A 125217-nucleotide genomic window follows, 5' to 3' on the forward strand; every position below is an offset into this window, starting at 1 on the left:
TTAGTTGTTGGAAGGTAGAGGAGAGCACAAGGAGTTAAATGAGCTGCTCGGAAGATGTGAGACCGAATGTGGGAGGAGCTGGGAGTCAGATCCTCAGCTAATGTGAGTAAATGTAAGTCCAGCTAAGGGTGTATCAGATGAAAGGCTGTTTCTGTACTATTCAGCTTCTTATTTTGGATGATCTGAGGTTTTATGAATCCCCACATAAAGAGGTGTGAAAGGACGGATATGTCTTACAAACTGTGTAAATAGTCGAGGATGATGTGTTGAGTTATGGAAGTTTTCTTCATTGCAGCTCTATGAGGCAGTAGCTGTATCACACCTATAAAAATACATATCAGCATCAAACCCTTACCCACATGTATTTGTCACAGAATTAAACACAGGATCACAGTGGGTCACAATTCCTGTTTCACCTTCCCAGACTCTCAGTCCCAAGGAAAAGCACATGAAAACTGCTGGGAGAAGAGGAAGCTGCCTTGCAGTCCAGGGCCACGTGCTGAGCTACTCCTGTCACTGGGCTGCATCGCTTTTGAGGACAGATCAAGTACTGTGAGGTACCAGCCAGTGATACCAGCCACTGCAGCCATACAGAGGTGGGTAAGCAGAGGGTCTGGGTGCTCCAGAGGGTTAACACAGCCCCGGAGGACAAACCTCCTCTGTAGCCCCAGGAGAGAGGGGAACAGAAAGGAAAGCAGCAGTGACAGGCAGAGGGAAGCGCCCCATTCTCCACTGACTGCAGAGGGAGCATTCAAAGATGCTCTTGAGGAGCTGAAGTTTTTGAAGGTGGCCACCTCTGTTTCTCATTCAGAGAAGTCATCTGCTGTTGGTGGCGTGTCCTGGGCAAGAGAGAGGCTGAAGGAGGAAGGCATGCGTTTTGGGCTTTGAATTTCAGCAGGTCAGAGCTTTTAGGACTTAACCATTTGTCTTTCAAGCAAAAAGACTATTATGTAGGCCTACACATGTGCTTGGAATACTTCAAACAAGGCTTTCTCTAAGGAGTGAAGTACTGTGCAGCTCCGTTCATACATGGAAGCTCTTCTGCCTTAGACTCTGCCCCTCTTCCAAAAATACTGGGAGACCAAACTCCTGGGAGAGATGAAAAGGAGATGAGGGAGAGATGTGAGAGTGACAGGCTGGCTCGTGGCTCTGGGAGCTGGCATTTCTCTCTTGCCACAAAGAGCTTACAAAGCCATGAATAATTACATGATAATTACAGCTGGGGAAGCATGGTTTATTTGGGGAAGCCAGGGAGCGTGTGTACACTTGCTTACATTGCTGCAAATGTGAGCTCTGGTTTGTCTTACACCTGCAAAAATGCACAAGAGGAAAAGAGCAGAGTTCTATTCTAGTGAAGGCATAAGCTAACAGTGTGCACAGTTCCCCACTGCAGGGCCGGAGTCTGTCTTGATCTGCACTGGTACAAGCTGAAGAGAATAGAATTTGATTCTGCAAATCCAGACAGCTGGTGGGGATGCCACCAAATACATGTGACTTTCATGGGTTGAAATGGCAGAGCTGGAACATGGCTTGTTGGTTGTACCTGTACAGTTACCTGAAATCACAGAATCCCAGCCTGGTTTGGGTTGGAAGGGACCTTAAAGCTCCTCCAGCTCCAACCCCTGCCACGGGCAGGGACCCCTTCCACTAGAGCAGCTTGCTCCAAGCCCCTGTGTCCAACCTGGCCTTGAGCACTGCCAGGGATGGGGCATCACTGAATGGCTCTGAAAGCCTGGTTTACAGTTTCAACATGCAACAACTATGTGAAGATCTGTGGCTTCATCCATTTTAAAGGCCTGATCAAGAGTTTTCTGAAGTCATCAGGAAGCTTTTTATTGCTCAGAGGAGATGCAGATCCAATTGCAAATAGTTGGTTTGCTCGCTGGTGTATTATTCTAGGCAGTGCTGATTGATTTATTCTCCTGTGCAAACCTTTGGCAGTGAATGGTGACACCAAAGCCTCAGTCTGTGTTTGACTGTTTAGAGTCCCTTGAACATGGTTTTGTAAGGCCACTGTTAGCTAGTAATTGGTGACTGGATGTGGTTAGGGTAGTTAGATAAACATACAGAGGAAGAGGATGAATCACTGGGTAAATATAATATTGATGCTGTAGGAGCTGCTGTTATGTACAGCACATTTGTGGCATACGTGACGTAGCTCTTTGCTGTTGTCAGGAAAATGTTACTTGAACGAGGGATGGAGCCCCATCTGCATATCCACACCTTCCTGGTGCGTGTGCTGCCTCTGTTCAGACTCTTCACCAGCTGCCAGCTTTTAACATACCCCACTTCTCTTTACATATCCCCTTCGAATCTGATCCCCTCATCTGAGGTCGTATCAGAGATGTTTCCATTGCTGTAAATGTCGGTGGGGTTGCATCATTAAAAGCCCTAAAGTAGATGGTCTGTGTTAATGTATAAAGACATTTATGCCAGTGAAACAGCATTATAGTTATTAGTGGAGCGTGTTGGCAGTTTCAGTCAGCAATTTTGGCAACCACGTAGCATAGAAAAGGATAAAAATACCATTTACTGTGATTTTCATGCCGCATAACAAGGATGGAGTGATGCAGTACCAAAATCACAAAGAAAAGCCCTGCAAGTCGCTTTCTGCTCCCTCTCTTGCACTCTTCCAGGGTGTTGGCAGGCACTTTAAGTCTACCTGAAGAGCATGTGGGTGCTGGGGCACCCCATGAGCCACAGATGGAGCTGTCAGCCTGTGGGGAGGGAAAAGGAACCGAGGCAGAGTCATTGATGCCAACACGTGTGCATGCAGGTGAAGGGCTTACTCATCCCTGGTTACAGTGCTGAGGATTTGAGCATTAAAAAGGCCTAATTAGAAGGCAAGGTAGATGTTTGATCACCCTGTTGCAACCCAGATAAAAAGCATGCACATATGTATGTGGTATATATATGTAAAACATTGTGTATATATATGCACATGTGCTGAAATGAGTTCTCTGATCCCCTGGGGTTTATTTGCAATGAAAACTCTTTGTTCAGAAGAAGGCAAGCTCAATGGCTATTACAGAAGCACAGTTAGCACACGCACCCAGTTCACAATGCCCAGCTCCCAGTTCCCAAATCCTTGATCCCGCTCTGCCATGGCAGAGTCCTCATTCCTCAGCAAAGCTGGATTGTTCTGGAATCATGAGAGACATCTTTTGAGGACAAACCCTTCCAATTGAGCTCTGTGACAATTGCTGTGATTTATAGAACGTCTCTATCTCAAGTTTGGGTGCAAAGCTGCAGCAAGAACTTTGCACCCCATATCAAGCAACACCACATAGAAAATTCCATGAGCTATTGCCAGACAAGCTACTGCAGTGATACCATAAAGTCCTTCTCCAGCTCCTCCTTTCCTGAGCCACTTGGCATGAAACGTTATCTTGACTTCTACTTACTGTTACCATAAAAACCACAGGGGTTTCTTCTTGCTGCTACTTGTTTTGTCAACGATCCAGTAATTGGGAACATGTGGATGAGCATTTTGCAGCAGCAGAAGAACAAAGGGCACAAACAACAATGAGAAGTGGTGCTCTGAGAAGCTGCTTTAGCATTTCAATCTATGGCAAGCAGCAGGGCTAGAAAGCCACAACGGATTTACGCATCAGGTAGCTTATATTCCCCCTGCTGGTAACCACCGATGTGAATATCTACAGCTAAAATGGAAACATGACCAAAAATTGATAGTTATTGCAGAGCATTTTATGCAGCGCTTCTGTTTTTGTTCATCTTTGCAGGAAATTCTGTTGTCACTTCACACTGAGTTGTTTTACACTTGGTTTGAGCGCACCCCCTTGCAATATTACATCATGATACGCTGCTTGGCTGTAATTTTGGTTATCAGTAACATGTTTAGCTTGGTTTGGTGCCCTCCAAATTACGCATATGGACTGTGACAGTGATTGTGAACACAGTGAGCAACCAACACCGCCAGAAAAAGAATGAGAAAGAAAACTCAAAACACCCTGTAAGGTCTTGAGGTACATTTAAAAAGACTGCTGGAAGGGTTCTGAGGTCTCCAGCCTCCTGTGGGTCACCTCTGCTACGCTGGCCAGTGACTTCCCTGGACCATCTTCCCCCAGACACCCTTGATTTAACTGAGCTGTCGTGTGAGAAGCATTCACTCAACAACTGCAGGCAGCAACGCTGCGGGGGGCTCGTTCAATACAGCCCTTAAAGCACAGCGATGGATACAGCCTCCTTGAAACCTCTATGCCATTGGATGCATCTTTTCAATCGAGATCTTTTTGAACCAGGGTCACCTACGGTTCCTTTGCAGCTCTCAGCCTTGCTGTTGCATAAAGAGGCCTTCGAATGTCACCCATTTTGTCTGACAAGATCCTTTTTTCAGCGTTCATCCTTCAGGACCACAATTTAATCATTTAAGAGGACAAAAAACCCCTCACCTATCAGTGGGCTCTCAGTTCTAATGGAGCCATTTTTAGCTGATATTGTTAAAAATAAAGTAAGAAAAGGGACACAGGCTTTCAAATTGGAAGCAACCTGGTGCTTTTAAGAAGCTCTTCTGGATCACTGAATGAGCACTGCTGGAGAAATGGAAGGAAATCTAAGGTTTGCCCTTGCAAGGTACTTTAATCCAGTATTTATAGCAGCACTGTAAAATCAGGACTGTCAGAGAAAGATCTCTAAGTGGAAATTGGCTGCTTGCAGGCCTGGCCCTGCTTTGTGATGGTAACACTTCATTTCGTTGTCTTGGTTCCCTCTGGTTTTGATGCTGGCTTGAGAAAGCACCTATGGGTAAGGTTGGCCATACCTATGATCCAGAAGAGAAGAGATGGAGCACCAGGTTTCCTGCTGGCAAGTGGCACTGAGGGCTTCCTGCAGCAGATGGAGCTGGGCACTGAGTGGGTAGCCCTCTTTGTGCCTCCAGTAACTCCAGTCCACACTGGTGCCCTGAGGATCACTGTAAACAGGGAGCTTTGAGATGTCTGTAGAGAGGATATTGGAGAAACCCATGGCTGGGATGTGCAGTCCTAGTGAATTTCCCCACAAAACCCTCAAAGAGATTTCCAGCTGTAACGTATTCCGCTTTGAAAACACAACCCAGCTTCCTCATTTTTAGGTCTCTGATTGTTACCCTCGGGTCTCAGCAGGACAGCAGCAGCATTTAACAGCTTCATTAGCGCCAGAGGGCTAATGATGCACCACAGGAGCGGCTGTGGCACCAGGAGCTGTTCTAGCAGGGCTGCAGCAGCGTTCTGATTCTTCAGAGCTCGGGAGCAACATTTGTAAAGGTATGAAATTAGTGGAAAATATTATGTTATCTGGATCTAAGCTACTAACAGTGTATCAAGGAAGAGAAAATAGGAGCCTGTGAGCTGGCTGCGCTGCAGAGCAGGCGGCTTGCACACAGTGGGGTGAGTTACAGCTACTCAGAGTAACAGTTTCACCCCCCACAGAGCATCCTTCACAGAGCAGACTAAGGCAACACTGCAAGCTCTTTGCTGGGCTCAGTAATTAATCCATGGAGAATGGCTTACCCAATGCTTCCGCTTTGTCTGCACATGGAGCTGGATCAGAACAGTCTTGGAAATGAGCCATTTTCATTTCTTGCCGTGCTATGACACAGTCACAAGTTACTTGCTGTGTGTTTGTCCAGTGCAGGGTTCAGAGCTGTGTGGTTTATGTTTATAATCGGCCAAATAATCCAGATGCCACATTCTGTTTTCTTTGCGATTAGTTATTAATTGTGTTCATTATGTTTCCAGGTGGCATATAGGAATATTCCCAGAGTTATCAGAGTGGATTTCAAAGCATGCAGGAAACAATAAGTAAAGGTAAAAAGCTCACAGAATCTTGCAGCGTTTGCTGATTTACAAATGGCGAATGACTGCCTGTGTCATTTATGAGTGTATGTGGAAATATGGATCATCCATCACATTTCCTTCCTCCTGATCTTGACAATAGTAACTGGAGCTGCTCAAGGGCACACTGCTGGAAAATCAGTTTGCCTTTAGAGAAAGCTGGGGAAACAGAGAGATGTGAAGCTCTGCACATACTACAAACATTTCATCGTGAGCATCTGAGGCTTCACACTTTTCAAGCCTCAGGGTGGTTCAGTGATGCTATTTTATAGTAGGGCCTCTATAATCACAGTTGGAATTCATACACACACAGTCCCCAGGTACCCGGCTGATCAGTCAGATCCTTAGTGACTCTCTGCTAAGGTTCAGGCTGGTTGCTGAAGTGTGGCACTTCCAGAGCCTTCCCACCATCCTGCTCTGTTAGGTCTTGTTTTTATAATGACCCTTTGATTTGATATTAAATTATTATTGCCCAGCCTGGAAAGAAGGAGGGAGCCAGGGATGAGGGTTTGGGGTTTGTGCCTTGCACTTACCTATCTTCATAGAATCAACCAGGTTGGGAAAGCCCTTTAATCTCACCCAGTCCAACCATTCCCAGCCCTGCCAAGGCCACCACTGCCCCATGGCACTGAGGCCTCCCCTCCACGCTGTGTGAACACTCGCAGGGACGGTGCCTGCAGCCCTGCCCTGGGCAGCCTGTTCCAATGCCTGAGCACCCTCTGGGGCAGGAATTGTTCCTCAGCTCCATCTAAACCTGCCCTGGGGCAGCTTGAGGCCGGTTCCTCTTGTCCCATCCCTTGTTCCTTGGGAGCAGAGCCCAGTCCCTCCTGGCTCCATCCTCCTGTCAGGCACTTGTAGGGAGCCATCAGGTCCCCCCTGAGCCTTCTCTTCTCCACACTGAACCCCCCAGCTCCCTCAGCCCTTCCCCATCACCTTTGTGCTCCAGGCCCTGCTCCAGCTCCGCTGCCCTTCTCTGGCCCCACTCCAGCCCCTCATCCTCAGATCTCCTGTCAAGTTGCAACCATCTTTATGCTCCAGAGATCTTGGCTTAAACATCTCCTATGCCTTTTCTTGTAACGTGGCCTGTCTCTCTGCAGCGAGCCCAGGGAAGCGGGGGGCAGCTTTATAACCTGCCCGGAAAGCACCCCAGCACGTGGCAGCAGCCCTGGGTTTTCCTCTGCGCCCGCTCCCCGTGGCACACAGGGAGCAGTGGGGTGGGCAGAGCAGAGGCAAGGGGCTCCCCCCAAGCACACTGCATCACCGTGGCCCTGCCGCTGGTTATTTGCTCGCTGTACCGCTGCCCGCAGGGGGGCTCTAAGCCCTCCGCAGATCCCCCCAGCAGAGCCATGCATCCCAAGCCCGCTTCATTGAGGCGCAGCGGGAAAGCCGGGGATTAGCGGGAGCGGGAATGCTGTGAATTCCTGCACGCTCGCTCTTCCCCCGGCGCAGTTGGTGCTGGGGACTGCGCCAGATGAAAGCGGGGCTGTGAGCATCCCGAGGCGGCATTCCGGCGGATGGGCTGGCCTCAGCTGGAAGCGCCGGTGCTGCTTCCCTCTGCCGGGTTAGGTGCGGGAGGAATCCAGATCCTGGCACCCGTCGCTCTTCCCGCTTCCCGTCTGTTTTCTGGAGTTATCAAATTCTCGGAGGCAAAATCAGGACGGAGTTAGTTATAAATGTTAGGTCAGAGAGCACAGAAACAGGGGACGGGAGAATTTAATGGCATCCCGTCTTCTTGCTGGTCTTAAATAAGCGAGGTTTCTGCGCTGGAGCAGGGAAACTATTCCCAAGGAGCTCTTCAGAGGGAATTCTTTTTCCTCTAGGATGTCATTGTTCAGTTACAACTTATTGTTGTAGCTCTCCACAGTGGTAAAATACCCACTGATAGAGCTAAATTATTCCTTTTTGTATTTTCTCCACAGAATCCCATTATATGTATTAATCATCTTCTGCTCTCCAGCACCACAGCATTGTGCATGTGTAACTGTTATGTAGCTGTGGTGTGCTCACACATGAGTCACTGGGTGGGAGCCCACATTCTCTAGTGTCCGATATTCATCTGCACAGCAAATAGGAAACAACTATGAGAAATACTGTGATAAATGGATGTAAGAACAGCACAGCACGAACCAGTGCCCCGGCAGCCACTTGGGTTGGAAGGGACCTTAAAGCTCATCCAGCTCCGACCCCTGCCACAGGCAGGGACCCCTTCCACTAGAGCAGCTTGCTCCAAGCCCCTGTGTCCAACCTGGCCTTGAACACTGCCAGGGATGGGGCAGCCACAGCTTCTCTGGGCACCCTGTGCCAGCGCCTCAGCACCCTCACAGGGAAGAGCTTCTGCCTAAGAGCTCATCTCAGTCTCCCCTCGGGCAGGTTAAAGCCATTCCCCTTGGCCTGTCCCTACATCCCTTGTCCCAAGCCCCTCTCCAGCTTTCCTGCAGCCCCTTCAGGCACTGGAGCTGCTCTCAGGTCTCCCCTTCAGGAGCCTTCTCTTCTCCAGGCTGCCCCAGCCCAGCTCTCTCAGCCTGGCTCCAGAGCAGAGCTGCTCCAGCCCTCGCAGCATCTCCATGGCCTCCTCTGGCCTCGCTCCAACAGCTCCACGTCCCTCTTGTGCTGCTGCCCCAGAGCTGGATCAGGGCTGCAGGGGGGGTCTCCCCAGAGCACAGCAGAGGGGCAGGATCCCCTCCCTCAACCTGTTATTGCAGTTAATGTTTTCCTTTCCAACCTGAAACTTGGATAGTGAAGACTCCTGCAGACTCTGTGGGCACTGTTTGAACACTTCCCATCTAGCTCCACTGGGATACTTCAATCTGTCTTGCTAAAGAATAAAAAAAGATTGATCATTCTTGGGGGTTGTTGTTTTAGGATACTTGATTTTGACAGTGAAAGCAGGTCTGTGTGGCTCAGCTGTGATGCAGACACTTGCCTCCTCTTGTTTGAGTCATCCCATCTTATTTTATCCAAGTTCTTAGAAATAACTCTCAGAAAGGTCAACCTTAGTTTAGTTAATTGGGATTTTGGGGGGATTTGGTAGGAGCAGTCTCATTCCAAATAATTAACCTGGGCAGCGTGGCATTCAGGGAAGGAAAAATAACTGCCCTCTTTCTCTGCTTTCCTTTTAGATGGCTGCACAGGTCACCCAGCCCCCGTTCTCAGTGCGCAGTCCGTACAACGTGTCTGCTCACCTTTTTACCCCTCCTGCGTGTCGAGCAAGGAGCAGAACGTGTCTGGCTCCCATCTGCACAGGGTAGCCGAGCTGGGGTAATAATTTACTGCCGATACAGAGCCACAATCAATTAGAACGCCCCCAAGGGTCTGGACGAAAGAGAGGAGGAGCTGTGAGTCATTCCTGAGTCATAGAGCCTCCCGGATTTATCCTGCGACGACGAGGTACTAGACATACCACTCCTTGATCTGGTCTGTCTCGAAAGGACAACTGAGCCCTCCACAGCCCTGGATATAATTGTGGAAATATAAATGCCAGCAGCGATCACTCCCTGGCAGCAGCAGGCTTTATATGGCTGGTAAGATTAGGGTCAGGTCAGGGTTTTGATAAGAAGCAGTGAAAATAGATGTAGGGCAGATTGGTCTGGCTGCTCAGGCAGTCTGCAGGCAGCAGTGGTCAGGTCACCGCTCTGCATCCCGTGGTGTGAGTTTTGGGAGCTGCTGTGGGAGGATATTTGGGATCAGTCAGAGATCCCCGCGTTGTTAAAGTGCTTCTTGTGCCTTTTCCTTCTCCTCGGTTTCTCCTAAAGGTTCTTTCTGCTGTGAGAGCGTTTTCACTGCTCCACATCGCTGGAGGCCCGAGGCTGCACCCATCTCCCACACAGCCCCGTGGCTGCCCACCATGGGTGTGCTCAGGACCTGCCCTTCCTCTCAGCACTGATTCCCTACGGCAGGGGAGGATGGAGGTTTCAGACCTCCGGCACAAACAAGGCATCCTGGTAATCAAAACCAGCTGGGTTCGTGTGGGTCCTTTTGAATTGGGTGGAAACCACCACTGGAGAATACCAATTGTACCAGAAGCTTTCTCAGTTGAATAAATCTCATGTAGGGGGGTTGTACCAGTCCTGTGCTCAGTCCTGGCTGTACAAGGAGATAGGAGCAGAGGGACCTGGAAAGTTCTGCAGTGTTCCTAGAGCCGCGGAATGCCTTGGGTTAAACTGGCTTAAAGCTCGTCTCCACTTTCTTGTCATCCCCTTCAGGCACTGGAGCTGCTCTCAGGTCTCCCCTTCAGGAGCCTTCTCTTCTCCAGGCTGCCCCAGCCCAGCTCTCAGCCTGGCTCCAGAGCAGAGCTGCTCCAGCCCTCGCAGCAGCTCCATGGCCTCCTCTGGCCTCACTCCAACAGCTCCACGTCCCTCTTGTGCTGCTGCCCCAGAGCTGGATCGGGGCTGCAGGGGGGGTCTCCCCAGAGAGCAGCAGAGGGGCAGGATCCCCTCCCTCCTCGTGCTGCACAGCATATAGGTGTCATAGAGCTACTTTAAAGTCATGGTCCCTGTTCTTTGCCAAAGCACAAAGGCAGAGAGGGTGAAGATGTGGAGTTTAGCCTTTGACAAAATCTGCTCTGAGGCAGGAGCAGTTCTATTTCCTCCTAACCTCCCCAGGACTGCTTACAGAACGTTTCCACCCTGGAGCTGTGCCTGCAGTTGTCTTACCAGGCACCCAACTCAGGATTTGAGCCCCCGTTTATGAAGTATTTGGTTGAAAGGCCTTTACCCTCCCTGCAGTGCTGACTGCTCCTTGCTGCCAGAGTAGCTGTGCTCCTTGGACTGTGGGCTGTTTGTTGTTAAATTTCACAGGGTTTTCTTTCCATGGATCACAAGTGTACAAAGACTTCGTGTGCGATTTGGTGAGCAACCTAAAAGGAGGAGGTTGTGGTCCCTCTTTTTAATACCTTTCCTTTAGTCCAAGCCTTATGCTTCCACTTCCACTCTATTATTCAAAGCACAACAATGATTAGACCTTTTGGTGAGCTGATTTAACTCCCTGTCTGTCAAAAACTCTGAGCTTTGCAAGATAAAGAGTGTGCTTTCTGCCTGGTTAGCAGTTGGAGGGGCCCAACAAGCACTGGAGCCGGCGCATGATAAGCTTCAGGAATGCATCACTGGGAGGGGGAGGATCAGTTCCTCCCCCTTTAGGGATCACAGAGCTACCAGATCAGCTCGCTCCATCTCCTGTAACTTCACCCTGAGCCTCCCACCATGTTCCAAGTCTGAACAGTCAACGGGTTAGGGAACAGTGATTTCACTCGGATGCTGGTGCAGGTTGGGGAGCTCAGAACAACCACAGAAACTCAAGTAACAGTGCAAATGGACCGGGAGGGCTCCTACTTCCCCTTGTCTGTCTAACAGACCTCTTTTGGCTTATTATATCCATTTCCTTGTGCAAGTTTCATGAATAATGTATCTTAAGTACCTTAAATGTCAGCTATTTTGACAGGGGTCTTTCTTAATGACAGGTCTCCTTTAAAGATGATGAATATCCACTGTAAAACATTCATTTTCCTTCTTCCTGTCGACTGAGACAGGTATTGATAGCAGGCTCAGAAGATGAAGCCTTCAGTCACTAAATGGTCATAAGCCTTAAAAATGCAAGTAAGAAAACCAATTTCCCTTATTCCTATTTCTTTTGCACACATTGAAGAGCTTTGGGTTAAAGATCAGTGCTAACTTTGATCTGAGATCTAATGAGCTGTGACAGGCACCGAGCTGAGCCATACAGCATCACCAGTGAATATACCTGCACAGAAACACCAAATGCATTAGAGATGTCATTAGGCAAGAAGAAATCCATATTTCTGTGACTTTTCCATCTCTTTATCAAATGGAGTTGTGGTCCATGAGCAATTCTTGCTTCCTGCTGCACAGCAGCACTTCTCATTGCACGCTTGTAGGCAGTTCTAATCAACCTGACACTTATTAGGCAGTAACAAACCCTCAGAAACATTACAAGGCTATAACTTGACATACAAATGTCTTTTCAAATCATTTTAGGAAGCTTGCCTGCTGTTTTCTAATACAACTGAATCCAAAAGAAGTTGCTACACCCATAGAAATAGCAGTTACAGCCAGAGCTCCAGATGGGAATGTTATTCACAACATTAGACTGTGATCGATACCTGCGAGAGAGAGTTGCTAGAAATAGCCATTCCATGGTAAACCTACACAGTGTCTGCTTCCTGCTGGCTCAGAACACATCCTGCCCCAGTCATCCTGCAAAGTTCCCCCTGGATTTTATCTTCAAGCATATGTAGGAGAAGCAAAGCCACTTGATTGAATGGAGAACAGAAGAATCCTTTGCGTTCTTCGATACACATAGCAGCGTCTTGTGCCCCCTGAGAGGAAATGATGGCTGGCTCTGCCTTTGCTTTATGAGGTTACATTTTCATTCCAAGAAGACCTGCAAACAGCAGATGAGGAACAGGAGGAAAGCTTTCCCTGCGTACGTGTTCCACAGTACATGGGGGTTTGTTGTAAATCAACAAACTGGTCCTCCAGAGGCAGAAGAGACTTCTCACAAGGGCCTGTAGGGCCAGGCCAAGGGGAATGGCTTTAAGCTGCCCGAGGGGAGACTGAGATGAGCTCTTAGGCAGAAGCTCTTCCCTGTGAGGGTGCTGAGGCGCTGGCACAGGGTGCCCAGAGAAGCTGTGGCTGCCCCATCCCTGGCAGTGTTCAAGGCCAGGTTGGACACAGGGGCTTGGAGCAAGCTGCTCCAGTGGAAGGGGTCCCTGCCCGTGGCAGGGGTTGGAGCTGGAGGAGCTTTGAGGTCCCTTCCAACACAAACCAGGCTGGGATTCTATAGTATCAGCAGATCTATTCGTGTAGCACACTGGGAATTAGGTTAGAAGCACTAAAATAACAAACACCCACCATCCCCCTGTTTATTTTTACCATGGCCGAATTCCTCCTCCAGTTCACCCCACAAAACCACTTGTACAAGAATTTGCACGGCCTCTGGATGAACCGGATGGGAAATCAATCCAGCTGGAAAAAAACCAAAACTCTACATCCCTGCTCCAGCAAAAAATCACCTCCCAGCCAGATCGGTTCCTCAGCCTGAGCTGTGCAGAGACAGGACAAAGCGCTCGTCTGAGTTGCACTTTAAGCAACCCAGCCTTTGAATGTGAGTCAGACTAAAGCTACACCTGGTAGCAATTTGCTCTCCTCCTCTTGTCTTTCTCTCTGCAGCGTGCCTTTTCGCTTGGGTTCACCATATGGTACCAGAACAGCTTTGTGAGCATGGAGCAGGGATAATTCATGGGCCCTGGGCTGTGGAGAGGAGAGGCTGCCAAAAGAAATGTCTTTGGAACTGGAGCCAAGTCATCAGGTAAAAGGCTCTCTGCCTGCCCATGCCAAGCAGGGCCTTTTGCTATGATCCAAATATTTATGTCTTTACAAAATACATAAACATTTCAACAGTGGTCTCTTTAGCTCTTGTTCCCAGCTCTTCATGTGATGTTGCTGTTCCCATGCTCCTAAACCTCCTTCAACATGACTAATTCACTCTGGAGGAGCTCCTGGCTTGCCTAACCAGAGGCACGTAGTTCCATAACACGAGAAACAAACTCGGACTGAGAAGCGATGGGAAGTTGTGACGGGGATGGCTGTGCTGCTGCGTGCTCACGTACCTGCAGCTCGAGTTAACGTCTCCTTATTTCTCTTTTCCCTTTCTTTTTTCCTCCCTTTTCCAGAGTGCTTACTGTAGGAATTTGAGGTTTAAAAAGCTCCTGCCTCTGAACTTTCCAAAAGTAACCAGAATGCAGAAGTTTGGAAAGTCAATGTAAAGCTAAATTCAACTGGTGTATTATGGTTCAATGTTTCCCCTACTATTCATCGGCAACTTACACACTTGGTGCATCTCCTCATCTTACATTTCCAAACTCCTCACTGATCTACCCTAGCAAACACCCCATCACATAACAGTTTTCCCAGGTAGGATGAGTACTTGAGCTGAGTGTTGTGTGGTATGTGGTAGACAGGAGACAAAATCCCTAGGGTGGTTACTTCACATGCCTTCTGCAAAGAGCCTTCCTTTTCTGTGTTTGGGGCTCTGGGGATGGCATGTGCTGTGCATTGTACGTTCCAGGGAAGCAACACATTCTCCAGAAAGCTTGCTTTTTGCTTAATGTTCATGAATATTTCAGGAACTCATGCTAAGAGGTTTCGGTGCATTCCAGGACAATGATTTCTGTTTTGCTGTAAGAGGAAATTGGCTCACTGTGACATATTCTACATGGTTTGCATTATTCTTTTAGGCAGGGTTTATTACTGTTACAGTCAGAGGTCCTGAAAATAGCATAGAATCCCAGGCTGCTTTGGGTTGAGGGGACCTCAAAGCTCCTCCAGCTCCAACCCCTGCCACGGGCAGGGACCCCTTCCACTAGAGCAGCTTGCTCCAAGCCCCTGTGTCCAACCTGGCCTTGAACACTGCCAGGGATGGGGCAGCCACAGCTTCTCTGGGCACCCTGTGCCAGCGCCTCAGCACCCTCACAGGCTTAATGTCTAACACTATACTTTTTCCTTGTAAGAAGCAGCCTGTGTTCTTCCAGCTTTCTTCCTGTTGCTCCGTTCTTGTCGCCAGTCCTTGACGTGAGGCGAGCAACATTTCTGGCATTCTCTCTAGAAATTCATTCATTCTCTTAAGCCATGAGCAACACTGGTGTTAAGGAACACAGTTGACTTTTCTCACCCTTTCAGCTCATTGTTTTCCATTGCTTGAACTAGTAAACGCACTTGGATAGCAATTTGTAGAGACATAAGCCATAAATTAGCCTTTTCCAGCTGAAATATCTCTGATTCTAGTGTATTTTACACTAGAATCTGCAGCGATCGATATATATTATGGCATTTGGGGAATGTTGACTTAATCACAGCACAAGTTACATTTAAATAGTTAAATGTATCATTTTACTAGCAATCTTCCTTTGCTTATATTGATGTATCTTTAACATACTGTAAGACCTCTTAAAAATAACACTGTTTAACAAATACATTTGCTGCCTTCAAGGTATATGTTCTCCGAAAACTGAATGGGACTTAAATAACATATAAAACCCACTTCACTGTTTGAGATACATGCTTAAGGTGATTGCTTTTCCTTTAAAGAAATGCCTGATAGCAAACTAAGGAAATTATTCTCATTTTAAAACCAGAACGTGAGAGAAGCCAGGATTTAAAAGTATCTGGATCATTCTTTCTTGTAGTTAGAGCAGAGAGCTCAAGGAATGCTGAGATGAGCTCCAGCGAATCTTCCTATTGACATGTAACATGAACTTGCCTTACAGCTGGTTTGGGTGGGTTTGCACAAAACTGGGATGCAGAAAGGCAGAGGGCTGACTACTAACCCACATTGTTCTGCAGGAATGTGAATCCTTGCATCAAGATTAGAGACCACAGATTGTTTCTCCTTTTTCCTTTACTCTTTTTAGGCTCTGAGTAAAATGCGGATGGCGAGATTCAGGCACGCAGAGCCCATCGACCACATTAAATATCCGTGTTACTTAGCTCACTTAATGGTGCTGGAACAGTCAGGGGCACAGAGACAGCCCTTTACTGCTCCAGTGACACAGCACTTCCCTGCCCAGGGACGGAAAGCTGTAGTTCCTAATTACAGGTAGCTGAGGCAGTTGTTGCTGCCAACCACGCTCTGCCACTATGGATCACCTCCTTGCAGGTCTGGGGTCCGCCTGTGTTTCCTGGCCAGCTCCGTTTACAGCCCGATGGAGTGATGTAATGCCAAAGCAGTGACAGTCCACATAAACACACTGGGTTGTGAGCTGGGACAGCTGTGGAGCAGAGGGTTCCTTGTTTAGGATGTGTGTCTGCAGGCGTGGAAACCCCCAAGGAACGCAGCTCACAGCCGTGATGGCTTTAGCCACCCCACCTCTAATCATCTGCTCTTGGAATAAAAGCCTGCGCTTGGGCTCAGCTGGAAAATGAGATTAACAAATACAAGAAACCAATTTTTCTGTCTCAATTTGTTCCCTGTATAATACACACACTTATTCAAGAGGACACAACCCCGTAGCTCGCTAACTCTGATTCAGTCCGCAGCCTGTGGGGCAGCTTGCCTTGATTACGTTGTACCAAATTACTCATCGTGGATATATGCTGCTCTTTGTTTTCTCTGCCAAGAGCTAAAATATGATATTATTTGGCAAGAGGAATGTGTATCTAAAATGTCAAATTACAGCCCATAACTATTACGGGAGAGTTTTGGCGATAGCCCTCTGTGATTGCTCCAAAACAGATGTCTCTTTCTAGGAGATCTTCAGGCTAAAACCCGCTTCACGTCTAGTTTGAGGTGGTATATTGAGAATGTCTCACAAGAACACTAGCTGGGTGCGTGTACTGCTTTAGATTAACTTGAAATAACTAATTCCCAAAGACTCGTGGGCCTTCAAATCGCATTAATGGATAATTCTGTGTGTACACACCGTGCAAACACTGAGAATTGCAGATGTTTAGTCACAATATCCAATAGAGACAACCTAGGGGACTGCGTTATTTAGCATGAGAGGAATCAAACAAGAAAGCTAATTCATATCTGTCAACTTTTCCATCTGGTGTTTCAAGACCATCACCACTGGAACTCAATGAACTCTCTCATGACCCTGCCATCTTCATTAACTAATACCAGCTTTTACCAACATTGGATTAAAGCACAGTGCTGAAGCAGGTACCACCATGACAAATGCTCAGCCCGTGTGCGTTTATTCACTTCTGAGAGCATGCAAAATGGCTTTATATTTAGCTGCATCTCCTAATTCAGTCTTCAGTGCTAACAGTGAAATGGATTGGATTCATGAGAATATATAGGGTTGAGATGAGCTCTTAGGCAGAAGCTCTTCCCTGTGAGGGTGCTGAGGCGCTGGCACAGGGTGCCCAGAGAAGCTGTGGCTGCCCCATCCCTGGCAGTGCTCAAGGCCAGGTTGGACACAGGGGCTTGGAGCAAGCTGCTCTAGTGGAAGGGGTCCCTGCCCGTGGCAGGGGTTGGAGCTGGAGGAGCTTTAAGGTCCCTTCCAACCTGGGGTTCTGTGATTCTATATTACAGTAGATGCCAGAAGTGTCAGTTTTGGATAGGGTTTGGTGTGGAGGCTGAGCACGAGGCAGGAAGCCCTGTGAGAGGTGCAGTGACTGTGGTAAGAGCCATCACAGAAGTCTGATGTAAGGTGGGAGGTTCAGGCTGAGGGATGATGGCCGAGGGAAGGCCCCACTGTAGAGAGTCCTAAGAGACAATACAAGAGCAGAGCTCTGAGCTTGTGCTTTCATGAGGACTGAGGGGGGGAAAGAAGTAGCAAAATGGTCCCTGGGAAAGCTGTGAGAGGCTGAGCACAACTTTAGCTGACATGAGCACAGCTTTGGCTGAGAGTGTGTAGTCCAGTGAACACTGATCACACAACTTACCCTTGTCAAGGCCATCAGGGGAGCCATCTGACTTGGTCCAACAACTTCAGGCCAGGTCTGCGTGGTGCATGGCAGCCCTCAACTGCACATTAGCCCAACCTGCCAAGTGACCTGAGTTGTGTGGCTTTTGAGCTGTGACTTCTTCCTATGGGTTTTGTAGAGGTAGGAGGTAGTCGGGTGGAGGGTGTTATAAGTTAGAAGTGGTTGGATGTTAGAAGTGGTTTTGATGAGATAAGTCTTTTGGGCCTCCAGATGATCGCTTAATCCTCATTGATTCAGATTGATTATTGATAGGATTCAAGTAGAGCCCTACTTGCTGCCAGCTGACTTTTATGTTATGGACAAGTTTTGGATGGAAGAATGTGGAAATTTAGTGAAAGACTGGTGATGAATCTTCCCTAGGCTTGTTCAGATATCCTGCTGCAGGGAACTCTGCCTCTTGATGATTGGATTGATGGTTGGATCACACAGTTTGGCAGACTCGCAGAAAAGGCTTTCCACAGATTTGCTTTGGAGGGTTTGAACCTTTGAAGCACATGGTTGTTGTAAAGGCTATAAATAATACTTCAAAATGGAGTTTAAAGAGTCTTCAATAACTTAATTTACTGCACTTTATTGGCCCCTCCTTCAGGATATCACAAGTCTGCACTTCCAGCCTGACAAGCAAAAATGTGCTGTCTGTCAAATTATCAGCTCACTCTTGTCTTACATACTGAATGGAAGCCTTGATGCTTAGGGACATGGGCTAGTGGGGGGCTTGGCAGTGCTGGTTTCATGGTTGGACTCATCTTCGAGGTCTTTTCTACCCTAAATTATTCTGCCGAAGCTTCATCCTAATGTGAGGAAGGCTTTGTCATCTGATTGGAAGCACATCAGAGAGGAGCCATCAGGAGAGTTACTTGGGGTTGTTCTCTCAGTGTGTTTCAAATGCTGGTCCATACCCAATGAATGATGGCTTTCCTTGCCCAGTGCCTTGCTGAGACAGGCAGGAGTTGGTGAGGATGTGCAGGACAAGACAGGTTGCTTTGAGCAACCTGGTCTGGTGGAAGGTGGCCCTGCCTTGTGCTCCTTTCTTTCTTGCCATATTGTGATCCAAGATATTATACCAGAAGTCCATGGCTTGCAGCGGGGATGGAGCTTCAGGCTGCACATGTCGAGCCTGCAGAACAGCATGGGATGTCAGGTCTAGCAGGCTGGCTGGTAAAAGGTGTTACGTGTGTGTGGAGAAAAATAAGCCTACTTCTGATCTTGCCAGGTGTAGGAACCGTGGCAAAATTATCATATAATCCCAGACTGGTTTGGGTTGGGAAGGATCTTAAGCTCATCCAGCTCCAACCCCTGCCACGGGCAGGGACCCCTTCCACTAGAGCAGCTTGCTCCAAGCCCCTGTGTCCAACCTGGCCTTGAGCACTGCCAGGGATGAGGTATTCACAGCTTCCTTGGGCAGCCTGTTTCAGGGCCTCATCAGTCTCACAATAAAGAACTTCTTCCTTACATTCAACCTAAATCTGCCCTGTTTCAGTTTGAACCCGTTACCCCTTGTCCTATCACTCCAGTCCCTAATGAAGAGTCCCTCCCCAGCATCCATGTAGCCCCTTCAGACACTGGAAGCTGCTCTGAGGTCTCCACACAGCTTCTCTTCTCCAGGCTGAACAACTCCAGTCTTCTCAGCCTATCTTCCTATGGGAGGTGCTCAAATTCCACTTTCCTGGTTCCTAAGAAGTGTCTGAATGTTCAGCCTGGAACGACAATGGGGCTTGGAAATCACTCAAAGTATTTACATTACAGAGTGGGGCTTGCTCATGATGCAGTACTGCATACCTGTCCATGTTGTTCCTGGTCCGAACTGCAATGGGCAGTTACAACTTGTAGTTGTCTGTGTACTCACCCATCTCAAACCCTCCAGGGTTGTTTTGATGTGTGCCACACTAAGTTTCACATGTGAGTATCTTTAAGACCCATAGCGAAGGCTTTTCTGACACAGATAAAATGTTCCCCAGTGTCTGTGCACTAGAAATAACACAAAACGCCCTTTTCCTGTTCTGTAAGAGAATTTTCCATGTTATCAGTATTTGCAAGAGAACAGAGCTATGGAGTTACCTATAAAAGCTCCTAGGAGTACTGAGGAGTAAGAGTGCTTTTGAGAGCCTTTAAGAGTCTTTCCCCTGGAGCAGCAGCTCCACATTAGTTATTACCGGGGGTAATTTTGTAACGTGTTGGGTGCATGCCAAACAAAACAAGAAACTGCAGCTGTAGCATCAAGCAACAGTGATACCCACACTGAAAAATACAGCCTACGAAGCGGAGACCACAGCTAAAGCTTAATCCCCGCGGGTCTGTTGTAGTTACCCTGCACGCTGTGTTGTAAATAAAGCAGGCAAGTACCAACAAGATTGTATCTGCTGGGAGATGACCATGATTTAATCAGCTTTTTGTCCTCTATTATCCTTTGGATTTTATATATGGATCAGAGTCCACTGTTGCACTGGTATAAACAGTGCTTCTGTAAAGCAACCCTGAAGCAGCTCAAGCCGGGACTTCTGTGCAGCAGTGTAAGTCTGAATAACTGCGGTGGGGGTTGATTTTGGGGTGGTTTTGGGTTTTGGTTTTGGTTTAGGTCTTGTTTTTAGCATTATTACTACGCTCACGTCATTTTGCTTCCCAATTGAGATCATCGCTGCTGCTCTGTCAAGCCTACGTGTTGCATTTGTAGCGTGTGTCCTTCCCTTCCGGTGGTGTTTGGAAACCACCTCTGAATTCTAGCTTGATTTTTCAGCTCACCAACTGACATGAGACAGGCAAGGGGAGAAAACGCAGTGATTTTCAGGGAGTCTGAGCTCTGCGCAAACCCAGCACCCGAAAAGCTTTCTCAAGGCTTTTGCAGTGACCTGTAGCACAGACAGGTAGCACCAAGAACGAGGAGCTTGTGGAAGTCCCGCTGGGCCCTTACCTGCATCTTCAGGCTTCTCAACCCCTTTGGAAGTCTGGGCTGGAGGCCCAACCCTGCGAAGAAGAAGCATTCCCTGTGGAAAGGCTCCTCCTGCCCGGGGCTGGCTGTAGGATTGCTATTTTAATAGCAAAACAGCCTCCAGCAGTCAAGAGAAAGTCAGGTCATAAGCAGCAAGCAGATGAGTTCCCAGATGATTGATTCTGGAGACCTGACAGGGGCAGAAGTTCTGGTTTGTAACCAGCTGCAAAGGGAAAGTGATGGAGACGTTCCTCCTCATGTGCTTTGGGCTGGTTTCTTCCCTGTGTGATTCTGTGTGTGGTCACTCCTTGGCAAGAGAGAGGTCTCGGCTCGCTATGGTATGGCTCTATACGCCCTTTGGACGTGTGTCAAAAGTCAAATGAGATGAATAGCTCTAAACGTTGCAGTATTAAAGGTGTAGGAATGCACCAGAAACGGAGAGTGCCTTATAAATGTGAAGCATTGTTTCCTGTGGCTTTGCTATTTTCCTTTCTTTTCCCCACTTCAGATTCTGTTATTACGGCAGGATCTTAGCTCTGCCTCTTGGATTTTCATCCCAGAAATAAATTGCTTGGAAGAAATGGGACATTTAAGAACGCATCATGTAACTTTAGTAGAGTCATTAAGGCAGATTGCCTTTAGTGGTGCTTGTGGCTCCAAAGGTGTTTGGTCATACACGTCCCTGCCTTTGGGTAACTGTGGGACCTCCAAGGGTGGCCTGGACCGGGCAGGCTCTCCTTGCCAGCAGTGATTGCAGCGGTTGGGATACAGGAGTCAAGGATAACTTCAGGTATTTTGTGACTGCCAGAGAGTTTACTCTTTTAGAAGTTCAGGTTAGTTTTTGCTTTTTGGGGGTTTTACATTAAGTTATGACTTCAGTGTTAAAAATAGCTCTTAATGGAAAAGTTCTTTGTGCCCATTATGAACCCGCTAGGAGCGTTCCCACAGACCTGCTTCCAAAAATCAAAGCCTGTTACGGTGGCTTTTTGCCAAGACAATTAAAGACTTAAAATACCAAGTACTTTACACTGAAATTTCAAGAAAACCCCCATAGAACAAGTGCTATAAAAAAGGCTTATTTTGAAATACCGAATACTAACGGTTAGGGTGTCTGTTGGACACTTCATGTCTATTCTGAGTGACAACTTTCAGTATTCCCTCTGTTGGAAATCACAAAATGGTTTGGGTTGGAAGTGAGCTTAAATCTCACCCAGTTCCACCCCCCTGCCACGGGCAGGGACACCTTCCACTAGAGCAGCTTGCCCCAAGGCCCTGTGTCCAACCTGGCCTTGAACACTGCCAGGGATGGGGCTGTTGTCACCACTTGTTTCCTTTCATGGTTTATTTGTCCTCAAGGAGTGTTTTCAGCAGCTCCCTGCCTTGTTTCAATTGCAGACGGCAGTGCTCTGTGCTCTCCACTGCATGCCCAATGGGGCAGCATAGCACAGACCACTGTGCTATCCCGTGACTGATAGATCGGGTAGAAGGAACAATGGGATTCATGCTGAATAACCAGAGAGTGGCTGGGGATGGAGAGCTCATTCTGAGTCAGGTACAGGAACGGGGGAGAGGGCAGAACCAGGAGGGAAGCATCCTCCAGGGACCGCGATGGGTGTGCACATCCTTGCAGCCCTGCCCTGGGATGTGGAGGTGAACCAAGGGCAGTTTAACGGGGAAAACTGCTTGGTGTGACCTGTGTGGGGGCACCGCACAGAAGAGGGACGTGGAGCTGCTGGAGCAAGGCCAGAGGAGGCCATGGAGATGCTGCGAGGGCTGGAGCAGCTCTGCTCTGGAGCCAGGCTGAGAGAGCTGGGCTGGGGCAGCCTGGAGAAGAGAAGGCTCCTGAAGGGGAGACCTGAGAGCAGCTCCAGTGCCTGAAGGGGCTGCAGGAAAGCTGGAGAGGGGCTTGGGACAAGGGATGTAGGGACAGGCCAAGGGGAATGGCTTTAAGCTGCCAGAGGGGAGACTGAGCTGAGCTCTTAGGCAGAAACTCTTCCCTGTGAGGGTGCTGAGGCGCTGGCACAGGGTGCCCAGAGAAGCTGTGGCTGCCCCATCCCTGGCAGTGTTCAAGGCCAGGTTGGACACAGGGGCTTGGAGCAAGCTGCTCTGGTGGAAGGTGTCCCTGCCTGTGGCAGGGGTTGGAGCTGGAGGAGCTTTGAGGTCCCTTCAACCCAGCCCATTCCGTGGCTCCAGAAGCCCAGCCCGGTGCGGTGCAGTGCAGTGCAGTGCAGTACAGTGCAGTACAGTACAGTACAGTACAGTGCAGTGCTTTGCAGTGCAGTGTAGTACAGTGCAGTGCTTTGCAGTGCAGTGCAGTACAGTACAGTGCAGTGCAGTACAGTGCAGTACAGTTCAGTGCAGTGCAGTACAGTGCAGTGCAGTGCAGTGCAGTACAGTGCAGTGCAGTGCAGTACAGTACAGTTCAGTACAGTGCAGTGCAGTACAGTTCAGTGCAGTGCAGTACAGTTCAGTACAGTGCAGTGCAGTGCAGTACAGTGCAGCGCAGTACATTTCAGCGCAGTGCAGTGCAGCGCAGTACAGTTCAGTACAGTGCAGTGCAGTACAGTTCAGTACAGTGCAGTGCAGTGCAGTTCAGTACAGTACAGTGCAGTGCAGTGCAGTTCAGTACAGTACAGTGCAGTGCAGTGCAGTGCAGTACAGCGCAGTTCAGTACAGTGCAGTGCAGTTCAGTTCAGTACAGTGCAGTGCAGTGCAGCACAGTGAAGTTCAGTACAGTGCAGTGCAGTACAGTTCAGTGCAGTGCAGTACAGTGCAGTGCAGTGAAGTGCAGTGCAGTGCAGTTCAGTACAGTACAGTGCAGTGCAGTGCAGTACAGCGCAGTTCAGTACAGTACAGTGCAGTGCAGTTCAGTACAGTACAGTGCAGTGCAGTACAGTGCAGTGCAGTTCAGTACAGTACAGTGCAGTGCAGTACAGTGCAGTTCAGTTCAGTACAGTACAGTGCAGTGCAGTTCAGTACAGTACAGTGCAGTGCAGTACAGTGCAGTGCAGTTCAGTACAGTTCAGTACAGTACAGTGCAGTGCAGTGCAGTTCAGTACAGTACAGTGCAGTGCAGTTCAGTACAGTGCAGTGCAGTGCAGTGCAGTACAGTGCAGTGCAGTTCAGTGCAGTACAGTGCAGTGCAGTACAGTACAGTGCAGTACAGTGCAGTTCAGTACAGTTCAGTGCAGTACAGTGCAGTGCAGTACAGTGCAGTGCAGTACAGTGCAGTGCAGTTCAGTACAGTACAGTGTAGTGCAGTGCAGTTCAGTGCAGTGCAGCTCAGTGCTCCATCGGGAATGCCGCTGCGGAGGGGGGTGGGGGTGGGGTTGCCCCGCTTCAGGAGGGAGTCGGGGGGGGGGAACCGGTGCTGAGGGAGCGGGGAGGGGCGGTGGCCGCGTCACGTGACCCGCCGCCAGCTCCTTTAAAGCGGCCACATGCGGCGGGGCCGCCACAATCACGGCGGAGGAGGAGGAGGAGGAGGAGGAAGGACGGGAGCGGGCGGAGGAAGAGCGGGGCCGGTCCCGTCCTGTCCCGGCGGGCCCCGCCGTGCCTGTGAGCCCGCCCGCCCGGGTGGGGAGCGGAGCGGAGCAGCGGGCAGGAGCGGGGCTGGCAGCGTGCGAAGATGGCTGGGGCCATCATCGAGAACATGAGCACCAAGAAGCTGTGCATCGTCGGGGGCATCCTGCTGGTGTTCCAAGTCATCGCCTTCCTGGTGGGGGGGCTGATCGGTGAGTGCGGGCCGACCCCTTCTCTGCTGGCGGCGGTATCGCTGCCTCCCTCCCCTGCCGTAATGAACCCGGGCTCCGTGATTAAAACGCGGCCTCTCGCCCGGCGCCTGCACGGAGCCATCGGGCACAGGGAAAAGTTTGCGCTTTGTTGGGTTTTGTGTGCGTTTTATGGCCTGGTTTCAGCCTCCACTTAAAGAAAGAGGGAAGGGAGGGGGGAAAGCCTTCAGTATGGCGACCGGTAGCGCAGGGGAGCCTGCAGCTGCGAAGTTGATTTAAGAAAAGAAGATATATATTTAATTGACGAAAAACAGATTATCCCTCCACTCTCGTCGTACCTCGGCCCCTCCCCGGCTTCCAGCCGGCCGCAGGGGGGAACCTCACCGGAACGATAGCGAAAAACCGATAGAAATTGGAATAAAACTGAAGCAGAAGGAGGGAGCGCTGGTGGGTGCTGCCCGGCCCCGCTCCGCCGCCCCGCGGCCCGGTTGAGTGTCCGGGGTCGTTGTATGGGGATCATCCCACCCCTTTTCCTTCCCTTTCCTTCCTCAGGATCCGCTTCCAAGCGGCGCTGGGTGGGGGGCCTTAAGCTCTCCCCCTCCAGTGCTCGGTCCTGTCCGGACAACCCCGGTCCCCGCCGTGCTCATCCCCCGGACTCCCTCTCGGACCGGGATCCGGGACACCCGGAGCCGCTGCTGCGGTCCCTGCCCTGGAGCGTCCCCATCCCGGGGGACGTAAAACCCCGGCCTTGAGCCCCTCGGCCTCGGGAGGGTGGCGGTGGGGCTGGCCCCTGCCGGGGAAGGAGCTGGGTATGGAAGGAGGAAGATGGAGGAGAGCCGGGCGCTGGGGCAGCCCCGGCGCCTCTCGGTTGGTTTATTTGTTCTTTTACTCGAAAGCAGCTTCGCGTTGTGCGCCGGCTCCTCGCGGCTCGGGGCCGGCTGCGTGCAGCTTCCCAGTGCCCTGCCCGCCCCAAAACCCTCCTGCCTCCCCCCCGCCTTTATTCCCTTCCCTTTGCGGCTGGTGGGATTCCCAGTGCCCGCCGGGGGTAATGGGAGCCGCGTTGCTCTGGATGTGCCTCCTGCCTGGGGGAGTGAAGTTGGGCTGTTCTCCCCATGGCCTCTGTCGGAGCGGTATTGAGGAAATACCTGCTGTATGCTTTTATTTCTTAATGCTTCTTTACGTTACCCCCTTCTTTTCCCCAGGCAGCAGAGGCAGTGCTCCTGGTGCACATCAGCACTTTGCATTCGTAGCCCCTCTAATTCTCTGCTTCCGAGACCCATAGAAGTAATACTAAACATCATTTTGAAACACCAAAGTTCTCCCCCCCCCCCCGTTCTCTTCCTTCCTCGCGTCTGCTTAATCACAACAGAGTCACTGGCGCACGCTGGATAAAACCCAGTTTTTCTTGTTTTGTCCTGAACCAACCCTGACCATTATCAGGACTGGGGATTTTTTCCTGCCCCCTCCCTTTTTCTTCAAGAGCTGCTTACAGAACCCAGCTCTTACTCATGAGATAAGGTGTCTTGGCCTGCGTTGTGGGTGGAAGCCAGGCTCCATGTTCAGCCCCAAAGTGTTTTTTCTAGTAGCTGCTCCCTCCGAAGTTTAAAAAGAAGTTGCTTGAACCAAAGGAAGACGTTGATCTGCAATCCTGGTTTCTGTTGTCGAGATGTGATAAAAACAGATGCGTTTAGGTTTGATTTCATAGGCAATAAACAGAAATGTTATCAGGATTGCAGGGATTTCGAGGTGCAAACTTAGCTGCTCTTAGTCCAGTCTTCAGTCTTGCCTATTCCCTCCCTTACCACCGCCTGTCTGCAGGCAAGTCCTGGGGGATTATTGTGGGCAAACTTCCTTTAGTTGCTGGAAAAACCCACTTCTGATTTTCCAGCAGAGGAACCAGCACTGATCAATCACTGACTGGTTTTTCCCCCGAGGTATTTAACACTTCTGATGTGTTCAAGGAGTGAAAAGGCTCCTCTTCACTCTGGTAGCTGTGGGATGGGCTCCAGCAGCTCCCAGCCCTCCTGGGAGCTGAAGCCTGGGTGTAGTGGTTCTTGTGAAACAGCTGGAAGGTTTGGTGTGTAAACTAGGTGTGGTCCCCCACATCTGGCACATGGGGAGCATCACAGCCTTGTGCTCTGCATGGAACTCTTCCCAGGAAGCCACCTTGGGTGGTGCCTCACCAATGGGTCCATGGAAACAGCCAGTGGCTTGTGGCTGAGCCCTGCAGTTGCAGGGTCCTGGTCCCTTTATAGAGTCCCAGCCTGGTTTGTGTTGGAAGGGACCTCAAAGCTCCTCCATTTCCAACCCCTGCCACAGGCAGGGACCCCTTCCACTGGAGCAGCTTGCTCCAAGCCCCTGTGTCCAACCTGGCCTTGAACACTGCCAGGGATGGGGCAGCCACAGCTTCTCTGGGCACCCTGTGCCAGCACCTCAGCACCCTCCCAGGGAAGAGCTTCTGCCTAAGAGCTCATCTCAGTCTCCCCTCTGGCAGCTTAAAGCCATTCCCCTTGGCCTGTCCCTACATCCCTTGTCCCAAGCCCCTCTCCAGCTTTCCTGCAGCCCCTTCAGGCACTGGAGCTGCTCTCAGGTCTCCCCTAAGTATTGTCTATGAGGTGGGATACAGGTTGGTGCTCGGTGCTCTGCAGTGTGCAGAAGCAGAGCTCAGGTTGCCGATGGCTGTGGCAGCAATGACAGGGCACTGCCACTCCTCAGAGAGGTGTGACAAGGTGGGATGGCAGCTGAGATGCCACTGAAATAGTGTTCCTGGTCTGGTTTGATCCAGTGCACCCCACAGACACTAAGAATCTAGTTATTTTAGTGTGTCCAGGTCTAGACAAACCAAAATACGTCCACAAGTGGAACAGGCTACAAAGCTGAAGCAGCCTGTCCTTTAGCAGTCAGGTCATGTTTCAAAACAATGACTAAGTGCTCTATTTTAACAGATTACTTGTGCAAGTCCAAGATACACAAATGCATTGGTACCCGATGCGACAGTGACACCAGGGCTTGGTTCGCCTGACCTTGGGGCTTGCTGCAGCGGGGTTCTGTGCTCTGTGCTTGAGCAGTCAGCTGTGTGAGGGCTGAGTTTCAGTAGGGCTTGCACATCCCAACAGCCCTTTTATTTAGGAGCGGGCCTCTGATCAGCTTGCACATGGGTGTTAACTTTGAGCTGTGTGCTGGCAGAGCGCGAGGTGTGCACACGTGGGAGTAATTCCCTTCCTCCTGTGGTGGTCTTTGCAAAGGTGGAGGGTGAGAAAGCGCCTCAAAGAAGGGTTTTAGTGAGCGTTTCTTTGTGCCGTGGTAATGAACTGTTGGCTCCGGACAAGCGGGGCTGTCGCTGCTGCAAGCCCTCCTCTGCTCCCAAACCCTGCAGAATTCCTGGTGTCTGCTCTGTTCTGTGATAAACACCTTGTTCATCAGTTACATTTGTGGGTGCTTTACGTGCCCGGTTAGGATATATCAGTGCTAGCTAACACATGATCCATAAAATTAATCATACAACCCTGTCTTCGCTCCCACTATTAATGATAGCATAGATAGAGAGAATGGATCAAACAGGAACGTTTTCTGTTATCATTCAAGCACTGTTGGTGTTTGTGAGGAACTAGGCTAATGCTGGTTTGCAGTCATGCCGGCATTCCCAGGAGCTCTCATGCCATGCATATGTATGCTCTGCCTTTCTGCTGTATGGGTGGGTTCAGGCACGTCCCTGCATCCTCACTGTCTCCAGGGGGGCTGCCAGGCTCCTACAGGCTTGGAGCTGTTCTGGCTGTGGAGCCAGGTTAGATGGTGACAGCCTTGGATTCGGCATGAGGACAGTCCTGCCAACAGCTGGATACCTGCTGGGGAGCTGTTGATGGTGTCCTTCTTTGTAATTTAATTTGCACCTTGAACTTCTTTTATGTACCACAGCCTGGTTTCTGTTGAAGGGACCTCAAAGCTCCTCCAGCTCCAACCCCTGCCACGGGCAGGGACCCCTTCCACTAGAGCAGCTTGCTCCAAGCCCCTGTGTCCAACCTGGCCTTGAGCACTGCCAGGGATGGGGCAGCCACAGCTTCTCTGGGCACCCTGTGCCAGCGCCTCAGCACCCTCACAGGGAAGAGCTTCTGCCTAAGAGCTCATCTCAGTCTCCCCTCGGGCAGGTTAAAGCCATTCCCCTTGGCCTGTCCCTAGGGGCCCTTGTAAAAAGGGTGTGTGTGTGTCTATATGTGCAAATGTATACACATGGTATTTTAAAAGGGCAAATATATACAGTGTTTAAAAAAGAAAATGAAAGAAAGCAGAGTTCACTGCTCAGGTGTGTCCAGAGTTCATGGAGATGGCAAGAACTTCAGTGTTAAGCAAGTCCCGAAGTGTGGGTCGCTTTGGTGCTTCATAGCTCCCAGCGAGTACCAGAGGATGCTGAGTCTGCTGGGTGCTGCTGGCACTGGGCAGGGTTCCACACCTCTCCGTGGGCTTTGTGCTGCTGGTTGAGCACCACCACTGCAGGGCAGACACACAAACCTGCAGCTTTCTCTCTCCATTACTTTAGCCAGGCAGAGTGATGTGCCTCTTGTCCTGCCCCTGGTTTCCCAGCACTATGGAGGCTGTAGCAAAGAGCAAAGCTGCTGGGTAGATGGGATGGCTGAAGTGGAGGGCACAGGGGGAAATCAGACCGCAGAGCTCTGTGCAGCAATAGCCCTGCTTTGACGCTGTGGTTTGGTTTGTTCCTTTGGGGAAGTTACTGAAAAGACAGTTTATTTTATGTGACCGACTCCTAGGGCTCCAAGAGCACCTTGCCCCAGGCTGCACAGGATCTTGGTTTCAGTTCAGATGCGTGCAGGGGAACCTCTCGCTAGTGAAGACAACGTCCAGGAGCAGGCACACTGCAGTTAGTTACTGTACAGACCCAGCTGATTGAAGAAGTGGAGGTGTTCACTGAGCACATGGGTCCCCTGCGAGGAGGCGGATGCGTTTAAGGAGGTGCAGGTTCACTGCTCCCTCGCCTCGGCTTAAGGGGGGAAAAAAACAGAGTTGTTTTGACTGGAACAAATGGAACTGACTCGGGTGTCTGGCCCAGAGATAATGAGTCATGTGTATAACTGCCTGAGCAGCTCTCAACAATCCCGTTCATTATCTAAATGTCTGATTTGGCTCCTGAGCACCGAGCTCCCAGGATTTCATCTTCCTGGTGGGATTTCAGGGCTGAGCTGATCCTTCGGCAGGGAGGAGGCTCTGCTGCCTGAGGTACGTGGATGCAGGCTGCTCGGGAAGGGCGCCTGTGTGCTGCGGGACAAAGCCTGTTTTATGTGCCTGGCTTGCTTTCATCTCTGGCCTCTCCGGAGATGGGCGAGCTGTGCGGTACCGTGGACATGAATGCCAATAGGCTCCTCTGTATAGACACATTCCTGCTGTGCTGCAGCCTTGGCAGGAGCACCGGGAGCCGATGAAAAAGCAGACATGAAAGGTCATGTCTGTTTGGTTTAGGTCTGCTCGATTCCTCTTCTTAAGAGCTGTAACTGCAGCTGAATGGGCAAATGGGCCACAAATGGAGGGTTCCCAGGCAGAAATGGCTGTGCTGGGGACCTGAGGAGCAGGCAGAGAGGCTCTAAATCCCCCAAGGTGCTTGTTTTCTGCTCTTCTCACAGCTGTATCACTCCTAAGCTATAGTTACCTTGGGAGAGATGCGTCAGGTAAACTCCATGCCTTGTAGCTCGGGTCTTCCTGTGCTCCTCTTGCCATTTGTGTTGGCACTAACTAAACCCCTTGGTTTTAAACATGCCCTGAATGCTTGCAGGTGGTGATGGCCCTGGCTGCCTATGCCATGCAAAGGGTAAGGGTTTAACAGGAAGTAAATAACGTTTATGGTGTTTGAAGTTGTAACCCTGACAGCCTCCAAAAGCCTTTGAAGGGCTCAAGGTGTCCCTGGTGCTCTGGGACCGCCGCCGGCTGCTGCCCCAGCAGGATCTGATCCCTCCCATTCAAATGCAGATGGAATTCCTCACATACCTCAGCGCTGGGTGGTTTCAAGGTATCTTGTGATCCGTGGTGTGCAGCCGGAGTTGAGCCGCTGGATACCAGCGGGGCATGCTGCTGTTTTAGACCTCTCTTTGCACGGGTTTAATACCCTGGCTGGCTGGTGCAGGAAATGCGTTTCATCCGAGTTGAAAATTGACAAAGGAGGCCTTGGAAAGAGGCTCAAGCTGCCTGTGGCCATCGGTAAAGCAGTGCCTACCTTCCTTGGTTTCCCCCTGTATTCTTTGCAATAAAATAGTTCTCAACACGCAGTCCTGCGTTTAGGGAATCTGGTACTGCAAATGCTCTCTGTATGTGCATCTGTTGCTGCTGTTCCATATGTCTGTGAACTATGGAGGTCGTTCATTGAGTTCTTCCAGCAAATACACTTGTACTGTAGTGCCTCACAAGGTTTTCTTGCTTTGTGACTTACCTGGGGCTGAGGGAATAAGCCCTTATCTCAGAGCAAAACTGCTCTTTAGAAGCCCTTTGCCTGCTGCTGGGTGGCAGCAGCCTTGCAAGGTGCTTGAATTCCTGTTCTTACAGTGGGGATCCTGACTGTGTGCTCAGTTTTAAAGGCTCTTAGCTTGGAAGGGACCTTAAAGCCCATCCAGCTCCAACCCCTGCCACGGGCAGGGACCCCTTCCACTGGAGCAGCTTGCTCCAAGCCCTGTGTCCAACCTGGCCTTGAGCACTGCCAGGGATGGGGCAGCCACAGCTTCTCTGGGCACCCTGTGCCAGCGCCTCAGCACCCTCACAGGGAAGAGCTTCTGCCTGAGAGCTCATCTCTCCCCCCTCTTTCATCCTAAGAAGGCACAGGACTTCCTCAGAACTCCAGCAGGACTCTTCTGCTGCTTGCAGTGCTCAGATGGAGACCTCAGATCATGGCAGCTCTCTTCTCCCCCTCCAAGTCTCTTCAGCCAGTTTTCAGTTTAAGCCTAGGTTTGAGTCTGGCACTGCTGTCTGTGCCACCAAGCACTGCCTTCCATCCAGTTGTATCCTGAACAAAGTCAGGGCTCCCACTGCCCTATAAGCAAGGTATAGAAGCTGCTGCTGTCACTAGAGGATGTCTGGGCACAGATTCCTTCAGTCTTGCTTTCAACATCTGATGCAGAATATAGACTTGGGTCAGAAATCTCTCAAAGTAGGCTTTGGTGAATTGGGCATGATCGTTTCCGTCTGAAACAGAGACAGAAACCTGTGGTATTGAAAAAAGTCTACTGGAGACAATAGAAATAGGGATGTTCATCTACAACAGCATGTCTAGAGACCCCCACTGTAAATAAGAAGGGAAATGGTGCCCTGGGGCATTAAGGGATTATGGTCTGGGTAAAAGCCTGAATTAAATCCGTAAGAAATAACCTTTCCCAGGTGGGTTTCTTTGCTCTTCAAAGATGAATTACGTGGTTTAAAGGCACAGCAATTCTGCACGGAAACGGTGCCGCAGTGCTCAGAAATAGGCTTTGTGAAATAGTAACGAGTAATGAGAAATGGTAACGTAAACGTTTAGTGGTGACTCAAGGTATGAAACTTGTAGCATCGAGCTGAGGTAGGGGAGGTGACTTTTGTGTGGCTGTAAATGTGTATTTCTAACTCGGAGCTATGTATATTGTAACCGGGGCTCTGCCTGCGGTAGCTGGGGAAGCTGAGCCTGGCTGGTGCTAAATTAGCTTGTTTAATCCTGCCCCACTGCTGGCGAGGGCAGTGAAGCAGAAGCGCATTGTGTGTGCTCGCTGGGCAGCGCTGGCCGGCGCGGGAGGGGGTAATTGGGTAGAAAAGCAGAATGCTGCTGGTGCACGGGAGAAGTTAACACCCCGTGAGCTCGGGAGGGTTCAGGCTTTAATCAGTGTAGACACAATGCAACTGAGAGCTTCTAAAGGGTTGTTGATGGGGCGAGAGCAGGGGTCAGCGGTTAACTTGAAATGCTGGAGGGGTTCGAGAGGAGAAGGTACCAAATAGACACCATGCATTCCTGTGGGAGCAGAGGGGATGTTCTTGTCTTGGGGCTGAATCCCTTGTTTGCAGCAGTGTGGAGGAGGGAAGGAGGAAGGAAGGGTTTATCCCAGGAGCTTGTTAAAGATCTACTTAATGAAGTTAGTACAGTGAGTGATGGTGGCTCTCATGCGAATCTAGGCATACATAATATTGTAAAACGAAAATAAAGCAAAATTGAGTTTGTACTTCAAGATCTACGTTTAAATACAGACAAGCAGCATTTCTTTTTCCTCTTGGGGAATCGTTCTTGAGGTAAGCCCCTTTGCTGGTGGGATCTTATTTTCTGCCTTGGGAAAGGGCAGATGAATGCTTACGTGTTAATAGGTTGCTTCGTGGACAGTATAGCTGAAACCAAAGACAAGTGCTTATTGCTGCACTGGAGAGATGCTGAAGTTGGCCAGCCTGGAAAACAATAGTAACAGTTCTACAGCTGCATGTATGGATTGGGGAATGAATGCTTTCCTTTTGAAGTAACCGAGTCAGGAGGGTTAAGTCTCAAGTGAAACTTGCCAATTCCTCACCCCTCAAACTACTCCGTTTGTTTCATTTACCTGGCCGTGGTGTTGCACCCACTGAATGGAATTGAAACTTCCCCTTCTCAGGATTTCTGGGAGCCAAGCTTAGGAGCACGGTGGTCTCCAGGATCTAACCCAATGTCTCGGGAAAGCACAACACAGTGATGGATAGGGTTGGGGCACCCTACTGTTTACCCCTTTGTTGGGTGTTTGGGGCAGGGTGCTCAGTTTCTCCAGCCAGTTCTGGGGGGTTTTGCTCTGGAGAATGCAGGCAGACAGAGGCAGCGTTGGATGGGTCAGGGTGTCTTGGCCACATGATGAATCACTTTGTCTGTCTCCACTTGCACTTTGTTTAGTCTACGTGAAGCAGAAGAATTTCTTTTCCAGTTGAGACGCAGGAGGGCAATCCTCTCTCTTGGCAATGAGGATGGTCACCAGTGCTGAGAAACCAAATTGGGGCATCTTTTGCTGCAGTAGGTCTGAAGATCGTTGACCTCTCCAGTCAGTATGGAGATATAAAGTATGGAGATACACATATAAAGTATGCTGAGATGTCTCCTGCAGATCCTCTTACTCGGAGTCATTCTATGACACTGTTCTCTTCGGGTAAAACACTGCAAACAGCTCAACACAGGACTGAGTAGCTTTGGATCACTGAAAAACAAAAGCAATTGAATTTTGGTCACCCACCCCCTCTGGAAACATCTCCCAACTGCTGCTGTTTCTTGGGGATCAGAAATATGATCTTAAGCCCCTTTCTAACCCAAAACATTCTATGATTCTATGAAAATCCGTATGCTTGAGCCAGCGTACCATTGGCTCTATGGCACTTTGAAGATGAAAAGAGAGAGACTGAAGCAACTCTTGCATGTAACCTCCAGTGAGTCTTCTGTGAAACCCAGCTGAAATTGCCTTGGGGGTCCATGGGAAGTGGTGGCCATGCTGCTGAAAGCACCTGGTTCTCCAGGGCTCACTGCCTAGAACCATTGCAAGGAGCTGTGTTTCCTTGGTAGGGAACAGCAGCATCTGCTGGGACCCCCTGTGCTTGCGGAGCTGCTGGAGTGAGTCCAGAGGAGGCCATGGAGATGCTGCAAGGGCTGGAGCAGCTCTGCTCTGGAGCCAGGCTGAGAGAGCTGGGCTGGGGCAGCCTGGAGAAGAGAAGGCTCCTGAAGGGGAGACCTGAGAGCAGCTCCAGTGCCTGAAGGGGCTGCAGGAAAGCTGGAGAGGGGCTTGGGACAAGGGATGTAGGGACAGGCCAAGGGGAATGGCTTTAACTGCAGAGCTTTAAAGATAAATGTGTTTATATCGTGTATGCAAACAAACTTCAAAGAGGTTAAACTGAATTCACTCTCCAGACTGGAATGAAAGCCAGTGAGCTGCGAAAGAGGCTGCTCAGGCTCCAGTGGTTTTGTTTTCCTCTCTGTGCCTGCCTGGAGTTTTAAGGAAGATTTAATGCAGGTTTGTCCCATCGGAGCTGACGGGAGCTCTGGTGGTGCCCGACCCCTCCTGCCTGCTTCCCTCTGGCACGGGCACATGGCTCCTTGGAGATCCTGCTGCTGCTCTGAAAGTGTTTGCTGTGAATCATCCTGCCTCTGAACTGCTCTGTGGGAAGTTTGTCCCTTAAGCACAGGGAGGCTGGAAGCATCCTTGGACAGTGTTTGTATCTCCGGCAGCCTCAAGCCTATGGCTTCTGGTGTCCAACACCACAGGGGATGAACCCCTTGGTGTAAGGGGTTGCTGGGGATGCTTCCTGGGGGCTCTTGGGGCCACGTTCCCAATGGGCTTCTGCCAAACCTTCCTGACCAAAGCTCTGAACCCCTCCAAGTGCTACCTGCATCACTGCAGCGCTTCCCATCGCAGCGAGCAGGCTGGAACGTGGGCTGGGACTTCTCCACTGGATTATGCACAAATGGCTATTGAATTATTTACAGGCTGACAGATATCATTTAATATAGAAAGCTGAGGCATCTCCCAGCCCCACAGGCAGACTGGCTGAAAGCAGCCTGCCCGGCACCACGTGCTCACTGAGGTCCCTCGGTGCTGGCTTTGTTTGCCATAGCACTTTGTAATGCTGTTAGTTGACTTGGCTGCAGTTTCCCAAAGCAGTTTTTTCCACTTGGTTCAACACTCACTTGAATTTAATGGGACTGGAGCCAAAGAAGTAATGGAAGCCAAGTGCCGACGTTCCTTTGGTGTGCAGTTCCCGACGAGGAATAGATGGAGTAATTGTCTCTTGTTCCTCCAAGCTGTAACTTTGGCAGAGGGGATACTTGAGGGGGGATGCCAAGTACTTAAAATCAGTCCGCGATGAAAACATGTATTTATGGCTATAATGAGTCGCATCAAAGCAAGAGATGTTCATTTTCCCTGTAGAAGTAACTCGATGTCTCTGAATTCAGAAATGCCTACTTTCAATCACACAAAGGTCTCTGAGTTAAAAAGCTCTGAATGCCTGGCTTATTTCACCACAATATTCCTAATACTCACTCACAGCTGCACTTTTAGCCATGGTAACCGGGCTCTGCATTGAGGCAGGATAAAGGAATGTCGCACTGATTTATGCATGTCCTTAATTCAAGTGTTCTGTAACCCTGGGCTTGCAGCTTGAGTTTGTTTGTTGAATGCTTTATTTTATTCTATTTTGGTGTTTCTTTGTGGCACGTCAATGATTTCTGCTTTGGGGCTGCTGTCACGTATGAGGCTTCCGTGGTTCCTGGAGGGCTGCTGGATGCAGTGGGGCTTGAGATGCAGCAGTGAGTCTGTGTTGCACTTAAGCTATGGATTAATAACCAGAGCAGGAATGAACCTGGGACTATTCCTGCTTAAGCAAATCCCTTCCAGCCTTGATGCCAGCATCCTGCTGCTTTGCAGCTACAAGAAACTTATTGCTGTCAAAAAAAAAGATATAAAAAATGCTGTTTATAAACTGCTTTTGAATAACTTCCTCCCGACTCGCACATTGAGTCATCGCTCCCCTGCCCGTAGGAAGCAGCAGGGATGTCATCTTCAATGAGGTGACACACGAGGGAAGATGCTACGCAGGGTTCCTGGCTTGGCTCCCAAACAGCAATAGAGCTGCTGTTGTGATGCTGCGTCCAAATTACAAGGGAGCCAGGTCTGAATCATCCGGGTGTAGTGTGTGCGGATGCGTGCTGGGCTCGGCAGCCCTGTGAGGCTCTGCCCTGGATGGGGCTGGGGGTGGCTGGTGGGTGCTCTGCAGTTAGGGTTTGTTTTACTCATTGAAACAGGTGGAATTGTGGAGGTAGGGTGTTAGATTTGCTCCTGGAGCTTTTTGGTGGGCTGTGACGTGCACAGGAAGTCCTGAACCCTCCCTTGGAATGAGGATAACGTGAGAATAGCCCATGGACTGGCCAGCTCCTTCCCTGTTCTCTGTGGCCATCTCAGTGGTGTTTCTCTGGAGACTTCAACATTAAGGGTGCTGAGGCACAGGGTGCCCAGAGAAGCTGTGGCTGCCCCATCCCTGGCAGTGCTCAAGGCCAGGTTGGACACAGGGGCTTGGAGCAAGCTGCTGTAGTGGAAGGGGTCCCTGCCCGTGGCAGGGGTTGGAGCTGGAGGAGCTTTAAGGTCCCTTCAACCCAAACCAGGCTGGGATTCTGTGATTTAGGCTGCACTTATTCTGTACACTTGGATATCTGTTATTTTATGTGCTACTTCTGTTTTAATTCCATAGTATAGGAACACTTCTATGCTTACCACTTGCATTGGAGCATTTTTACATTATTAAGTTAAATTTGCACTTTGATTCTTGAGTTTCAAGCCTTATTTTAGAAAGGGCTGGATAGTTCAGTGTTTCATTTCCATTTCATGTCTTGCATTGTGTAACTTCAAATTCTAGTGAAAACAGACACCAAGAAAACTCTTTTAGACAGATTAAAAAGAGAGTTAACCTGCTCCATCTGCTTTCCCATAACCGTGGAGCTGGAGGTCTTTACACCATGTCCAATGGTACATTCCTGGTGACACTTCAGAAAACAGGACAGTTGTGGTTTAACAGCAGTGAAATGGATTGGACATCAGAATGTGTTGAACTGGCTGTTGTGGGGAAAGAAACCCCAAACCAGCTTCTGGACTCTGATCCATAGAAGCCCCTCGGAGTGCACTGGGGAGATGAGGACAGCTCTGCTTGTCCTCATGGTTTGCTGGTTCCGTGATGCCTTAAAGTGGCATTAAAATGTGTACTTCCCAAATGATACTGGAAGAACAGGGCAGCAGCACTGTCAGGAGAAGTCTCTGCATGGCAGAATGACACTGGAAATGTATTCGAGTTTTGAAAGCCTTTTCTTTCTCTCAGATCTGGAGGTGTTATGCTGAAAATCTGGCTGGAGGGGGATGCATTTCTCTTCTGCTTTCATCCCTATTTGTGCTTCACACTTGGACTGTTTCCTCATTGCTGTAAAGCCTGTGCAGTTTACTCACTAGTTTTCATTGTCTGATCTGGGATGTTGCACATCATCCTAATACGATGAAAATGGGCACAAAGCCATGTCCCTTGTCCGTGGTGATGGTCACAGGGCAGAGTCTGGGGAGCATTTTGGAGCCAAGCCCTCTGTTCAGTTTCTTTTCCCCCCAGTATCTCAAAACCCTGTGTCTAAAAGGGAAAGAGACAAATGTCTGGCTCTAACAGTTGTTAATTCACACCTGACTTACAGCCAAAGGAAGCAGTACCTTCATGCAGTGTGTCTCTACAGTGAGCAGCAATGGGGGAGCAAGGGCTTTTGGAGCACTATGGAGGTGACCCGTTTATCCCGTGCTTTGTTGAGGCTGAGATGGCTCCCGCAGCACATCTGCAGCCAGCAGATGCTGGTGATGGCTCTGAGCTGGGTTAGATGCAAAGTGGTGCTGCTCTCCCTTTACCAGGGGTTCTTAAACAAGCATGGTGTGATTCAGCAGTGAGAAAAGGCTTCCTGCCCAAGGAGTGTGGCTCTGTGGTGACCACGAGGTTTAGGAAGAGTTCATCTGTCTGGGTTTGTGATGCAGGCACAAACTTTGCATGTGGATTTGTTCAAGTGAGCAAAGCAGAAGGGTGTATTGCACAGGAAAAGGTGCCAGTAACTTCCAGTATGATTTTGGTGTAGCTGAGGTATCTTGAGACTGACCCAGCAGATTCCAGCTGCTTCAGCTAATCCTAATTTGATCCCACTACAAAGTCAGGAGTACGTCTGTAGATGTAATAAACTTAATTACTTAACTGCAGGACCAAGGAGCTGGGAAGGAGAAGCATTTGATGCATTTGTTTTCAATTGCCTTCAAGTAGTTGAGGGGGGGGAGCTGCCTATTTTGGTGGGGAAACCACTAAGATCTCTAAAGATGCTAAAAATGTGGTTCTCTTCCATTTACAGCTCCCAGCCCCACTACAGCTGTTCCTTACATGTCAGTGAAGTGCATTGATGTAAGGAAGAACCACCACAAAACCAAGTGGCTGATGCCCTGGGGACCCAACCACTGTGAGAAGCTCAAGGACTTTGACGAGGCGGTGAGCAGGCAGATTGAAGCCAACGACATCGTGTTCGCTGTGCACATTCCCCTCCCCAGCAAGGAGATGAGCCCCTGGTTCCAGTTCATGCTCTTCATCATGCAGCTGGACATTGCATTCAAGATGGACAATGACCTAAGTAAGTCACTCTCTGTCATTAGGTGCTGAGTGTGGTCTGGTTTCCCCATGTCTTCCTCTTGCAGTTGCCTTTATCTCACATCATATGCCAACTGCTATGGTGCCTCCATACAGCTCGTGATACAGGAGCATGTCCTAAAGGTGGGAGTGAGCAATGAGGTATTTCTTTGAGCAGCCTGCTCTAGTGGAAGGTGTCCTTGCATGTGGCAGGGGACTGGAAGTGGATGAGCTTTAAGCTCCCTTCCAACACAAACCATTCCATGATCCCATGATTTCAGTATGTATCTTTGCAGGGAGAGCTGTTCACGCTGCACTAGTGAGTAGCTGAGCAGGTTCACTGTTAAAGTACGTAGACCATCAGCAAGGACACTGATTTAAACCCAGCCGTTTGCTTTCACAGCATGCACTTCTGGGTTTCATAGAGTTTTCAAGATGCTGAGTGCACAGCAGCAGCTTGCAGTTGATAACACAGCCCAGCTCTTCCAGGTGCTTCTTTCCTCCTGCTTCTCCACGTTCCCAGCCTGTGCCTGTTGCTGGCTCTGCTGTCCCTGTCCATGAACTGCATGCTGCAGCCTCCTCAGCAGAAGCTCAGGTTTGGCTGGATGAGCTCTCTAACCAGTTAGAAGGTTGGGTTGGTTATGGCCATGCAAGGCAGTGCCAGAGATGAAGATCTGCCGGAGCAGGTGAGGGGTGGGGATATTCCTTCTGGAGCAGCAGCATCACCTTGCTGTGCTCTGGTTTGGATGTCTTGCCTTGTGTGGAGGTGGTGAAAAGGGGATCATGAGGCTTTTCATTTTTATGAAAGTTACTGCCTCAAAAATCCTTTATTTATATTTTTATATATATAAATACGTATTTATGTATGTATTTACACACACACTGCAACTAGTTACTGGCTTCTCAGTGCTGGAGACTTTAAGCTATGCAGTTCTGCTCTGTGCTTGCCAAGCACTTTGTGGTCAGCTTTGACACTGCAAGCCACAGTACTTGGTAAATGAGATTATTGATCTGTAAGTTTATATGAGGGGTCCATAAGAGGGAATGTTCATGTCTGAGTCTTAAAGCACAGGTTCTCCAGCAGGCACCGGTTGCAGAAGAGTCGGTGTTCATTTACCGAGCCTTTGTCATCATGATGGCTTTAACCTCGTTGGTTTGAGGTTGGTTGGTGTGAACTGAAGTAGTTGCCCCAACCTTCCATCAGTCCTTGTTAGACACATTTTCTTGCTAGGATTTGATGGAAAGTTTGATTTGATGGATTTCCCATCCTTCTGGCCTTGAAACTGCAGGGGTCCAGTATAACTGGAAAGCTATAGGTAGAGGAAGTGTGGATGAAGCAGTTTTACTAGGATTCACCCTTAGTACCTGGAAGAGATATCCTAAAAAACAAACCAAAACCCCAAATTCCCCCAAAAAACCCAAACTCAGAAGTAACCCTGCAAAATGATGCTGGGAGCAGCAAAGGCAAGACTGATCTGCCCCTTCCTGAAAGAAGGGATGGGTATGTGTGTTTTAAAGTGGTTTTGGGAGAAATCCTTCTGTCTAACAGCTATAACCTAACAATGAATAAACAATTCACTTTCCAACTGATTGAACTGGGGCTTCTGTAGCTCTTTGGCCACAGCTTGTCTGTTGGTCTGGCTCTAGTGTTCATGTAACCATATGGTGGACCAGCTCTGGTCTAGAAGCTGGCTGCTTGGCTGGGATGTGGACTAGCAAACATGCTCTGGTACAGGGAAGCTGACAGCTCACAGCCATGTCACTGTAGATGTAAAGCTGTCATGAAAGCTTCAACACATCTCCTTTACTGCCTTGCGTGCTCAGCATTGACCTGTTCCTTCCTGGCTGTTAAATCACAGAATCACAGAATAGTTTGGGTTGGAAAGGACCTCAAGATCATCCAGTTCCAACCCCCCTGCCATGGCCAGGGACACCTCACACTAAACCAGGTCACCCGAGGCTCTGTCCAACCTGGCCTTGAACACTGCCAGGGGTGAAGCATTCACAACCTCCCTGGGCAACCCATTCCAGTGCCTCACCACCCTCACAGTAAAGAACTTCTTCCTTAGATCCAATCTAAATTTCCCCTGTTTCAGTTTGAACCCGTTACCCCTTGTCCTGTCACTACAGTCCCTAATGAAGAGTCCCTCCCCAGCATCCCTATAGCCCCCCTTCAGATACTGGAAGCTGCTCTGAGGTTTCCACGCAGCCTTCTCTTCTCCAGGCTCAACAGCCCCAACTTCCTCAGCCTGTCTTCATACAGGAGGTGCTCCAGTCCCTGAGCATCCTCGTGGCCTCCTCTGGACTTGTTTCAACAGTTCCATGTCCTGTGTCCAACAGTTCCTGGTGTTGAGGACACCAGAATGTATCATCATTAAGATGAGTTAAATATGAGATTGTATAAAGCTTATATACATGTTCTCTCTGCATTTTAGAGATAGAGAGGTAAGAGTAGCTTTGTAAGGTTATTAAGGCTTCAGCTTCTTAGACTTCAGTAGATGGCTGTGCTTAGGGAAACAGCTCTTTGTTCTGAGGCTGTTTAAGGTCAAACCACTGAGCTGGAGCCAGTACCTGGCTGAGCACCTGGGAGCAGGTTGCTAAGATGCTAAACAAGCTCTTGACAATTCAAGACCAGGTTGGGCACAGGGGCTTGGAGCAAGCTGCTCTAGTGGAAGGGGTCCCTGCCTGTGGCAGGGGTTGGAGCTGGAGGAGCTTTAAGGTCCCTTCTGACACAAGCCAGGCTGTGACTGATTCTAGGACAGTGTTTCTCCTCAGTGCAGGGAACCTTTCCAGGTCAGTATTTGTGTTGCATGACTTCAAAGGTGGGAACTGGTTTTGAGCTTTAAAAGCAGAAGAGCTTCTCTTGGGCCACCCTCTGGGTGCTAAAGGCAGGTTTTGGGCTCAGCTCTGCCACTTTGCAGCGGGGAAGAGCTCCGTTTCTGGTCATTATCAGTTCAGTAGCTGCTGGTGGGTTTTCTAAGCAGCATTTGCAGACAAGGGACTTTAATACTTCTTATGGTGTGAGCTTGCTTGACACATCTTGAAGGTTTTCCCTCCTGGAGTGAAGGAAGTACTTGCAAGTGTTGTTTTCCTACACTTTGTGCCAAGCTGAACCAAATGTAAATGAAGTGTAAAATCTAAGCAACTAGTGAGTAACGTGGTTGTTGGTTGCTAGATTATGCTCTGAGAGGTTATAAGCTATTAAACTAAATCTTGTTAAGCCCAAACAATTGCATTTGTGTCTCTGTATCTCGCTGCTAACTTTGCATCAGTGCAAGAGCTTCGTCGATGGGGTAATTGGAATTAGCTCCTCGAGAGGCAACACTGAAGATGTGAAACACCAACCGTGTGAAATAACCTCACTTCTTCTCTTAAACTGACAATTCCAGCCTCTTCTCCCTTAAGCTTCGAGTGACCTCAAAGCCAGCAGTCATCCTACTGGAGTCAGTGCCAGCAGGGGCTGGTGCCAAACCAGGGATGGCTCCTGGAAGGCGTTGCAGTGTTAAAGCCTCTGCCAGTCACCCTCGTAATGACCGTCTTGAAGCTGTTCAGATCATCTAGGAAAGCATTGCTGCCTGCTAACTGCAGATGCTCTTACCCGCCTGGAGCTGCTGCCTGCTCCCTGGGGACACATCCTGGTCTCCGCTGGCTCCCAGAGCCCTGCAGCATGGTCCAAAGATGTTAAAGTCAATTTGAGGCTTGCAGGGGCCAGGCATCCTGCAACATCCTGTGGGATTGGCACTTGCAGGAGGAGAAACCAGCCTTTATCACGTTCATCTTGGAAACTTGCTCTGGAGTTCCTTAACGCAGATGTTCAGGAATGATTTTGAAATGCTGATGTTTTAAAAATGCAGATGTTAAGAAGCTGAGCTACTTCCCTTGTGTTTATAGAGTCCCAGACTGGTTTGGGTTGAAGGGAGCTTAAAGCTATGGGCAGGGACCCCTTCCACTAGAGCAGCTTGCTCCAAGCCCCTGTGTCCAGCCTGGCCTTGGACACGCCAGGGATGGGGCAGCCACAGTTCTGTTTAACAGCCTTAGCTGGAGCAGGGACCTGGGGGCTGTTGGCTCCCTGGCTGCCAGAGGCTTGAGGAGCCCCTAGAGGTGGGCTCATCCTGCCTCAGTTTAACTTTGTGGGAAAGTAAACCTGAAACTGCTGACCATTTGACATGCAGGAATGCATCATCCCTGAGGACAAAGCGCTGGGCATCAGCTAATGACACCTTTATGCATCAGATGGCAGAAAGCACGGAGGGGCCTTTACAGACTTTCACTGTAAAAAAAAAAAAAACCAACGTTTTCATCTCTCTTTCCATCCAGTGAGCTTAAAATGTAGTGAGACGTCTCCTGGTTTCTTTGCAGCTGGAAAGCCCTTGTGTACAGTGGGGCTGGCTGAGCCCTGCCGACTCCTGTTCAAGTTCAGCCCATTTTGGTCTCCTTGGAGGGTTTTGTAATTTTAGAGAGCTGGTGAAGCATGGGAATGCAATGCAAATAATTCTAGTGCTTCCTCTGTTCCCTTGCATATGTTCCTTTCCAGACAGCTGTATTAGTATGCAGATGGCACAGAGCCACCTTCTGAAACAACTTCTCTATTTTTAGCCCATTGTACAGTGAGTAAAGCCATCCTGTGTGAATGTCACAGAGCAAAGTGAATCATGGAAAAGATCCTGGGCACCGAATGTCTGGCAGTAAAATGCCAATGTGAAAAAATACACTGGTGCTCAGAGAGTGGCAGGTACTGGGGAGTCCCTCACTGCAGGGGCATGGCTCTGACCTGCTCCAGAGCATCTCTAGAGGTGAGACCCCACCTGCAGCCCTGATCCAGCTCTGGGGCAGCAGCACAAGAGGGACGTGGAGCTGTTGGAGCGAGGCCAGAGGAGGCCATGGAGATGCTGCGAGGGCTGGAGCAGCTCTGCTCTGGAGCCAGGCTGAGAGAGCTGGGCTGGGGCAGCCTGGAGAAGAGAAGGCTCCTGAAGGGGAGACCTGAGAGCAGCTCCAGTGCCTGAAGGGGCTGCAGGAAAGCTGGAGAGGGGCTTGGGACAAGGGATGTAGGGACAGGCCAAGGGGAATGGCTTTAAGCTGCCAGAGGGGAGACTGAGATGAGCTCTTAGGCAGAAGCTCTTCCCTGTGAGGGTGCTGAGGCGCTGGCACAGGGTGCCCAGAGAAGCTGTGGCTGCCCCATCCCTGGCAGTGCTCAAGGCCAGGTTGGACACAGGGGCTTGGAGCAAGCTGCTCTAGTGGAAGGGGTCCCTGCCCGTGGCAGGGGTTGGAGCTGGAGGAGCTTTAAGCTCCTTTCCAACAAAAACCATTTGATGTTTCTATGGTTCCATGTGTAGCCTTGCAACTGGAGACTCGGCAAGAAAGCTCAAAGCTGGAACCCCACAGGAGTGTGTCTTCTCATCATTCATACCTGGAATGCATAATCACCTAAACAAACCTGTCTGTGTTCTGTAGGGTTTTCAATCTTATCCAGTGACACCGGTGAGGTTGTCACTCAGCACTGGAGCTGCTCATAGCGAAAGTGATTCTCCAGGCTCCAAATAATCTAGATGTCATCCCCAAGATCTATGTAGGCAAAGTTAATCTGGAGGGTGCCACGAGGAGGTGCTCTGACATGGTCCTTGAGGGATGAAGCTTCCTGGCATGGGGCTTTTCATCTCTTGGTACTGAATAGGGCAGAGATTTCTGCCTTGATCCTCATGTGTGGAGGAACTGAATAACTGCTTTCCTCAAAGAGGTTGGCCTCTGAGGAGCTTAGCACAGGTTTGCAGTGGTGCTTTCTCTTTATTACATGTATTTTACCCCTTCTGCTGTGGCTCAGCCTCGAATGGTTAAAACACTCTGATCTTTCAGTACTTCCAGAAGTAAAGACTGGCTTCGCTGTGAGTCCTTGCCTCTTGCTCCACTGTTTTGGTAGTAAATAACACTGGTTTCCAACAGCTTTCTTGTGTCTTGAAACCAAGCATGGTGGAACATCACCTGCTGCTTCTCTCCCTTCTCCCTGTGTATATGTTTATGTGTGTATATATATATACACACATATTTATATGTATTTTACAGTGACAGTCTCAAAGGGTCTTTGCACATTCCTCTTTCTATGGGGGACATTACCCAAACACAGAGACTGATGGAAATGTAGAGGGAGGTTCTATTCCACCCGCCTGTAAAGGCCCACACCAGCACATCTTCTGCCTTCTGCTTTTCATACTCGATGGCAACAGCAACATTTGGATTGCAAAGAAGAAATAACAAAAGCTGTTTTTGTTGGATTCAATCCCAAGCATTCCACTTGGTTTTATGGCTTCTGAAATGAAGTTTGTAGTTCTTTGTAGCTGGGCCAAGTTTAACTCTATGTTCCCATTTATCTGTTTTGCTGGTCTTCTAAATAGTAGATCTGAGCAAATTCATGTTTCATGGCAACCTGAATAATGGCTGCTGCAGAAAGGAACCTGACACCAGTCTGGATGCTATTGATCATGTGTGGAAAGAAACTAAATGCTCAGAAAAACCTTGATGCATCCGCATCAGATATGTAATGGAGCCACCTTCAAACACTATAAATAGCAAGTCTGGACCCCGGATACCACCCACACCCCTTCCCATCGGTTGGGGTGAGTATGCCACATTGTCCCAGCAAAAACGTAGCTGAAGAAGATGACAAATATGTGGGACCCCCAGGCTTGAAAGACTCCTGCTTGCTGCTAGACATGACACAGCCTCCCTTCAGACTTATGAAGACCAGATTGCTTTCAGAGCTGAACTTCAAAGCTCATCAAGGCTTGATGTGTCTTTGCAGCCCTTCCCATGTGCTGCCAGGAGAGCAGCCAGCCCTGTTCCCATGCAGAGGGCCCCTGGTGCAGAGCTATGGGTGTCGATATTGTGTAAGCCTTTCAGATCCTTACGGGATGGCACATGTTGGTGTCTGGCTGTGCAGTGCCACAGCCCTGGTGGAATGTGTGTGTGGCTCAGATTAGATCCACGGAGGCATTTCTGACCTCCTGAGCTCAAAGTGTGCCACGAGCTTGCAAGGGTGAGCAGTCTGCAGTGAGAGCAGCGCTGGATCAGGGGCACAAGTGGTTCCCTTGCCATTTTCCAACGCTTCTCCATGGATGATGGTTCCATAGCCATCTTGCAGTGCTCTTCCACAGCTTTCCCAACAGCTGTGGCTTTCAGAGTGTGTTGGTCTATGAAAAGAGGTTAGGTTGCAGCACACGTATACTCATTTCAGAACATGTTTCTCTTTCAGAGCCTTCCCTGGGATCTGTGCCTGGTCAATAGGAGGGTTTTACATCTGGTAGAGCTGGTACAGACTTGCCTTGGGTTTTTAAAGCATGTTTATGTGTTGCTCCTTGGCAGCCTTCAACTGTAATTCATGAACTTGCTCAGTTATGGCACCTAAATAAGCCTGTTCCAGCCTCATTTCCTTCTTGCAGCAGCAGCCTCCTAGCAAGAGCGTATCTAAAAGCAGTTGTGCTCCCTGTGACACGTCCAGGAGAGGCTGAGCTGCCTGGTCCCATGCAAACTTGACGTGGTGACCTTCCCCATGAGCTCAGTGTGTGTTTACTCATGTGCCCGTTGGTGCATCCGTAAAGGCAGGAACAGATCGGTGCTGGTGTGGATGTGGAGGGGAGGGTTTCAGAAGTCTAATGGAGAATGGCTTGAGCTGAACACCCCATGCAGAAACGGTCACCTCCAGCATGTGTGGCTGTTCCTGAGGGGTTTTCCAGCAGGGCCAGCACGGCTACAGTTGAGGGGGGGTTAAATTTCTTCTTAAAGGAGGTTTGAGTCGTGTGCTCTTACTCTGGGAACCCTGGCTTATCTCTGAAGAGCAGAGGATCCAAGTTCTGGACAATTCTGAAGCAATTTATACTTCTGGTGATGAGTTATGACCCTGCCCAGCAGGGCCTTTCCCTGCTTCCTTCCTTCCATCCACCCAAAGATCCCAGTGACCCTTTTTGTTTCCTTCATTTAACATCTCTTTGGTAGAATGCATCTTGTTGTTAAGGGCCGTGTTCTAGACCTTCAAGAGGTTGGGCTCCAGTGTTTATGGATGATGTGCTTGCAGCCAGAAGAAACACAAGGTTACATTAATAGATGGCTTTGTTCATTTAGGCATGACAACAGAAGTGCTCCATCCCTGGAAGTGGTGCCCATCCCTGGCAGTGTTCAAGGCCAGGTTGGACACAGGGGCTTGGAGCAAGCTGCTCCAGTGGAAGGTGTCCCTGTCCATGGCAGGGATTGGAGCTGGAGGAGCTTTAAGGTCCCTTCAGCCCCAACCATTCTATGATAGTTGCATGCTTTCCCCTTTCTAGAGCTCATCTAGCCAGCCAGAGTTATGTACTTCATCTTTTTCTGGTTTTCTATAAACACTATTTCAGTGTTGATTTAAAGCAAATCCTATGATGTGATATAGTCGCTTCCTGAAGCAGAAGGACCTTGTGTTACCTGCAGAAGGTCTAGATAGAAGCCTGTCTTATTATCCCTCAGCCAGCCCCTGGTGAAGAGGCTGTTGGATTGGTTTTGGCTTACTCTGTCTCTGCAGCTGTCTGGGCTCCAGTTCTACATGAACTATTATTTCTAATGCTGTATGAATAAATAATGCTCTTCACCCACAGCCATAACATAAGCTGTAAGTCGTGGTACATTAGGAGAGTGTCAGACCTTTATGACCAGTAAAGATTCCTCCTTCTCTGCTGGAAAGGAGATAAACATTTTGAAAAGGGTGATTTCATCTGTGGTGTTTGGAATGCAAAATCTTCCACCCCCCTCCATAGCTGTGGGTCTCTGTAAGGTCCTCTGTGTGTCTACAGGCTCTGGTACCCATCTGATCCTCTGTACCATTCCTCTCTCACAAGCCTGATGTCTCCTTACTCTTGCAGAAGAGAATGCAGAGATCACCCTGGATGTGTCGCTGGCGTATCGTGATGACATGTTTGATGACTGGAAGGAAATAGCACATGCAATAGAGATCAGGAAGCTGAAATGCACCTTTGGCTCGCCAAAAGTAAGGGGCTTTGATGATGCTGGAGGTGGGGGGTGTGGATTGTGTTGGGAATTGATTTCCTTTCCTCCCTGGTGCTTCCTAGAAGCATGGAATTGTTCAATCATAACTTCAAAATGTGTCAGCTCAAAACCTGTGAAAACCTGACGAGCTCCATGCACAACCGGTCCTGTTTGGTGATACAAGAGAAGGGGGTGAAGTTGGGGTAGACTTACAGCTGTAAGGGAGAAGAGGTGTGAGGTGTTGCAGAGGTGTTGTCTGGAACAAAAATGCTTTGAGCTCTGTGTACCGCAAACCATCTTAGAGAACTTGGACCTTTCCATCTTGTGCTTGTGATAAACACGACCTTATTACAGGAGTGGTGGGGATGTAGCCCCCAGGGACACAGCAGCGTTCCAAGAACCCGGAGATGTTTGTTAGAACTTCTCAGTGCCCCAAGCTCGAAGGCTGAGGGGTAGCAAGCACAGCCGGATGAGAACAGCATCTTGTTTAAATCCAGATGTTTCTTCCTGTGCTGCAGACTGTAATTCCGGTGCTTAAATTAATCTGGCGTCTCTTCCCCAGGCCATGGTTTTCAGCTCTGTGTCTTCTCCCATTTCACAGTCCCTTTCAGCAACCACTTACATCTCCAGTGACACCTGTGCCCTCCCATACAGCCACATCTATGCAGTGAACACATCTGAGGTACAGAGAGGAGCATTGCTAGTAGAACAGGACTTAAACTGCACATCAAGATACGTGTGAGGGAGCTGCATCTTTTGTTTGGGCTTAAGTGGTGCTTGCTGAGGGAGGAGGCTTGGATCCTAATGTAGTCTTTCATCTTGAGAGGCTCCTTTGACTCTGGGGACTATTCAAGAGCCCGAAAGGTGAACCTGCTGTTGACTCTGACCCAAACCAGCAAAACCTTTGAAGAATGTCCCCAAGGCACTGTCTGTCACAGGCTCTCCCCAGGAAGGCTGGAACTGGCAAACAGGCTCTCAGTGCTAGCAGTGGTCCCAGTGTTAGGGTTTTGCACACCCTCCCCATGGAGGGAGCCCATCCAAGGCTGACCACAGCATTCTGTGCCCTTTCTCTAGACCCTGGAGTCGGAGGGCCGTCACTATGACTGTGACTTCCTGCCCTTCATGGAGATCGGCAGCGTGGCTCACAAGTACTACCTGCTCAACATCCGCCTGCCCGTGAACGAGAGGAAGGGCATTAACGTGGGCATCGGGGAGATCAAGGACATCCGCCTCGTGGTAAGTGCCTGACCTGCCTCTGCCTGTGCTGTCTGCCTGGGGGCTCCTCTGATCCACAGCGAGGTCCTGCTCTTCAGCATGGGCAGCTCCTGCCTGCAGATGTGGTCTCCCTCCTTCCCAAGGGGTGCCCTCATTGACTGCTTTCTTCTGAGGAGCCTTCCCCAAGCCTGGAGCAGGGCCACCCTCCTGCACTGCCCTGGGATCACCTCCATGGCTCTGGGAGCTCCCCTGTGTCCTCTCCTCGCCAGCACAGTCTGGCTTGAGTGATGAGTCCTCCATCTGATTAAGCCCTGCCTCTTACGGGTTGGAGCTCAGGAGGAACAGGCCAGCAGGGTTCAGAGGGGACCTGGTCTCTCTTGGCGTTGGCTATGACCATGCAGATGTTTGGGTTGGCTGTCAGCTGTCCCTGCTCCTGCCCTCCCTTATGGCTGGTGCTTTTCCTCCCACCACCATCCCTCTCAGCAGGAGCAGTGAGCTGTGGTGACTGCAGACAGAGGTGGGAGGGATGTGTGTCCGGAGAGACGCATTCATTTGGCTGATGCTCTTCCCACCGGCGGTGACTTGGCTTCATGAGTATCTTGTTACTTGTCTGAGAGCAGTTCTGCCAGCTCTCTCCATGCTGTGTCAGTGTCCCTCTCCTGAGTGCTCTGCACCTCGAGGTGGAAGCTGTGTCTTGGTATTAGTTTTCAGGACTTCTGAAGCCTGCTCAGGCACCTTGGGTGCTAAATAGGAACCTGCTCCCTTTCCTGTGTTGGATAAACCATGTCCTTCAAAGAGTAGCTGCATCTTGACAGGCTGAGAAAGTCAGGGCTGTTCAGCCTAGGGAAGAGAAGCTGCATGGAGACCTCACAGGAGCCTTCCAGTATCTGAAGGGGGCTACAAGAATGCTGGAGAGGGACTCTTCATCAGGGACTGGAGTGATAGGACAAGGGGTTCAACCTGCCAGAGGGGAGACTGAGCTGAGCTCTTAGGCAGAAGCTCTTCCCTGTGAGGGTGCTGAGGCGCTGGCACAGGGTGCCCAGAGGAGCTGTGGCTGCCCCATCCCTGGCAGTGTTCAAGGCCAGGTTGGACACAGGGGCTTGGAGCAAGCTGCTCTAGTGGAAGGGGTCCCTGCCCGTGCCAGGGGTTGGAGCTGGAGGAGCTTTAAGGTCTCTTACAACACAAACCAGTCTGGGATTCTGTGATCTACATGTGCTTACATGTACTACTGCCTACATGCCTCTCCTGTCAGATCCCCTAAGGAGAAGCATGGAGTAATGTTGCTAAACCCTTTACAGCTGTTGCATTCCACCCTGTTTTTTTTTCCTTAGGGCATCCATCAGAACGGAGGCTTTACAAAAGTGTGGTTTGCCATGAAGACCTTCCTCACACCCAGCATTTTAATCATCATGGTCTGGTACTGGAGACGGATCACACTGATGACACGTGCTCCTGTGCTGCTGGAGAAGTGAGTAGGGGCTTGTGTGTTGGATATGGTGACCCTCAAGTGAGAGCACGCTGACCAAGGTGGTTGTTGCTCCCACAATCTATGTGTGGAGAGACAGGAATGGTCTCTTCCCTGTCCCCTCCCTCCACCCAGGCTCACTGGGAGCAGGAGACCTCGATAGCTTAACTTCTTGCCCATTAAACCCACAGGGAATGAGGAGCTGCGTTTGTCCACAGCTGCTCACAGGGGCTCAGCCCCCCAGGGTTTGCTGGCAGGAGCTGACACTGCCCCGCAGTGCTGGGTGTTCTTGTGTTGCTCCTCATGCACAGCTTTGGCTGCTGGGGCTCTGTTCTCAAGTTGAGGAACAAGCAAGCTGGAAAGAGATTGCGTTTCTGCCCTTCCAGGGTCATCTTTGCTCTAGGAATTTCCATGACATTCATTAACATCCCCGTGGAGTGGTTTTCCATCGGATTTGACTGGACTTGGATGCTGCTCTTCGGAGACATTCGACAAGGCATTTTCTATGCTATGCTCCTGTCTTTCTGGATCATCTTCTGTGGGGAGCACATGATGGTGGGTACCACACAGAAGGGAAGGTGGCTTCCAGCCCCAGTTGCAGTGATACCCTGCAACTCCCCTGTGCTTGTTAATCATTGCAAACAACATTGTGGGGCTTGCACCAGGCAAGAGGACTTCAGCCTGACTTGCTTCTCCTTTTTCTCTTCCTCCTCTCCACTTCTTGACCCTCTGATCAGGACCAGAACGAGAGGAATCGTCTCTCGGGGTACTGGAAGCAGGTTGGACCCATAGCTGTTGGCTCCTTCTGCCTCTTCATCTTTGACATGTGTGAGAGGTAGGTGCACACTGTGAGCTGAGACTTCTGGCCACCTCCTGCAGCAGGGACCAGCAGGTTAAGCTTGTTGGCTTCTGTGACAGCCTCAGTGATGTCTCTCCTCTTTGCAGGGGAGTGCAGCTGAAGAACCCCTTCTACAGCATCTGGACCACTGAAGTTGGCACAGAGCTGGCTGTATCCTTCACCCCAGCTCATGGCAGGGTTGATGGGAGAGAGAGAGTGTGGGGAAACCCTCCTCCTTCTGGCATCCCAGGGCTGTGAGGGGGGGGCTGGAGATGCTGGTGTCATTTGGAAGAAGCCGCCCTGGCAGGTTTGGAGCTGGTACCCCAGGGACTGGTGCTGTGCTTGGGGGAGTCACTGCAGAACTGAACCTCTCCAAGATGTCTGAGATTTGCAGGGAAGCGTGGGGAATTCAGGTCCTGGGGGTCATCACAATAACACCAGCACCCATGACCCTTTACCCCCCAGCCTCAACAGCATCCGCTTTGGGGACCTCCATTTGCTGCTATTACTCAGGCAGGCGTTGCTGAGGCATTTCCATGCATTGCTCTTCCAGATCCTACTGAAAGGGGTTGTTATGCTGCCATTAATTTTGATCCCTGGGCTGAGATAAGCTAATGGGATCAGTTCCCCTTCCACAACACCCATCCCTCTTGCAGGAGCCTCACTGGAGCTTGTTGGCTGGCAACAGCTCCCCAAATCTCCTTGGCAATGTCACCCAGGCAGTGTTTGGTGAGTGTGGGGTCACAGAGCCCCTGCTCCCCACCAAGCTCATCAAGTAAAAGTGCAATTTTGACCTTTGGGATGACACTAAAAGAAGGGAATCACTTGAATAATGTTTCTGTTCTCCTTGTTCAGCTCATACCATGTTCCCTTGACTCACACTGCCCAGATGGCCTTTATTATAGTTGCGGGAATCTGCCTGTGTCTCTATTTCCTCTTCCTGTGTTTTATGGTCTTCCAAGTGTTCAGGAACATCAGTGGGAAGCAGTCAAGCCTCCCAGCCATGAGCAAGGCTCGCCGCCTTCATTACGAGGTAACAGCCCTCCTCACTGCACAGATTCTTTACTTTATAAATGCATTTTTGACCTTAAAGTCTATACTGAGACATTCCCTATCCATGCAGCCCTGAACTGGGAGATCTGATCTTCACCAGCTTTCTTCTGCTCAAATCCCCTAAATGCCTTTTGGTTTGACTGGTGGGAAGTTTCTTCTTTATTTGGGTCTTTATTCCCAGTGGAATACTTTAACCTGTTAGGAGGGTATGTAAGCTCCCTCTCCTTTTCTGTCAGTACTTGCCACCTCCCAGCATACTGAACAGTGCTGGAGAACAGAAGTAAATTGCCCAAATTACCATTGAAATCACTATAGGTTGTAAGCACATCAGGCCCTCACACTTCATTTCTCCTGTAATATTAAGGACTATATTTAATGGAAAGTATTGCTGAGACCCCCCTGTTTTCTAGGATGTCAATTAGTATTTTTGGGGTTGTCTTTTCCCAGCCAAATTGTAGGAGGGAAACTGTGCTGACAGGATCAATGTGACACATTCATCTTACTATCCCTGTTTCTGTCCTAGCTGTCTTTAACTGCTGCAAAACACAAGGAGCACACTGTAATGCTTAAGCTGAGAGTACTTGTTGTTTCCGTGGGTGATAAATATCAACACACCAACGTTGTTCTCTTAACAACTAATGGTCACTTCTGATACAAACAAGTCTGTCATCACCCATCAGGAATGCACATAAAAAATAGGAAATTGGAATTGAGAGAATTTCAAGCAGAAATTAAGCATCTTTCCCTTTAGCACAGGACTTCAGCTCGTATTGTGGAGCTGCTGGGGCTGCGCTCTGTGTACAGACAGTGTGAATCTGATCTGGAAGAGTTAAATTAATAGCCATTTGTTGTTGCAGTGTGGCTCAGTAATTACGCAGACACTGACATTTCCAGCAGAATTCCAGAAACAGGTTAAGAAAAACAACTCACGTGCAAAGACAAAGCAAAAAGAGCTTGTGAATAAAAATGTAAAGCTAGTGGGAGCAAGAGCAATCTGCAGTCACATTCCCAAGCGAGTGATCTTGAGTCTTAGTTTATCCTGCAGTCCATGTTCCTCTCTAATAGCCAGTGTAGTTTTGAAGGGTGTTGGGAATTGCTGCAGTTCCCTCCCAGGCAGATGTGGAGGTGAAACACTGACTCGTCCTGCTGAGCCAGGCAGGCTCTCCACAGATGTCTGTCCTACCGAAGCTGTGAGCTACCTCCTAGGGAAAACCCATGGCGTGGGCTGACGTGCCTCCCCATCCACGTGAGCTCCTGGTAAATCAGTCACAAAGGCAAATGTAATGGAAAGGCAGAGCTGTCCAGACACGCACGCCCGGGAGCATCCGGCAGGAATGCAGACGTGTGGGGAGCGGAGAATATGACCCCGGCGCAGAGGAGTGGGTGGAGGTTGTTTTGCTTTGGGGTTTCGTGGGTTGGACCCTTTTTTTTCTTTGCCTGTATTTTAATGCTTGTCTCTTGTATGTGCTGAAACCCAAACTGGGTGTTGTGGAGTCTGTTAATGTGACCAGTGACATTTCTCTCCACACAGGGGCTGATTTTTAGGTTCAAGTTCCTGATGCTCATCACCCTGGCGTGCGCAGCAATGACGGTCATCTTCTTCATCGTGAGCCAGGTGAGTGATAAAACTGCTTCCTCTAAGTACCTCAGCCCCCAGTTCCACAGCCACTAACAACTCACTTGCTGATCAGAGAAGATCTGCCTGTTACCAGCAGGTTTGATAACAACTTGCTGTTTAAGAAGCTGTTTTCACTTACTTGAAGCACTGCCATAAAATGGCTCAGCCTGAAGCCTTCACAAAGGCCCCTGGCTCACGGGAAGGGTTGGGCTGTGCTGTTTGAAATATCAGCCAACAGGGTTTATGTCATTTCTGAGAACTCAGCAAGAGTGAAAAATGTTCTGTTCACATTGAAAGGACCTGGTGGCTTTGTATGGCCACAGAGAAATATCAGAGTTCAGTCTTCCCCGGGGGCACTCTGCAGCCCCGCTGTTCTCAGCAGTATCTGGACCTGTTTATTCTGAGCCCCGAGGCCATCTCCGTACAAATGAGTTTGTATCACTACTGAAGTGAATCTGAAGGTTTATTCTAAGTGACTTTTCAGATTGCATCTGTTTCAAAAATGTCATTTTGGAGAGAGGCTTTTGACAAGGGCCTGTGGGGACAGGACCAGCACCTCGCCGCCCTCCCAGGGAAGAGCTTCTGCCTAAGAGCTCATCTCAGTCTCCCCTCTGGCATGTTAAAGCCATTCCCCTTGGCCTGTCACTAAGCTAACCTAGTTTAAGCTCATTTAGCTTTTGTCTTTCCCCCTTATGTCTGTTTTTTTTTACCAGAAAGCCAGCATTTCAGTGTGAACAGTTTGTACATCTTCAAGTAACATTAATAGTGATGACACTTCCTTAAACCATGACAAACCTCCGCATGTCTGAGGCTGGTGCTGTCAGCCCAGGCCTCTCTGTGAGCCAGAAGCAGCAAGGCAGCATTCAGCACGTGAGCTGTTTGCATTATTCAGCCTGGTTTTCCTTCTATAAAAGCCCTATTTATGGAAGTGTAATGTTTTCAGGTGTAAGGAGGTTGTCTCCTAGGTACCACCCTTCAGGTGGCAAACCTTGGGGTGAAGCTGATGTTTTAGGGGATCACTTCTGTCTCCGTGCAGACTTTGGCCTTACTGACCAGCCCATGTCTGCTTTCTCCCTGGCAGGTGACCGAAGGCCACTGGAAGTGGGGGGACATCACGATACAAGTGAACAGCGCCTTCTTCACCGGCATCTATGGGATGTGGAACCTCTACGTGTTCGCCCTCATGTTCCTGTACGCACCATCGCACAAGAACTACGGTGAAGACCAGTCCAATGGTAAATGCCTTTAAGATCTGAAGGCTGTCATGGCAACAAAGTGATATAATGTGGGTGATACCTTTGAGTTTTCTACATTTTGGCCAAAGTGCACATTCAGCATTTTAAAATGCGATGCAAATGATAGTTTGGTTTTCCTAGCAGGCATTTTAGTTAATCATAGAATCCCAGCCTGGTTTGGGTTGGAAGGAAGCTTAAAGCCCACACAGCTCCAACCCCTGCCACGGGCAGGGACCCCTTCCACCAGAGCAGCTTGCTCCAAGCCCCTGTGTCCAACCTGGCCTTGAACACTGCCAGGGATGGGGCAGCCACAGCTTCTCTGGGCACCCTGTGCCAGCGCCTCAGCACCCTCACAGGGAAGAGCTTCTGCCTAAGAGCTCAGCTCAGTCTCCCCTTGGGCAGGTTAAAGCCATTCCCCTTGGCCTTGTCCTGGGGGAATGGCTTCTTTCTAACAGGAAGGCATTTATAGAAGCATTGCACAGTCCTTAACTCAAGTAGCTCCTGAAAGCCTGGTGGGAATAAAATGGATCTTTTGCTTTCTAATTCCCAAGTATTTCATTGTGAGATGGACTATAATGAAATCACTTTGTTTCTCAGGTGACCTGGGCGTGAACAGCGGGGAAGAGCTCCAGCTCACCACCACCATCACCCACGTGGACGGGCCCACGGAGGTTTACAAGCTGGCTCGGAAGGAGGCTCAGGAGTGATGCTGAGGTGGCCTCATCGGGACCCAGACTGGGGTGGAGAGCAGAGGACAGCACAAGGCCTGTGGCAGGAGCCCTCTCCGACCTGCCTTGCTCCTCGAGCACCCCGTGCCTCGTGTGTTTCACAGAGCGTGACACCGAGCAGAGCATTTGTAAACTCTTTTTAACCTGGTGTAGTCATTTCTGGGGGGAGGGATATGTCCATTGCGTTACACTCCAGCACGTAAAAACCAGACAGAAAAGCATTAAGGTTGCAAAGTCGCCTGTTCAGATGTAGGGGAAGGAGCAGAGCTGATGTTGGGCAGTTGTTGTTTGGCTGTTGTGTGCCTGTCATAAAGGTGGTGCTGGGAGCTCAGGCAGGGAGCATGGATTTGGTACTTGGAGCATCTTCTTGTGTGCAACTTCAACAAGGTGTTGGTTGGGGGGAACTAACGCTTCCTTGTAAGAACATTCAGTTCCACCATCTATAATGGTATTGAACCTTGTTTGAGGTCTTTAGTACAGTCTTGCAGCAAACCCCTGTCACTTGAGTGAAGCACAGCTGGGGGAAGGAGCAGCCTGTGTGTAATACATACAATTCTAATAGAAGCAGCAGCTTGCTTTCTCAGTAGGTTTTACTGCTGTTTGTTAAATATAGGGCAGTGTAAAAACCGGATGCTTGAGCTGAGTTGCAGGAGAAGGGAGGTCTCCTGTCCTGAATTCCCAGAGGGACTGTTCCCACAGCCTGTTCTCAGCCCCTTTTGGTTTCCCTTGCTTTTATTGTCTTCCTCTTTTTGTTATGGCTTACTCATTCTTATGTGCTTCCATGCCACGGAGAGAAGACAAAGGCCACGGAGGGACAGTGTGTCCTCAGCTCCTGTGCCTCTGAGCCCCTCCTTGCACTGCTGGCATGCAGCATGCTTGGCAGAGCTGGATTCTTCCAGGGATTATTGGACTGATGTGGATATTTGGTTTTTCGGAGCAGAATCAGGCAATGAGGTCGCTCACCCCTGTGCTGTGGCTGGGCAGGTCTGGCTGTGACACTGCAGTAGGTCAGGGGAGTGGGGACTGAGCTGGGCTGGAGGCTTAAACTGGGCTGTGCTGGGGACCAGCTAAGAGGAGCGTTAATGGTGTGTGAGGGAAGTCGTGTGGCCAGAAGGGTCTGTGCTACTCCAGACACACATTCCAGGGCCTGGAGGATCCGGAAGGCCTCAATAACTGATCCTAGTAAAGAGCTGTGTTAACTGCTAGTAACATGTAACTGCTAGTAATGTGTAACTCACCTTCCTGGTTTTGCCCCTAAAAGATAAGCATCTGCTGCTGCTGTCTGTTGGTGAAGGGTCAGAGATGAGGGAAAGAAGGGAGGCTTCCAAAGCCACAGTCATTGCAGGTACCAGTCCTGGAAGAAGGGACATACTGTTCTTGGATTCTTAAAATTTCTGAAGTTGCACATCAATTGTCAGAGTATTAAGGCTGCAAAATAGAAATATAATTGGGAAATACAAGAAATGAGATGATTTATGAAACCTTAATCCATCTCTAGTGGATCTCAATGTGTGCATCACAATGTCCAGTTAAAGCCCATGCGTGCTGGCTCTGCTGTCACATTGGAGTTTGTGAGTGAGAGCTCTGGGCAGGAGCTGAGGCTGTGCAGGGAGGGCTCTGCTTTGCACTGGGAGATGCTGGTTCATCCCAGTTCCCACAGCTCGTGCTCAGTGATGCTGGTCCCTGCCTGCCCTGCGCACCCATCCCACTGTCTGCATGGGACTGCTGCTGCTCCGTTCAGCTCTGACCATCCCTGCCACCATGTCAAGCATGTTAGTAACCAAATACAGCACCAGCTTTCCCTGTCTTTTGCTTTCCCTTCCCATTTTTCTGGAGATGAGTCAACACTTCAGCTGGGGTGAGGTATTCACATAATTCATAGAGTCCTGGAATGGTCTGGGTAGGAAGGGACCTTAAAGCTCATCCAATCCCAACCCCAGTCAGCGCCTCAGCACCCTCCCAGGGAAGAGCTTCTGCCTAAGAGCTCATCTCAGTCTCCCCTCTGGCAGCTTAAAGCCATTCCCCTTGGCCTGTCCCTACAGGCCCTTGTCCCAAGCCCCTCTCCAGGTTTCTTGTAGCCCTTTTAGGCACTGGAGCTGCTCTGAGGACTCAGCAGCACCTCAGCCAGGATGTGGGGTCAGAGCTGAGGAACATTGAACCCATCACTCTGGGTGAGGTCCCTCATGTGCTGCTGTGTCTGAGCATGTGGAGTCACTGTAGCACAGAAAAAGTGCTAAGAACTACTTCAGGAAGTTAACTTTGGGTGATTTTGGGATACTTGAACTGGAACACTAATAAGTTTTTATAAGCTTGGGCTGTTTAAAGTGGGCTGACAGTGCCCTTATACTGAAAGGAAACGTGGTTTAACAGAAATAAAAGGAGGGGGCACACCGACTGTACAAGGAATAAGTGCTGCAACCACAGCTTCAACACGATAGCAAAATGTAACCTGTGAGCAATTTACACACAGAAAGTAAGCACTGGGAGGTCCAAGAATTGAATCATAGAATGGTTTGGGTTGGAAAGGCCTTTAAGACCTCGTTCCAACCCCCCACCAAGGAACAAGCAGTGTTCCTACTTGCAGTAGTTGAGGTACAAAGTGAACTGAATCAACACACATCACCCTGTGCTCGACTTTGCAACTTTAACGTCCTTTTTTATGTTGGGTTCTTACGTGATATTTATGTTGTTCCCATAGATGTGTCCACGGTTTGTTTCACAGCTTAGGGTAGCACTGTGTTTTGTAAGGGCTCCTCACAGTGAGGGAGCTGCAGCTTTCAAACCAAATCGTGTGTCAGACACTAACAGTCTGTTTATGGGGGGTGTGTATGTGTGTGCGTTGGGTGGGTTTTTTACTTCCTAATTCCTCAGCCCTACTTGTATGTCTCAGAAATAGTCCCTGGCTCTTATTAAAACATATTCCTTTTTTTTGGTTAGGTCGAGTTCAGTTTTTACAGACCGCTTCAAGCAGCCTGCAAAACGTGTAGTTTTGTTAATTTAAATAAAATATACACCTTGTGCAGTTGTGGTGGGCCCTGGTCCCTGCCAGGGGCTGCTCCGCTCTGCCCTGGCTTGCTTCTGTTTGGGCTGGCACTTCTGGAAGCTGCAGGTCACACAACTTGTTGCTGGGGAAAACAGTTTCGCTGCTTGGACAGTTTTTGTCCCAAAGCATATCACCCTCTGGCAGGTTAAAGCCATTCCCCTTGGCCTGGCCCTACAGGCCCTTGTCCAAAGCCCCTCTCCAGCTTTCCTGGAGCCCCTTTAGGCACTGGAGCTGCTCTAAGGTACTCCCGTTAAGGAGCCCTCTCTTGTCCAGGCTGAACCAGCCCAGCTCTCTCAGCCTCTCTTATTTCCCTTCATGCTCCATGCCCTGCACTTTCTGTCCCTGTTTGCCAGCCCTGGAACTGTTGCATCTTTGCTGTGAACTTTACATGTTGCTTTTACCCCTCTGCAGTGCCAGTTTGGGCGTGCTCCATCTGCTGCTGTATTCTTTGGAGCCTGCTCTCCCCCGATTTTTTTCTATCTATAATCTAGGAGGAGAAAAGAGGAAAAAGGTTTCACAGACCTTGCACTCAAGCAGTAATGGAAAATATGATGTCAACAGATTAATATCAACAGCTTGAAGATCCCATTGCAATAGGGTCTGCCTTGGCAGGGGAAAGGGAACTGGGTGGCTGTGTCTCAGGCAGAGCCCGTGGCTCCATCTCTGCAGCCTCTGCTGGCTACAGCTTCCGTGCCTCAGCAAGGCACCGGCGCTGCTCGGAGGCAGGCCCGCGGCGGAGCCGCGCGTTCGGGACCTCATGGATTTCCAAAGGGCAGGTTCATGGCTTGGGAGTAAGTGTAAAAGCACCGCCGCCTCCAGCCGGCCCCTCCGGCTCGCTGCGCACGGAGGCTCCCGGCTGGCTGGGGCACAGCCGGACCCTGGCAGGTCTTTGCTGCCCTCTGCCGCCACCACAACCCGGCTCTCGGAAGCTTTCATAGCAAATCCCTTGCCTCCGGGAATGCGGGAATTGGCGGATGTTGAAGTTCCCGTTACCTCCAAGGTGATGCTCGGGCTCCAACCGGTCTCAGGAGCTTCGTGCTCCTGTGCCACTGCGCAGGGACATGGTGAGGAGCGGGGGAAACTACCCAAGAGTCTAGAAGGCTGCCTGGAGGTGCTATGGGCAGCCAAATCAGAAGGGAAAGGGGTTGTGATAGACTTCTGTGGGTGAGCTGGGGACCTTAAAAAAGGTCAGCAAACGTCTTTGGTTGGAAGAGTTTGTTGGGTTTTGCTCTTAAATGTTTTTTGTGTCTTCTTGAAAGCCTGGGACTGGAGTCCTGGCTCCAAAGCTGGTTTGTGGCTGAAGAGCTGAGCAAGGAGCTGCAGAGATTCCAGTGCAGGGATGGATCTGACCCTTGTTACCCAGCTTCAAAATGGAAGAAACAACTTGTGACTGGGCGAGTTTGAGTGTTCCAGCAGCGACCTGAACCTCTCATAGCATCACAGAATGGGTTGGGTTGGAAAGAACCTTAAAGACCATCTAGTTCCAACCCCCCCCCCCCAGCTGGATCAGGACTGCAGGGGGGGTCTCCCCAGAGCACAGCAGAGGGGCAGGATCCCCTCCCTGAGCTGCTGCTCACGCTCTGGGGGTGCAGCCCAGCACACGGGGGGGTTCTGGGCTCAAGCTCACACTGAAGCCGGGTCATGGGGAGCTGCTCCTCACTTAGCACCCCCAGGTCCTTCTCCCCAGGGTTAATAGCTGTATCCTTAAAAACATCCTATCCTTTGGCTGTTTCATTATCTCAAGTCAAGGGAAGTTTATATCCAGGATGAGATACTTGTGTGCTCTTCTGCTTTTCCATCCTCATTTTGTGGAGCTCAAATCCCTCCTGTGTTTCCAGAGGAAGGGCACCCTTCCAGGTACAGAGGAGCTCGCTCATGAGATGGACGTTCTGCCTCTAAAACAGATAAGCCACTGTGGAACATTTCCTAATCGACATTATACAGGCGGAACAGCTCTCCCAAGTCTCGGCATTACCAGGAAGAGCCACCCTTTCTGATAAGCACCGCTGACACATCCTCTGGTTTAATACTAATTTATGTAATTTCCAGAGGAAAATCCCTTTTCTGCCTCCAGCTGCTGTGTCACACCTCTCCACAGTGACATTCAAAGCAATCTTAAGAAGACGGCTGTACTGGTTGTGAATATCAAGAGAAGGAAAGCTTTGGTGAGCTCCAAAGGGAAAGCAATGGAAACGGAGCAGAGGGAGGACAAAGCAGGATGGATGCCCTGCTCCCACGTCACTGGGACATTCTCGAGGGCCTTTGGGAGCTGGTAGTGCTGTGCTATGCCTCAGCGATGCCCAAAGACTGGACAGCTAAAGCCAGGCTTTCCCTGTACTCCAGAAGCTGACCTGCATGATTTCAGCCATGTGGATCCCGGTTGAAGTTAAGACCCTGCAGCCTCCCTCCTCTCCAAAGGAAGCCGATGAAGTTTGGTGGGGTGTCCCCCATGCTTGCTAAGCAATGGCCAAGGGGGATTTACCACCCTTAATGTGGATAGAAAAACAGTGAGGAGCACTGCCTGGGCTGGGTAATGCAGGAAAGCCGATCCCTGCGAGTCCCAAGGGATAACAGAAACAATCCCTGGCAGAGTCACTCCAGGAAAGGGACCTGATTATCTTCACCCACCCCTTCTGCTGTCCTGCACCACCGCACAGGTCCAGGAGCTCCTCCTCAGGCAGTTTTGGGGGGTAGCAGCAGCAGCTCCCCAGGCAAAGCTGCACCCCGTGCCTCACCCCTGCTCCCTCCGGGCTCTGCTTTACAAAGGGGCTCTCACAAACAGCCCATTTCCGTTGAAAGCTTCCATTTCACATTTCTCTGGTTGCTGCCAGCTCCGTCCTGAGCAAACCCTGCCCAAGAGCAGGGCACTGAGCCAGCACCTTCAAGCTGTATCCCCCCTCGGTCAGTCTGTCCCATGCAGGACAGCGGTGCTGCACAGCATGGGTCTTCTTTCCATCCTTTCTCCAGGGAGGCTGGAGACCTTCCCACTCTTTTGCCTCTGCCAAGTTGACTCACAGCTCCTTTCCTACTGTTCTTACTGGAGGAGAGTCACGAATCCTTCCCAGAACAGGAGCCTGTTGGCTTTTCATATCGCATTACTTATCAAATACCTCTTACAAAGAGCTGCCTCCAGGCTCGGTTCTGTGCCCAGAGAGGCAGGACGTAGCTGAGCCTTGCTCAGCTGCCTCCTGTGGGCAAAACACAGCCACTGGGATGGGAGAGACCTGCCAAAATGGGTGAGATCCCAGGCTGAATCCCTAATTGAGCTCAGATGGACAGTAATGAGGAATGGTAACCCACCCAAAACCATGGAGAGCTCGGAAAATGTCTGAATATGGGCTATCTGCCTTTGAGCACGCGTGGCTAGCTGAGATAGGAGAGTTAGCATTTCATTATGGTTGATAAATGCCTCATAAACACCAGAAATGATGGGGTTTAAATCAGTCCTGGAAATGCCCATGAATTGCAGGATTCAGGCAAAGCGAATGACGTGCAGGTTATGCAGTTTGCTGCGAGCAAGTCCTCCTGCCTGCAGAGAGAACCATCACAACAGCCGCATGAGGGGCAGGAATTGCTTTCCAGCAAAGGGAAGGTGAGAGGTGATTAAATCTTGTGAGCCAACAGCAGCAGATGGAGTATGTGGGACCTGGTGCCTGTTACAGACAGTGGCTTGTGGGTTGCCAGCACTTAAAAACCACAGCAAAGGTTGGTGAAAAAGGGCAACTGTTCCTGATGGACATGAGCATTGTCTGGATTTAAAAGGGAGAAAACTCATAGTTTCCCCCAATACGTCCCTGCAGGAGCCTAAATGCACAGAGCACTTTCAGTACCAAATGCACGGAGCTATGCACGAGTCCTGACCCAGCTCTGGGGCAGCAGCACAAGAGGGACGTGGAGCTGTTGGAGCGAGGCCAGAGGAGGCCATGGAGATGCTGCGAGGGCTGGAGCAGCTCTGCTCTGGAGCCAGGCTGAGAGAGCTGGGCTGGGGCAGCCTGGAGAAGAGAAGGCTCCTGAAGGGGAGACCTGAGAGCAGCTCCAGTGCCTGAAGGGGCTGCAGGAAAGCTGGAGAGGGGCTTGGGACAAGGGATGTAGGGACAGGCCAAGGGGAATGGCTTTAAGCTGCCCGAGGGGAGACTGAGATGAGCTCTTAGGCAGAAGCTCTTCCCTGTGAGGGTGCTGAGGCGCTGGCACAGGGTGCCCAGAGAAGCTGTGGCTGCCCCATCCCTGGCAGTGTTCAAGGCCAGGTTGGACACAGGGGCTTGGAGCAAGCTGCTCTGGTGGAAGGTGTCCCTGCCCGTGGCAGGGGTTGGAGCTGGAGGAGCTTTGAGCTCCCTTCCAACACAAACCAGGTTGGGGTTCTGTGACTGCAGCTTCCCCAGTGCCTGGCTGGGGACCATCCCCTCTGCCCTGAGGCAGGGCAGCTCCATGCTGACACCTCCCTCATGGCCGCGCAGTGCCCTGCGTCTCCCTGCGGGTTTCCAGCCGGGAAGCTCTTCTCCAAGCCCAGGGTCATACTGAGGGAGAAAAAACAAACCATTCCAGATTAAAAACGGGAATTCTCATCCAGGGAACGCACCCCCTCCCGGTCAGTCAGCCGCAGGGATCGTTTTAAGCGTAAGGATGGGAGGTGTTGCCGAGACTGGCTCTATCCTCAGGGAATCCACAACAAATTGTGCCTGTCCGCTCGACAGACAGGATCACACAATGCTATGGGTTGGAAGGGACCTTAAGCCTCTGCTCCAGATGTTGCACCTCTGGCTCCCTGCAGCCAGCAGCCGGCGAGGAGAGCTGAGCCCCGCCAGCCAAGGCACGCAGCGGTGCTTTAACACGGCCGATCCGCTGTGCCCATCAACCCGCTACCGAGCCGGGCTGGCCGCGGGTGGAGGCCGCTCTGCTGCCCCTCTCCGTGCGGGCGGTGGCTCTGCAGCCGCGGGCTGGGGTCTGAGGGCGGCCACCCTCAGCCCGGGGGTCGGCTCCAGCTCCCCCACGGGGGCCGGCGGCCATTTTGGGCTCGGGCAAAGGGGCTGCGCTCGGCCGCGTCCCGCCGCGGGGCCGTGAGGCGGCAGCCGGGCGCGGGGCGCCCTCTGCCGCCCGCCGTGGCGGAGGCAGGGAAGGGGACTGAGGCGGGCGGGGAGGTGAGGGCGGCCCGGGCGGCTCTGCTGTGGTGGAGAGCAGGGGGGACATGGCTGCCTGCTGGGGGCAGCGGTTAACGTGCGAGGATCGGCCGGGTTGGAGGGTGTTTGGGGCGGAGAAGCGGACGGGGCTTGGAGCAAGCTGCTCCAGTGGAAGGTGTGTGCCCGCGGCAGGGGTTGGGACTGGAGGAGCTTTAAGGTGCCTTCAGCACAAACCAGGCTGGGATTTTGTGAAAAATACTGCTTGTGAATGTGAAATACAACTCTTCCTTATTTACCAGCATGAGGGAGGCAAATCAAAGCGGGGGAGCTCAGCGCGAGGGGCTTGGTGGCCTCTCTGAGGCAGGGCGTACATCAGGTCTACCCTGCTGCTTTGGGCGGCGGAACGCGGCCTGCCGGTGGAGTGCGGGAGCAAAACAAGCTTTAAATGCCTGCCATAGGGTACCGGGAATAACCCGGCACGGCCCGGGGCTCTGCCCCCTGAACGGCAGCGCTCCGGGAGCGAGGAGGAGAAGAAGCGATGAGGAGGCGGGCTCGGGGCCGCCCATCCCCGCCCATCCCCGGGGCGGCGGGGCCCCGGCCGCGGGCGGCGCGGTTCCCGCTGATGGGAGGCGGGTCCGGTCCCGTTTTGCCGAGCGCTGGAGCCCATGGCTACAGGTGAGTTCATTTTCACCGCTCATAACGTTAAGTGTGCATGGGGTGTGCGGCTGGGGAGGGGTGGCAGGGGGGTATTTACATTTAATGCAAAAAAGGTGGGAGGGGAGTGACTTATTGAAATGCTTATTCAATAACATAGTGTAAAATTGCCCCATCCCTGGCAGTGCTCAAGGCCAGGTTGGACGCAGGGGCTTGGAGCAAGCTGCTCTAGTGGAAGGGGTCCCTGCCCGTGGCAGGGGTTGGGGCTGGATGAGCTTTAAGGTCCCTTCAATCTAAACCAGGCTGGGATTCTGTGAAATTACAAGACTGGTGTGAATGATTTCTTTTTCTCTCTCTCCCCGTACACATCTTTCTCTTTTCCCCTCTCCCATCTCCACCTCTCTATAAAGGCCACCTCTGTATAAAGGGGTGTAAACTCGAAGAACTCGGGCTTTTCCAGTTAAAGCCTTCACTTGTATCGGCAGCGCAGCAAACATGCCTGAACAAAGCAACGATTACAGGGTGGTTGTGTTTGGAGCAGCAGGGGTTGGCAAAAGCTCCCTGGTCCTTCGCTTTGTAAGGGGAACTTTCAGGGAAATCTATGTCCCCACGATCGAAGACACGTACCGGCAGGTCATCAGCTGCGACAAGAGCATCTGCACCCTTCAGATCACAGACACCACGGGAAGCCACCAGTTCCCTGCCATGCAGAGGCTCTCTATATCCAAAGGGCATGCTTTCATCTTGGTGTACTCCGTCACCAGCAGGCAGTCCATGGAAGATCTCCAGCCCATCTTTGAACAGATCTGTCAGATTAAAGGGGACATCCAAAAAATCCCCATAATGCTGGTGGGGAACAAAAGTGATGAGACCCAGAGGGAGCTGGATGCTAGTGAGGGGCAAGCATTAGCCAGCAAGTGGAAGTGCTCCTTTATGGAGACATCAGCCAAAATGAACTACAACGTACAGGATCTCTTCCAGGAGCTCTTGAATCTGGAGAAGAGGAGAACTATCAGTCTCCAGGTGGATGGAAAGAAGTCCAAGCAGCAGAAGAAGAAAGATAAACTGCAAGGCAAGTGCACTGTTATGTGACTGACTTTGGCTGGACAAAGCTGGAGCACGGACTCCCACAGAAAATGCATTTCTGCTGGAGGTTTCAGACAAAACCATGCCTTACAGGGCTATTGCTTTTCTCTCGGATCTCCACGGGATTATTTTATGTGTTGGGTTTAAAGGGGATGGCTTTCTGCATGTTTATTTTTTAAAAAACAATAAATGTTCAGTGCTAGCAATTACATGTGACTGGAAGTTTGTAATGCAAGAAGTGTATAGAAGAATGTCAGCCAGAAACAAACATCTTTGTTCCTGTGAGTACGTGCTAGGTTTCAGTGTTTCAGCCTGTTAGCTCAAAAGAAATCATATTTATAATGTGTATACTTCAGAAATTGCTTTCAGGAATCCATCTTTATCAAAGCCAAGCATTTGCACTGCAAATGAATGTGGATGTGGCTCCAGATGCTTGTATTTTTGGCAGACAGACTGGCTTGCCTACCAAAGACTCAGTTTTCCATGTAAGAAGTTCACATTTCCCATGTGCTGTGTGATTCCTGAGCCTGCTGCAGTTCCAAGAGTGATTACAGCTATACTTGCATGTGAGCAGGCTGTTTGCTTTCTTGTCCCCTTGCTCTGACCTCCCTGCTCACTGAGGCAGGGGCTTCCATGTGCTCTGGCTCCAAATCCAGGGATGATTCTTCACATCCTTAGGCAAGAGCTGCCTCCATGAAGGTGATTGGGTTGTTGTGAGTAGCAGCCAGTGTAGTAGCTGCTTATAGTGGCAATTCACCTTTCTCAACTGGCAGTCTGGTTTTGCACATGGCTGAAGCTACTTTTGCAGTCTTCCTGGAGTTCTCTTGGATATATATGTCCCCACCCTCTCTTATTTCATCCAAGTTACCCAGGTTTTAGTTGAGATTTCATACAGTCAGGTAACACTGCTCTGGGAAGAAACATCTATACCTGGAAGCCACAGGTTTAAAGCCAACTCCTCTCAGATGGAAACTTTCAGCAGTCACTTCCCACAAATAAAAGGTCTGGAGATACGGGTTTAGTCTCTTGTCTCCCTCCTCCCACTTTTCTTTGTTTTGGCTGTTCTTAACAAGAGACAAGCATGATGAGCCTCATCTGCAGTGCATGGTTGAGAAAGATTTCAAGTGCAAGTACTCACTCTGAACCTGTGCTGTAGATCTACTTTGTGTGTGTATTGCTCTGAGCAGAAGGTTGTAAGGACTTCAGTACTGCAGTGTAGATGTGATTTTTACACAGCAATGTAGTCTTGATGCAAGAGACATGGAAAAGAGGAATTGCTTCTTTTTATAGCACTTTTGTAGTGGAATTGTTTGATTGTTAAACAAAATATGGAGCAGGAGATGCTGAAAAGTACATACCCTTTCTTAGTTTGAACACATTAGTGGCTATTAATAACTAAGTGCTGGGGTTGTGTGTAAGATGCTTGAGAAGGGTCTTTTCAGGCATCATTTGCTCATGTGTTGCAGACTAACCCACAGAGCCATGAAGCTTGTCTCCATGTTGATATCTCACATACTGAACAACTCTTACAATCCATGCTGGCTCCTCATGCACTGTTGACTCCTATGTCTGTTTGTGAGTGGGTTTTGGTCTCCTCGGTCTGTTCCTACCCAACCATGAGGGCACAATTGGCTCTGTGTGTGCCAGAGGAGTTTGCCCCACGTACAGCTCTCATGCTGTTTGATTCCACAGGACATCTCCCTTTTCATTGTTTCAGGAGCTGAAGTTCTGCATGAGTGTTTGGTGCTGAGATGTTATGCTTGCCAAAGTAAAAGTGCCCATTTGCCACACTGATACAAAGACTTTGCACCTGATCTCATTGGAGATGATATCCCACAAGCTTCCTGTGCTGGACCTGTGGTGCTGACTGGTACAGTCCTCTGTGCCACTGCTATGTGTAACCTTCCCTTCTGTTGTGGTCAGGGGTGAGTCAAGCTGAAGGGCAGCTGTAGAAGCATCCATAAGGGCTTTGCTTGAAAAGAGCTCTTGCTTTTTGCTCTCTAACTTTGTGCATGGATCTTGATCTCTTTGTTCTTTCACATCCACACACGCAATGCTTCTCTACGGGTTGTTTTTAGCATCTCACAATTGTTATGGCAAAGACTATTTCAGTTCCAGTGTTTGAAACCCCTATAAGGCATTTTATATTTAAGCCTTTTTGAAATGTCATGAGACCTGCTAATGTCTCTACAACTCCCACTGCCTTCACAGAGATGCCTGTGCAAAGGCAGGGCAGCCTGTATCTGTAATTATTCACACAGACGAGGTGTTCTGTAACATCTCGTCATCACTGCGGTGTTTTCCCTGGGTGTGATGTGGAGATCACTGAGGACTGGGGCTTGGCAGAGTGCAGGGAACAACTACTACAGACAAAACTTAACCTGCCAGAGGGGAGACTGAGCTGAGCTCTTAGGCAGAAGCTCTTCCCTGGGAGGGTGCTGAGGCGCTGGCACAGGGTGCCCAGAGAAGCTGTGGCTGCCCCATCCCTGGCAGTGTTCAAGGCCAGGTTGGACACAGGGGCTTGGAGCAAGCTGCTCTAGGGGAAGGGGTCCCTGCCCGTGGCAGGGGTTGGAACCAGATGAGTTTTAAGGTCCTTTCCAACACAAACCAGGCTGGGATTTTATGAAAATGGGCTCAGAGCTGCCTGTGCCCTAGAGAATCACGGGCAGGTGCCCCAGGCTGCTTGTGGTGCCTATGAGAGGAGGTACCACAGGCTCAGCTGCGTGATGGGGATGTTGGGCTGGGGATGCTGGAGGGCTCCTGGTGCAGGATGGTGAGTGTCCCAGCCTGGGAGTAAGCAATGCCTGGTGTGGCTGCCTTTCATGCTGTGTAAATAACCTATATTTGAGTTGTGCTCCATCACTTGTATCGTAAATTACATCTGTAGTAAGAAATAAATTGTCTAACTTGTTTCCATATAAGCCGAGCTGTCTGATTTTTGTGTGTGATCTCTCATGCTTATAAGGAGGGAAATTTGGTTTAGTTGAACTGGTGCCTGTCAAGATGTTGGCTCTTAAGAGCTCTACACAAATCTAAATCACAGGGCAGTATCTTCACAGCCTCCCAGGGAGCTATGTGGAGAACAGCTGTAGCTAGAGTGAAGAATGCCGTGTTTTTGGAATGGTTCCTAATCATTACAAAACAGTGGCCACATTCCACTTGGAAATGAATGGCACTTCCTAAACCTGGTACTGGCATCTGCCTCCTCCTCACCTGGGTCTGGTGAGTTTGGAGCAGGCACTGGCATCATTCCTCCTGTGCTCTTACAACCAGCAGTCTTTAATAACATTGTTATTCCAGAGGGGTGCTGTAGCTGTAGAAATACACCCCTTGGACTCACTGGGGAATAGCTGAAGATCCATTGTTTCTGAGGAGTGATGGGTAAGTTTTGGCTAAAACAATAGTGAAGTATGTGCCTGTTGCAGATGGTGTTTGAGGAGTTTATTGCACACATGCTGAAATTTTATTTCTCATGGAGGAGCACTTTGAATTAAAGGAATGATTTTAAGGATTAGTGTTTTGTAGTGTGAGGAGTCTATGCTGCAAGTAAACACTTTAGCCTTGTTCGAGTAAGTGCAGCTTTATAAGAGAATAGATCTATGTGGGGTGGTTTTGAATCAGAAGATACTCCAGTGAAAGACACTCAGGTAAAATCATTCCTCTGCAGTAACAAGCAGCTCTGCAGCCTGGTTGAACTGGCTCTTGTGTTACGTGACAGGTTTGGTCCTTAACTGCAGTTTGCCAACAGCATGCTTCTCCATGAGGCAGCAACAACATGTTTTTTATGGAGCTATTTAGGCATCCTGTAAACTCCTCAGCTTGGAGATGTCCTCAACACCCTGTTCATATGGAGCATGCAGAATGGTAACTCGCTAGTTCGCAACTTAAATATTGTTTGTCTCTTTCTTCCTCCCCTTCATTCAGTCCCAGAACTCGCTGGTTTTCTGCAATGTTCTTCACAGGTTCAGCTGTGATGAGACAGGGTCACTGATACAACTTGTCGAGTTGCTCTTGATGCCTCCAGAGCATCTTCCCAGGTCATGAGATGAACACAGTTGACTACAAATTCTCTGTGCTCATCCTGAGTGAATTGAGAGACGTGTTGGTGGCTGGGTGAGGGCTGAGGCACTTCAGATGCACTTACCCTCTCAGGACTTAGTGAGGACTGGCAGTTCCTAGCTTTGACCAGCTAGGTATGTATTTCCAGCACTAATGTAACCCTGTCATTCAGTTTCTCCACCAAGCAACATGGACCAAGTGGAGCATTAACTCAGGTTTTCCTTAAATCTGTGTTTCAGCATCTCTAGCTTGCTTTAAAGCCTCGCTCAAATTTTGCTCTTAAAAAAACAGTTCCTTGCTTCCTGCTATTGTAGAGCTCTTAAATAATGCTCAGAAATGACATTGCAGTGCATTTCCGAGAACTTGATCAGGAGTATTCAGACTAGAAGGTGTCAAATTGTCTTTTAATGGACAAAGATAATGGCACTGTGGGCCTTCTGTCTCTCTGCTGGAGGAAAAATGCTACAGCACTGTTCATTTAAAGCTGTTCCAAGGTTTCATCTCTGCAGCCCAGAAATTCAAACATTCCTCAATTAGCACTATTTATTATTTCCATGCAGCACTCATCGACTGGCTGGAGGCAGCTTCCTTCCTGGCTCTGGCCAACCAAATCAGTGTCAGGAGAAAACACCAGGGAGGAGAATCACAAACAGCAGTTCTGCCACTTGGAAGAGAGGGATGTGAGCAGTAGCTGCAGTGTCCACCCACAGATGTATTTTAAAAACAAGCAGACAGAATATTGCTATATTCTAATTCCTCTTCCCAGAGCGAAGCAGGCACATGATTAATGTAACAACTCTGAATAATAAGCAATAGCTCTTGATATGCATGGTCTGTAGCTACAAGGTACTCGGCGCACTCTACAAGAGTGAAAGCACATCTTAATCATCAGCTGCCATCATCTACTGTTTCGGTGGCATAAATTAAGTACATCAAAAACATCCAAGAGCTAATGAAAATGCTAAAGGCGGCTCAAAGCTAATGGCAGCAGAGCAGCCTCCCAGTTAATGGATATTGCTGCATGTTAGGCTGCCGCTGCTAACCCTAATTGTTTCCTTTTGCCCTCCCCTTTGAGCAGACATCTAATAATGGGAAAGGACAGGAAGAGCAGAGAAAGGATGGAGAGACCCAGTGCCAGCACTGCCTTGGCTTGGCTGCTTCTGTTCTGCAGGAGGTCACAGTGTCCCATGGTCCTAGGTCCCAGTACAGCCTTGCTGGCACGACTGGGCACAGCAGCAGGCGTGGGGTCTGCCTTGGTCTGCTTCATCTGGTCTGATTTCATAGAACCATAGAATCATAAAGTGGTTTGTGTTGGAAGGGACTTTAAAGCTCATCCAGTTCCAACCCCATCCAACTTCATCTAGTTCTCAGCACAAGCTGCCGAGAAGCAATGGGCCATGGTGGTCTCCCCATGCACATACTTTCTACCAGCTAACAACTGAGGGGCAACAGGAGGGTTGCAGAGCACTGAGGGATGGTTGAGTTGGAAGGCTCTGGTTCCATGCTAAACCAGGAAAGCACAATCTCCCTCTCATTTTCAGGCTTGCTGGAAACCTGAAAAGAACAAAGAGCAGCAGATCGAGGCCAGGTTGGATGGGGCTTGAAGCAAGCTGCTCTAGTGGAAGGTGTCCCTGCCTGTGGCAGGGGATTGGAACTAGGTGAGATTTAAGGTCCCTTCCAATCCAAACCAGTCTATGATTTACCCAGCCGGTGTCTCCTGGGGCTGAGCCTGCAGCAGAAGCTGTAGGTGTCCCTGATTCCTCATGTGGCCCCTTTGACATGCTAGAGGAGGTAGGATGTGTGCAGGATATGCAGCGTTGTGACACCACACCATGGTGTGATCACATCCTTGACACCAAAAGATAGCACAGCCCAATGGTGAGAGATGGCCAGCAGCAATCAAAGCCTTTCTCTCCCCATGGAGAACAGAAAAAGTTGGTCCTTTTTGCCCAGAACAACAGAATGGGCACAGATGCATCTAGATGAGGAGTCCCCTTATAGAAACCCATCCTGGTTTTCCATTCAGATAATGGTAAGAGGAAATTGGTTCTATCTGACAGAGCTTTTCTTTGTAATGCTAATGTTTTATTCCAAGGATCAGGATCTGAAAAGCTTATCCACATACGCTGCATCGTGCCCGTGTGTAAATGCAAGGTGTCTGTTGCTCTTCCCACAGCATGAGGATTGCCTGCCCCTGAAGAGAGCTGTTCTGGGGTGTCGTGTGGGCAGGCAGGTGAGCACAGACTGTTCCTTTCCTTAATGGGTTCCTTTCCAGCCCCCTGAGAGTCCCTGCTCCCATCCCATTGTAGGGTGAGTGAGTGTCTGACTGGGGTGGGCAGCAGGCAGAGCACCGCACCGAAGTCTCCATCACAGGGAGCAGTGGGAGCTTTCTTTTTATATCTCAGTGATGCATTTGTGCCTTTCAGCTAAAAATATCTCAGGATAGAGATGTGAAGACTTCTCTCCTACGTTGTGGTTTTTGCTTTGTTCCTACATGGTTTTCTCCAACTAAGAGGAGGCCACGGGGGTGCTGCGAGGGCTGGAGCAGCTCTGCTCTGGAGCCAGGCTGAGAGAGCTGGGCTGGGGCAGCCTGGAGAAGAGAAGGCTCCTGAAGGGGAGACCTGAGAGCAGCTCCAGTGCCTGAAGGGGCTGCAGGAAAGCTGGAGAGGGGCTTGTGACAAGGGATGTAGGGACAGGCCAAGGGGAATGGCTTTAAGCTGCCAGAGGGGAGACTGAGATGAGCTCTTAGGCAGAAGCTCTTCCCTGGGAGGGTGCTGAGGCGCTGGCACAGGGTGCCCAGAGAAGCTGTGGCTGCCCCATCCCTGGCAGTGTTCAAGGCCAGGTTGGACACAGGGGCTTGGAGCAAGCTGCTCTAGTGGAAGGGGTCCCTGCCCGTGGCAGGGGTTGGAGCTGGGTGACCCAAACCAGTCTGGGATTCTATGAACGCCTGCATCCCATTATCTGCCTCAAAATGCCTGTGGGCTCCCGGTGCGTGAGGGACAAGCACTGCATACCCAGGCAGTGAAAATCCCTCTTTGGAGGTAAAAAGCCATCTGCCAAGTGGAGTCCCTGGACCAAGACCAAAGTCTTGTCTGAGACGAAAGTGATATAAAGGCTTCTTCAGCTGGTGCTGATTGCCCACATCCTGCTGCTGTGGAGCAGACAGCTCTTGGCTGCATTGCTGCTGCTTCTGTCTTGGTGGATCCCAGGCGGGCAGGAGATGGAGCAGAGCCCATCCAGCAGATAAAACCTCCCTCTGGAAAATGCTCAGGGCCATATCGATCTGCTGGGATTAATGTGGATGTGAAGGAGTAGCTGAATAACTGCGATATCCTCCCTCCACCTCCGAGGAGCAGCACACTGGAGCTGCAAGACACAGGTCTCTCGCTGTGCAGTCCTGATGTGTCATTTCTGTGAAGTAAAGCCCACAAAAAGGAAAGGGGAAGAAAATGAATGAACAAGGGGATGTTTGTGCTCAAATTGTTTCAGCTATTTCTGCTGTCAGATGCTTTACCAGCTGGCCAAGCTGGAATGAGGAGATTGGCTTATGTCTTAATTCTCTGCAAAGATTAGTCAGGATGTGGTTCAAAAATGGGAAATATTTCTATTGATTGTAAGAAATTACTCTTTCCCACAGGGGCTGGATTTGTTGGGCTCTTTTTTAGGTGATAAAATAGTCTTTACACACAGGAAGGAGGATGCTGAAGCATGGCGGGTGTTTGTCTGTAACGTGAGTCATGCCCAACAGAAGGATATTTGGTGTTTAATGTGTTTTGTTGCATTTATTACTGCTCAAAGCTGCTTTAGCACGGTCCAGGGTGCTGCCTGGCACAGCCCTGCTGGGGGGTGCTCAGCAGGAGCCAGAGCAGGGTTGTGATTCCTCCTGGATTCAGCCCACGGGATGGGGATGGGGCAAGAAGCAGCCAACCCAGAACCACCTCAGCGGTGTACCTGTGTGCAATACACCCTTAAAGGCTGTGCAGTTTGGAATGTATTCAGCTATTCCATCAAACTGTGCATGTCTGGGGAAATCTACAGCCCTGCGTTTTCTTTACACGTGGTGCTGCTGTTTAATCAGAGCATTTCTGTTACATGGAGCATGAGAAGGCTACAGCCCTCTCAGGCAGTTTTAGGCTGCTGCATGTTTTCAGTCTGTGTTGTGGTGCCAGTTGCTCTTGTAACATGTACGATATAAACCAGTGTGGTTTTCTTACAGGACAGGGTCATTTATCACACGTGCTCCTCTTGGACAGCCTTTGCCAGGGAAGGCTGCATCCATCAGCCAGTGATGGGGATTTAAATGAGATACCCTTCACTTGTGAAAGGAATACATGATAAATGGAAGGCAAAATGACCCTATAGGAGGATCAGACTATACTGCTGTGGCTGGCTCCTTGGCACATGGGTGGGCAAGCAGAGGGAGCCAAGCCAGGCAGCCTGGGCTCTGGTTTCCTCTCTGGTGATGGTTGAAGCTGGTAGCTCTCACCCCTTTATCCATTTTCTGCTGCCACAAGGCACTGGGGGACCTTTCTGACCCTTTTCCACCAGCATCAGAGGGGCTGGCGCCCCTCCCCAGGCCATCACTTCCTGGAGATGTCCCCATGGGCTGAACCCCTGGCCAGGGACCAGGGTCATAGTGCTGGTTCCAAGACACGCACGGAGGGATGTCTGCCCTGTAAATGACACCGTGCTGTCTCCTGTACATCCGGTTCTCCTTCCTGGCATCTCTACATGGAATTGGATTACTCCTCTGCTCCAGAGAAAACCCCTCTTGACTGCTGGCTGTTCACATCTGGTTCATTTATAAAGTACCTTTGGCAACTATAAATCTGGCAGTGTTCAAGGCCAGGTTGGACACAGGGGCTGGGAGCAACCTGCTTCTAGGGGAAGGTTTCCCTGCCCATGGCAGGGGGTTGGAATTGTGAGAGCTTTAAGCTCCCTTCCAACCCAGACCATTCCATGATATATGATAGTGTCTCATTCCCTGGCAAGGAAGAGGTGATATCCTCACCCCTGGAACTGGATTATTTGCGAGATACATGCTCATTGCTCATTCAGTGAACAGCACCCCAGTTCACTGGGGCAGGATGCAGGTGATGTCTGGCTGGTGATGCAGTAGTGCTGCAGTATCTCCTCTGCCAGGCCTGGAATGGGCTATCGTGCATCCAAGGCAGAAAGGAGCAGCAGTGTTAAACCCGCTGAAGAAATGTGGCCAAACGCATGCTGAGAGCAGATCTCCTGTCTTCCAGGTTTATATTACTGCAGCGTGTCCCTTGGCTGAACTCTAAACCTCGTTACACAGGAAATAATGAGAGTCCAGCAAAGAGAAATGATGGTGGTGGGTGGGATTACACCATGGGTACTGCTCCAGATCCCACAGGCGTGGGTTGCTACCTCTCATTCAGAGCAATGCTCACACTCTGCTATGGGGTTAAGGGCAGCTAAATCAAAGAATCGAATAGCAAAACTGATTTTGCAATAGCTAAGGTTGACATTCAGGTGGAAGATGTGTGAAAAGCATGCTGTAAAACCAAACAGTTGCTTCCTGTCACCTTCCTCACAGGGGAGAGTGAGGTGAAGACAGCAAGATGGGCTGGGGGACAGCAGGGAAGGTTTGCCATGGTTTTAGTTGAGCCAATTCTTGTCACTGCTTTGTTGTGTCCACAGGAAAGCTGGTTCATCTCCCCATATCTCCACAGATTCCTCTGGATAGTCAGAAGCAAAGTCGTGAAGCAAAGACTTAATAGCCTGGGTGCTCTGTGCTGAGCTTAACACACTCTTCAGATACATGCTAATAATAATAATACACACACACACATATATATAGATATGTATTTGCATCTAGAGGAGAAAGGAAAAACTGTGCTTGTATCACTGCAGATCTGAAGAACTCATTCTGGAGAGTCCGTCTGACAACGTGCCCCGTGCGTGCTCCAGTGCACCCAGAACACCGTGGTTAATTAATGAAGCTCATGATTAGAAGGGAATTCGTGTGTAGATGCTGCCTTACGCCACGAGAGGGCAGCGCTCCCCGGAGCCCGGCTGGCTGCGGTCCTGGGGGAAAGTGGCAGCTCTTTATTCAAACAGGAATTACGAGGAAGTCGTTCCCTTTTCACAGTTTTCCTAAGGGATTCGGGTTTTTTATCTGGCACCGGGCTGTAACACATGACAATGTCCTGAGCATCCAACGCTTCACAGCACTGAAGTGTCCCCAGCTCTAACACAGAAGAAACACAAGGAAAAGGAGCAAATCATAGAATCATAGAATCCCAGCCTGGTTTGGGTTGAAGGGACCTTAAAGCTCCTCCAGCTCCAACCCCTGCCACGGGCAGGGACCCCTTCCACTAGAGCAGCTTGCTCCAAGCCCCTGTGTCCAACCTGGCCTTGAACACTGCCAGGGATGGGGCAGCCACAGCTTCTCTGGGCACCCTGTGCCAGCGCCTCAGCACCCTCACAGAGAAGAGCTTCCTAATGTCTAACCCCGGCTGTTCCTGTGCCCTCCTGGAGTTTAACAGCACGAATCTGGTATAAAACCAAGATTGAAATCAAACCTAACCTGCTCTATGGAGTGCTCCTGCAGGCTCCCAGGCAGCAACCGGTATTTAAGCATTAATCACTGCCCTCCTCTGCTCCAAAGACAGATGTATTCCTAAGCAATTCACAGCATCAAAGCATTCAACCCCACAAGCAGAGGCACGTCAGGCCTGCCTGGGCAGCAGACAAGTCTTTGGAGAGGCCAGGCCTGCTCCTCCCCATGCTCCTGCAAATCCTGTAAAATGTCCAGTTCATTCCTTATGCGGGGGCACAGGGATGCTCCTGGTCCAGCACCCGGGATGCTCTGCCATAACACCCTGTGGTGTGTGTGTGCCCCAGTGCACACACTGCTCCATCGTATTCCGTTTGGAAACAGTGTTGGCAGGGCTGAACCTGGCCTTTAAAGCAGGAGAGACTGGATTTGGTTGCGCAATGCCCTGTGGATCTGGAAGAGGCACTTTGCACATCAGTTACCTGCTGGTCTCTGTACGGCTTGGTGGGTGATGAAGTTTGGGAATCCTAGATTGGTTTGGAAGGGACCTTAAAGCTCCTCCAGCTCCAACCCCTGCCATGGGCAGGGACCCCTTCCACCAGAGCAGCTTGCTCCAAGCCCCTGTGTCCAACCTGGCCTTGAACACTGCCAGGGATGGGGCAGCCACAGCTTCTCTGGGCACCCTGTGCCAGCGCCTCAGCACCCTCCCAGGGAAGAGCTTCTGCCTAAGAGCTCATCTCAGTCTCCCCTCGGGCAGCTTAAAGCCATTCCCCTTGGCCTGTCCCTACATCCCTTGTCCCAAGCCCCTCTCCAGCTTTCCTGCAGCCCCTTCAGGCACTGGAGCTGCTCTCAGGTCTCCCCTTCAGGAGCCTTCTCTTCTCCAGGCTGCCCCAGCCCAGCTCTCTCAGCCTGGCTCCAGAGCAGAGCTGCTCCAGCCCTCACAGCATCTCCATGGCCTCCTCTGGCCTCGCTCCAACAGCTCCACGTCCCTCTTGTGCTGCTGCCCCAGAGCTGGATCAGGGCTGCAGGGGGGTCTCCCCAGAGCACAGCAGAGGGGCAGGATCCCCTCCCTGAGCTGCTGCTCACGCTCTGGGGGTGCAGCCCCGCACACGGGGGGGTTCTGGGCTCAAGCTCACACTGAAGCCGGGTCACGGGGAGCTTCCCCTCAAGGACGCTGAGACCCCGCCCGCAGGGAGCAGCGCAGCCCCTCCGACCCCGGCTGGCCCCGCCCATCTCCGCGCAAGCCCCGCCCCGCCTCGGAGGTGGGCGGGGTCAATCCGCAGTCTCCGGTCGCCCGTGGAGACGCGCTGCGGGCGGAGGACCTCGGCGGCGGGGGTGAGTTGGGGCCGGGGCCGGGCGGGAAACGGGCCCCGGGTCGGGGGCTCCGCGGGCGGGGATCGGCTCCGTGCTCCGGGGGGCCCCGCCCTTCGCTGCCCCCTCCTCCGGTTCGGGCCGCGGGCAGAGCTGGGCCCGGCGGGGCGGGCTGGGCCTGGGCAGTTTTGAGGTTGTTTGTGGTGGTTTTTGTTTCATTTCCCGTCTTTCTTGAGGAGAGGTTGAGGGAAGAGGCTCAGTGTGGAGCTTGGAGACGCTTTGCTGTGGTTCAACAAGTTGTTTGTGGCTCCGGAATGGCACAAAACGTGCTTAATTCCGTGAAAAACAACCCTTAAATTAGCCTTTCCCTTGAGGAATGGTCTGTAGGAGCAGACGGCATTCCCGCTCTATCCAATGGGATGGATACACAGGGCCGGGAACACAAAAGTGCGGAGCCCCAGCCTTCGGATAAATCACTTGGAAGTTTGTGTTGTAACGTTCCCAGTGTTCCAACATTCCCACCCTTCCAGGCCACCCCACGGTGGTGGCGGCTCTGGCTGACGGAGGGCACTTTCCCATGTGCGAGGAGCTGTGGGCTGAGTGTGGGAAGCGGTTTAATTAGTGGGGAGCGTCCGTGTGCGGGGAGGTTTCGTGTCGGGCTGGGGTTGCACACGCCGTGCTGTAATAACTTCACTTTCATCACTTTTAAACTGCACTATTGTATTCCCAGCTTAAATCCTTTCCCCCTGCAAAACAAGTAGGGATTTGGGGTGTATATTGTGTGCTTAGCCTGGTGCTGTCGGGAAGGAGGACCCACGCCAGCCTGCTCCATCCATCTCCATCTCCCCTCACTAGCACTGACCCGCTACGGGTGTGTGGGGGGCACTGGGGTCTTGTCGCTGCTCGAGGAAGGGCAGTGGGGGACACATTGACGTGTGGCTGCGGCCTGGAGGGGGGACTTGTCACAGCGAACACAATGGAGATGGACGCGGGGGTTATCCCGAGGCCAGGGAGGGTGCAGGAAGCCAGGCTGGGTATGTAGGAAGCTGTGCCTCGTTAGTTCTGACGATCAAGGAAACCATTTGATTAGTACAGCGTATCAAATTGATTCCCAGGAATTGGGCAGCCCATTAGCTGGTATTTTTATGGACTGGGAGCTAACAGCATCAGTGAGGAGTTACTGGTTTGCATTTATCTTGGTTGTAAATTGGTTTAGGAATGAAATTCGGCGAGTGACTAGTGAGCACTGGATAGCAGTTGTGCTATATGCTACTCCAATGCCACTAAATGGGATTGAAAGATTAGGATGCAGTTAATGACTTCTCAATCCTGTATTTCATCCTCGTGTTGAGCCTATTGCAGTCTTGTAGAGTATCTTTAATCAAGCACTAGAGCAGCAAATACACTCTAGAGGAGAGCAGTGGATGGGGTCTAGGGCTGCTTTTGTACTCACTGGGCTGAGGGGGCCAACATCATTTAAACTGAAGCTGTGCTGCTGTTTGGAGAAGCTTCTGAGGGCTTCCAAACAGCAGAACCACTGCCACCATCTCTGATCTTGCTGGTATTATACTTAATGCGAATATCGAGTTGTGATGAAGCTTTTAGATACTTCTTTTGCTTCAAGTTGATGTTTTTCTGTATATAGTAACTTTTAAAATGAATACTGTTAAGTTCTTAATTTCATAAACTCTTATTTCTCAAAAGATTCAGTATATTTAAACCAGGCTCATGAGAAGTTCTCTACAGTAAGGTCGGGGATGCAGACAGCCCTGGGGTGACGGCTGCATGATCCCTGCAAGTGCTGGAGAGATGGAGTTCCTGCTGGAGCGCTGAGTCTGATGTGGAAGATGCTAAACACGACAGCTCTGCAGTGTGGGAACGTGCTTCCTTCCCAAAGCTTCCCAATCCCCGATGCATCACCCTTTGATGAGGCTCTGTTGCAAGATGCAATTCAAATTGCTCCAGAAGTTCATGCCCAGCCTCATAAATCCTCACCCTTGGCCCTTTCACTTTGTCCCCAGTGCCAGAGCAGAGATTACTGCAGGAGCTGGCTCCGTGGGGATGCAGGGGAGTACTTCCCAAGCAGCATGTAGTTAGCATGGGAAACACCACCGCAGCTTTGGCTGAGCTATGGAGCAGCATTCCCAGGAGGATTGTATTGCTGCAAGTTCATCTGAGCTTACAAAAAAGCCATAGAAGTGGGCAGGGCTCGTGGGTCATGTCTTCTAGCACAGAAAAGCCCTTGTGCAGAGGTAAGAATCGGTAGGGAAACTTTGCTTTAGCTGTAATGAAAGAGGAAAGCAAGTTTCCCAGATCCTGAAAGTAGTTGTGGACTTGCCGTTTCTTGGGAAATGGAAGCTGCAGATGGCTGGGGACCCTGGGGATTTGCTCCACATTAATCACTGCTGGAATCGTGCAGCTATTTTCTGGATTTTGCAATATTACACAACTAGACCTCATTTTTCAGGACCTGAGTGTTCCCCCTGCGTTCAGCATTGTGGCCTCTCCCCAAAGCACGTCTCCTGCTCTGACCAGTAACCTATCGAGTAAGGCAGAAGGGAGGGAGAAGAGGAAATCCTAATGGCATGAGCAAACGGTTTTCATGCTGTATTTTGCAAGGATTTGCAAGTGACTGCATTAGGATTCTCTATGGGTTTTTTTGGAGGTGGGAGCAATGTGGGAACATGCATCCCCAGAGAAAGAGGCAGCATGGGGGGATCCAGCATTCCCATGAGCCCTGATGTAGAGCTCAATACTGCGGAGCAGCTCACCCCCTTTCAACTGGGTGTCCATGGGGATGAGGAGGTCCTTAAACCTGAGACTTGGGGTACAGTGTACCCACATCAGCAAGCTCTTTGGTGCCTGGGTTCCCTGCAGTGTTGGAATGGGTTCGTAGCTTTGTGATGCTCAGGGACACCACTGACTGTGTATTTTTAGTCATGTTCCTCTGAGTGTTTGGTCAAACAGGCAATGTGTTTATACTCAGCTTCCTGTATCCGTATCAGCATCTTGGCATGTGATGGGATTTCAGAGTAAAACAAGAAACCAAGTGTGTTAGAAGGGCTATTTGTACTGCAGCAGCTGATGGCTGTGGGATGCAGCCTCTGGGATGCCGTAGATCCTGAGCCCACGCATGAGGGCCAGTGCCATGTTGGCTCCTGCGGGATTGCTGGGACTTGAGCATCGGCGTGGGGTCATCTCCTCTTGTTTAGTCAGCTCAGCTCAAAGCAGGGACCAGGCTTACTGTGCTGATCATAGTGAGGGTATAGGATTAACCATGGGGAGGAGAAAAGGTTTTCTGGTGCTCCAAGTTGAGGAGAGCAAGAAAATCCCCTTCCCAGTTTCCATCATGATAAGATGATGCTGGGGGACCCAGTGCTGCCCTTGTAGCGCAAAGCATAGGAGAAGGTGTGCGATGCTCTCATGAGGGACTGGTGGATACAGAATCATAGAATCACAGAGTGTGGTTTTGAATTGGAAGGGACTTTAAGGCTCATCGAGTTCTACCCCCTGCCACAGGCAGGGACCCCTTCCACTAGAGCAGCTTGCTCCAAGCCCCTGTGTCCAACCTGGCCTTCAACACTGCCAGGGATGGGGCAGCCACAGCTTCTCTGGGCACCCTGTGCCAGCGCCTCAGCACCCTCCCAGGGAAGAGCTTCTGCCTAAGAGCTCATCTCAGTCTCCCCTCGGGCAGGTTAAAGCCATTCCCCTTGGCCTGTCCCTACAGGCCCTTGTCCAAAGGCCCTCTCCAAGTTTCTTGTAGCCCCTTTAGGCACTGGAGCTGCTCTCAGGTCTCTCCTGAGCCTGAGCTCCGGTATTTTTGGAAAGGGAAAAGCATGGGTTGAGAACTAGGGGAAACTGCTATGGCTATGAAAGCTGTGCTGTGCGTCTGGCTTGCAGAGCAGGAAGGGTTGGGAAGAGCTGCAAGAGGGGACCTGATAGTGACAGAAGATATAAAGGTGGCCTGGCAGCAGAGATGGCTTATTCAGCAGAAACAGGAATTCTAACCATTTATAGATTTAAGTTTTCATTTATAATTAGTTGTCATGTAGGAAGTCTGTCTCTGGAGGGGCCTTTCCTGAGCTGTCTGTCCCTAATGGATATGTTTAGATTTCTGGCCTCTGTTGTTAAGTATTTGGACTTCAATCTCCTCAGTGACTGGTGCAGTTTGAACTCAGTGTATACCTTTGCAGTTAATAAAGAAGGTTCTTTGCCGTGTCATCAATCATCCTGATGAACAGCCAGAGTATTTCCAGAAGAAAATTGCCTTTCTGTTTATAAAACCAAGCACAAGCAGATACCAAAGGCATTTACACCATTTCTTGCATGCTTCCGCATCACAGTGGCATGGAAGAAATTCAGTCCCAGGGCTGTTCATTAGAGTTTGTGTTAGAAAAACAAAGTTCCTATGAAGGGTCCTGTGCTGTAGTGTGGGGCAGCTTTACGTGTACTTTCAAAATCTTGTATTAATCATCTTCTCTCTTGCTGACATCTCTCATCAGTTGTCCTTATTAAACACCATGACAAGAAGTTGTCCTCTCTGGAAAGCTGTGCTGTTGTAGGAAGTACTCGAGGTGAATGTAAAACAGCATGAATCAGGGATTTGCAGTCGTGTGGCAGTGCTGAAAAAGCCCAGGAGGCTTTTGTGTCTGAAACAGAATAATTCTGAAAGCATCTCCAACTTCATTCACCAGGCAAGGGTCTGTTGGTGCGGAGAAGGAGGATGTTAAGCAACAGAAAGTCTCATTTCTGAGAGATTAAGTGGAAGGGAGTTATTTTTGTTAACAAAAGGCCTTGATCTTTCAGCCAGTCTTGTTTTCCTTCATCATCATCTTCTTGTAAGAACAATTTGTGCTTCACAAGGTTGTTATGTTCTCCAACCAAGGTTGAGGCTTTGCAGCCGTCTGGAGCGTTAAACCACCAGGGTCACTGCCCTAACAATGTTGGTACTGTTTGTAAGTAAAATCACAGAATCCCAAACTGGTTTGTGTTGGAAGGGAGCTTAAAGCTGATTCAGTTCCAACCCCTGCCACGGGCAGGGACCCCTTCCACCAGAGCAGCTTGCTCCAAGCCCCTGTGTCCAACCTGGCCTTGAACACTGCCAGGGATGGGGCAGCCACAGCTTCTCTGGGCACCCTGTGCCAGCGCCTCAGCACCCTCACAGGGAAGAGCTTCTGCCTAAGAGCTCATCTCAGTCTCCCCTCTGGCAGCTTAAAGCCATTCCCCTTGGCCTGTCCCTACAGGCCCTTGTCCAAAGCTCCTCTCCAGGCTTCTTGTAACCCCTTTAGGTATTGGATACTGTTGTTTTGTTGCTTGTTGCTGTGAATAATTTTGAGTGAAGAAGTTTGAGTAGATCTCAAAACATATTTTTGGCTCCCCAAAAGTCAGGCTTTTTGGTCTAAGCGTGGAGCTGGGATAAGCAGAAAGTGTCACTGACAGTTTTGGGAGATGGACCATCATCTTCCCAGCTGAATCTGGTTTGCCTTACTTTAAAACTTGTAAGGGGTTCATCCTGCAGACAGGGATGCTCCGTCTGGAGCTGGCTGCTGGGGCCCGTTGTGCAGGAGGACCTCGGCTTGGGATGCTGTCTCAGAGACATTTGGCAGTGGTATTCTCTCATCTCTTTCCTCCCATGTGCCCTTCTCGGATTTATTCCTTCCGAAGGATGTGTTGACCTCTGCACGCTTACACCCCAGCTATGCAGCACAGAGGGGGTGCATTACACCAGCCTCAAACTATCCTTGTAACGTTGGGTTTGTGGGTTTTTATGACTAATTTGATAGGAGCTTGGATTAGGCAGGAATATTGAGTCTTCATGGCTCCAGGGTGAAAGTGAGCTCTATGAGCTGTATTTCTTTGTTAGATGCTTTTACAGATGGGGTAGGACTAGATGAGCTTTGAAGATCTCTTCCTAACCCAAACCATTCTGTGTGAATCTGTGTTTTGACTCAATCAGGAAGCAGAAGTCAACAGATTAACATTCTTCTTGCTGTTCCTTAATTTTCAGGGATGTGACTGGAGGGAGAAGCCACATATCAACAGAGCAGAAGTTTTCCCATTAAAACCCCTATTTTGCACAGCACAGTTGTCACATGTGTAAAGAGGGTTCTGGGCTGGATTTATTTGTGTTCCTGTATGTGGAAAGCGCAGCTTGGCCCTGGGACAAGCCCTGGCTGCAGCGACACACTCTCTTTTCCAATGCAGTTTATTTCCCTGCTCCACACAATGACTTTAGCTGCTGCTGTGAAAATGGTGACGCTGTTTCCATCCCGAGAAATGGCATGTGATTTATAAAGGGGAAATTTCCACCTCTCTGCCTTGTTAAGGACCATCCCTTGGGAATCTGCTGTGCCAGGAACCAGCTTTGCATTTCGTGCATACCGGGGCTGGTGAATCTCAGGGCTCATTGTGTTACTGGGCCTGTTGCTGAGCAGTGCCAGGGCTCGTAGCCAGATCTCCCGTGGCAAATGATAGTTGGTTTCCCTCCAAGAGGTGTCAGTGGCAATCCTGGATCCTGCTGTGCCCTGGTTAATGAGTTATCTGTGTCCCAGCAGCTTTGCCAGGTTAGTAAATACCCCGTGCAGTTAATCTGTGTTCTGCACTATATTTGACAGTGGGTGTCTCTCCAGGGACACAAAACAATCTAAAGCTGTTATAAATGACAGGAAAGGTTAACACAGCAATTACCAGTCAGCGTTAGGTTATTAATTGCTGGATTTAGAACCTGAAATTTGTGTGTATTGCACTGAATGTACATGTCCTTAAACTTCATGCAGCAGCAAAGCAATGTGAGTGAAAAGAAAGACAACTTCACTTGACAGTGAAGTCCCCCCTAGCTATCACAGGAGCTTATGGTTTTATCACCTTATGTTTTCTATCACCTTCTCTTTTACCCATATTATCAAGGCAGCCAACTTGATCTGTGATTGTAGCATAGATGTTTTTAAGCAAATAAACCCTTGGGATCTCTCAGGTGTTCTTCAGTTGCTGGTTGATGCCCAGTTATACATTTCAGGTGCCCAGTTCCACTGTCATTCATGACCAGCACTCTTGGAAAACTGCTGTCATCATTGGATTGTCTTTGTTGCATAGTTCTAGTTTTAAATATTGTTTTATACAATGAAAACTTAAGAAGGGTGTTAAGTATCGTGTGCTCTGGATTTGCCAGTGCTGCAGCAATGAACAGTACCTGGTACAGGAACTTATGCTTCTTAGGACTGATCAGATTCCAGGGTGTTTTCTGGATGTGTGTCCTGGTTTTGTCTGGGGTAGGCTGAAAGACCTCCATAGGAAACGTGGGCTCTCAGATTTGTGTTTCCTGTGGTTTAAACCCAGCTGCTGGAATCTGTCAGCAGAGGCTCAAGAGATGTCTCCAGGGAGCAGAGTAATACATGTGCTCAGCACCAGCTACGCTGGCACTCAATGGAACTACTACCCCAAGTAGCTGAACTGGTTTTAAAGCCAGTAGCTCTTCTAACGCTGCCTCTGAACCTCACCTGCTGTAGGTCTGGGTGGAACCTCTGCCGCAGAGCGTGGGCTTCAGGAGGAGCCGCGGTGGCAGTGAGGAGGTGCAGAAAGGCTGCACAGACTTGTTGGATTTGTTCACATTTAGGAGGTGCCAGAGGGAATTGGCCACCCATGGCCATATCTGTGGATATCTTCATAGCAGAAATGGGAAGTGGAAGTGTTCAGGGCCCTGGAAGTGATCCAGGCTGGGTTGGATGGGGCTTGGAGCAAGCTGCTCTAGTGGAAGGTGTCCCTGCCCATGGCAGGGGGTTGGAACCAGATGAACTTTAAGGTCCCTTCCAACCCAGACCATTCCATGATATCCTTAGGAAGGGAAATAGGGGAGTTTGCCATAAGAAAGGTTTAAGGTAGAGTTTTCACTGAGGCCACTCTCAAAATACTGTAGTTCTGGGGACCAGGATTAACCCACAAGGGCTGCCCCCTCTTAACTTTGGCTTTCCTGCACCATGAAGTACTCAACTTCTATTTTGCTCTGTTTCAGGATCATTGCACCGATAAAATCAAGGCACGCCGGACAGGTTGCAAGGCTTCTTATGTAGGTGAGTTTCCAGTACACACTTGTTCCTTTCTTTCCTGCAAAACAGAAAGCAGCAGGACCAGTCCCAAACCCCAGTGATTTAATTTCATTCTGGAGTAGAACAAACACAGAATCCTTGGAGGCTTGTCCTGGGTTTAGCAGTAGCAAAAGGCTTTATGGAGGAGAGGCCTCAAGGGCAGCACTGGCTCTATGGCAGGCTCTGTGTTTGTGGCCTGGTGCATTGCTGGCTGTTCCCTGCTCTCCAAGGCATTAGCAGCAGTGGTTGCTGACACTCATCCACCTCCATTTTTAGCTGTCTGACCACTCTCACTTCAAATTTTAGGAGCAGAAACACTACTAATTTTAGGGAACTGATTCTCCCACAGATATTAGGCTTTTCCTTGTTTATTCCACCAGTTAGCAAGGGATAGTGGGTGAGTTTTCATCACTGCTGTATTCGCTGTGTTAATGTTTGACCATCTTAGAATGCAAAGTCTTCCTGTATTCACCTCATTCCTAGAATAGATAATTCCATAAATCCATGTAGCCAGAAGCTGGTGAAGTACTTTGCACCCTCTCAGTGGCTGTGAGCTGAGAAGCAGCTCTTCACAGAGCATCTCCCACCACCGTCCTCTGCTTTATCTCTCTTTCAGAGTAAGGAATTTGCTGAAGGTCACATAACCTGAGGCCAAGCTGGATCTCGTGACTCCCAGTCTGGTGCTTTAATCACGGACGGCTCCTGCTTTACATGCTGTAAGATGAACTGATTTTGATACAGCTAAAAGTCTCCTTGCAAATGGCTCTTTGCACTTTGTGTATGGCTTTTCTGTTGTGAGTTAGCTGGGTAGTGCCCCATAGGGAGAAACGGGTACCTCCTGTGGTTTGTTAGGGACCACGGGCTGTCTTTTCTAATGGCTTCAGGCTGATGTCTCTGAAATAATAACTCTCAGATGTTTTTCAAAGTAACCTTGATCTAAAAGTCAGTTTTCATGGCTGTTACTTGTACTAAAGACACAAAAAGTTAAGTCAGAAGAAACGCAGAGGGAAATAAAAGCAGGTTTTTCCACTACTCATTTCCTACCAAGTGAGTTGGGTTTGACAGAATCCGCTCTATGGAGGCTGACTTCAAAACCCAAATGTAGCCGTAGCCTAGTTTTGATTGGCAGGATGGTACTGGCAGAACCTGTGTTTCTTCATAACCTCTAATCCACAGATGTGTACTGTAATCCAGGCAAGAAGCAGCTGAACAGAGCTGAGGCTTGCAGGGCCCCTGCTTTCAGCTTGCTTTTATACCTCCCATGTGTAAAACCCCGTCTTGGTATTTTCTTGTAGCTCACATCAGATGTAAGATCTGTGTTTGTGCAGACTATATAAAAGACCAGATGACTTTGTGCAAACCAGAAGTTGAGTCTTCTGGGGCGCCTCAGTTTTCTTGATGCCTTCAGCTGGAGTGCTGTGCAGGGTGTGTATCCCAAAGCATCCACGTCCTTCACTGTAACACTGCCTGCAACCACTGCAGCTTTTCTGTGTGCCTGGCAATAGTGGGATACTTGAAAATGCAAAGGAGCTGGTTTTGTCTGGGGAGGATCTTGCTTTCTTTTACCAAACCCAAACTTTCCAGTGCATGTAAAATATTTGTACTGTGACTGTAAATCTTGCCTGATGTCTATTTAAAGATCAGGTCATAGAATCGTAGCATGGTTTGAGTGGGAAGGGACCTTAGAGATCATCTAGTTCCAGCCTCCAGTCCTTCTGGAGCCAGGAGCCAAGTAGCATCACTGTCACCACTGCTACAAACAGTCTGTTTGCAGTAGCTGCAGAGGCAGGAGCAGAAACCCTCCCCTGGCCACTGCAATACTCCATCTGCAGCCACAGCCTCGCTGCTGAAGGCTGCCCAGGAGTTGGCTGGGGTTGTGCAGGGGGAGGGCGAGGGAGCTGCTCGCAGCCCCTAGAGCCAACAGGGAGCTTGTGAGCAATCCTGCTCACTGTTTCTGCTGGGAAGTTTGCATTGTGGATACAGTGTTGGGCACTGCAGAGAGCAGGAGTGTCTTGGAGTCTTTCACTTGCTGGTATCGCACAACCTCGTCTCTCCTTTCATCAAGTGTTGGAACAGGCTGCCCAGGGCAGTGCTGCAGTCACCATCCCTACAAGTGTTCACACGCTGTGGAAATGAGTCCCTCAGTGCCATGGGTTAGTGGTGGCCTTGGCAGTGCCAGGGAACAGTTGGACATGATGAGCTTAAAGGGCTTTTCCAATGTCGCTGATTCTATAAGTATCATAAAGTGAGAAATGACCAGAGAGCATCTCTGATCTCTGTTCCACTTTACGAGGGCAGGGCTTTGGTGTTTTCCTGCTAGCCAGATTTTGTTTTCCATCCTGACGAGCAGCAGAGCAGAAGGAAGTGATTTCAGCTGCAGTTTCTCTCTGCGGGCATCTCGCCGTGGTTTCCACTGGGTGTCAGCACCGCGCTGGGGCCGGGGCTTTCCCTTCAGCTGCACCCACCGCTGGCAGTACTCGGTTGGCTGCATAAGCAGAGCAGGGTGCTGGCTGAGGAGCAGCTTTGCCACGATGGGCTCACCCTGCACAGGCGCAAGGGGAGGGTGAGCTCCAAAAGCGCTGTTGTCCTGGAGGTGCTGCTTTGCTCTGAGCAGAGCAACCGGTTGGAGCAGGAGGAGTGTTGAACATACCCTCCTCATTCCAATGCTCTCTAATTAGGGTTACATCTGGGACAGCAGGTGCCCATTTCTGGAAGATCAGCCTGGATAACTCTCACAGTGTTTGTTTTGAAGGTGTGGATGTGATATGCATGCAGGAATCGGTGTGTGCTGAGCTGTGTCTGGCAGGCGTGACAGATCAGGGCTGCTCACCCTTGTGCTTCCTCTGTGCTGATTCTTCCTCTCCTTTTCCATGCTGGATATGCATACTGGCTTCCCAAGTCCTTTATAAAATCCTTTGTCCTGCCAACCTGAATCCATATGGTTGAGGTTGGGTGAGAGACAGCACGCCCCAGAGCAATTTGGGTACCAGGTGGGCAAAGCATCCCCTGGATGCTCCTTTCTCCCACCTCGTGCTATCAGGCACCTTGTGCTTCTCCCACCCTCCCTGAGGATCACCTCACAGGGCCAACAAGCCTTTGCAGGGAAGAGAAGCTGGTGTTGGAGAAGGGGTCTGGGGATCTCCAACCACCCCAAGCAGCAGCAGCTGGAGCCCTACCCTGGAATGCTTGACCTCGGCACAGGGAAGAGGAGTGCTCCCAGCCAGCTGTGGGAACCTGCATCCCATTCCAGCTATGGAAAGGCACTGCTGCATGCTGGGACATGCAGGATCCGGGGGAGCTTGTGCCAGCACTCACTGAGACTCCGAATGTTGCCTCCCCTCCAGGCCTGCTCCAGCACAGGGGCGAGTGGTTTGGCTGGAGGTAGTGCCAGGTACTTTGAGATTCCTCCGATTCTTCCATCAGGGACTTAAACATTCAAAAACAGAGGCCACGAAATACCACAGTTACAGAGACTTTTGGCCACCTGTTTCTGCACCCTGACATACCTGGTTTTGCAGTGATGCAGCCTCGGAATAGAGTTGCTTATTTCTGCACCCAGCTACAACCTTTAATGCCAACATTAAGCTTCTTGGCTTGGACTGGGAGAGTTTTTGGGTTCTGCAAGCTGGAACAAACCCGCTCCCGAGCAGCCACGTCTGCCCTGTAGGAAAACCCGCAACCAGCATTCAAGTTCCAACCAGCCACCAGCCTTCCCGGCTCCCATAGGAGCCCTGGGAAAGTGGCACGTGCAGAAGCACTCGCAGCATCCAGAGGACCCAGGGAACCTCGCACCAGAACAGTCCTGCTGCACACAGTAGTAGTGGGGTAATAGCCCAGGTGATGGTGAGGGGCTCTGTCATCACCCTCTCCCTGCACGACCCCTCCAGGGGCCATCAGGACTCTTCTTCTTGCTCTCCATAAGGATTGACCTTGACTTGTTTGCAACTGCTCTTCCTCTCGCTGCCTTCTGGCTCATTCCAGCCTCTCCAGCCTGTGCAAGGTGTCCTCTTTACCCAGTCTGCGAGTGAAGGGAGTGCTTGCCTCCTGCAGTGTCTGTTCTCCCTGAAGAAGAGCTTTGAGAGACTGCAGGGTAAGGGCTGAGGTGGCAGGGGAGGTGCTGCTCACCATCAGGAGTGGGACAGAGCCTTTGCATGGGGGCAGAGGAGCTGCAAAGTGCAGCTTGATCAAGGGTTACTCTTCTGAGGAACAGGCAGTGAGCCCTGGGTGGCAGCTCACTGCACTGTGCCAGGGGCAATGGCACAGCTCAGCCTTGGGAGGAGCTTTATAGAGCAAAAGCAACCATAAAAATGCCACCTTCCTGCCTAATACACATACACTCTATTTTCAGGAAGAAAAATTGCTGACTTCAGAGCTAGGAGTAAGCTCCTGGGTTTTATTCCTGGGTGGCATCAAAGGATGTGTGAGCAGCAGCTCAGGGAGGGGATCCTGCCCCTCTGCTGTGCTCTGGGGAGACCCCCCCCCTGCAACCCTGATCCAGCTCTGGGGCAGCAGCACAAGAGGGACGTGGAGCTGTTGGAGCGAGGCCAGAGGAGGCCATGGAGATGCTGCGAGGGCTGGAGCAGCTCTGCTCTGGAGCCAGGCTGAGAGAGCTGGGCTGGGGCAGCCTGGAGAAGAGAAGGCTCCTGAAGGGGAGACCTGAGAGCAGCTCCAGTGCCTGAAGGGGCTGCAGGAAAGCTGGAGAGGGGCTTGGGCCAAGGGATGTAGGGCCAGGCCAAGGGGAATGGCTTTAAGCTGCCAGAGGGGAGACTGAGATGAGCTCTTAGGCAGAAGCTCTTCCCTGTGAGGGTGCTGAGGCGCTGGCACAGGGTGCCCAGAGAAGCTGTGGCTGCCCCATCCCTGGCAGTGCTCAAGGCCAGGTTGGACACAGGGGCTTGGAGCAAGCTGCTCTAGTGGAAGGGGTCCCTGCCCGTGGCAGGGGTTGGAACTAAGGTACCTTCCAACACAAAGCAGGCTGGGATTCTGTGATCTACAGATTTGAGTTATTCAACTTAAAGGCTGTTTTACTTCCAAAGAAATAGTGACAAGATACTCTTTTGAGCCTTTATTCCCCTGCATGTTGGATTTCAGAGCTGCTGTTTAAGCTCACTTTACATAACTGGAGTGAACTGGGAGCTCCTCACACGGCAGAGCTGCTGGGCCATTCCTGGTGTACTTTAGCAGTGGGGATTTAATTACATGTTCACTCAACAGGTGGTTCCTAAGTCCTAGATCTTAAAGAGTAAGGAAAGATTAAACTGGTGTTTAATTATCCCTGTTGGAGCTCCAGTTTAGTGCTGCTGCATGGTAACCTCATTCCCCAAAGCCTCTGGGAAGAAATAGGGCAAGGCCTTGAAAAACAGGGATTTTCTAGGGAAAAGGGGCTGCTCCTCCTCTTTGCAGGTGTTGCTGCTGATTATAAGAGGAAAAAAATACAGGTGAATGGCCGCATGGATTGCACTGGAAGTTTCATGTGCTAGTGAGCATCCTCCTCTTCTGAGCCAAGTCCTCAGTTTTCCATGGAAAAAGGTATTTTTACCTATAGGATGAGCTAAGCCTTCCCACTGGCTTATTTTCTCCTTTTGTTTGTTGCCTACCGTTCATTCCAGAGCCCAGGCTGTGCCTCTCAGAACTGCTGTACCTGTAGAGGACTGGCAGCCTTGCTCCCTCCCCATCCCATAACCACTCTTGTAGCTTCTGATGGCTTTCAGGCAGAGCAGGGTTGGAATGAACAGGGGAAAAAGGGGGAAAAGGTGACCACGAGCACACAGTAGTGTGTGCCCTGGTGCTTTGAGGGCTGGATGTGTGTCCTCTCTGCAGCGAGCCAAGGGATTCTGGTGGGATTAATGGCTGCTGCAATGGAAACCGTTCCTCCAGTTGTCTGTCTCACTGCCCCTTTCTGCTCCTGCAGTCCCCTTGTATTGAGAAGGGGAAAATCAAAGCTGCCTGGGGAAAATCAAAGCAGCAGGGGTTAAGGGAGGGGATTCTCCTCCTCTGCTGTGCTCTGCAGGGGGCTGGAACTGGATGAGCTTTGAGGACCCTTCCAAACCAAACCAGGCTGGGGATCTGTGCTTTCAGAGCCTTTTCTGCAGGAAGGCTTTGCCTTGGGCACGATGGCCAGAGGACGCTGTTGGTGGGACTGGTTGTCTCTTTTTAGGCCATGAGTCAGACCCAGAGAGAGTTGCAGCCATGCCCGCAGCTGCTCTGGGCTAGGGAATCTCTGTCATCACCATCCCTGGGGCTGGCAGCCCTCCTTTATCTCTTGGACAAGGCTGTCACTCACTGTTTCAGCAGCAGCAGGCACAGGGGACCCCCAGGTCAGTTCTTGCCTAGAACAGCCTGAGCTCGCACCAGCCATGTTTTGTCTTTGCTGGTGAACTGGAAAACCTTTTGGAGCTTTGCTTTTGGTGTGTTTAATAGCAAATGAATATCGTGGCTGAGAGTGCTGCAGGACACGAGATCCCGAGGAGGAAAGTGGTGGGAAGAGCTGGGCTCTAAGAGTGCCTTTGGGCAGCCCAGAGCCAAAAGCAGTGAGCACAAAGGCTGGTTTCCCAGAAACTGGAGCTGTGTCCTCCCCAGCTGAGTGCTCTTTTCTTTAGAGGGTGACTTAATTCTCCTGGGAGACATCCCTGGAGAATCCCTATCCCAGAATCCCTGCCCTGGCCTCCAAGAGCACAAAGCCCCAAGTTCTGCAGGGCTGCAGTCACGGCTGATAGAAATCTGCAGAGCTCTCTGCAGGTTCTTGTGCTGCCTGAAACCAGACATACCCTGTGAGAAACCCCAGGGGTTGAGATGGCCACAGAGCTTAGTGAGTGGGGTAGGTTGCCAGGAGCCTAGAGAGAAAACAGTATTAGTGGGTGATGACCTAGTTGTTTGTAAATCTCCCTGCAGAAGAGCTGTAGTAATCTTAGGAGGACTATTAAAAGTCATGCTGCCAGTGTTCGTTTGGAGATGAGGAAACACAGCAATTTAATTTTCAAATGTGATGGTTTGGGTTCTTGGAGGGGTTTTTTAAAACATAGATTTATTAACAGAGCTGGGAAAATGAGTGCTGCAGCTTTCCTAACCAGATCATCCCTCTCCGATGGGAAGGGACTGTGGAGAAACTGCAACCTGTCCAGTAGCAAAAAGGGTTTAGGGCTGTGGCTTGGAGGTGGGGAAAGGAAGGCAGAGCAGAGTCAGCCTTGGCTTGTCCCAGGGACGTGAGAGGAGAATGGTTTAACCTGTGATTTTACAGTAACTGATTTGTAACCTTATGCCTTTAAAAGGAAAGTACTAAAATTGGAGGACTTGGCAAATGTTGAGCTCTCTTCTTGGAGGTTCATCCATTGCTTTATAGAAATGAATTGCTTTGGGTTGGGTTTTTTCCACGCTGTAGTTTTTCAGTATAGTAAGTGAAAAGTGCAGGGTCTGGAATGGGGTTTGAGGCTCGGTTTGTTGTGGATCCATGTTTCTGTGTCCATATGAAACAGCTTGTTACTCCAGAGTGATTACTTCAGAGCACTCACGGTCGGTTTGTGACACACCAGCAGAGTTTGTTATCAAATACAGCAGCTGCGTGTATCGGCTCCAGCAGCGCGTGTTGGAGGCTCTTGGCTGGAGGTCTCGTTTTTCATGAGCCTGTCTGGTATGGGGAAGCTTTGGCAGCTCTGACCCTCTTCTGTGAGTCCTTCGGGGCAATACCTGCACACAGGAAAGCTGTTGGGTTGGAAAGCCTTTGCCTCAGTCCCAGGGTCTCACAGAGGTTCTGGCCAGGTCCCCCCAGTGCTGATGATGGTAGGCAGGGTGAGTGCAGTGCTCTGAACATGTGGTTTTGCTCTGATCAAACCCCTCTGAAGGCTGGGTCTTCTGATTTCTCACTGTGTTCTTTGCACAGTAAATTTCCCAAAGTAGCCACTAGTCTCATCTCTATTATCTTTCCATAAGAGTATGACCTAAACATGAGAAATTCCTTTTAAATTCCTCTCCTACCATTTCAGTTCCACGTAGCCAAGATGCTGGTTTATATTTGCACGTGTCCCACTTGGTGCTTGTGAACTTGGTGTCCATCCAGAGCAGGGTCATTTCCCTCTGCTCCTGCTGGGAGCTGCTGGAGCAACTGCAGAGGAGGCCATGGAGATGCTGCGAGGGCTGGAGCAGCTCTGCTCTGGAGCCAGGCTGAGAGAGCTGGGCTGGGGCAGCCTGGAGAAGAGAAGGCTCCTGAAGGGGAGACCTGAGAGCAGCTCCAGTGCCTGAAGGGGCTGCAGGAAAGCTGGAGAGGGGCTTGGGACAAGGGATGTAGGGACAGGCCAAGGGGAATGGCTTTAAGCTGCCAGAGGGGAGACTGAGATGAGCTCTTAGGCAGAAGCTCTTCCCTGTGAGAGTGGAATGAGTTGCAAACAGGTTAAGCCTCATTTACATGTCCTGGTTGGACTCTGCAGCCAGTTGGCCTTAGTGAACACCAGGATTAAGTGACAAAACCCAGGTCCAGGAAGGCCTTTGATCTGGTACTTTCCCATTGCTTTCAGAGGGAAGGCATCTCAAAACTTAGGTTTGAATGCATTAATACATGTATATATTAATAATTAATATTCTGCTTTGAGCAGAATTGGGCCCAGGTGCTCTTTTGGTGTGCTGGGAGGGGGCAGTGGCAGGAGAGCATCCCCTACCTGCTCTCATGGCATGCCAGAAAAGGCAGGAAGTGCTCAACAAAACCCACAAACCCTGTGTCCTTTTAAACTTCCTTTCTAGGAACTCCAGCTTAACAGTGGGCTTTTCAGTGAGTAAATTCCTCAGATTATCATAGAGTAGTTCGGAAGGGACCTGAAAGCTCGTCCAGCTCCAGTCCCTGCCACGGGCAGGGACACCTTCCACTGGAGCAGCTTGCTCCAAGTCCCATCCAACCTGGCCTTGAGCACTGCCAGGGTTAAATACCCCAAATGCCTGCAAACTCCTGTTAGGTTTCCACGTGCTGTTTTAAAGGAACATGTGGTGCTGCAGAATGCAGCCTTCATGATCCATCAGATCTGTCATTGACTAGAAATGGAAGAAGCTCCTTGTCTGAGTCAGAGCTCTGCAGGGCTTACGTCAGATGTGGGTAATGCACCATGGCCTTTGCCTTGAATTCCAGGGAGTTCTTACTTTGTGTTTTCCAAACAATACGACGTGCATTCAACATACACCTCCTGTCATCACTTACAAGGAGAACCGTGATCCCGGTAGCCTGCCCTTTCCCAGCAATCAAGCAGGATGTCTGAATATGAAAGCTTTGCAATCAGATTTATGACCTTTTCCAGACAAAGGTGTTTCTGCTGCGTCAGTCACCTCCTGCTCTTGAGTCACTTGCAGACTGAATCACTAAATGTGCCTTCAAAATGTGTTTTTAATATTTGGGTGCTGCAGATATTAGTAATTCCTGGTGCATACTCTGCGTACGTGCTGTGGGGTGCCTCAGCTCTGTGATGAGCAATAATCAACTGTAGTGTGTTCCATCTGGGTTACTGAGAGTTTGTGTCGTGATGTTGATGGAGAGGGTATTACAGACCCTGGTGCATCTCAACTCTCCTCCCCACAGCCAGAGCATGCTATGCTGTGTCTCAGCTGCCCTGCACTGGCTCCTGGTTTGGATTTGTGACCTCCTGCCTTATGCATGGATAAAACAAGGGCTGGAAGAGGCTCATGGGGCTGAGGGGGGAGCTTCTTTCCTGAAGACAATCCTGGCTCCTTTCCTTCGTGCTGCTCTTAAGGCAGCACCGTGGAGCAGCAGGGGCATGGGTGCTGAGGGAGGATGAGTGCCTGTGTCTTCGGTTAAGACAGTGCCATAGTGGAAACACTGCTTTGGTGGCTCTTTGAGCTTTGCATTAACTCCCTTCCATGAGGGTGAGCAGTGACCCATGTGCAACTCAGTCCATAAGTGACCCCTCTAGAGGGGACTTGGAGGAAATGTGGGGTCATTGAGGGGCTTGTGGGAGCTGGGGCAGTGGATGACGGCCATGGACCGAGGCCTGGATGAGTGCCCAGCCTGTGGTGGAGGTGAAGCAGCCAGGGTTTACAAGCTGTGTGTGCACAGTCAGGGTGAGTCAGCCGCCCCGGGCAGCTGCTGTGTTCAATGCCCTCTGCTTTGCTGCAGCTTTACTCCTGGTAGCTGTGTGCAGAAACCCTGTGTGTAAGTAACGAGAGGAGTGGAAGGTGCCTGCTTTCAGATGCAGCGTGCTCCTGAAATGGCTGGAGCTGCTCCTGCTGCAGGAGCTGGCACACACTGAAAGGCTCTACAAGTACAAAAGGCCTTTTGTGCTTTCATAGAATCATCATAGAATGGTTTGGGTTGGAAGGGAGCTTAAAGCTCCTCCAGTTCCAACCCCTGCTAGAGGCAGGGACCCCTTCCACTAGAGCAGCTTGCTCCAAGCCCCTGTGTCCAACCTGGCCTTGAACACTGCCAGGGATGGGGCAGCCACAGCTTCTCTGGGCATCCTGTGCCAGTGCCTCAGCACCCTCACAGGGAAGAGCTTCTGCCTAAGAGCTCATCACGGTCTCCCTGGATTTATTTGCCCTGGAATCAGTCATTTGGAGCAGCATTTTAAACTGTTTCTGGGTGTTGTGCTTGTCTCCTTCTCCTGGATGCAAAGAGTTACAGGGATGTTGGCCAGTGAGCTGAGCAGGGGCTGTTACACGGCCACTTGGATTCACAGACATCAGAGAGAGTCATCAATATGTTCTTGATATTTGTTTCAGGAGGTAAGCTTATGAATTAATTCAGTTTGATTATGACTGTCCCTCCTACCTGGGTGTGAGCAGGAGGTCTTACCTGCCACTTGGCAATTGCTCTCTGCCCAAGGCTGTTGCAGGGGAGGTCTCCCCACGTCCTGCTGTTCCGCAGCTATAGCTGCATCCCTGTGCTGCTCCCATGGCATCTCGCCACCAGGCTCTGCTGGTGTCCACTGTGCAGAGGGAGAGAAGAGTGCTGAGAACCCAGGCCCTGCTGAGCAGTGTAGAAACAGCAGCATGTGCCAAAGCAGGGCCTGGGTGCAGAATAACGCTGATCCAGCTGGCAGGGCAGGCACCAGCACCGTGGGAGGTGTGAGAAACCTGAGGCATGCCAGGAAACGCTGCACGCAGCACATGAAAAGGTCAGATGGAGCTCCATGGGACTTGGGTGCTGTAATGCAGGGAGTGATTTATGCAGCACCATGGAGCCAGTTATTGCACTGGATCTGTGGAAACAAGCAGCAGGGTTTGTGCATGGTCCTGCTAGAAATTGTGTGCAAGGGCTGGCAGAGAAAGGCAGTTTCACAGGCCAGGGCTGTTCTAAACCAGCTACTCATTGAACTCCTGGGTACCTGAATAGCTTTCTAGAATCACAGAATCCCAGCCTGGTTTGGGTTGGAAGGGACCTTAAGCTAATTCAGTTCCAACCCCCTGCTGTGGGGTTGGAAGCACTAGACCAGGTTGCTCCAAGCCCCGTCCAGCCTGGCCTAGAACACTGCCAGGGATCGTACGGCCACACATGTATGATCCTGGTTCATTTCTTGCACTTTGGGTGGGGTCAGAAGCTTGTCTTCATCCTTGGTCCAACTCTCAGGGAAGCACATGGCATCCTGGCTTGGCTCCTGCCCTTGTGCTGCTTGGGGCTGTGCTCAGATCACTGCTGGACCAATGGAGAGCATCCTCTCTTCTCCCTGGTCACCATCCAAACACTGCCCCTGCTTTGGGATTGATGCTTTGCATTCTTACCCCAAGAAGGAAAGTCCTGGAGCAGCTCAGGATTTTTTCCACCACCCCCCACGTATGTGCACACAGGAGCAGGCAGCAGCTGGAAGCAGCACATTCTGAACTTGGCCTTCTTGTTTTCCTCTCACGTGTTGTAAAGCTGCTGAAGACCTGAAACGCAGCCCAGATGAAGGAGATGGAGAAACTGAGCTGGCACAGCTGGTGTTGCTGTGCTTCTGCCCATCCTCCTCACTGCAACAGCTCAGAGCAGGGACAGGAGCCAGCCATGAAACCTTCCTTTGTGAGTGGGGAGAGGAGGGGATGCTCCTCACTCCCATCGCTCAGGCAGGTAGCAGCTCTCCTCCATCCCAGCCCTACCTGGGGCAACTGGCTCTTCCCATAACAGGATCCATCCCACTGGTGCAGAAACCGACCCTTTTGCATCCAGCCCTGTGCAGGTGGCAGAGGAAGGGGTGGCCGTGCTCCAGCTTGGGAAAAGCACAATCCCCAAACCCATATCACCCATTAGCACAGGGAAGAGCAGGGCAGATGCACAAGACCTAATGCATTTCTCCTGGAGACTGTTTTGGCTCCAGAGCACCATTTGCTGAGCTGCTTCTCTGCTGCTGTGTAAGATAGTCATGAAAATGAAAAGCACTTTGCCTGCAGTGTGTCACTGTTGCCTCCGTGTAAAAGCAGTTGAACGTGTCCTGCTGCCTTGTGGCACAATAACTTGCTGTCTTTCACAACAGAACTTCACCACTTGCCTGAAAATGTCTGGCAAAACAGCTAGCACGACCAACAACATCGCTCAGGCCCGAAGGACTGTCCAGCAGCTAAGAATAGAAGCCTCCATAGAAAGAATAAAGGTGAGAGCACATCCTCCTTCACCCCTCCTTTTATTCTCTTATGTTTTCCTCCTTCCATCTATAACAGTGTGTTTGTGTGTGTGCCCACAGTTCAGTGTTTCCCCCCCTCTCAAAATACATCTACATTTCAGCCCAGCAAACGTGAATAATCTAAATCGTGTCACTGCTTACAGCAGTGTCCTCAGGGAGCTTGGTGCTCTATAGGCTTGTAAGAGAACCAAAGCAAAATCCAAAGTACAGCTCAGATGGGTGAAGCAGAAGGCACGGATGAGTTTCCAGTTTCATGTGTATTGTGGGATTTTGTTCCATCCTTTGGCTGGCTGACTATGACATCTGCAAGGGAGGGGAAGATATAGGGACACTAGAAAGATAAGAAGGTAGCAGTAACTGGATTCCTTTAACATAAGGCAGAAAATCACACTTTTTTCTAGCTGGCAGGGATGGGATATTTGTTGTACTAGTCTTTTTGCATCTTTTCATGTTTTGCCATGTTCCTTGCACTGCTGCCCAGCCCTTTTTGAAGGCCAGCAAACCAAATATACAGACCCGTAGAGCAGCAGTGCCCTGCCTTGGTGGCTAGTCGCAGAATCCCAGACTGGTTTGGGTTAGAAAGGACCCTGAAGCTCATCTGGTTCCAACCCCTGCCACGGGCAGGGACACCTTCCACTAGAGCAGCTTGCTCCAAGCCCCTGTGTCCAACCTGGCCTTGAACACTGCCAGGGATGGGGCAGCCACAGCTTCTCTGGGCACCCTGTGCCAGCACCTCAGCACCCTCACAGGGAAGAGCTTCTGCCTAAGAGCTCATCTCAGTCTCCCCTCGGGCAGGTTAAAGCCATTCCCCTTGGCCTGTCCCTACATCCCTTGTCCCAAGCCCCTCTCCAGCTTTCCTGCAGCCCCTTCAGGCACTGGAGCTGCTCTCAGGTCTTCCCTTCAGGAGTCTTCTCTTCTCCAGGCTGCCCCAGCCCAGCTCTCTCAGCCTGGCTCCAGAGCAGAGCTGCTCCAGCCCTCGCAGCATCTCCATGGCCTCCTCTGCACTCCCTCCAACAGCTCCGCGTCCCTTTTGTGCTCCTGCCCCAGAGCTGGATCAGGGCTGCAGGGGGGGTCTCCCCAGAGCACAGCAGAGGGGCAGGATCCCCTCCCTGAGCTGCTGCTCACACTTTGGGGGTGCAGCTCAGCACACAGGGTGGGGGGGTGTCTGTGCTGCAAGCTCATGCTGCGAGGTCATCTGAGGACACTTGAGTTTACTGTCCCTGCTTTGTTCCTTGTTACAAACCTGCTGTATTATTTTGAACCTCCTCCTGTTTATTTTTAGTGTTCTGTAGAAGCCCTGTTGGGGCAGGCAGTACTGCCTGGGGTCACACACTAACCCCAGAGAGCAGCGGGGTTCATCCTTTCCTCCTCCTGCATTTAAAGCTGGAGCAAACCCAGGTCTCTTTGCAGGAAATGGGGCCCTGGAGAGGGTGTTGATCTCCAAACACCTCTGCCATCCCACACGGAATCCCAGACTGGTTTTGTTGGAAGGGAACTTAAAGCTCATCCAGTTCCAGCCACCTGCCACAGGCAGGGACACCTTCCATTAGAGCAGGTTGCTCCAAGCCCCATCCAGCCTGGCCTTGACCACACACATCACACACAGATCACACACAAGCACTTTGTACCCAGCAGCAGCACATGTGATCCTGTTACCATGGAAAACACCATTTTATGGGCTTTTTTTCCCCCTGTGTTCTGCAGGTGTCAAAAGCATCAGCAGACCTAATGCTCTACTGTGAAGAACACGCCAAGAAAGATCCATTGCTAATGGGCATTCCAGCTTCTGAGAACCCTTTCAAGGACAAGAAGACCTGCATTTTGTTATAGGAGAGTGCCAGCAGCTCTGCTCCCTCCTGGGCAAAGCCAGCCACTGGCAGGCCTATAGGCAAATACTCTGTAAGGTACCGGCTGCTCACTGTGTAAGAGTAGCTGTTCTTTTCCCATGTGTATAAATGATTTCTTAAGCTTTCTAAAGCATTCTGTTGCCTCTCTTTATTAGGAAGTGAGGTTTTAAACTGAATTAACTTCTTTCTTGGCCAAGGGAATGGGGTTTTGGATGCAGTGGGATGGGCAGGGTGAGGCAGGGCTCTCATCCTCTGCAGGAATGGGGTTCACCTCTCCAGTTACACAAACAAAACCAAAGTTGCCTGAGCTTTGCTACCAGAGCAGAGGCAAAGGTGTAGAAACCTGATTGAACATGATTGGGTCTGCACCTTTTTAAGATGATGTCTGTGCTGCCTGTGTTGGTAGCGTGTGTTTAAGCACAGACACATTTAGAAGTGCATTATCTAGCAAAAACTACCTTAAAAATGATTGTAGCAATGAGTGGTGAGCTCCAGGGAGCCATGCCTGCAGCCTTCCTTAATGCTGGCTTCTCTTGACAGGGGTTTCTAAGTGTAAAACCTCAAGAATGGGAGATCTGCAGGTTTATTTGCCTGCTTTTTAAGTTGAAAACGCAGGATTTTCAGCTTTGATCCTGGTTCTCTACATATTCTTCTGCAGTATAAAAACCCTGTCAAGAGAACCAGAGGCTGCGAGGCTGTGCTGCTGAGCTGAAGGCATGGTTCTGGCACACCACATCCCAGTTCCATTCTGTGCAGGGAGTCAGAACTTGACTCTTCTTTTTTTAAACTCATTTTTTAAAGAGGTGGGGGGGGGGAATGCCAAATTCTATCCAGATTGTGGTTCTGCAGCTAGAATGGGAGGGTCTTTCCATCGAGTAAGTGATTTTATATATACACATAATAAAACATTCTTTCTCTGTCTGCGTGTGTATATATATATATATAAACTTTCATAGTATATTTATACGAACCTTGCATCTTAACTGCAAACTTGGAAGGGATTGAAGTTAATGCTGCCTTCAGCTGGCTACAAATGTCTTTCTCAGTAGCTGGTGGTTCAGAGGTTGGACGTGTGATCATGCCATAACTGCATTTCTGTAATTACATTTGCAGAACTTATTAACCACTTGTAATTTACTGTCTTACATTGCGTATTTGTCCTTTCTATATTAAATTATATACACACTATTGAGAGAGATTGAGAAAGTCTCTGTTTGTTTAACAGGCCACTCGAACAAAGAGTTCAAAGATCAACTTACAAGGCTGACAGGAGCTTAGTTCTGATGACTCTGTGCTTCCATGCAGCTTATAAGTAGAGTATTCTTCCAGTGACAGTTCTAAAACAACAGTGTAGATTCACAGTGTTTTGGGGTGGTTTTACTGCTTGTTTCATTTTATAACACTTCTTGTTATAAATAGTGATTAACTCAGTGTGGGTGTGCAAAGCTGTCGAGAGATCTCCAGCTGTGCTCAGGAGTGTGCAGGCAGGTACATGGGGAGGGTGAAGAACCTCATGCTGTTGCCTCGGTATTGTCCTCTCACCATCTGTTGTCCCTGTAGTAATCTACCTTTTTGTTCTGTTAAGCTCCCTGCCCCCAAAGCTCACCTGTGGAGCTGCAGAGATGCTGCTGTGTCTGCCCTTAAAGCCTACAGCAGGGACTGGTGTGTGATCCAGCTGTGGCACTGGTTGATCCAGCTGTGGAGCACTGGTTGCAAATGCAGCTGTGGGGTCCAGGCAGCACTCTGAACTGGAGCATAGCCACCTCCTGTCACCCCGTCACACCATGTCCACAGTGCTGGTAACTCTGCACTCCCTAATAAAGAGCTGCTGGCACGTTCCTCGGGCTCGCTCCCTTTCTCCTCCCCTATAAACTCACTATGTTTGCCAAGCCAACGCTGAGTGTTCCCTGGCTGGGGCTGTGGCTCCGTCCCAGCCCCACAGCTGAGTTTAAGTGTGTTTTTCAACCTTTTTCCATGTCATTTTGACATCCTTGCAGCATGATTTGTGCCAGCAGCTATTTCACGCTTGCTTACACACCCAGAGAACAAAAGGAGTGATTGTAAATGGCCGTGATCGCATGGGTGATCAGAGGAGCAGGATAAAACCACTGCGCCAGGTTCTCTTTTTCAGGTGCTTTCTCAGTTTTAGGCAGAAGACTTGGAATCAGCAGCTCATCACCACCAACTGCCTGCTCCTGATGGTGTTTAACGTACAGATAGTCACTAAATTCCTTATTTTTTAAATGCAATGTATAGGGGCTCGGGTGGCTACATTTGCACTTTGGTTTTTTTGCTATAAATACTCCTATGAAAGAACAGGAATGGTAAAATTCAGAGGAAATACAGACTCTGCCGTAGTAGAATGAAAAGGAGAAGTGAGACCATCTGCACCCGCAGCTGCTGGGAGAAACCCATGGAGGTTGCATGCTCTTTATCTCTCTTTTATATCAAGCTCCAGAAGGGGTATTTATTCTATTTTTCCCCCCATAAATTAAGCAGCCAGCTTGTTATTTGTGATTATTTGCTCTTTATGTTCTAATTTGACTCTTTCATGCTGTGTTCCATTAACAGAAGAAGAGCTGATTGGTGGCTTGGAGACCTGACTCTTGCTAAAAGAACCCCTTGCTAAAATATTTCTGCTTTTCCTATGCTTCAAGATTATCATCTTCATTTTGTTGTTCTGGAGGTGGTGAGCTGCAAAGGTTGGACTCTGCTGCTGCACTGGTGCATTGCTGGGTGTTCCTCCATGGGAAGGGTGGTGGTGGGCTTGGGATGGGGATAGGGCCTGGTGGACGTGCAACTAGTACCTCCTGCTCCTAATCTGCTGGGGGTCCCTGAAAGAGCCTGGTTGGCCCTGTGGTGACAGCAGGAGGGCAGCCCTGAGGTGGGATGATGGTCAGAGTGTGCGCATCAAGAACCTCAAGTGTGCTTGGAGGTTGTGTTTAAATCTTGGGTGAGAGCTGTTCATGGGGCTGGAAGGTGGAAAAGGGAGATCTCAAAAGATCTGCTCACAGTTTTCTGGGCATTGGGATGGGTTTGTTTGGATGAGGGCTGCAGCAGGAGTGAGAGCTGCAGGACACCAGCCCTGGAGCAGCCACAGGAGCTGGGTGCTCAAGGCCAGGTGGGACACAGGGGCTTGGAGCAAGCTGCTCTAGTGGAAGGGGTCCCTGCCTGTGACAGGGGTTGGAACTGGGTGAGCTTTAAGGACCCTTCCAACCCAAACCAGTCTGGGATTCTGTGATGCTGAGGGTGAGCGCTACCTCTTTGCAGCTCCAGCACCGGGCAGAGCTGGCTGTGGGGTACCTCAGGGTGCTCTCTGAAGCTGAAAATGTTTACAAAACACCTTTTGGCGCAGCTCCTGGGCCAGAACCTGACCTGATCTCTGTGTTTTAAACACTCGGATCTTTCCCTGGGTGCAGGTCCCGGTGGGCAGCGAGGGCGACTCCTTCACAGGGTGTCCATATGCTGATGGTGATGCTGCTCCTGCACCATCCCATGGCCCCGGGGGCTGAGCACGGTGCCTGCCCGGTCCCTAGCTACGTGCCGGACCTGGCGCGAGGCTGACGCGGCCCTGCAGCCCCGCGCCGGACGGGGCCCGGAGCGGGCGGCCTCAAGCCGGAGCACGCCATGGGAGCGGGAGAACTGGTCCAGCACCTGCCGGGGGCAGCGGCGCTGGGGCCGGCGTGCCCAGGGCTGCGGGCAGGGAGCCGCGGGGCAGCGCGCACATGCAATTAGGGGAGCCCTGATGTAGGTCAGCGCAGCGGCGTCCCTGGGGCTGCACAGGCACAAGGAGGCTGTTTTCCAGCTCTGTTTGTTAAGACTTGGAGAGAGATTCCCGCCCCATGGAGTGCAGGTTTGGCGTGCCAAGAGTATGTGTGCAGTTAAATCCGGAGCTTGGCACAGAAACCTCCTAACCCGGGAGGGGTCTGGTCCCTGCTGGGGGGGGGTACAGGGAATACATCCAGGAGGGTTTGCAGCAGGCTGTGGACGCCTTCCTGGGAAGGGAAACACTGGGTCGAGTTTTCCTTGTCCGAGGAATCAGATTTTCCCCACTTTCCAGGAAGGGTCAGGCTCTGCGGAGCCTCCAAAATAACTCCTCCTCTTGTTGTTCTTGTTCAGACTCTGCTGTGAAGTGGCAGCATTGGACAAAAAGAAACACAATTCCCAACATTTCCTGTTGCACATCAGCTGCTTTTTCCTTTAATGGCTTGGGAGGAGCTAGGAATAAACCCACACAGGAGCAGCACAGCAGGACCTTGCCCAGGGCCAGGACAAGGAAGAAGCTGCTAAATGAACCCTTTTGACTCTACACTAATGAACAGGGGGAAGAAAGCAAACCCCAGGACGCAGGGTTGGAGTTTAAACTTTTATTTCCAAAAGAAGCCAAAGCCAAAAACCCCAAACCCCCCTAAATCCTATCAAATTTCAAACAATTACATTAATGTAGCTGCTTCCAACAGCCAACTGTTGAAGAGTGGGTGCAGATGAACTGCTTAAGGGCATCCTGGTTCTCAAACCTCCCGGTATAAATAATTTTTTCCATCAATAATAGCACAAAATAACTTATTATATATCTTAGCATAAAAACTTGAGAATTAACACCCCAAACAATACATTAAAAGGGGTTGTAAAATGCTGTGATTAATCTTACAGGGTTTCTTTTGCTCTTTCAGGTATTTAATCCAGAAGCTGTAAGTTGCACTTAAAATAGGTGGAGGCTGTCGGGCGTTTTCCATGAGGAATCTGGCCGTGCAGCACCCCCGGGGCTCACTCCTCCAGCCATGCAGGCGCTTCTTGTCCCTTCGCTTCCACGCTCCTCTGTGTCGCTCGGCAGTCCCACACAAGGCGCAGCTCAACTCCAACCTCCCCCCCCCCCCCCTTCTCCCCCGCGATATCAGTTTTATCTGGGTATTTTTTTGTTGTTGTTTTCCACTTTTTTCCCCTGCCCTCCCTCCCGAGTGATCCTCGTGCCAGGGCAGGGAGTAACTTCCTGAGCAACTGCTTGTAAAGTGATTGCGAAACTCGAGTGCAGTCGGGTTCAGCCGAGCGCTACGGTCACCGCTCGGGGAGGTTAATCACAGGCACCCACTGATCCATGTACCGGCTCTCCCGGCAGAAGCACATCAGCTGACTCAGCGCTGGATCCTTCCACTGTGAGGCGTGGGGGTTCTGGAAAGAGAAACGGGGGGGGGGGGGGGGGGGCTTTAATACAGGAGCAAAACCAACCCCTATAGAGAGGGATTCAAAAGCAGAGCAGGAAACCCAGGAGCATGAATCATCTTAAACTGGCACTAAAGCAAACCAACCAGTCGACTCCAGAATGATGAGTGGAGTTCTGCTGCTTTGGACCACAGGGCAAAGGAGGAAAAGGGGTGAAAAAGGGGAAAATAGAATCACAGAATGATAGAAGTTAGAAAATAGACTCATAGAATGATTAGAATATAAAGGGAAATCGTGGAATCTTAAAACGGATTGGCTCGGGAGGGACCTTAAAGCTCATCCAGCCCATGGGCAGGGACACCTTCCACTAGAGCAGCTTGCTCAAGGAGTTTCCTATGGATCCTATAGGATGTTCTCTGTGCCAGACAGAGGTCTGGGAGTCGAGCTGGCAGCTCTGTGCCCACAGGCACGGTCAGTTCCGGCTTTATGGAATGACATTTTGGAATTGCCTTCAATTCCAGGCTTTGCAGGGCACCTCCATCAACACCCACTGGAAAGACGGGTTATGCCTCATGGCCAAGCCATGGGACGTGACCATGACACACCGGCTGCCCCCAGCAACCAGGATCCATCCGGACTCACCGTGACGAGGACGCAATGAAGGTCGGCGGGTGGCCCGGGGCCAGCGGCGGGCAGCAGGAGCTGAGCCAACCGTGCCGGGTTGTTGACACGGAGGATGTTGATGTCGTTCTCGCAGCAGAAAGCCTGGATCAACGTGAAGTGGATCTGCAGCGCCGCATCTCCCTCCTCTTCCTCATCGGCCGCAAGTAAGCACAGCACCACGTTATCCGGATCCCTGCGGGGATGCACAATGTCACCGGGAAGGGTGGCGGGACACCGGGGTAAGGGGTTGAGCCACCGGGGTTTCACTCACACGTTAAGCAACTTGGCTGCCTCATAGACACCAAGGGTGAGGCTCCGCTGGCTCAGCGCCTTGCTCAGCACCTCCTCCAGCGCGTCCCCCGCCTGCTCCATCCTGCCACCGGGACAAGCACAGACAGGCAGCCACCGGTTACCGGGGGGGGTTGACGCCACTCCGCACCCGCTTCCCTTCCCGCATACCCTGCCCATACCTTACCTCCCGGCGGTGCGGTGGTCCCCGGGCAGCTCCTCCAGGGTCATAGTTCCTCTGCGGGCCGTTCCCGGTGCTGGGACCGCTCCCCGTAGCACCCCGTGCGCCGCCGCCTCTGCAGCACAAAGGCGCCCCGCAGGCGTTATCCGACCCGCGTCCAGCCAATCCGCGCCGGCTATATTTGCATATCGCCCTTCTATTGGTTTATGCAAATGAGACCCCTCCTCCTTCTCGCTGACACCGTGCCTTAGAGCCGCCGGCCACGGGAACCGGCGGGGCGGTGGCTGCTGATTGGCTGCTGGAGGGGTGGGGGCGTGGCCTGTGGAGGCGATGGTGCGGGAGCGGGGAGCAGGGGCCGGGAAACGGGAGCGTTCCTTCCCCTGAACCCTAAGAACGGAGAACGCTGGGGCCGGCTCCCGTCCCGGCAGCGCGCGGCCCTGGGGCGGCCATTTCAAGCCCCTCAGCTTTGCTCCTCCGGGCGCCCACACCGAGCCCGAGGCTCCCGTGCGGGTCGAGGTCTGCCAAGGGGCTCTGCTGCCTGCGCCCGGCTCCCCCGGGATGTCCCCGGGATAACGGTCCTGGATAGCTCACCCCCTCCACGAGCATCCATCCCGCGTGGGTCCAGCCCAGCCGGCCTCACCACACCTCCCAGCACCGGGGCCAGTCTGCGCCTGCACTGGGGTGCTCCCGCTTGCTGCGCCCCAAGGACACGAGTTCCCCGTGACCCCCCGTTGGGATGGAGCTGCCTCCCGCAGGCACAGAGCTCGTGCTCCCCGGCAGGGACCGGGTGCCTGTGCCCGCCACGCTGCCAACCCACGGCGGCGGGAGGCAGGCGCTGCCCCGGCGCCATGGGCACTGCCTGGGCACAAGGTGACGAGCGCCGGTGCGGCTGCGGCGGTGCCAGGCGGCAGCGGGAAGGTGGGAGGGAAGCATCGGTCCTGAGCTGCACAACGGGACTGAGCCCACAGGCCTGGAGAGTGTCGTGTGGGGATCCCGGTACCGGGGCTGCAGCCACCCGTGTGCTGCCTGCCACCAGAGCAGCTTGCTCCAAGCCCCTGTGTCCAACCTGGCCTTGAACACTGCCAGGGATGGGGCAGCCACAGCTTCTCTGGGCACCCTGTGCCAGCGCCTCAGCACCCTCACAGGAAGAGCTTCTGCCTAAGAGCTCAGCTCAGTCTCCCCTCTGGCAGTGTAAAGGCGCTAACCAGAACGGCCTACCCAGACCTTGCCTTGGAGGACACCACCACCACCTCTTGCATGGCTCAGGACACCAGTGTTTGACCCAGAGGAGGCAAATAAGGCACCAGAGCATTAAAATACATTGTGTAGCAAACAGCGTAGTTTCACTGCCAGCCTTGCTGGCCGGGAGAGGTTAAGTCAGCCTGTCAATGAACCCCACACTTCAGAGGCAGCTTCTGCAGCTCTGGCCTCCAGCCTGCACGTTGGCTGGAGCCGGCACAGCGGATGCTTGCTGCTCAGCTGTGTTTGGTGCAGGTGATGCTGCAGGTACCCACATCACTGACCTGCACTGGGGGGTGCAGGATGCAGTGCTGCAGTGAGTGACCAGCACCGTGAGCAGTCAGGAAGGGCAAGCAGCAGCTCTGTAGCACCGTGGTGTGTCTGACAGCCACAGCTCCGTGTGCAGCCTCCTGCTGCAAGGAGGGATCTGTTCCCTCTCACCGGTTTGTCTTCTGCCAGGACACATTATAATTTCCTGGTGAGTCACAGGCATTGCACAGACACCTTTCCTGAAGCTGGTAAGAGTCTGAAGTTACAGAAGTTACCCCCATTTACTGCACTGGGAAGAGGGACGTGGAGCTGTTGGAGCGAGTGCAGAGGAGGCCATGGAGATGCTGTGAGGGCTGGAGAGAGAAGGCTCCTTAAGGGAGACCTTAGAGCAGCTTCAGTGCCTAAAGGGGCTGCAGGAAAGCTGGAGAGGGGCTTGGGACAAGGGCCTGTAGGGACAGGCCAAGGGGAATGGCTTTAACCTGCCAGAGGGGAGACTGAGATGAGCTCTTAGGCAGAAGCTCTTCCCTGTGAGGGTGCTGAGGTTCCTGACAGTGCCTCCCCCTGCAAACACCCTCATGGGGGGACTTCCTTTGACTTCTGCTATGGGGAAGCAAAGCTTCTCGTCCCATAGAGCCATGAGGCCGCTCTACAGCTGGAGCTGAGCTTGCTCCTCAGATGCTGACTCAGCTAAATGTGGGTGTTTGACCCGGTGCGCCCCAGCCCCCCCAGCAGCCCCTCCCCAGCCCCTCCGCAGGGTTTCCAAGAGCTGGGTCCAGCCTCGTGTTTCTCCAGAGCCGGCTTTCCCTGCCATCTGCCCCGTCTCCAGCTGGAGCCTCCGGGGAGGGCTGCTCCCGATGGAGCCGTGTCAAAGATCGCGTTGGCTCAGCTGTTGCACCTAAGAGCCTCCATCCTCCCGTGCTTAGAGCCAACGCGCTTGCCCAACCCGGGCTGGCGCGGTCCCACCGGCCCCAGACGCTGCAGCGGGACCTCGGGTGCTCCCTCAGGCAGCTTTGGGCTTTGAGGGTTTGCTTGTGGTGGCGTTTTCCTTCTCCTCACCCACAGCAGCAGCTGCTTCCCAAGGCGATGTGTGCTGAGCACGGTGCTGGGCACCCTGGGCACAGTGCTGTGCGTGCTGGACACGGTGCTGTGTGCTAGACATGGTGCTGTGTGCTGGGCACAGTGCTGTGTGTGCTGGACACGGTGCTGTGCGTGCTGGACACGGTGCTGTGTGCTAGACATGGTGCTGTGTGCTGGGCACAGTGCTGTGTGTGCTGGGCACGGTGCTGTGTGCTGGACATGGTGCTGTGTGTGCTGGACATGGTGCTGTGTGTGCTGGGCATGGTGCTGTGTGCTGGACATGGTGCTGTGTGTGCTGGGCACGGTGCTGTGTGCTGGACACGGTGCTGTGTGTGCTGGACACGGTGCTGTGTGCTGGACACGGTGCTGTGTGTGCTGGACATGGTGCTGTGTGTGCTGGACATGGTGCTGTGTGTGCTGGACATGGTGCTGTGTGTGCTGGACATGGTGCTGTGTGTGTGCTGTGTGGTGCTGTGTGTGTGCTGGACATGGTGCTGTGTGCTGGACTGTGTGTGCTGGACATGGTGCTGTGTGTGCTGGACATGGTGCTGTGTGTGCTGGACATGGTGCTGTGTGTGCGGGACATGGTGCTGTGTGTGCTGGACATGGTGCTGTGTGTGCTGGACATGGTGCTGCACGGTGCTGTGTGTGTGCTGCTGTGTGCACATGGTGCTGTGTGTGGTGCTGTGTGTGCTGGACATGGTGCTGTGCGTGCTGGGCATGGTGCTGTGTGTGCTGGACAGGGTGCTGTGTGTGCTGGACATGGTGCTGTGTGTGCTGGACATGGTGCTGTGTGTGCTGGACATGGTGCTGTGTGTGCTGGACATGGTGCTGTGTGTGCTGGACAGGGTGCTGTGTGTGCTGGACATGGTGCTGTGTGTGCTGGACATGGTGCTGTGTGTGCTGGACAGGGTGCTGTGTGTGCTGGACATGGTGCTGTGTGTGCATGGTGTGTGTGCTGGACATGGTGCTGTGTGTGCTGGACATGGTGCTGTGTGCTGGACATGGTGCTGTGTGCTGGACATGGTGCTGTGTGTGCTGGACATGGTGCTGTGTGTGCTGGACATGGTGCTGTGCGTGCTGGGCATGGTGCTGTGTGCTGGACATGGTGCTGTGTGTGCTGGACATGGTGCTGTGTGTGCTGGACATGGTGCTGTGTGTGCTGGACATGGTGCTGTGTGTGCTGGACATGGTGCTGTGTGTGCTGGACAGGGTGCTGTGTGTGCTGGACATGGTGCTGTGCGTGCTGGGCATGGTGCTGTGTGCTGGACATGGTGCTGTGTGTGCTGGACATGGTGCTGTGTGTGTGTGCTGGACACGGTGCTGGTGCTGTGGTGGTGCTGTGCGTGCTGGACTTGGTGCTGTGCGTGCTGGACATGGTGCTGTGTGTGTGGGCACGGTGCTGTGTGTGCTGGACACGGTGCTGTGTGCTGGACACGGTGCTGTGTGCTGGACACGGTGCTGTGTGTGCTGGACACGGTGCTGTGTGCTGGGCACGGTGCTGTGTGCTGGGCACGGTGCTGTGTGCTGGATGTGGTGCTGTGCGTGCTGGTGAGCGCAGCTGAGCCGTGCAGGGCTGCAGGATCAGTGCAGGAGCCACCTGGAAAACAGCACTGGATGGGGAACCTCTTCATCAGCAGCATGTAGGGAGCGCTAAAGGGAATACAGAGCGTAACCCTCAACAGGGGAGGTTCAGGTTAGACTTCAGGCAGAAGCTCTTCCCTGTGAGGGTGCTGAGGCGCTGGCACAGGGTGCCCAGAGAAGCTGTGGCTGCCCCATCCCTGGCAGTGTTCAAGGCCAGGTTGGACACAGGGGCTTGGAGCAAGCTGCTCTAGTGGAAGGGGTCCCTGCCCGTGGCAGGGGTTGGAGCTGGAGGAGCTTTAAGGTCCCTTCAACCCAAACCATTCCATGTTCCTATGGTTGAAGCAGCCCCTCGGTTGTGTTGTCTCTGGCGAGGAAGCCCCCAGAGTTTGCCTATGCTCAGCTCCCGGTGCCCCTTGCCCTGCTTCTGCAGCCTGATGAGCTCTGACACGAGGAAGCGTCGGGAGGAAGGCAGAGGCTCTCCCGCAGCAGGTGGAGGTGGCAGATGGCAGCACGGCAGCGAGCAGGTGGAGCTTTGTGCGCTCACCCCCAGTTAAGCTCGCTTAATTTGCTCCATCTCTGTTAGCAGCTCGAGTCTGGCCTCCCTGCCAGGGCTCAGATTGTCTCTCGCAGGCGGTCAGGCCACCAGGCCCCATCTGTGCCCGGCTGCGGGGCTAAATCTGGCTCGGAGGCAGCTGAAAAGCAGCTGAAGCCTCTTTTCTCTCCGCTCGGCAGCAGCAGCTCCTGCCCTGCGCTGGGAACGGCAGCAGGCGATGCTCTAAAACTGCGCTGTCCTGCAGGGCTCCCGGCTGGGGGCAGTTTCCTGCCCTCCCTTGCCCTGGGAAGCAGCAAGGATGCTGAGGGGATGTGCGGGTCCCTCCTGCTCGGAGTGGGGCTGTGCTGGGGATGCACCGTGGCTGCAGCGCTGTGGAGCCTCAGTCGGAGCCGCAGTTGTTCCTCCACCAGCTCTCGGCTGGCAGCTGCCTCCGCGCCTCCCTTTCATCGCCTGCCAAGAAGCATCCAGGGCGTTTTGTCCCCCCCCTGCTTGCCCTTTAATCCCCACTTTCATAACTCACCCGCCTGCAATCCCCTCCTCGCTCAGCAGCGCGGACACGGGGGCCTGCGTTGGGCTCAGCCGTGGGGATTCGGCTCTTCCCCCATGCTGGCAAACCCTGAGCTCCAAATGTTGTCTGAGGCCATAGGGCTCAAGGCAGCTTGGAGAGCGCTGGGATAACACACGGGAGATGCCCGCTGGAGCCCTGCCTGTGGTTCATGGGAGCTGCTCCTGCAGGGGATGTTCTCAGGCAGCCAGAGACGCTTCCTGCACGTAAGAGCCCCGTGTTCAGCTGTTGGGAATGAGACCAAACATCAGAGGGTGTCAGTGAGGGGAGATGAGCCCCAGCCCTGCCAAAGGGGCCGGCAGCCAGCCAGGAGCCTTCCTGGGGGGCTGCCCATGGGGTGGTCCTGGCACTGCTGCTGCTCCTGCTCCAGCAGCCCCCATCCCACTTGGCTCCGGCTGTCCCTGTGCTCCTGGGGCCCCGTTCCAGGCATCCAGCCCCTCAGTGCCCTGCATGTGTGGGACCTTTCCCCAGCTCCACTGACCCCTTCCATTGCTGCATAGAACCACAGAATCCCAGCCTGGTTTGGGTTGGAAGGGACCTCAAAGCTCCTCCAGCTCCAACCCCTGCTACGGGCAGGGACCCCTTCCACTAGAGCAGCTTGCTCCAAGCCCCTGTGTCCAACCTGGCCTTGAACACTGCCAGGGATGGGGCAGCCACAGCTTCTCTGGGCACCCTGTGCCAGCGCCTCAGCACCCTCACAGGGAAGAGCTTTTCCCTAATATCCCATCTAAACCTCCCCTAGGTCTGTCCCTCTCTCAGCACTGCAGGAGCGCGCTGCCTGCACCCCGAGCAGCACAGGGCCCTGCTCACGTGCTGGGGCCGTGCATTCCGGGGTGGTGTTTTCCCTCCCTTTGAATCTCCTGGATAATGAGGGCAGCGATCCCTTTGCAAAGCAAACGCCAGCTTGCACATTCCTGGGGTGGCCTCTGGTCCAACAGTCACTGTGTTCTCCCAGCGGCACCCGCTCCCGTGTCACTGAGCTGACCCCAGCGTCCGGCCGGCCCCGCTGCTCCCAGCCGGTGCAGGCAGCAGGATCCAGATTCACCTTCCCAGGCTGGGGCATCCCTGCCTGCATCGCCCTGGAATCCTGCGGGAGCAGGGCCTGATGCTCAGCGAACTTGTCCCATCCCTTGTTCCTTGGGAGCAGAGCCCAGCCCCTCCTGGCTCCATCCTCCTGTCAGGCACTTGTAGGGAGCCATCAGGTCCCCCCTGAGCCTTCTCTTCTCCACACTGAACCCCCCAGCTCCCTCAGCCCTTCCCCATCACCCTTGGGCTCCAGGCCCTGCTCCAGCTCTGCTGCCCTTCTCTGGCCCCGCTCCAGCACCTCAATGTCTCTCTTGCAGTGAGGGGCCCAGAGCTGAACACAGGATTCAAGGTGCAGCCTCACCAGTGCCCAGCACAGGGGCACAATCCCTGCCCTGGCCCTGCTGCCGCACTGGTGCTGGTACAGGCCAGGATGCTGGGGGCCTCTTGCAGTGAGCAGTACCCTGGGTTTGCCCCATTCTGCAGCCCCAGCTTGCCCCCATCAGTGCACGCTCCTTGCTTGGCCTCAGGGCACCACGTCAGCACCAGCATCAACACAAGGACAGGGGTGGGGGACACGGGAAGGGGCCATGCACAGAGCCTGCGCCCCACGCTGGGCTGAGCCTGGCCGTGGCAGGGTTGGAGGCTTTGGCAGTGTGGCCCCAGGGAACTAAATCCACCAACAACTCAAACTCAGCCATCGCACTGGGGGCAGGATGGGCAGGAGCATCTCCGGGTGCGGGCACCGGGCGTGGGACCCCTGTGTGCATGGGACAAGAGATCATTTCCCCTCCTTTCTCTGGAGGAGTTTCTCCATCCCCAGCGGATGTCAAAGCAGGGCTCAGCTGATGCAATCCTGCTGGCGTCCAGGGCTGACTTTGACCAGCACCTGGGGCACCTGGGGCAGCCGGGAAGTGCGGCCCTGGTTGGGTTTGGCTCCGGAGCAGGGCCCTGTGCCAGTGGCTTTCCTGACCCCCCTGGTCACAGGAGGCTGGTGCCCGCTGGAGCAGGGATGGGACTTTCCTGGCAGAGGCATTCAGCATTCCCAGTGGATGTGGGGAGCAGCCCGGCCCAAGCAAGAGCTGAGCCCTATCTCCGCGGCCATGGGTTTGAGTTGTGCAGATGTAAGTGGAGCAGGACATTGGTCCCTTGAAGCCCCAAAGCCCTGGAGTGCGTCCCCGTTGCTGCACCACACTGGAGAGCTGCTCGAGTGTCTTCCTTCCTCAACACAGTTCCACAGCCACAGCAAAGCCGGCCCTGCTGCCGGCTGCCCAGGCAGCTCCTGCATCCTGGTGGTTCCTGAAGCCTGCTGGAGAGGAGCTGCTCTCCTGGCAAGGATGCTCCCTCTGCCTGTGCCTGGCCATGGATGCATCCCTACATCCCTTCTCCCTGGGTGGGGAAGGCCGCCCTTCGCTTGTCCACCTTCATGGATGCTCCCACAACTCACATTGTCTCTCTTGCAGTGAGGGGCCCAGAGCTGAACACAGGATCCGAGGTGCAGCCTCACCAGTGCCCAGTGCAGGGGCACAGTCCCTGTGCTGGCCCTGCTGCCGCACTGGTGCTGATCCAGGCCAGGATGCTGAGCCCCTGGGCACAAGGGGCTCATGTTCAGCTCCATCAACCAGCACCCCCAGGTCCTTTTCCATGAGCAGTTTCCAGCCGCTCTTCCCCAAGCCTGGAGCGTTGCAGGGGGTTGCTGTGGCCCAAGTGCAGCACCCGGCACTGAGCCTTGGTGAAGCCATACCTGGAGCGTGGCTGGGGAGCCCTGCAGCCTGGGCACGTGGACCAGCGGTGTGTGCTTGCAGGAGCCATTCCAGAGCCAGGAGCCGGCATCCAGGCAGCAATGGGCAAAGTCCAGGAGCCGGGACCTCCCCTTGGCACCTGCAGCGCTGCTCCCAGGTAAAGCTGCAGTTAAAGGAAGAGCCAAACTTCGTCCCATTTAATAGCTGCATGGAAGGATAAACCAACACGAGTGGCACTTGCATGAGCAAACGCTCTCCTGCCCTGTGTGCTTCCCCCACAAGGAAATGGGCTTTGTGCAGGATCACTGTGGAATCATTGCAGGGTCACGGAGGGATCACGGCAGGATCACTGCGGGGTCACTGCGGGCAGTGCCCCACTCCCCATCCCACCTCTTCTGGGATGCTTCCCGTTGGCATTCCCGGTTCCTGCCGGACAGCGCCGGTGCGAGCAGCAGAGGGATGAGCACCCCCAGTGTGAAAACAACCCCAGTCACGCACGTGGAAAGCAGAACTGGTTCAGTGGCAGCCGCCTGTGCTGCGGAGCCTGTCAACAGCAGGTAGGTCATGGGGGGCAGGAAAGGAGCTGACACTGATCTGATTTCATTCTGTCTCCTAGAATGAGACAAAGGGGGAGAGGGGAAGAGGGGAAGGGAGCTTGAAGGCACAGTTTGGTGGTCGTTGCAGTGATGACCACTGCAGTGGATGTACGTGAAACCATGACGATGTTTGAAAGCGGATCTTAAAATGCCTGTAATGGTGAGAAATGCAGGAATGTCGTTTTCAAGGACATTTCCAAATCCTTAAGGTCAATATCCAAAAGGGCTGCAGGAAAGCTGGAGAGGAGCCTTGGACAAGGGCCTGTAGGGACAGGCCAAGGGGAATGGCTTTAAGCTGCCAGAGGGGAGACTGAGATGAGCTCTTAGGCAGAAGCTCTTCCCTGTGAGGGTGCTGAGGCGCTGGCACAGGGTGCCCAGAGAAGCTGTGGCTGCCCCATCCCTGGCAGTGTTCAAGGCCAGGTTGGACACAGGGGCTTGGAGCAAGCTGCTCTAGTGGAAGGGGTCCCTGCCCGTGGCAGGGGTTGGAGCTGGAGGAGCTTTAAGGTCCCTTCCAACACAAACCAGGCTGGGATTCTGGGATTCTATGGATTTTGACCTCCATGGGCCGTTTTCCCACCCCAGGACATGGCCCCTCCTGCTGCAGCAGTGCCCAGCACCTCTCAGGGCAGCAGAGCCCTCCCACCCCATGCAGAGCTGGCTCAGCAGCTGTAGGGCTGCTTGGGTGATTAATGGTGCCTGTGGCTGCCAAGCAGCTGCTTTGCATCACATCCACATCCGAGCTCCTCCAGCAGCAGTGGGGCAGGATGGCAGAGCCTGGTGCATGCATCACCCCCCCTGCAACCTGCTGCAGCCTGCCTAGGTGCTGGAGAGAAGAGGCAGAGGCAGGAGCTGCACACAGCAGCCCAGCATTGGACCCAGTTCTGGGGCAGCCCACGGAGCCAGGAGCCAGTGCTGCCTTTGCTGTGCAGGACCCTGTGTGAGTCAGTGCATCCCGCCTCCCTGTAGCCCTGCTTCTGCTCCCAACACAGGCACCTATGGGCAGAGGCCGCCTGGCTGTGGGTGTCCCTGCAGTCATAATGAAACCCTGCACTGGGGGAGAAAACTGCTGACTCCTTTGAGGAGAAGAGGGCAGGGTGGCCCCCAGGCCCTGCTGCTCCCGATGGCCCTGTGGGTGCAGGCACGGTCCCTGCATGGGTGCAGATGCGGATTCCTGTGCGGATGCGGATGTGGATGCGGATCCCGATCCCTGTGCGGATGCGGATGCGGATCCCGATCCCTGTGCGGATGTGGATGCGGATGCGGATCCCGATCCCTGTGCGGATGAGGAGGTGGCTGCTGGTCCCCCAGCGATCGCCGCCTGCGCAGCGCCACCTGGTGTCCGTGCCGGGAGCAGCCAGAGGGGGTTCCTGCCGCCCGACCCCGGGGAGCAGCAGGATTGGGGTGCTGGCGGCCACAGGCACTGGTGTGAACCTCGTGGTGCGGTTTGGGAGCCACAAACTGCCCGGGGAGCGACTTGGGCCGCACAACAGGGGAAAAGGAACAGTGAGAAACCTTCCTGTAGCAGCAGGAGGATGGAGCAGCCGGAGCGGGAGCCCTCCTGATGGCATCTCCTGTCCCCTGGCACAGGGAGCAGCCACAGCCCCGGGGGGGGGGGACACGGGGGCTCTCTGCCCCCCAGCTCAGGAGCTCTTTAGGAGGAATTAGAGGGGATGAAGCAGGCAGGAAAAGGCAGCACCACGTGCTCCAGGGCATCCGCAAGGAGCCGCTTCTTGGCTGGCCTCATCCTGCGGGACATTGGGTCATGGGTGGTGCGCGGTGCCACTGCAGCACCCACATCCCTGCCTGCAACGAGCGGACAAGGGCCTGCCCTTGTGGTTAATTTCCAAGCTTGTGAGCACGGGTAAGGACACAGAGAGCATGGGATGCTTGCTTGGAGGATACATACATTCCTGGCTGGTACAGGGGCATCTCTGCAGAGCATTTGGAAATGGGGCAGCTGCAAACTGATGGCAAATGAACACTTATTAACTGGGTTGTAGTGTTGCTGGCATGGCAGAACTTGGTAAACTGGGGTAGGAGAAGACCTGGGATTCCTTTATCTTCCACTACTGAGCTCTTAGTGCCTGCCGCAGCGCCGGGAATGCCGATGGTGAGGGCTCAGCCCAGTTGGGTGTTTGGGGAGCAGTGGGGCTCTGCTGTGTGGCTGGGGCAGCCCATCCTTGTTCCATCACCTCAGACTGGGAGCTGTAAGAAAAGCATCAAATAACCCCAGACTCAGGACCCAGTCACAGGGAAAGGTGCAGGCAGCCAGCCCTGCAGTGCAGGGCCTGCCGGCTGGAACAGCCAGGGGCGGGATGGGGCAGAGAGCCTGGGGCAGCACCTTTTGGGTCAGTCCTTTAACATAAACTTAACATAAAGTGACAGGCTGGGAGAGCTGGGCTGGGGCAGCCTGGAGAAGAGAAGGCTCCTGAAGGGGAGACCTGAGAGCAGCTCCAGTGCCTGAAGGGGCTGCAGGAAACCTGGAGAGGGGCTTGGGACAAGGGATGTAGGGACAGGCCAAGGGGAATGGCTTTAACCTGCCCGAGGGGAGACTGAGATGAGCTCTTAGGCAGAAGCTCTTCCCTGGGAGGGTGCTGAGGCGCTGAAGAGTTGCTCAGGAGATGGTGAAGGCTCTTGGGTCTAAACCACTTGCAGAGGGGGGGCTGTGACCCAAAGGACTCCTCTGAACCCTGAGCAAAAAGGGACTTCCTTTGGGAAGGGGTTCTGTGACTGCGAGGAGCCTGGGGGAGCGCTCCCTGCCTTGAGCAGGGATCAGAGCTTGCCGAGGTTGGCCTGGCCATGCTGGCAGCGGCTCTGGTGCCATTCCCCACGTTGCAGGCCCTGTGCCAGTACCGCTCTGTTCTTGGTTCTTTCACCAGCGGTGTCAGCGGTTCACAGTCGGTGCGTGCAGCACGGCCACAGCAAGCACACATCCTGCTCCCCTCCTTCCCATGGGCAGCGAGGGGCTGCCCAGGCTGCCAGGGGGATGCAGCAGGGACAGGGATGTCCTCGGTCCAGCCAAGTCCCTGGGGCATGGGACGGGCTGGTGGCTCCGCAGACCTTGGTCACCAAAGGCTGGCTCCTCGCTGCACAAACTGGTTTGGCTCCATTTGTACTGTGCCTTTCCAGCCAGGAGAGCAGTCTCGGTCCGATTCTTCCTACTGCCCTCCAAAGCCTATCTTTGGTGATTGTGCTTGTACATGGGATATGGTGGCGTGTCCCCACATCTCCCCCTTGTGCTGGGGACCTACAGTCTGTTAGCAGGGTGGGCAGTCCCATGCTGCTGCTTGCTCCCACCATAAATGGGACCTCCACCATGACCAGGACCTCCACCACCAGCCCTGGAAGCATGCTTCCTGCCATGCCTTATCCGAGCAGGCAGCCCTGCAGCTCCCTGCTCATCCCTCACTTTATCTAAAGCAGCAGCCGCAGGGACACTCGATGTGCGACGCATCGCAGGCAGTGAAGCACTCCAGGTCAAACCCACTGCATGGGGAGCTGTTGGAGGTCTTGCTGCAGGTCCTGGGCTGCAGGCTGAGCGTCCTTGGTTCATCTTCTGTGCTGGTAGGTGCCTCCAACCCCGGAGCTGAGCAGGTAAAGGCGGCACTGCCCGAGCAGGAGTTGAGGGTGGCCGGGATCTCTCAGAAACACATCCCGAGCTGTTGCACATCCTCCTTAGGTGTTTTTAATGACCATGAGTGTGATGGAGAACCAGAACCTGGGTGCTCTGCTTATAGAATCAACCAGGTTGGAAAAGACCTTTAAGATCATCAAGTCCAATGCTGCTGGTGAGCAACCTCCTTTGTGCTGCTCTGTGGCCCCAACAGCAGCCCTGGCTGGGGTTCAGCTCCCTTAGGCCCCCTGCACCATCCATGGGAGGTGACTGGCACCTCAATCTCCCTGTCTGTACAGGCCTGATGGGCCGGGGGAGCACCGAACGCTGCTCTGCACCCCAGGGATGCACACCCAGGCTGATGCAGCCACCGGCACTGGGGTGGATGATGGGACCCTTTGCAGCGCAGAGGACTGGGATGAGCCGGAGCAGAGGGAAAACCTCTCTGGCTGCAACTGCAGCCGCGGGGCTGGTTTGGGCAGAGCACAGGGAGCTCCCGGTACCACCCTGAGGAGCAGCGGCAGCAAGGGAAGCTCTGTGACCTGCTTTCGCTGTGCTTGATCTCACTTTGGTTGTGTTTCCTCCCCTGCCACCACAGGTAGGACCGAGCGCATGTGGTGTGAGTGTGCGCAGGACCTGCACCCTCGACTGAAGCCGATGTCCCCGGGGCTCGCTGCATGTGCCCTGCTCACCTCGGGGAGCACAAACCCCATCAGGGACTGACAGCACCAGCACTACTGGCTAATTGCCCAGCCTGACATGGCGCTGGGGAGGAGGTGGTGCCTTCCACGCGCTCACAACACACCAGGTTTGGTGCACGGGAGCTGCTGCTCCGGCACATCCCATCTGCCCAGAGACCCATGGAAACCCTGCGGTTTGCCTGGAGCCCTGTGGGGGGGTTGGAGATTCCCCTCGCTGGTCCCCAGCCTCCCTGGTGCCTCTGCTGAGGTTCTGTTCCTGGCGAGAGGAGCCAGCAGTCATCAGAGGTGGATGTGGGGATGAATCATGGCCACTTTGATCCCTGTGTTGGTGGCTTTGATGTGGGATGATCCCAGAGACGAATGGCTCTGCTTCTCCATACTTGCTATGGGGACTGAATTTCTTTAAAGGGTTTTTCTGCATCCCAAGGAAGAGCTAAAATCAGTGCTGAGTAACACCCCCAGGGCACTGCTGGTGCTTGTTTTGTGTGAGGACTGTGGCTACCTCCAAATCACCACCCCAATGGCAAGCACAGGATCTCTTCCCGGCCATTCCCCCTTGTCCTGTCCCAACAGGCCCTTGTCCCAAGCCCCTCTCCAGCTTTCCTGCAGCCCCTTCAGGCACTGGAGCTGCTCTCAGGTCTCCCCTTCAGGAGCCTTCTCTTCTCCAGGCTGCCCCAGCCCAGCTCTCTCAGCCTGGCTCCAGAGCAGAGCTGCTCCAGCCCTCGCAGCATCTCCATGGCCTCCTCTGGCCTCGCTCCAACAGCTCCACGTCCCTCTTGTGCTGCTGCCCCAGAGCTGGATCAGGGCTGCAGGTGATGGAGGATGCACAGGACTTGTTTAACTGAAACACAGCAGAGCAGGTCAGAGCCTCAGTTGACTGCAGTGTGCTGGGGAGGTGGTGATAGAGTCACCCCAGTGTCACACACCCCGAGAAGCTCTCCTCCCTCCCCAGGGGTCCTGCTGAGCTCTGCTCCTCTTGGAACTGAAGCAGGCAGGGAGAGGCAGGCAGGGAGAACAGGCAGGGTGAGGGGAGCTGGGGCACAGATGTGGGGGGAGCTGGGTTTAGGGTACTGGGTCTTTTCAAACCCAGTCAGTTGGTGACTTTTTGGGGCTGGGGTTTGCAGCACTTTCAGCATAGCCGGGAGTGACCCCGCTGTGATATCACTGCAGCCGAAGATGCAGCAAAATGTGGTGTTTCTGATGATGCTTTGATGTGGTACAAATTTCCCTTCCCTTGATCACTGCATTTCTGCACCAGCCCACAAGTACTTGTGCTTACATGAGTGCCTGGAGGCCACGGGACGTGCCTGGGGTTCCTCTGGGTCATGGGAAGGATGGCTCCCTGTTTCGGGACAGATTATCCCAGTGCCACAGGGCCGGGGCTCTGCTGGTGAGGTGGGAGCGTGGCTGGATCATAGGTCCGGCTCCGGCTCCTGCTCTCCCGCAGCTGCCAGGTGGGAAGCACCATCTTCCTTAACTGAGCTCTGCCTTGGCCGTGCCCCAAAGTAAACCTGCGCTCGCTGCCTGCCCTGCACCGTGATCCATAGATGGGGCTTGGAGCAAGCTGCTCTAGTGGGAGGTGTCCCTGCCCGTGGCAGGGGTTGGAGCTGGAGGAGCTTTAGGCTCCCTTGCAGCACAAACCAGGTTGATGCTAAGGTGAGCGCTGTCTCCCCGCAGCCCCACACCGGGCAGGGGTCTGCAGGTGACTCAGAGCTGCTCCTGCTTCCCTGTGCCCCTGCGAAGCTGCGGGCTCAGCAGCTCTCCCCTGGCTGCTCTCCACACCCCGCAGCCCCGCTCCGCGCTGGCTGCACAAACAGGACGGGCTGGTTTTGAGCACGGAGCGGGCTTGGTGCTCGCAGGCAGGGCTGCAGAGCACAGCCTCAGCCCCACACTGCGTCCCCAGCGGCTCTGGGAGCAGCCAAAGCTCTCCTGGAAGCCCCGGTGGCAATGCCCAGCATAGGGCACATTAACAGCTGTACCAAAGGGCCTTTCCCCACTATGGGTGGTGCTGGTCCAGATTCTGACTGTCCATCCGTTGTGGACAACAAACGGTGGCAAATCAGCTTGCTGCAAAGGCACGTCCCATTTGCACACTGGGGCTCTGGACGTAGATTTGGCCAAATCAGTAACCTCAGGACACTGGAACCCAAAAGCGCAAGCCCGGCCCCTATGCTTACAGGCAGGACACAGACAGCCCCAGGCATTGCTCACTGGGACGGAAAACCATGCTGATGGCAGCAAAGGTGCAGAGGAAACAACTCCCGACATTGTCCTGCTGCTGAAAGCACAGGAACATGCAACCCTGGGCTGCCCCTCACCCGGCTGCAACCGTGGTTTAACGTGTTCCCTTTCCTGCTGGCCACAGGGCTGTGGCGAGACCCAGGCAGCCTCAAATACAGTAACACAGGGGAAACCGGCAGCTTTGGTGTTTTCCAGCCGGATCGTGGCCCTGGTGCAGCTCCAGGTGCAGCCCGTGAGCAGTGCTGGCATGTGAGAGGCAGCAGCAGGCACAAAGTGCCCGTGTCAGCAGCAGCCGGATGGGAACCTGCCCATGGAAGCAGGAGGCAGCTTTAGCTGCAGGGAGGAGACTGCTCTGCCCAGACAGTTACCAGCCGGCCCAGCGGGTTTCCCTTTGGCATGTCCCAGACTTCCCAGATGGCTGCACATGGCCCTTGGATGTTTCATTATGGGACACGTGGTTCCTTCATAGAATCCCAGCCTGGTTTGTGCTGGAAGGGACCTTAAAGCTCCTCCAGCTCCAACCCCTGCCACGGGCAGGGACCCCTTCCACTAGAGCAGCTTGCTCCAAGCCCCTGTGTCCAACCTGGCCTTGAACACTGCCAGGGATGGGGCAGCCACAGCTTCTCTGGGCACCCTGTGCCAGCGCCTCAGCACCCTCCCAGGGAAGAGCTTCTGCCTAAGAGCTCATCTCAGTCTCCCCTCGGGCAGGTTAAAGCCATTCCCCTTGGCCTGTCCCTACATCCGTTGTCCCAAGCCCCTCTCCAGCTTTCCTGCAGCCCCTTCAGGCACTGGAGCTGCTCTCAGGTCTCCCCTTCAGGAGCCTTCTCTTCTCCAGGCTGCCCCAGCCCAGCTCTCTCAGCCTGGCTCCAGAGCAGAGCTGCCCCAGCCCTTGCAGCATCTCCATGTCTCTCCTTCTAATCTCCCTCAGTGACAACCCTGAGAGGAGCTGCTGTGGGTGCTGGTGGTGGCAGCTGGAGCGTCTCTGCTCAGGGACACCCGGGCAGGAGGGCCCAGTGCTTATGGGGAGCTGAGCCAGGTGCCTGCTCCATGATCACGGTTGGGATGAGCTTTTCAGCCCAGAGGCTCCTTTCGGTCCTGCAGCTCCTGGCCCCTGGCATCCTCGTGCTCTGCTTTTAGGAAGGGAAAATACTTTTTCCTCCTCTTTTCCTTCTTTTCCAATTCGGAAGGCAGGAAAGCTCCCTCTCCTCCAGGGCTTTTCCCAAGGGACCTGTCTGATCACTGCAGCCAGGGAGGCTCCTGCAAACCCCACTCCCTCCTGCACCCCCTTTCCGCAGCACCAGGGCCTGGGGAGCCCTGGGGATGGGGTGGGTAGAGGAGAGCTTGTAGAGGCGAAATGACGTGTTTGGTGTACCTGACCTTCTGCTTTGTAAAGCTCCAGTGATGCTTTTCTAGGCTAAAAATACCTTTTGCCTTGACTGTTATTAGAGAAGAACACTTGCTTGGCAGGTTTTTAGGATTCAGGGGAAGAAAGTTCAGGCAGGGCTCAATTAGTCTGCCTTCATTTACAAGCAAAGTTCTGCAACTGCATGATTTGCTTCACTTGCCTGTTGCACGTTGAATGCACAGAGCAGGGACTGGGCTTCTTTCTCTTTCCACGCACGTACCAAATGGAGAAGCACTGGTGTTATTCCCGTGTTTACAGCCCTCCTCATAGCAAAACTGCTAGTTAAAAACATCTAGTGTTGTGCTGAAAGGAGCAGAATATGTGGGAGGATAAAGCTGTGTGGTACAGAATGCATCTTCTTGTGTGCTCTACCTGACTCCTGGTCACTCCTTTCTCCTTCTGCCCAGTGCTGCTTAATTCAGGGAGTTCCATGGGCTATGAACGTGCTCAGTATCGAGTGCTCTGTGTTCTTGCTACCTGCAGTGAGCAAGCACCAGCCAGCATTAGGTACCAGTTGGCTAATGCAATGCATTTATTATTATATTAGTAACGCAATAATAATTAGCAATGCAAAAATATTATTAGTATAATGTAAAGTAATTGCAGGAGTTACAGTTTTAGGAAGCCTGCTTGCTATTTCTGCTGTCTGGTCCTTGAGGCTCCCCAGCACAGGTGTGCTTTGCTTATAAAGAGTGCCAGGAGTGGGTCATCTGTCACACTTTGAGCTGTCTCTGCTAAAGCCACGGCGTGGCTGCAGAGCATCTCAGGTTGAATGGTTGTATCTTCATGCAGCAAATTGAAAATCCAGTGAAAACAATTGCCTGAGCCAGCTGAGCAAGATGTTGTGAAGTTTTGACTATGTGGTACGTGATGGTTTTCTTACTGGTCAGAATTTGTGGCCATACTTGATTTTATTTAGAAGCTAATGTCACGTTTTATGTACAAGAAATTGCTGTACTTTTTATGGCCTAGGAAAAAAATCCACCTCAAAAGTCTCAAGCAACCTCCTCCTTGTCCATATATTGTATATTCTGACAGCAGAGTAACACAAGGATAGAGTCCCAGACTGGTTTGTGTTGGAAGGGAGCTTAAAGCTCCTCCAGCTCCAACCCCTGCCATGGGCAGGGACAGCTTCCATTAGAGCAGCTTGCTCCAAGCCCCTGTGTCCAACCCCAGATGGGTTCTTCTCCCCCTGCCCTGAACTTGCTGCATTTCCCATCCTTGCTTAATAAGCGGGCAGCCAACAGCTGCTGGCAAAGCTTGGAAATAGCAGGAGAGTGTAGCGTGTCAGAAAGGGCTCCATGCCTCTTTTGGTAAGCAGGAGCAGCTCCTTGGGTACGTTATCTATAGTCTAGCTTCAGCCAAGGAGCGTTGCATGTCCCAGCCATAAATAGCACCAGCAACCCACTTCTTTGGGTGGTGGAAATGTTGGTTTTACTCCAGTGTGAAACGATAACACAAGTGTCTGCTATGCAGGAGAACTGCACCAGCCTGCCCAGGCCTTGATGCCAGCTCCTGGAAATCCACGTGTGTTCACATTACCCCCCCACTGCTAGTGTCTAATGGCTGCACCAGCAAGGAGGGTTAACAGGCTGACTGCCCTGACACTGAAGTGTGGGGGTTTGGTGATTTGGAAGCTGTAATATAGAAGCATGTCCTTGATTAGGGGCAGAAGCGCCGAGTCAATAGTCCTTGGCTTTTTAATTCCCAGGCAATGGTTGTCTGCTGTTCAGCTCTTCAGGATTAACTGCAGTTGGGCATCACTGAGCACAAATGAATGCTTCTGTGCTAGGAAATTCTGCTGACATTTGGAGAGTGGCACAGCCCCAGAGTTTTCCATCTATCCTGCCCTCAGCTCGCTGCAGCTTGATCCTTACCAGTGTGGGCTGGGACACGAGGAGGTGGGATGTCCCCATGCAGCAGCCGTGGGGACATGTCCCAGTACATGAGGCTTTGTCAGCAAACGGCTCCTGCAGTGTGACAAGCAGTTGGAGCAGTCTGAACCTGCCCTGGTGCAGCTTGAGGCCGTTTCCTCTTGTCCCATCCCTCATCCCTTGGGAGCAAAGCCCAGCCCCTCCTGGCTCCATCCTCCTCTCAGGCACTTGTAGGGAGCCATCAGGTCCCCCCTGAGCCTTCTCTTCTCCACACTGAACCCCCCAGCTCCCTCAGCCCTTCCCCATCACCCTTGGGCTCCAGGCCCTGCTCCAGCTCCGCTGCCCTTCTCTGGCCCCGCTCCAGCACCTCAATGTCTCTCTTGCAGTGAGGGGCCCAGAACCGAACACAGGATTTGAGGTGTGGCCTCACCAGTGCCCAGTATAGGGAGACAATCACTGCCCTGGTCCTAACCATGCTGCCGCACTGGTGCTGATAGAGGCCAGGATGCTGGTGGCTTCCTGGCTGCCTGGGCACAAGCTGCTCATGTGCAGCTCCATCAAGCAGCTCCCCAGGTTTAGGAAACAAGCATTGTGGCTCTGCTGCTCATGAAGGCATTGGTTTGACCTGATCATTCCCTCCTCTTTTTCCCAGGAGAGACCAGCAGGCTGCAGTCCTGCCAAGGGATGGGCTGGAGAAAAGAGCTGCCACATCCACGTTCAGGCTGGGATCCCTTCAAGGCTGTGCCTGTCAAGGGAGGCAAAATTATCAGTTTGAATGTGACAGATAATGAGTTTGCTTTTCGGATAAGGCCTTAACCCAGGTAACTTCTGCCCTGATCGTGCCGGTCCTTTGTGTGGCAGTGGGAAGTACAACACTCCCGTGGGTATGACACTCGGCCTCTCCCTTGGGATGAAGGCTCGTG

The 125217-nt window shown here is 51.9% G+C and overlaps 4 protein-coding genes across 4 annotated transcripts; 3 read left to right on the forward strand and 1 right to left on the reverse strand.

The window, feature by feature from the left end:
* The first annotated feature begins 23667 nt into the window (after positions 1–23667).
* Positions 23668–56547, forward strand: WLS (Wnt ligand secretion mediator). Its single transcript, XM_057399175.1, has 12 exons — positions 23668–23932; positions 37797–38069; positions 46942–47066; positions 48140–48301; positions 49612–49748; positions 50132–50300; positions 50483–50580; positions 50691–50754; positions 51473–51616; positions 53168–53251; positions 54336–54489; positions 55087–56547. The coding sequence occupies exons 1-12, from the start codon at positions 23827–23829 to the stop codon at positions 55194–55196; spliced, it is 1626 nt and encodes a 541-aa protein (XP_057255158.1). The 5' UTR covers positions 23668–23826; the 3' UTR covers positions 55197–56547.
* Positions 56548–63890: 7343 nt separating this feature from the next.
* Positions 63891–65620, forward strand: DIRAS3 (DIRAS family GTPase 3). The gene is made up of 2 exons (XM_057399188.1): positions 63891–64049; positions 64439–65620. Exon 2 carries the CDS (start codon positions 64524–64526, stop codon positions 65118–65120), a length of 597 nt encoding a protein of 198 aa, XP_057255171.1. The 5' UTR covers positions 63891–64049; positions 64439–64523; the 3' UTR covers positions 65121–65620.
* Positions 65621–77272: 11652 nt separating this feature from the next.
* GNG12 (G protein subunit gamma 12) lies at positions 77273–100707 on the forward strand. The gene is made up of 5 exons (XM_057399191.1): positions 77273–77348; positions 85019–85076; positions 85708–85807; positions 97526–97642; positions 99377–100707. Exons 4-5 carry the CDS (start codon positions 97547–97549, stop codon positions 99500–99502), a joined length of 222 nt encoding a protein of 73 aa, XP_057255174.1. The 5' UTR covers positions 77273–77348; positions 85019–85076; positions 85708–85807; positions 97526–97546; the 3' UTR covers positions 99503–100707.
* Positions 100708–104506: 3799 nt separating this feature from the next.
* On the reverse strand, positions 104507–105915 carry GADD45A (growth arrest and DNA damage inducible alpha). Its single transcript, XM_057399190.1, has 4 exons — positions 105818–105915; positions 105614–105715; positions 105322–105535; positions 104507–104688 (listed from the first exon to the last, which is right to left on the reverse strand). The coding sequence occupies exons 1-4, from the start codon at positions 105859–105861 to the stop codon at positions 104575–104577; spliced, it is 474 nt and encodes a 157-aa protein (XP_057255173.1). The 5' UTR covers positions 105862–105915; the 3' UTR covers positions 104507–104574.
* Between the last annotated feature and the right edge of the window lie 19302 nt (positions 105916–125217).

The sequence above is a fragment of the Pezoporus wallicus genome, unplaced genomic scaffold (genome assembly GCF_028554395.1).
Source record: "Pezoporus wallicus isolate ANWC-B61680 ecotype Strahan unplaced genomic scaffold, APGP_CSIRO_Pwel_v1 contig_11395, whole genome shotgun sequence".
NCBI lineage: Eukaryota > Metazoa > Chordata > Aves > Psittaciformes > Psittacidae > Pezoporus > Pezoporus wallicus.

Bases quoted from the DNA above. Each gene is read 5' to 3' on its own strand.
- GNG12 (XM_057399191.1), top strand. From the start codon at position 97,547: ATGTCTGGCAAAACAGCTAGCACGACCAACAACATCGCTCAGGCCCGA. The intron at 97,643-99,376 runs GTGAGAGCACAT...TGTGTTCTGCAG, and splicing joins CCTCCATAGAAAGAATAAAG to GTGTCAAAAGCATCAGCAGA.
- WLS (XM_057399175.1), top strand. From the start codon at position 23,827: ATGGCTGGGGCCATCATCGAGAACATGAGCACCAAGAAGCTGTGCATC. The intron at 23,933-37,796 runs GTGAGTGCGGGC...TTCCATTTACAG, and splicing joins CCTGGTGGGGGGGCTGATCG to CTCCCAGCCCCACTACAGCT. The intron at 51,617-53,167 runs GTAACAGCCCTC...CTCTCCACACAG, and splicing joins CTCGCCGCCTTCATTACGAG to GGGCTGATTTTTAGGTTCAA.
- GADD45A (XM_057399190.1), bottom strand. From the start codon at position 105,861: ATGACCCTGGAGGAGCTGCCCGGGGACCACCGCACCGCCGGGAG. The intron at 105,716-105,817 runs GTAAGGTATGGG...TCCCGGTGGCAG, and splicing joins GACCACCGCACCGCCGGGAG to GATGGAGCAGGCGGGGGACG. The intron at 105,536-105,613 runs GTGAGTGAAACC...GCATCCCCGCAG, and splicing joins GCAGCCAAGTTGCTTAACGT to GGATCCGGATAACGTGGTGC.
- DIRAS3 (XM_057399188.1), top strand. From the start codon at position 64,524: ATGCCTGAACAAAGCAACGATTACAGGGTGGTTGTGTTTGGAGCAGCA.